The sequence below is a fragment of the Amblyraja radiata genome, chromosome 5 (genome assembly GCF_010909765.2).
Source record: "Amblyraja radiata isolate CabotCenter1 chromosome 5, sAmbRad1.1.pri, whole genome shotgun sequence".
NCBI lineage: Eukaryota > Metazoa > Chordata > Chondrichthyes > Rajiformes > Rajidae > Amblyraja > Amblyraja radiata.
The window spans coordinates 36,954,258-37,098,436 of NC_045960.1; the positions used below are offsets into that span (position 1 = coordinate 36,954,258).

The 144,179-nt window shown below is 42.1% G+C and overlaps 3 protein-coding genes across 8 annotated transcripts; all 3 read left to right on the forward strand.

The window, feature by feature from the left end:
• Window positions 1–2,534: 2,534 nt before the first annotated feature.
• Window positions 2,535–33,234, forward strand: pnisr (PNN interacting serine and arginine rich protein). Of its 6 annotated transcripts, XM_033021035.1 has the most exons (13): window positions 2,560–2,845; window positions 10,369–10,564; window positions 12,976–13,161; window positions 15,814–15,891; window positions 16,790–17,019; window positions 17,912–18,053; window positions 18,733–18,923; window positions 19,874–20,011; window positions 22,447–22,546; window positions 25,041–25,094; window positions 27,463–27,642; window positions 31,296–32,430; window positions 32,668–33,234. In XM_033021035.1, the coding sequence occupies exons 2-13, from the start codon at window positions 10,477–10,479 to the stop codon at window positions 32,696–32,698; spliced, it is 2,553 nt and encodes an 850-aa protein (XP_032876926.1). In that variant the 5' UTR covers window positions 2,560–2,845; window positions 10,369–10,476; the 3' UTR covers window positions 32,699–33,234. The 6 variants fall into 6 exon arrangements, 3 of the variants coding, with proteins under 3 accessions (XP_032876928.1, XP_032876926.1, XP_032876927.1); XM_033021036.1 differs by lacking the exon at window positions 15,814–15,891 and having other exon boundaries at window positions 2,562–2,845; XR_004412015.1 differs by lacking the exons at window positions 31,296–32,430; window positions 32,668–33,234 and having other exon boundaries at window positions 2,553–2,845; window positions 24,952–25,094; window positions 27,463–27,571.
• Window positions 33,235–39,054: 5,820 nt separating this feature from the next.
• coq3 (coenzyme Q3, methyltransferase) lies at window positions 39,055–47,593 on the forward strand. Its single transcript, XM_033021038.1, has 6 exons — window positions 39,055–39,290; window positions 43,145–43,282; window positions 44,154–44,253; window positions 44,653–44,895; window positions 45,789–45,948; window positions 46,897–47,593. Exons 1-6 carry the CDS (start codon window positions 39,073–39,075, stop codon window positions 47,106–47,108), a joined length of 1,071 nt encoding a protein of 356 aa, XP_032876929.1. The 5' UTR covers window positions 39,055–39,072; the 3' UTR covers window positions 47,109–47,593.
• Window positions 47,594–51,690: 4,097 nt separating this feature from the next.
• Window positions 51,691–113,743, forward strand: faxc (failed axon connections homolog, metaxin like GST domain containing). The gene is made up of 6 exons (XM_033021039.1): window positions 51,691–52,294; window positions 56,972–57,107; window positions 81,937–82,133; window positions 96,656–96,873; window positions 106,303–106,419; window positions 112,180–113,743. The coding sequence occupies exons 1-6, from the start codon at window positions 52,035–52,037 to the stop codon at window positions 112,476–112,478; spliced, it is 1,227 nt and encodes a 408-aa protein (XP_032876930.1). The 5' UTR covers window positions 51,691–52,034; the 3' UTR covers window positions 112,479–113,743.
• The last annotated feature ends 30,436 nt before the right edge of the window (window positions 113,744–144,179 follow it).

Genomic DNA, 144,179 nt, shown 5'->3' on the forward strand with positions numbered 1-144,179 from the left:
TAACTATTATATCAAAGATCTATAACATGTTTTTAATTCAAATGTGCCTTCAAATTAGAAACCTGTCACTTCTGGCTGTTCAGAGTGACAGTGAAGTCTGCCATGCAGGTTCTGCGGTGGTACCTAATCCAGATGCAAGCAGGTTCTGATAATATATTGTTCTTTTGATTTTAATATTTGTATAGTAATTCATATCAAACCAATAAAGAGATTATTTTTCGGAAAATAATATTAGTAGACAGAAGTAGTTTGAGCTATTGTGTAGGAAGGAACTGCAGATGCTGGTTTAAGTCGAAGATAGACACAACATGTTGGAGTAACTCAGCAGGACAGGCAGCATCTCTGGAGAAAAGGAATGGGTGACGTTTTGGGTCAAGACCCTTCTTAAGTCTAAAGAAGGGTCACAACCCGAAATACTACTCCAGCATTTTGTGTCTATCTTTAGTTTGAGCTATTGCTGACTTATTTGATTAAGATACCACCAAGATCACATGTATCCACTGAAACAGTACACCGTACAGATAGCAGTGGGAATTGTTATTGCATTTTGCCAAGTTACAAGAAATGGCCCGAATTATTAATGGACTTGGCAAAGTTTGGTGTTATCAGAGTACATTCTCCTTAGAGACTGGAATTAAACCAACAAAATAAATCTAAATGTTGGCAATCACATCTGATATTCCTAAATCCAAATGTAAGGTATGCTAATACTTGTGTCACTTGGATTTAGAAAGAGCATAAGTATTCAGCAAATAATGTAAGACGTGTAGGAAGGAACTGCAGATGCTGATTTAAACCGAAGATACACACAAGCTGGAGTAATTCAGCGGGACAAGCAGAATCTCTGGAGAGAATGAATGGGTGATGTTTCGGGTCGAGACCCTTCTTCAGACAGATAATGTAAGACAGTGGGATCAAAATAGTGTGCACGGTTTTGGATGTTCTAGCAATAAAGAATACAAAAGATATTTACCAAGATGTTGAATGGAATGGAGAGTTACAGTCAGAAGTAGATATTGGATAAGCTGGGCTTATTATCACTGGAACTTAGGAGGATGAGGGTGACCAAACGGGTTTATAAAATGAAGAGGCATAGATAGAATAGATGGTCAGAATATTTTCATAGGGCAGAGGAGTAATAGAGGGCACATATTTAAAGGAGATCTAAGGGGTAGGGTTTTCACACAAGGCTGGTGAATATCTGGTAGTGCTCCCATAAAACAGAACAGTACAACATGTGAACAGACCCTACGGTCCACAATGTCTGCTGAACATGATGCCGAGACCAATTCTTATCTGCCTACACATAATCCATATCTCTCTATATCATGGAGCAGGTTATGAATTTGTAGCTCAATATATTGAACTGGATGTTGAACTGGTGTGAAGCAGCTGAGTTTTGAAGAAGTTATGATGGGGCAGCCAAGAAGAATCTCAAAAACCATGTTAGGTGGTGATGTTAGAACATGGAACATAAAACAGTACAGGAAAATAGGCCCTTCAACCCACAATCTGTGCTGAACATGATGCCAAGACTAACTCTCATTGCCTGCACATAATCCATATCCCTTCATTCCCTGCGAATGTGTGCCGATCCAAAAATCTAAACGCCACATTCGTATATAAGTGTATCTGAAATGTCACTATTGTCTCTAATGGCAGATGTATTGGAGGCCATTGGACAGGTACTTAGAAAGGAAAAAATCTAAATGGATATGCACCTGAAGCGGGGAAAATTGTAAAGCGATATGTACTTAATATGGGAAAATAGGATTTGTTTGGCATATGTGATGTGGATCGAGAAGGACCATTTCTACGCTGTACATTTCTGATTCCATGATTTGTATCATTCCAATGTATCAACACTGGCTTGTTTGAGCAATTGGGATCCATCTGCTGCAACCATCATTTAATCAAATCTCCAGGAATAAATTCAATCAGCAAATCTGAACACTCAGAACAGATATATCACAAAAAATATATATGCACCACAGTGAAGCATCAAATTTATTTAATTATTTAAAAGAAATGTATTTAGCAAAAATATGTCTCTTTGCCCGAGCCTTAAAAATCATGAAAACTTGAGAGACCGAATCTTCCCATCTGTGGGGATGACCATAGCAAGAGGCCACCAATCCTAGAAATCCAACAAGGACTTTTCAAAACAAAATTATCTAACTAGGGCGAGGGATAACCTGTAACTCGCTGGCATGGGGCATTGAGATAGCTCAAAATAGTTATCAACGATGGTAAAACAAGTGCAGTGCTGTGCTGATAAGACCATGAATCATAGAAGCCGAATTGGGCCATTCGACCCATCGTGTTTTTCGCTGCCACTCGATTTATCCCTCAACACCATACTCCCTTAATACACGACGGGATCAGTGCAAAAGCAATGCCTGCGTTGCTGAGTTGAGTTGGGCTGAGGGGATGGTGGTTGCAAGCTGCAGCCAGGTCGGCGTGCAGTGTTTTGCAGAGCTGCGTTTGCAGAAGGCAGGTCCCTCCCTGTTGTCCCTCCCCGGGGGGGGGGGGCATGGCAGACGGTCACGTGAGCAGCAGCGTTTCCTCGCCACCTGCCCGCGGCACCGAGCCATCGCGCTGGAAGCGGCATCGCCCGTCGCCGATTCTCCCTCCTCCCTCCCTCCCTCCGTCCCTCCCTCATCCGACCCGACCCGACGTGGCTCCGGGCTCCGGGCTCCGGGCTCCTGCCGCCTGAAGGATTGAGTGAGGATCGAAGCGCAGGCCCGGCCCGGCCCGGCCTCAGCGGGTTGTGTTTCCGGGTCGGGGGTGAGGGCGCCATATTGATCGGCTCGGAGCTGGAAGCGGGCGGTCGGCCCGACGGCAGGTGAGTGGAAAACAAGCCCGTCCCCCCGCCGCCGACACCCGGCACCAATCCCCCCCCCTACACCCACCCACCCACCCAGCCTGCGATCCCGTCCACACGACCGGCGTTGGGGCCCGGTGATCGGCCTGCGTCCCCCGGGGCCGGGCTGGGGGAGGCGGCGGCGGCGATGAGACGCTTGTTTTTCCCCCCGGAGTTGGGGGGTGGATGATGGTGGATGGAGGGAGGGAGGGAGAGTTTGGTCGCCGGTAGCGGGGAGAGGGTCTCGGGAGTCAGGACGGGGAGAGATGAGACGAGCCGGGAGCAAACTGGAGCAAACCATTCACTTAGACCCCTGTAGCTCGGTGCTGGATCCCAAAGCCTGAACTCGGCCGAGGATCGAATGAAAACTGCCCGCTTTCTGCCCGTACCCGTCGAGGATGGAAGGCCGGGCCTTTTCCTGCTCGACCTTTTGCCGAGGTGGTGGGGGGCGGTGTTTGCTGGTGAAATAAGACATGCGGCTCCCTGTTGAACATCAACCCAATCGACAAAACAATTCGTCATTAGTCCTAAAGTATTCTGTTATTTGAGGCTGAGGAATCTTGATAAGTTGTTTTCAAAATGTAATCGGTGTTATCATGCATACCATGCGAAGATGAATCCGTTACATTTATCTTAAGTTTTGATCGGGGTATGTATAGCGGAGCGACTTGTCCAAGACGCGTTTAGTTAATAAACAGGGTATTGCAGGAAAAAAAACGTTGCATGTTTTCCTATCAAATGATCTCTTTGTGTGTACATGTTTTATAAGAATACATTGCAACATGGCAGATATTTTGGAATCACAGACTGGATTACGGCAGGAGTCCATTTGGCCTGTCAAGTCCACACCTGCTTTGTGTAATAACTATTGAACTGGTTCCGCTTCCCCAACCCTCTCCCCATAATACTACAAATTATTTTATTTTAGATGTGCACAGCTCTGTCTGTAATGCAAAAAATTGAATCAGTCATCTCTTCTTTAACCTATCTCCCCGTGGCCTTTGCACTTTTTTTATCTAGGTTCCCTGGATTTGTAATACTGTAACTCTATTCTGCACTCTTTATTTTTCTCTTTGCACTACCTGTTGTACTTGTGTTTGGCTTGATTGTACTGGCAAGGTATGATTTGACAGGATGGCAAGCAAACTCGGTTTTCCTTTGAATCTTAGTACACCTGACAATAAAACCAACAAATCAAACTATTATTGCAGCAAATGTTCAGATCTTAATCTTATAGCAAATAAAAATCTGTTACACTTGGTCACTGTAATGTGTTACAATGCTAAGAACTATATTGATGCATAACAATGCGGAGAACTATATTCTGCACTATGTATCTTCCCCATTGCTCTGACTTTGTACTGTGTAGTATTATCTGATCATTTTGGATAGTATCCAAAACAAAGCTTCTCGCTATACTTTGGTACACGTGACTATAATAAACCTAAAGCTAATTTTGATGGTCAACTTTATTCTGTGTCCCTTAATTCTCGATCCAGACAACATCTACCATCTATTCTGTCTATACCAGTATCTCTTTCTGATCTTGTAATTCTCATCTTATAACCTACTCTGGTCCAAACACTGTCCACACAATTGAAAACCTACATCCCCGGAATGATTCTGATGAATTTCTTCTATGTCTCCAAATCTTTTACAATGTGCACAGAACTGAAAACACTGATTCCAATATGGCTGTGAAGCTTTTATTAACGTTCATCGTGGTTTTCTAGTTTTTGCCCTGGATGATTTTTGGTTTTGTTTTGAGATACAGCGCGGAAACAGGCCATTCAGCCCAACAAGTCTGCGCCGACCAGCAATTCCTGCACACTGACACTACCCTACACTCACTAGGGACAATTTACAATTACACTAAGACAATGAACCTACAAAGCTGTACGTCTTTGGAGTGGGAGGAGACTGGAGCTCCCGGGAAAACCCATGCAGGTTATGCGGAGAATGTACAAACTCCATGATCAACCATGATCACGTTGAATGGCGGTGCTGGCTCGAAGGGCCAAATGGCCTACTCCTACACCTCTTGTCTATTGTCCATACAGACAGAACCCATAGTCAGGATTGAACCCAGGTCTCTTGACCTGTAAGACAGTAACTCGACCACTGCTTCACCGTGCCGCCCTATTTATAAAGCACTGAATCCCATATGCTCTTTAACCATTTTTTCAACTTTCCTTTCTGCATCAAGCAAACTATTCACATACGCTTCAGAGCCCCAAATTTCTGTGTCTTTGTATCTCCTTTAAAATGCTGTTCTCAAATTGATATTGCTTTTTCTCATTCCCAGAATGTAATGTTTCTTGGCATTAAATGGTGTCTGTCATACCTGTTCATCTCATCTATTTCCTGCAATACCTTCTTCACTTTTCACTGTACTTCCTAGATTTGGGCTATTAGCTTAATGGAAATTGGTCCATTGCACATCCAAATCATTAATGTTTATTGAGAAAAACATTGATAATAATGTTGTATTAATCCCTGGAAAGCACCACTTTGCACCTCTCTTCAGTCCAAACAAAAATCTTTCACTAATACTGTTTCCAGTAATTGGCCAATTTTGATTTATGCTGTTATAATCCTTCTTTCAATACCTTTTAATCTTAATGACATCTATTAAGCGCCACTGTTGAATAACTTTGTACATCCATAAACGCCACATTAATTGCACTTTCCCCATCTAGCCACTGTTATTTCATCAGAAACTTTGTCGAGGTAATTGGATCAATTTGCCTTGAGGTTTAAAAGCACTGGGGTTTTCTAAGATTGTGAGTACAACTATGGTCAAAACACATTCCTAAGAATCCCCATGTTATAGAAAATAGCGTTAGAAAACAATTGTGCCAACGGGGAATTTCAAACTCGCAATAACAGGTTTTTTTTTCCTGCAGGATTTTCAAAAATATTGTCCTTTTTAATAGAATAAACTATTTTATGCCTAAAAAAAATGGAATACTGCCGATTACATTGTTAAATGGGATATCATTGGATATGTGTTAACAGAGGTGATCACTTGTCAATTTCAATGCCCACTTACAATGAAACTGACAGACTTAAGAGACAATAATGTCATCAATACATCAATTGCATTTTATATAATTCACTATAGGGAAATGAATGGGAGCAGAATTACCTGTACTAAATAATTTTACTTCATCCATTTCACCACTAACTTCCATCCGGCACTCAAATACACCTGGATCATTTCTGACATTTCCCTACCATTTCTAGACCTCATTATCTCTACCGCAGGTGATAGACTACTGACCGACATCTACTGTAAACCCACTGACTCCCATGGCTATCTGGACTACACTTCTTACCACCCTGCATCCTGTAAGGACTCCACCCCCTACTCCCAATTCCTCCGTCTACGCCGCATCTGCACCCAGGATGAGGTGTTCCACACCAGGGCATTGGAGATGTCCTCATTCTTCAGGGAAAAGGGATTACCCTCTTCTACTATAGATGAGGCTCTCACCAGGGTCTCTTCTATACCCCATAACTTTACTCTCAATCCCCATCGCTGAACTCATAACAAGGGCAGAGTCCCCCTTGTCCTCACCTTCCACCCTAACAGCCGTCACATACAACAAATAATCCTCCGACATTTTCGCCACCTCCAAAGGGATCCCACCACTGGCCACATATTCCCATCTCCTCCCCTGTCTGCTTTCCGCAGAGACCGCTCCCTCCGTAACTCCCTGGTCAACTCGTCCCTTCCCACCCAAACCACCCCCTCTCCCGACTTTCCCTTGCAACTGCGGGAAATGCTATACTTGTCGCTATACCTCCTCCCTTGGCTCCATTCAAGGACCCAAGCAGTCTTTCCAGGTGTGACAGAGATTCACCTGCACCTCCTCCAACCTCATCTATTGCATCTGCTGCTCTAGGTGTCAGCTGCTCTACATCGGTGAGACCAAGCGTAGGCTTGGCGATCGCTTCACCCAATGCCTCCGCTCGGTTCGCAATAACCAACCTGATCTCCCGGTGACTCAGCACTTCAACTCCCCCTGCCATTCCGAAACCGACCTTTCTGTCCTGGGCCTCCTCCATGGCCAGTGAGGCCCACCGTAAATTGGAGGAGCAGCACCTCATATTTTGCTTGGGCAGTTTACACCCCAGCAGTATGAACATTGACTTCTAATTTCAGGTAGTCCCTGCTTTCTCCTACCCTTCCCAGCTCTCCCTCAGCCCACTGTCTCCGCCTCTTCCTTCCTTCTTCCCGCCCCCCCACCCTCACATCAGTCTGAAGAAGGGTCTCGACCCGAAACGTTGCCTATTTCCTTCACTCCATAGATGCTGCCTCACCCGCTGAGTTTCTCCAGCATTTTTTGTCTACCTTGTACTAAATAAATGTGCTTTTTACTTTTATTGTTTATCTGTTGAGAGTTCCCTTTCTGTTAAGATGTTGAATTGGATGGTTATTTAGAATCACTGGAAAGAATCCAAGTCTTGATTTAAATTTCCAGATCTCAGAAACAAACTTGGCAGGTACTTGCAGGGATGTATGGCTGTGTTGTCAGTTTAACCACGTAATAGTGATTTTGTTCTATTTCCATGTCACTGGAGATACATTAATTTAGAGCACAGTTTTTTTATCATAAGTAACTCCGGAATAAATCCATCTTGGCCCAGAATATTTAGCATTCAACTAAGAAAATATTGATGTCATATGCTACAGCCCTTTGGCACCTTGCTGTTTTAAAATAAAAAGCATCAAAAAACGTTTCCTTTGCTGTGCCCAGTCCCCACAAATAATATAGGCATCTAGTAAGAATTTCCAGTCCTAAAGTGAATCAGCATTTGTAATTGGTGCATCTTGTATATTTCAATTATTGTCTGATAATAATTGGAAACATCTTCATTCACATTGGTTCCTTGGTCTTCCTAACTCCAAGAGTAAGTCTTATCCAAAAACCCATTTGATTGTGGATTGGTCCAATCACTAATGCAAAATGACTGACACTTCTGTTATTGTCCTTCATTTGTATTTTTGGTTCTGCTGTCATAACTGCACTCAAATTAAAAACAAAAAATAAATACTTTTGCAGAGTTGCATCCTTTCGATTAATTTCAAAAATTTTAATTTGCAAAAGCAATTTTAGGAAGGGCAATTTCCATCACAGTGCTCCATGTTAATAAAATCCAGTATTCAGAATGCAAATAATGGAAAATAACATGAGATATAGGAGCACACGTTTATCTGCAGAAAGTGCTGTGAAAATTTGTTAGAACTGATCTTTAATCTTTTGAAGATCAGGTACGATCACCATTGTCTGCACCGTCACAGAATTCTCTGAAGAATATAAAGTAGAAATAAGCCACATAGCCCTACAAACCTCCCTTAAGGGGAAACAAAAAAGCTGAATTTTACATTTGCCCTTTAGGTTAAACCAGGAATATTGGTTGTAGTTGAGATTCAGTAAAAACACTTTTTCTTCAGCCAGATCTGGTGATGAGTGCTTAAGTCAGTTATCCACCAGAAGTTTCAAAGTTGAGGAAGTTGAAAGTCTGTGATCCTAGTCTCTGAGGCTGTCAACGCATCTTTCAAGAGCGTGAGTTCACACAACCATCTGATCCACAAGGTGTACCTGGCTGAGTGCTAAAAACCTGTGTACATCAACTGGTTGGAGTATTCAAGGACATCTTCCATCTCTTGCTTCTGCTGGTCTGAGGTTCCCACCTTCACCACCAAGCTCCAATACCTGGGCCTCTACACCTCCCTTTGCAACTGGATCCTTGACATCTCAATCTCCACCCTACTGACCATCAACACAGGTGCATCTCAAGGCTGCATGCTTAGTCCCCTGCTCTACTCTCTTTACATCCAAGAGTGTGGCTGAGCACTGTTCCAATGTTGGTTGGCCAGCTCAGTGTGATGGTGAATCAGCCTACAGGATAGGGAGAGAGACATAAAACCTGTTCAAATGGTGCCATAATAACAATCTCTCACTCAACCTCAAGACAAAGAACTAGTTATTGACTTCAGAAAGGGGAAGTTGAAGACTATATGTCAGTTTTCATTGGTGAATCGACAATGGCTGATGTTGGCTGATAACATCTCAGGTGGCCTGTTCTGTGCCTAGGTGTAATGTAGAGGTGCTCCAGCACCTCTGCTTTCTAAGAAGTCTATAGAGATTCAACATGTACTTTGTAGAAAGTATCCTGACTCATGGCATTATGGCAAGCAAGATTTCCATCATACCTGTACTTAACTGTGCTTGTGCATATGACAATGAACTCAACTTGCCTTAACTCCTTGTAACCAACATTATTCCAGCCCATTATGAGTTGCTTAAAAATGTATTTTCAAATTCCAAATCTTACATGCTGACTTTCTTTAACCAAAGACAGTGCAAGTCTGTTACTGCATTCCCCTCCACTTCAACAAAAGGCAAAGCTCCAAGTGTTTTCTTCTCCTGGTTCCTGGGTGGGAGATTTTCACTGGGGTAAATGTACAATAGAAATTTACAGCAATCGGCTCCCTGTCTGAAGCAATTGTTGGTGTCCTACTAGGTCTACTGGACTATAATTTATTTTCCTCAGTGCCGGAATGTGTTTGCAGAATCCTGTAATGTTAGACATATTTATTGCTTCCATCTGTTGGAACATAACTACATTGTGCCTTGTTCTTCTAAAAGCAGGACAATGTTTTTTTTAATCCCCTTTAACAGTTACAGCATTTCAATATAGTTCATTAGCTGTGTACTTTTGGGTGTTAGAATGAAACAAAATGCTCAATGCTCTGCAGTCGGGCAGCACCTGTGGAGAAAAGCTGCGTCATGTTTTGGGTATGTATCTTTTAGGCCAGGACCTTCACAGTGAACGTTGGGCCCCTGGGGAATGTTGTAGAGCAGCGGGACCTAAATGTACACTGACAGTTCCCTGAAAGCAGCGTCAAAGGTAGATGGGGTAAGAAATAGGGCTTTTAGTACGTTGGAACAATATGTTACATTGCACCCTATATTAGGAAGGATGTCATAAAGCTGGATAGGGTGCAGAGAATATTTACGAGGATGTTGCCAGGACTCAGGGGCTTGAGCTTTCAGGTGAGATACGGCAGGCTAGGAATGCACCGTGAAAACCTTTTGTTGCGTGCTAACCAGTCAGCGGAAAGACAATACATGATTACAGTCGAGCCCTCAACACTGATGTTAGGGTGCATGCAGATTCTTTTACCCAAGTTAGGGGAATCAAGAACCAGAGGACATAGGTTTAAGGGGAAAGATTTAATAGGAACATGCGGGGCAACTACACTCCGAGGCAGTGTACCCACTTTTACTATTACAAATAACTCATTTTTAAATGGGTGTCATTCAGTATATTTAGGGTGTCTAGGGTGTTTTTACAAAGTATATATTTATATTGAACTAAGATCATGGTAGTAATTGTTAACAAGTAACCTTTGGCTGTATTTTAAGATGTGACCGCTGATTTAGTAGTTTAGACTGCTGATGTACTAAGGAATTGTATATTTTGTATTCCAGGATATTTTTTCAACTTTATGGCGTTTCTAATGTGTTGAGTTAGAGTGCAAACACGACAAACTTTCTGTCTTGTTGTTGGCTTTTAAACAATTGTTGAACTAATTGAAGATGTGGGATCAAGGTAGTCAACCTTGGCAACAGTGGCCTTTAAGCCAGCAACAGTGGATGCAATCATTTCAACAGCAACAGGATCCAAGTAAGTTTCCATAACTGAATATTTCACAATGTTTAATTTGTTCATATAAAGCATGTTTTTGATATTAATTGACGCAGATCACGAATTTCAAAAAGTAAAGACATTTGAAAATATCAGTATGTTTTCTTTGAACTTTGACCAATGTTATAATCTTAGTCAATTTTAAGCGGTATGCAAGGTTCCAACCAATGGGTTCACCATGAAGCCAATCCCATTGTGACCTTCCTCTCCGTCTTTTTCATTTTGATATTGCATCTCAAATCCAGCAGCTTTCTGCTGGAGAGGTGTGAATGTACAGGGCATTTGGGAAAATGTTCAGCATCTGTTGCTTCCACTCCAGAAACAAGTTCACTCCTTTTGTAAATAGCTCATTCTAAGCATTCCCCCCCAGTCTAGCTTCAGTCAAAAATTACCGAGTCAAGCACTTGCGCAACTAATCTTTATTTTGACAAAACACAATTACAGTTCCCACTACTATACCTAACCACCGTGGGTTTGATCCTCGTATCTGCCTGGCCAAGCCCTCTTTAGCCTTGTTCAAGCAGAGACACTCCAGAAGGTCACGCGGTCCCAAGTGTTCTCCCAGAAGATCGACCGACCTCGTGGGAGCGGCCTTTTATAGGTCCCCGAACCTTGAGGGGCCGAACCACATGGGGGTGGTCTCTTTACAGTCCAATAACAGATATCGATTAACACAGTATATGATAGACATTTCCCTAACCCAATAATACAGTAATCAATACATTGTATTCGAAAGAAAGTTCTAGAAGGAAGCAAACAAGAATAAACATTGAAACACGTGCCCTGAGATTCAAACAGTTTCTCCAAGGCTCAACAGTTCGACCAATCATCGTTTAACAGGATGACCATCTTGCAACATTATTTATACTATTTACAACGCTTTTGCAGCGATTCAATCGAAATGATGCATTTAAGGTTTGTTTGCAAAACTGCTATACATTTTATCACTTTAGGAGAAACAAGGAGAACACCTGGACCCCTCACCATCATGCATACTAGTCTGAGCCTAGGCTGGCTGGCGCCATTCAAAGCCAGTAAAGTTCAGCTGACAATGGTTAAGCAATTCTGACAAGTGCAGGGATCCTCCATTTTATGGTGTCTTTAATTTGACAATTTTTAACACTATCTCAGTCATCAAGGTGTACTGTGCAGGCAATGCTTGCTTACATGAACAACAATAGTTCACGATGAGGTCCTGCAAAATGTGATCAACTTTCCAAATCTTGGGAGACCTCGAGGAAAGCATTAAATCCACAACCGTCCCCACTGTGTGAATGCAACCTTTCTTTATCTGAGAAAAAGAAGAGATCAAGATCTCAGATCTGACACAAAACTGTGATCTTTCTCCTGAACGGATATACGACCTTGCCTTTACGTTCTGAAGAGTTACCATTAACATTGTCTCAGCCAAAATCCAAATCCACTTGAAGGAGAGGTGACCCAATATCAACATCCTCTCCCAGGCTACTGCAAGGATATTCCTAAAGCCTCCTTGGAAATAAAAGTTACAACCTTACCAACTCTGAGGTCCATGACCCATGAAAGATGTGGCATCCAGGATCATTTTCACCAGGAGCATGTGAAAGCACACTAAGCTGCGGAAAGGGAATGTTATGAAGACAAAAGAGACTCCAGATGCTGGCATCTGAAGAAAAAACTGAACAGAAGAAAGTGGTTTGAGCACCAAATATGAAGGTAAAAGGTGTGAGTGGACACTTCATGCATGTCAAGTCCTTAATACTCACTTAACTAACCTTTCAGGTATGACAAGTATGGTACTTTATTTGTCACATGTACCGAGGTGCAGTGAAATTCATTTTTGTATACAGTCCAGTACAAGTATCACTATACATAAGCATTTAGATACATATTAACTTCAGAGGAGTCTGAAGAAGGGCCTCGACTCGGAACGTCATCCATTTCTTCTCTCCAGAGATGCTACCTGTCCTGCTGAGTTACTCCAGCATTTTGTATCTCTTCAATGTAAACCAGTATCTGCAGTTCCTTCCGACACATATTTTCAATTACCTTGTGTTTAGTTATTAATTTGTCACCTGAACGGGTGGTCGGCATTGATTTAGTGGCCTGTTTCAATGTTATATCTTTCAATCAATTAAATTAATCAAAATTAGATACTTTTAGAAAATTAGAAATTCAAGCAATAACATATCAATTTCTTAGTCTGAGTTTATAAATACATTTTAAACTCTTTAGTATCTTGTCAGTTTCTTTGTTGAACTAAATTAAGGCTCACTATATGTGATCAATTTAAAATTCATTGTGATTTATAAATAAATAAATGTACTGATGGAAAATTACAAAGGTGCTGCCTGCTAGCGTGATATTATCTACATAATAAATTGTGTCTGTATGAAAACATTTTTTTCCAGGTCAGATTGACTGGGCGGCATTAGCACAAGCATGGATTGCTCAAAGAGAGGCCTCGGAGGAATCTGTTACTGCACAACAGCCAGTAATAATACCCAATGGACAGGCAGTACATGGCATTGAAAATAGTCAAGACAATCATGGCAATTTTTCAGGAGATCCTAATTTCAACAGAATATGGGAACAGGGTTTGTATTTAATTTTCAGAAATGTTAATTACCTTGGTCAGTTGGAAATATACTTGTAAATAGAGAAAAGATTGAGATTTTTATTATGTTGATAATTATACAAGTGAACTATTCCCTTGTTGCATGTGTTAATTTTATGTAATGTGCCACCAGTTAGTAATTCCATAGCTATTTACTAATAATAATAATAATAATAAATTTTATTTTTATAGCGCTTTTCTAAGACTCAAAGTCGCTTTACAATAGTAACAGACAATAGCAAACGGAGAAGCGGCGAACAAACAGCGCCAGCGTCCTCTCCGTGCAGCACATAAAGAAAGAATACAGACATAACAATAATAGACATTTAATCGGAATAACATATAATCGGAATATAACAAATAATAAAGACATCACAGAGACACAAATTAAAAACAGAATTCAATCCAAAAACAGAAAATCAAAAACACAGTGTGAAGAGAGAGCAGCGGCAACCAATTCGTGCCAGCGTCCACTCTCCCTTCACGGCAGCCATCTTGGACACAGACCTACAAGACTACAGTTAGACAAAAAAAATCATCCCCCCACAGTGGATAGCACTATGGGGGAAGGCACAATGTCCAGTCCCCACCCCATGTTCACCCCAAAGTCAGGCCTATTGAGGCCACCGCAATTGCCTCTACGGAGGCCCGATGTCCCTGGCCGTTCTCACCAGGTGGTCTTGCCCCGGCGTCGGGAGAGTCCTTTCGGCGGCTGGGCCACTTGGAACGGCCGCTTCTTGGTTGGAGCCCGCGGCTGCCGAAGCCGACAAGGCCGCGCCGGTTTGGAGCACCCAGGCTCCCGTTGTTGAAGTCGGCGCCTCCTCTCCGCTCCGCAGCCCGCAGCCCGGAGTTGTTGCTCTCGGCGGTCCAGCTCGCCAGAGCTCCAGCGCGTCGCTCCAGCGCGGCGACCCAGGCAAGGGATCGCCCGCTCCGCTCCGCTCCAGCGCTCCAATGCTGTGCCGCCGCCGAGGCCGAGGTGCTGGGCGGTTCCCGCCAGGAAACGGCGCTCCAAGCCCGCAGGTAGGCCACGAGGACGGATCGACGGGCAGCCCGGAGAAGAAGCTGCCTCACCGACCAGGTAGGAACCTAGAAATTAGGTTTACACCTACCCCCCACATTAAAAAGACCATATCCCCTACAAACAAAAAACAGGACTCAGTAAAAACTATTAAAAAAACGGATTTAAAACGGACGGCTGCTGGCTAGCAGCCGTTCACCAAGATGGCTCCTCCTCCTCGACTTTCCCCATCGACGGCACCACTGTCTCCCCATCTCCCAAGGCCCACAACTTTGGCGTGATCTTTGATTCCACCCTCTCCCTTGAGCCTCACATCCGCCATGTCATTAAAACCTCCTTCTTTCATCTCCGCAACATCGCCAAACTCAGACCCTCTCTCATACCTCCCGCTGCTGAAAGACTCATCCATGCCTTCATCTCCTCCCGACTGGACTATTGCAACTCACTTCCCCTTGGCATCAGCTCCACCTACATCAACCGACTCCAACTGGTCCAGAACGCAGCTGCCCGACTCATCACCCACACCAAATCCTGGCATCACATCACTCCAGTCCTCAAACAACTTCACTGGCTTCCCATCTCCCACCGGATCACCTACAAAATCCTGATCCTCACCTACAAAGCCCTCCACCATCTGGCCCCCCCACATCTCACTGACCTCCTCTCCCCCTACCAACCATCACGGTCCCTCAGATCCACATCAGCCGGTCTCCTCTCCATCCACAAGTCCAACCTCCACAGTTTTGGGGACAGAGCCTTCTCCAGGGCAGCTCCCAGGCTCTGGAACTCCCTCCCCCAACTGATCCGCAATTCCGTGTCCCTCACCATCTTCCAGTCCCGCCTCAAAGACCCATCTCTTCACCTCTGCCTATCCTTAGCCCCACGTCCCCCTCCCTTTTCATCTGAGCATTAATTGCCTCATATTGTGTTTTGAATTGTATTCTGTCTTTACTTTGTGTACTAGTCATGTCTCTACTATTTATTTCATTCCCCTTACATGTTTTTCCTCTACCTGCTAAATTTTTGTAAGGTGTCCTTGAGACTCTTGAAAGGCGCCCATAAATAAAATTTATTATTATTATTATTATTACTTGTAATGCTTTATAAATGAGTACAGAGAGGTATGAAATGAGAATGAACAAATCAGGCACCAGCCCTTTTCTTTGACGCGATCTTTCCTGGGTTTTAACGCACTTACTGTTCCCTTGGGAAAGAATGCAGACTTTTTCTGCCTTTCTCTGAGGAATTGAGAAAAACATAAAAATAATTAATTCCATCTAGAAGGATGTTGCAGGAAAGATGCACAAGATTGTATCAAAATATCTATACAATCTTTTATTTTTAGGTTTAAAAAAATCTCCAAGTGAAAAATACAAGGGTTCTTTTACCAAGTTACCTTGCTTTAAGATTATTGTTAAATAGTTGCAGAGCACTTCTCGTTTTTCTATGCTGCACTTTTGTACAATATTTAGAAATATGCAAATAAACAGGAGAAGAGGTTTCCATATTTGAGTTACTTGGTTCTGTTTGATATTCTTGAGCGATTTGGTGGTAGGGGTAGAATGAGTGTAGTTACTATTTGGAAATGTGTTTACATTTTGTGTTATCATTCAGGGTGTGGCATTCCCGAGTACAGCTTGGGAATTAAAAAGAATACAATGGGAGAAAAAAAACCTAATTGGCTGAATAACAGTAAGTGAACATTAATGCAGTCATAAATTAGAGCACACAAGGACAGTTTTAATGATTTCATGAGCCACATCAAAAGTACATAATTGAAGGAAAATTTATAGTGACTATAACACTCAGTGCAATGCTGCATTCAGCAAAACAAACTAAATTGCGTGACTGTTCACTTCTTGTTTCATGAATTTACCACGGCTTGAATGTAACATTGCACATTTTTGTATGTCCTGTTTCTAAAATGAGTAAAGGAATGAACATTGAATAATTAAGGGACAGATGCTATTTTGTAGGTATTTCTTTAATTGCTTCATTCTTTTCAAGCAAACATTTGACTCCTCTGGCTGTAGAGTTTTGTGCTTGGAGTTCTATTTTTTTGCTTGGCCGCTGTGAACAATTGGTTTCTGGAGTTGCTATTGGATTTTTAAAAAATCGATACCTTTCAATTGGCTGGTTACCCTGAAAAGATCCCAGTGTGAGGCGTTTAATTTTTTGAATGTTATCTTGACCCCCATCACCATGTCAGACTCTTGAGTTTCCTGCCAAGAACATGCCCCTCTGATTTTATCTTTGACCATTGTAGTCTCTATAAAAAAATAAGCTTGAAAATTTCATGGTGAGCAGGCCATGGAGCAATAGAATTGTCTAACCACGAACACAGCTTTCTATGGGTTGTTAAAATATGCTGAAGATAATTTAAAAAATAGGAATTCATTTCTGGAATTGCTCTTTTATGATGAATTCTTTCATTGAAAAAAATAAATTCCCTTTATTATAGAGAAGTGTATATGTTCAGCAGTAAATATTACCATTTAAATACAAATTCAAACTTACAGGTATAATGGTTCTTTTGGAATCTCATATAGAATCTGCTATAGATGCTGATTTCAAATTGTGTATTTACCAGACTGGGGAATGCAACATCATCGACCACCTCCCCCACCACCAGACCAGCAGTGGATACCAACCCCAGCTCCCATGGACATAGTCCCTCCATCGGAGGACAATAGCCAAGACAGTGGTGAGTTTGCACCAGACTCTAGACGTATGTTCAATCAAGTCAATAACAACAATTTTGGAGGAGCACCAGAAAACTTTGGAATGGGATCTGTGCCCGTCAGCCAGTTTGATTATCAGGTAAATCTGTTTAATGCAGTTTCATTCTTGGTGTATAAGCATTCATGCCATCTTGAGACAGGCTTCAAACCAATATTGGTTTTGTTTTCGTAAGATAAGTGAACAGGAAACATTTTATCTTTTGAGATTCTTACTTCCTTACATTCCTGAATTATATAAAAACAACAGCAACACAATGTAAGTAACGTAGTTGCTGTGACTTTTGTCGACTGATTCTGCTTCACTGATGCAGAAAACCGTGTAGCTCCCAGTTGTGAGCGGCACGGGTTGCTCTTGTGTTTTTTCTATTGAGAATTCCCATTAATCTATAGCTACAATATAAAATGACGGTCATGTAGTAGTTTTCCCTTCATTATTTCCCATAAGTGAGGGACCCAAAGCACGTTAAGTTTCTCGCCTCAGATATGTGCCCAGTTGGTAGTCCCGTCTTTTGATGTGAGACTTGGGGACATGAAGAATTGCCAACATTTTAGCATGCTAGAAGTTAACTGAAATAGTATTTTAAATAGCAAAGTCCTGTTGTGGGACTTTTCTGGGACAATGTGCCCATCACTATTAATCATGCGGGATGTTGGGTTCAAAATAAGACTTTCCAGATTTTGTAAGCGATTAAACTTCAGATCTTGTTTCAGGTAATTGAATGTCAGCAGCTGATCCTGATGAAGAATATTTTTGTGAACTTGTGTGCTGTCTCTGGAAATGCAAAAATGTATTTAAGAATCCAAAACTAAGAAAATAATACCTTGCTACAGGATATTATTTCATTTATTTAACGATATTTATAAACACTGCCAATTAACATGAACTTTATCGGAATGATTTATGATAAGCTCATGAAAAGAGTCTTGGTTTAGGTATCCTTTTAAATGTATGTAACATTTTACACTTGCAGCATGGTGCAGCTTTTGGTCCCCCAGGAGGATTTCATCCACCTTATTGGCAACCTGGGCCACCACCTAACCGTAGAGACAGACCATCTTACAGAGATCGTCCACGGTCACCCATAGCAGTAAAACAAGACCCTCCTGCACTTGGTAAGTTTGGTAAACACTTTTTTTCATTTTGGTAAGATTTAATTTGTAATGATCATATTTTTGATAAATATTTATATGGCATATTGCAATTTTTGTGGTTTGATAGGGTGACCATGAAGAAATTGTTCCACCAATAGCATATGAATTAGATAGCCACCAAGAGATCAAAAATGATTTAAGAGGAAGTGCATTATATGAAGAATGGAGAGATTACAAAACTCAATGCCACATGAACTGGCTGATAAAAAATTCAGCAGACATCTTGAAAAAAGTATTGGTATTGATAAAAAGCAACAGCAAAAGATAATTGAAGAGTGAGGAAACACATGTGGCAAATCCCAGTAGAGTCAAAACGTTGCCTTTGGCACGATCGATGTTAGGCAAATAAGGTTGGACATACTTCGAGATATTATAATCATAGGATCCCACATTGATGAATTGAACTATCCTTTATTTTAAAGAGATTGAAGAATCGAGGCATATTGCCATATGTCCCCTGCTTTCTTTATCTCTGTCATTCAACCTCCTCTCTCTATCCCTACTTGAAATATTTCTAGTCATTGTGCCTATAGCTTATTTTTAAGGTGAAATCTGCTATGTTTTGATATTTGGGAGGGTTTTAGCTTTGAGCCAGGTTCAGAGTTTTTCGCCAGGAATGTTTAATAACACCTTGTTGTAGATGCTGTGAAACGTAGAACGCTGCCGGCTTGGATTCGTGAGGGTCTGGAGAAGATGGAGAGAGAGAAGCAGAAAAAACTTGAGAAGGAAAGATTAGAAAAAGAAAGGGCTCAGTCTTCAAAACACAAAAAAGATCCTGAAGAGGTGTCTGAAGAAACTGATGGGCCACGATTGCCTCACAAAAGTAAATTTGTAAGTATATGCATTTGGTTTACCACAAGGTGCAATAACTAAATTGCTAAAAGCCTTTTTCAAATAGAGAATGATTTTTGGGATAATCTTTTAAATAAGATTGAATTTCACTTACAATATTGTTAGTGTTTTGTGAGAGGTGAGCTGTGAAGCAACAAGGGTAGTGGCTTGGGTATTTGTGCACCCTTTAGAACTCCAAATTGTTATCACTGTTAGAAGAAAAATGTAATCCAGATGTGAAGATGTTTATGAAAATGATCCCAGGAATGATTGGGCTAACATTTGATGATCATTTGAAGGCACTCGGCCAGTACTTGCTGCAGTTTAGGATGAGGGGGATCTTATTGAAACATACCGAATAGTGAATGGCCTGGATAGAGTGAATGTGGAAAGGATGTTTCCACTGGTAGGAGAGTCTAGGACCAGAGGCCATAGCCTTAGAATAAAAGCACGTACCTTTAGAAAGGAGATGAGGAGGAATTTCTTTAGTCAGAAGGTGGTGAATCTGTGGAACTCATTTTCCTCAGATGGCTGTCGAGGCCAAGGCAATGGATATTTTTAAGGCGGAGATTGACAGATTCTTGATTAGTGAGGTTGTTGGGGGGGGTATGGGGAGAAGGCAGGAAAATGGGGTTGAGAGGGAAAGAGAGATCAGCCAGGATTGAATGGCGAAGTAGACTTGATGGGCCTAATTCTGCTCCTAGAGCTTATGAAGACATAATTAAACATTTTACTGAATAATCAGAAAATTACTTTGCCCAGGTGATTACATTTAAGGGAATTGAATGCATTTATTTGATTTTCTGATAATAATATGCGTCAAATAATCCTTGTTTTACGCTTGTGCGTTTATTAATACCTGACTGATTTGGTGAGTATGTACTAATATTTTGACAGATGTTGAATTCTTTATAGAGTAAATCACTGGCTCTTGATTTACGGTGTTTTAGGACAGCGATGATGAAGAAGAGGAGTATGAAACGACTGAAACCAAAAATAATGACAAACCAAGTCGGAGTCCTTCACCTGTAGCTCAGGAAGAACAGAGCGAACCAGAAATGACGGAAGAAGAAAAAGAATTTCAGATGGCATGTTAATCTATTACCTTTTTATGCATTGGGCTTGTCATTAAATTTTAATTTCCTATCTTAAGTTTAAACATGAATTTGGTAGCCACCAGGGAGCAGTCCAAACGGTATATGAATTGACACAGTTGGAGAATACAGACTGAGAGAAATTAAATGTGTTGACAATTACAGAACTGTCACTGCATAATAAGTGTAAAATCATACGTTAATTTTTTAAATATTATAACCATTGCTTCTACAACAACATTCTTCACAACATCTGTTTTGTAATTAATTTTATTTTAATTTTCCTCAATCAAATTCTCCACACTTATTCCACTATTGTTTACTTCAATCTCTAACGTAGAAGACAATGTGATCAACCATCCCTGTTATTTGAAATGTCTTCATAATAATTATTCATTGGTCTGACATTGTGCCAGTTAATCAACACTATACGTAACCACTGATTTTTATATTTTCTAATAATAATATGATGTCTAAAATGGTCCTGCGTAGGAAATATTTCTCTTGACTATAAGAAATCTGGTCTAGATATCACTATATGATGTTGATGATAGTCAAGTTAATGTAATTTACATTCTAAGAATTAAATGCATAAAATGCTCTTAGAATATTCTGATGTTGCTGCTATTTTAATAAAGATTCAGATTAGTTTAGAATCTGAAAAATAAAATGAAGTGAGAGGGTGACATTTTGCAGGTTGATCCTCTTTTTTAATAAAGATTTACTAAACTTTGCTCTGCTAGTATATGAGCAATCAGATGAGCTGGAGACAACATGGAATGTTTGTCCTATGGTCAAGAGTCTTTGTCCATGCTCACGATTTTTTGTCATCAACAGTATTTACTTTCCATTCTTATTATTGTCACCACAATAATAAGAATTTGTTTTAGATTTCAGTTAGCAATTAATGCAATATTTTTTAACAATCTTAATTTAAGATTGATAAAAAACTTAAACTATGCAGTAAGGAAGGCACTTGTAAATTGAGGGTCAGAAAAATTGTGAGGGCAAGATAACTTATCTTATTCTAGAAGTGGCTTTGTCTTATTTAAAATGGGAATAGCGAAGGCGAAAATGAATACTGGCAGTGTATTGTTCTAAGAATTAACATAATCGCAGTAATGAGAACAAAATGTAGATCTAATGTTCATAGTTCCACAAATTTGCATACTAGCCAAAGGAACATTTTAGTCTTTAAATAATTTACTTGTTTACAAGTAGAACCAAAACCACAGTTTTCTGGTGACTTATGGCAGTTACAGTCCATGCAGGTTAATTATTAGCCCAGTTTTTGTTGTGACAATAGCAAAACTGCTGTGAAGCTGCCAGGCACTATAAACCAATGCTGTTGTCAATAATTCACAGCTCCTTCATAGTGTAAGCGGTGTTAGAGTCATAGCTACACTGCACAGAAGTAGGCCCTTTGGTAAAATGTATCCATGTGGACCCAGCTGTCTACCTGTGCCCATTTCCTTGTGTTTGGCCTAGATCCCTAGACTCTTCTATCCATGTACCTGTTCACATATTTTTTTAAACATTGTAATTGTGCTTGCTGTTACCACTTTCCTCTGGCAACCCATTCCGCATACCCACCAGGCTCTGTGTAAAAGATCTATAAATCGTATCCTTGTTGCATTCACTATATGTTAGCAGTTAGTGGTCTGATATGAGCTTCAGTATTTTGGGGTGGTAGATTGCAACCTTCACGTGGTCCGCTCTGTTTCGACGAATGCAATCAACCCGACGTGCACGATCAAATAGAACAAGTTGTCTCACAACTTTAGGCTGTGCATGCCAAACACAGAAGCTTCAGTACTGCAGATATTTTATTTTTTTATTGTTATATGAAGTGTGAATTTCTAATTCATAATTGCTGCTTGGAAATCTGCCTAGTTCAAAGGTACAAATATTGTTTGTAAACATTATGATTATTTCAAGTAAATATTGTGAAATTATTCTGATTATATTGTTTAGCTTTCTATATGCTTTTATTTTTTTTTAAAGCTGAAAGTTGTGAAATGTGGATGTTATGCATTTGAAAGTTCTTCACTGTGATTTGGATGCTCAACCAGTGTGGGATACTATGTTTGCATCATTAGCAGGAATTTCTTAAAACATAATTTCAACAACGACCTGGGTTGAGAATGGAGCAATTCATGTCATGGAAGTAACCTGAAAATCTCTTCCAGACCTGCAGCAAGCACTGTTGCTTCATCACTTATATAGCAATGGCACTTTATATAGAATTGTATGGGTTCAGGCACTTTATTTAGAACGGTAAAAACAAAACTTGAGGCAATAAAGTGGTAAATGGCATAGCTCTAAAAGTGGTGTTACTTTTGGTTTTACATTCATGATTTTATTGCATTCCACCTTTTCATGTGATATTCATTTAAAGCATATTCAAATACTTGTCTTCTTAATCCCAGATGATAATGATGAAGATGCTGCTTACAGAAGTGCTTTTAGAAGTAACAAATGAAGAGATATATTATGTTGCCAGAGAAGCTCACCGGAAAGCCACTAAAGGTACATGAGATATATTTTTTTTAATTAAATAAATTGTAGAATATAACTAAAATTGAAGCATAATCACCTTGAAGAGGTCATTAATTCCTTAAGATATGATGGGTTTGAAATTTACTTTTTATATTATACTTTTATTGAAGAAAATTGCATTTATTCCTAAGAAGAAATGATAAAGTAATCCACTCTCAATTTAACATTTCTCAAATGTGTTACACACTCTGCAAAGCAACTGTGAGGAGATAGTACAACAAAAACCTCATTAAATCAAACATTTGTGGAATGTGGATCCAAATAAAGAATCTGATTTAGTTTCACTCCTCGGCAGCTGTGATAGTCCATCATGGACTTAATTACAACTGCTTCCTAATAAAAAATATATACAGGAAATACGCAATGTGTTTGGTGAGTATTCAAATAGTGGGGAGAAATAAACCTGCTGATCAGTTGATGAATTGTGAATTCCATCTTGAGCTCAATTTGTTAGTAAAAATGGATTAGGAATTGGGAGCGTTTATTTTTCCTGCTAACCTAAATTTAACAAGATTATGGTAATTTTTACAGTAAGATGAATTGATTAGTTTACGCATCAGTGAGCCTTCTCTCTGGTGAATTTACCTTTTGCCATGGCTTAAAACTATTTTCCTTTCTCCACCTTGTGCTAATCTCTAAGATATTAGAGTAATAGTTTGTCATAGATAGTTCTACATTCTGATAATAGGTGATACGCGAATGACAAAATTGGAATATACAAATGGAATGAACCATTGTTTTTATTTAAGGGTACAGTAGGTTTTAAATTGTAGCCCTTTATAATCTATTCAACTGATAAATGATTGCTGTGAACATTTTTTTTTAAAGCTATAGATGCTGGAAATTTGGGGGGAAAAAAACGAAAATGCTAGTAAAGCTCAATGGGTCAAGTGGCAAATGTAGAAAGAGAAATGTAAATGTTACAAATTAGTGACTTTTTGTTATAAGTAGGAGTGAATGGGGAGGGATGTGTCGAAATGAAAGAACGTAAATTAACGAGCTATGTATGACTGCACCAGGAATGTGAGTATTTGGCTTGTTATCAAGATGGCAACATTGGGAAAAAAAACTGGAGTTGAAATTTACACATGCCCTTTTGTTATCTTTTTAATCGTTTTATAAATTCCTTAGGATTGATCACTGATCTGCCCTCAGTTGTAGCTAATGGCATTCAAGGTCTCTTGGTCAAATAATATTTGATGACTAGCTTGTTTTAGGTGCATGTCTTCCTTTTGATCAATTTGAGTATTGTTTCAAGCATTTGGTTAAATGGGATTTTACTGTTTATAAAATAAAATGTCTTCAGTTAACAAAGCTTAAATCATCCCACAAAATTTTAATGTAAAATATTTCAAAAAATTCCAAGATAATTCTTTAAACACCTATGTCCAAAAAGCATCACTAAGTAGGATTTTAGCATTTATAATCTAGAAACTACGTCATAAATGGTAGACATGGGATCTTTGGCATTTCTGACCATTATTAACCCATTTAAAAAAATCTTGGATTTGTTACTAAATTAATTTAGTAAATAATTAGTAAAGAGTGTGATTGTTTCATTCTGGTATTACACAAAATTATGGCAGTTATCCAGACAGCTCAGGAATTAATGCAATTTCTTGCACCTTTTTCTCGGTTCAATGAGAACAAATGGAAAATTACCATATATCCTTTTAATGAATTTAGCAAATTGAGAGTTTGTTTTTAATATTCATTCATAGTTGATTGGTTTACTTCCATCATGACATTATAATGGACATGCTAGTCATGTTCCACAATCGTGTGTGCATTTATAGAGATCTGTCTCTACTAGTGCACAATCACAGTGCAATGGTACAGTTTGCAGCAAATTCTGAACTCCTGTGTATTTCTTGGATTATAAATGCAGTGCATATTATTCAAATGTACATACTTTTGACCGCAGGGTCAAAAATTGAGCTATTTTCAGTGTAATGTGATTTTAGAAATCGGTGAGATGATGACCTACCCTTTAAGCATTTGCTGTCAAACCTGTATAGTATTTCCTGATAAATACCTATTGAGATGTAAAACTTCTTTTTAACGTCAGCATTTCACTATATTTTCAGGTCTTGCTTCCATAAATGCTGGAAAATTATCAGAGAAGATTTATTTTTGAAAAGCTGACAGTGCATCTCCTTACCATATTTAAAATGCCACATGAGATCAAAATCCTTTACTCTTTCTTAGTTGATAGTGCATTATTAGAGAATCTCACCTTACATTTCATGTTCGTAGATGCTAACTGATTTTGTTCTAGGTGATATAAAACTGTAAACAAATTTCCTGTATGTGAAGCACTGTGCTCTTGAATGGATCTTTTGTTTATAATGTTTCTTCTCTCCCTTGCAAAGCAGCTGTAGTAGTACAGATTTGCAATGCCATAGAAACTCATGACTTTGAAAAAGTGTTAACATGTTGTTCCTGTTGTTGATGTGATACAAAGCTCCTGCAAAGCAGCTGGCACAGTCCAGTGCACTGGCTTCTCTAACTGGACTTGGTAAGTAACATCCTTTGAAAGAAAACAGAGTTAATGGGACAAGGGGGATTTGTTCAAAATTTAAGCCTGAACGTGTGTGTTCCTTTGTACTTTTTTTTAACAAATGTGATTGTGGTCCATATACCAGTCAAAAGGTGCCATTTTATGTATTTTTGATTCGCATCTGTATTATCCAGCTGTAGTTTCCTGCATAAAAAGTTACGAAAACCTTACTTATACATTACTAGCAACCAAACTGTCTTGCTGACATTCCTCAACAGGTTCAATTCCCAACTTTATATATACCACATCACATGCAGCAAATAGTCACCTCTTCTATTCTCAAAGAAATGCAGAGTAGATTCAGCAGAATACTCTCTGGATTTGAGGACTTTAGTTATGGGGTGAGATTGGATAGGCTGACTTTATTTTCCTTGGAGTAAAGATGGCTGAGGAATGACCTGACAGAGATATATAAACATATAAAAATCTTCAATAGTTTATAGTCAACATCTATTTGCCATGTAGAGGCATAAGAAACAAGTGGTTTAAGGAATTTTAAACAAGATTTAAGGGGTAAGTTTCTTTGCATGGAGAGTGGTTGATATCTGTAACGTTGCTGGAGGAGGTTGAGGAGAAATGTTGACAGGCACTTTAATAGGCAAGGCATAAAAATATATATATTTAATGTGGGTAGTATTGTGGTAAATGGATGTAGTGGGCTGAAGGACCAATTTCTGGCCTATACTACCCTATCGCTCCATGACTACTTGTAATGTTATAAAAATGTCTTAACTCAGTGTCATTAATTTTATATCCAACTGGAAGTTGGTTAAAAATAAATGGCATCCAAGGGAACCTTAACAAATAAATTAAACATTACCAAAGCAGAATTAATACATCTATTGCATAGCCAACAGAGAACTAAGAGGTTTTAAATGGAATGGAGACGGACTGATGTTATTTTTTGTAACAATACTACTTTTATTATGAATGGTGCATTACGAATACCACTTCCAGGCTTTTACTTTCAATGAAGAAAGCTACTGAGACAAATTCGTTCTTGATTATGTTATTGTTTACAATATTTATTAAACCCAAAATACCATAAGCAAGGAAGTAATGGCTTAAACTCCTAAATTAAAGTCAAGGATCTATGACTGCAATAATTATTGCATTTTGCAGAGAATGAACTGTAATTATAGATGTCCTTCATAATGTGTGTTTTTCATGATGGTCTATCTAGAGTATTGACAAGTTGACACTTCTTTAAAGTAATGAATCATTATTTTATTTTTTTGTCAATCCTTTAACGCAGAAATTCTTGCCTGCAGTATTTTAGTATACACCAAGAATGTTCACAGGACAATTTCCGTTGTGGTAACTTACCATTACTGCAAATTGAAAAGTAGTGTTTCTTCATTTTTTCTTTCTTTAATTAGCAAATATGCCCCACTTCAAACCAGAACAATGCTTGCAAAATAACTTGTTATTGTGCATAAATAATACTCACTGAACCAGTTTTTATTAAAATTGTTTCTCTCAAAAAATAAAAGTAACCATATAAAAGGATTATTCAAGCTATGAATAAAATGCATTAATATTGTTTTAATTAAGATAAAGTTGGATATGAATGCTTTAATTTTTTTTAAAGTATTATGTTGTGGTTGCTGCTCTGACTTTGTTTTCTTTCCTTAAGCCAGTGAGTTGTGGCTGGTTGCAGTTCACCAGGGACTTCCAGTCCATTTGTACCCAGTTATGAAGTTATAAACCTGATCTAAGACTCATATACACTGTTTCCAGTGAAAGTAGAAGATAGTCGTGATCAAAAATATTTGTACTTTTCTCCTTCTCCGACATCCTAAATAATTTCCAATCAGCAGAAGTTGATGGCAACAAATTGAAATAAGATTAGGGAAACCTGTGATCTGGTGACCAGTGATGAAGCATGTTTGATGAATTTAGATATCAAATCATTAGGAGTGCTCCAGACCGATATATGTTAAAAGTCTTCAAATAAACCATTAAATATACAAGATTATCTCAATCAGATTAGTGCTCAAAAGAAATTGCTGCTATATTTCAGCTTTTCCACCATTTTTATTTAAAACTTTTATTTTATAGCACAGATATAAAATGCTGTCAATAGTTCAATACTTGGATATCTTTGACCATCAATCTTTCTTGGATAATGCTGCAGAAACTATTTTGATTTTATCATTTATATATTTTGTACCAGATTATAAAAAGACTTTCAGTCTTTCAGTAGAAAGAGTATGAATAAATCAAATCAAACCAAGTACATAGTACATAATGAACTAAATGTACAATGTTCTTATAAGCATGGTTTTTTTTCCACTTTGAAAGAAACTGGGGTTTTTATGTGCAGGTGGACTGGGTGATTATGGATCGGATAGTGAAGATGAGAGAAGTGAGAGAGCATCTGAATCCTCAGATACAGATGATGAAGAATTACACCGTAGAATCAGACAAAAGCAGGATGCCTTTAGACGCAAAGAAAGGGAATTACAGCTGTTGCTACAACAGCAGCACGAGAAACAAATGGAAGGTATGTCATCTGAAGATCTTCTAAAATCTTCTATAATTCAATTTTTCCTCTAGCTTTTTTACCTCTCCTCGGGACATTTAGCAATTTTGATGTGAGTGTGATTAATCGGACTTCCTTCCCTTGACTCATTCAGTCATTCTACTGAATGCTCTACTGAAGTACTCTGAATACTGCAGTGGCAATCTGGTTGAGATCAAGTTAGTTCATCCTGTTAGGCAATTACTTATACTGATATTTGCATGGAATTTCTAGAATGATTCAGTTTATTGCTGCATTGAATTTTTGTCAGCAGTAACAGTGTAAAAAAAATGGTTGATAAAAATGGTCCTGGCTATAACACCCCCAAGGGTGTTTTGTCAGATTGAGTGACCTGTGATCTAAAGCCACAGATTGTGTCTGAATATCTTACACCAGCATAATATTGTCGTGTTTATTGCTTTATCTTCCCATAACTATTCATTGTGTTAGTGCAAATTATATATGATGTGAACTTTTGCAGGCCCACATCTACAAATCCAGGCAATTTAAATCATTTTATAATGTTCCTAACATGAGATAAACGCGGGAGATGGGCAAGGTCATCGATGAATATTTATTTATCTGTTTTTACCATGAAGACGAGAGAACTTGGGAAAGTTAATGGCAGTGTCTTGAGAACAGTCCGTATTATAGTAGAGGAGATGCTGAATGTCCTGAAATGTATGAAGGTAGATAAATCCATGAGGGCTGATCATTTATATCCAGGACACTGGAAAGCTGGAGAAGAAATTGCAGGACTCCTAGCTGAGATATGTGGATCGTCATTAGACAGGGCCGAGGTGGTGGAAGTATGGAGGGTGGCTAATGTGCCTCTATTTAGTAGGCTGCAAAGAAAAGACTGGGAACTATAGACCAATAAGCCCAGTGTCTATGGGAGGAAAGTTACTGGAAAGGATTCTGAGGGATAGGATATACAAATATTTGGAGACGGGAGTTGATATGGGATTGTCAACGTGGTTTTGTAAGTGGGAGATCGTGTCTCACAAATGTGACTTTTTGAAGAAGTAACCAAGAAGGTTGATGGAGGGTAGGGCTGTGGACAGAGCCCATATGGACTTCAATAAGGCCTTTGATAAGATTCCACATGGTAGGCTGCTCTGGAAGGTTACATTGCATGGGATCCAGGGAAAGCTAGCTAACTGGTTATAGAATTGGCTTCATGGTAAGAAGCAGAGGAGGGTGGTAGAAGGTTGCTTTTCGTACTTTAGGCTATTGGTGTGCCTTGGGGATCAGTGCTGCGTGCATTGTTGTTTGTCATCTATATCAACAATTTGGCTGAGAATGCCCAAGGCACGACGAGCAAGTTTCCAGATGACACTAAAGTAGGCGGTATCCTACACTGAAGATTATTAGCAATAATTACAGCGGGGTCTTGATTCGGTGTGTAAGTGGGCTGAGGAATGGCAAATTGAGTTTCATTCAGGTGAGGTGTTTCAGTTTCGAAAAACAAATCAGGCATGCCTTCACAATGAACAGTTGGGCCCTGAGGAATGTTGTAGTGCAGAGGGGTTTCGGAGTAAAAGTATATAGTTTCCTGAAAGTGGCGTTACAGTTTTGAGAGTGAAGAAGGCTTTTGGAATTCTGGCATTTATCGGACAGGGTATTGGGTATAGAAGGTAGGGCGTTATATTATAGTTGTACAAGACATTGGAAAGGCTGCACTTAGAGTATAGTTTAAGAGAGAACTGCAGATGCTAGAAAAGTCAAAGGTAGATAAAAATGCTAGAGAAACACAGCGGATGAGGCAGCATCTATGGAGCGAAGGAATAAACGATGTTTTGGGTCGAGACCCTTCAAACTAATGTGGGGGTGGGTGGGAAAAAAAGAAAGGAAGAGGCAGAGACGGTAGACTGTGGGAGAGCTAGGGAGGGGAAGGAGGAAGACAGCAACAACTACCTGAAATTGGAGGTCAATGTTCATACCACTGGGGTGTAAACTACCCAAGCAAAATATGAGGTGGGACTCACTCTGGCCATGGAGAAAGCCCAGGACAGAAAGGTTGGATTCAGAATGGGAGGGGGAGTTGAAGTGCTGAGTCACCGGGAGATCAGGTTGGTTATTGCGAACTGAGCGGAGGTGATGGGGGAAGCGATTGCCAAGCCTGCGCTTGGCCTCACCGATGTAGAACAGTTGGCACCTCGAACAGCGGATGCAATAGATGAGGTTGGAGGAGGTGCAGGTGAACCTCTGCCTCGCCTGGAAAGACTGCTTGGGTCCTTGGATGGAATCGAGGTGGGAGGTAAAGCGACAAGTGTAGCATTTCCTGCGGTTGCAAGAGAAAGTACCTGGAGAGGGGGTGGTTTGGGTGGGAAGGGACGAATTGACCAGGGAGTTATGGAGGGAGTGGTCTCTGCGGAAAGTCAAAAGGGGAGGAGATGGGAAGATGTGGCCAGTGGTGGGATCCCGTTGGAGGTGGCGAAAATGTCTGAGGATTACCTGTTCTATGTGACGGCTGGTAGGGTGGAAGGTGAGGACAAGGGGGACTCTGTCCTTGTTACGAGTGGGGGGATGGGCAGTGAGAGCGGAGCTACGGGATATAGAGGAGACCCTGGTGAGAGCCTCATCTATAGTAGATGGGGAACCCCCGTTCCCTAAAGAATGAGGACATCTCCGATGCCCTGGTTTGGAACACCTCATCCTGGGTGCAGATGCGGCGTAGACGGAGGAATTGGGAGTAGGGGATAGAGCCCTTGGAAGAAGCAGGGTGGGACGAAGTGTAGTCCAGATAGCCATGGGAGTCAGTGGGTTTGTAGTAGATGTTGGTCAGTAGTCTGTTATCTGCGATGGAGATAGTGAGGTCTAGAAACGGTAGGGAGATGTCCGAAATGGTCCAGGTGAATTTGAGTGCCGGATGGAAGTTAGTGGTGAAATGAATGAAGTCAGTGAGTTCTGCATGGGTGCAGGAAGTAGCACCAATTCAGTTGTCAATGTAGCGGAGGTAGAATTCAGGGATAATGCCACCGTATGCCGCGAACAAGGATTGTTCGACATACCCTACAAAGAGGCAGGCATAGCTGGGGTCCATGCGCGTGCCTTGGATTTGGGGGAAATGGGAGGAGTCAAAGGAAAGGTTGTTGGAGTATAGTGTTCAGTTTTGGTCACCCTGCAGCAGGAATGAAGCCATTAAGCCAGAAAGAGTGCAGAAAAGATTTACAAGAATGTTGCCACGACTCGCAGGTTGATCAGACAAAGATTTTATTTATTTGAGCGTAGGAGTGATCTTAAAATCTTGATGGGAATAGATAGGCTCGATGCACAGACTCCAGATGTGAGAATCTTGAGCAAATAACAAAGTATTGGAGAAACTCAGCCAGTCTGGCTGCATCTGTGGAGAAATTTAACAGACAACTATTTGGGTCAAGGTCATTCCTCAGACGGCACAAAGTCTTATTCCCCGGAGTAGAGATTCAAGAACTAGAGGGCAATAGTTTAAGGTGAAAGGGGAATGATTTTATATGAATTATTTGGTAAGCTGCATTAGCCTCAGAAATTTATGTTCATTCTTAAAATATGTTTGCAAATTATTAAGGTACAGACTTATTAAAGTTTATTATGACCCTTTCAAGATAATTTTCATTTGTTTAATTTAAATTTGATTGCTCTTGTTTTTCCAGATACAAAGCATCTACAGGAGGGTAAAGTTTTCAGGGAGATGGATACAAAGGAACAGAGTAAGGAACATGGTGGGGGTGTAGTGAAACAGGAAGGGAAAGAAAAGGATTGTGAAATTATTCCTGAAAAGAAAAGAACTCACAGTGAAACTGAACCCAACTCAGAAGTCAGCAAAATCTCTAGTGAGAAAAGTTCAAAAGAAAAAGCTTTGAGAAACAGAAGTTCGTCCAGCAGTAGCAGCGGGAGTAGCAGCACCAGTGGCAGTACCAGCAGCAGCAGTAGGTCAAGGAGCTCCACGTCCAGCAGTAGTACTGAAAGCAGTAGTAGCTCCACCTATTCTTTTTCACCAAAGAGAAAGAAAAAGTGGAGCCATAGCAGATCGCCCTCCCACAAGACTAGGCGTCGCAGTAGAAGTCAAAGTTACTCCCGCCCACACAGGAGGGAGAGGAGTAGAAGCAGGGATCAGCTCAGGAGAAATAGTCGAAATGGGAGTTGGGAAAAAGAGAGGCATAGACATCGCAGTGGTTCTCGGATTAGGAGAAGTAGGGACAGGCACAGGAGCAGAAGCAAAAGTGATGTTAAGCGTGTCAGTCGCAGTAGGAGCAAAGAAAGACGTAGAAGTCCTGAAATACGTAGGAGTCGTAGTGGAGGTAGAGTGAAACAAAGGGTCAGCAGTAAAGACAGGGACAGGAAAAAGATTAGCAGTGGAAGCACTGAAAGGGTTAGGAAGAGAGAGGAGAAGAAAAAGGATAAAGAAAAGGAGCAGGACAAAAAGAAAGACAAACAAAAAAGTAAGGATAAACAAAAGGACGATAAAGATGGTAGTAAGTCAAGCAGTCAAGATGAAAGTAAGCTAAAACGCAAGAGAGAATCAGAGCGGACTTACTCGCGCAGTGGCTCCAGTAAACTTCCACAACAGTATTCTAGGCAGGATAGCAAGTCCAACAAGAAAAGATCTACAAAGGATGGTAAAAAGCACTCGGACACCGAATCTAGTGCAAGGAGCAGCTCATGTTCTCCGGATAGCAGAGAGAAGAATGCAAAGAAATCAAAACGCAGTCGTTCAAGATCAGTGGAAAAATCTCAAAGGTCTGGTAAGAAGGCAAGCCGCAAACACAAGTCTAAGTCACGATCAAGGTAGTATACATTTTATACAATTTTCCTTTATGTATCTGTAAAGTTGTAAGGCCAGTAATGTTAAAAGACACAAACATATCGGTCTATTTTTATATATAAATATATATATAAATGTATAAACGCATACTTTACATCCTAAAAATATAATTTAAAATACTATATTTTCAATTAGTCTAGCTGGTGGATGAAGTGGGGTCTTGTCTCTTATTAATTAATTTATTTTTCTTTCTTGTGCAGGTCGAGAACACCCAATAATCGTAAGCATTAAGGGGGAAAGTTTTCTGGCATCCTTGCCATGATCAGAAATTCCATGAGTTTTGGAGGATTGTCTCATTATAGAGGCATACTTGACAACTGTGTAGGTGTTTATATGTACATAGGTGTAAATTTTTTCCAAGTGCTGTCTATAGTTCAGTACTTACTTAAGGTTTTATTTGTATTGCATTCTTCAGAGATTATTCACACTGTAAAACAGTTTGCTTTCAGTTGTAATATTTTAACATAAAATTTACACTAACTTTAGTTGGCTGTCAATAAACTTTTCAGGTTGGTTTTGTTACACATTTCCCATTGTTTATTGCTGATATTTATGGCGTTTTAAAAGGTATGTAGATCAAACCTGAAGGATGTTGAAAGAGGATCACTTGAATACAAAGCAGTAATGTCCACCTTTTGCCTACTACACATAAACAAAAACAGTCATCTGGATTCTGAGAGCCTCTAATTAATTCATACCTGTAATCTGTGCATATTTGTTTAAAGCTGTATATTAAATTTCTTCAGATTTCCTCTGTTGCACATCAATATGGTGTTTACTTCTCATTTAAAATAAGTTGAGGGAATAATTAGATGTATCATTTACAGTAGGAATAGTGTAAAATTTCAGGAAAATAATTAACCTCAATTCTGTACCCTTGCAGTATTGCCAGTCACAGTAGCTGCATTTTTTTTGCAAGTCAAGTGTTTATTGAAATTAGATTTGACCCCAATAGTGATACATTATTTTTAGTGAGACAAATGTAGTTTTCACTGCTAGTTTGTCTTTTTTGCAAAAGTGTATACTGTCAATAGCAGTACTGTATCTCCAGGGAAGCAGTATAAATCTGCTTAGAAATTGGTGTTGCACAGAATGGAGTAAATCGGCATAGAGTGTTAAAATTAGTGTTTAATAATGCTTGGAATTTATGCTTCTTGGGAATACTGATTTAGATATTGCACACATTCTTGTTTAAACTGTCCTGTAGGGAGACATTTGATGAAATTAAACTAAGCTTTAGTAATTTTAGGATAAATGCAGGAGTAAAGTCAATGTGTTTTCTAATTCACGGGTGACAAATTTGGGGGGTGGGGAGAGGGGACTGTTTCCAGAATTCATTGACATAATTTCAACCAATTTCTTTGCTCTATTAGTGGAGGGAGGAGTATTAATATCCAACCATCCTTTACGGCAAGATGTCAGAGAGAAATATGAATCATCCATTGTCTTCACTTCAGGCTCATTAGTTACGTTTTTTTGGGGGGGAAATACACTTGTGAAACTGTACCAATTTTTACAGAATGTTTTCAATTAGGCAATTACTCTTTTGCCTTTGGGTACTGTCACCTTTGAAATTATATAACCACATTTCATCCACATTCTTCAAATATAAAACAATATAAGAATGCAGATCTCCCTTGAGTTTTTCCTAATTAATTAATTGATCATTAATATTCTGGTATTATAAAAATAAGAGCAATTGAAGATCCACTGCATCGTTCATTATAATCATATAACAATTACAGCACGGAAACAGGCCATCTCTGCCCTTCTAGTCCGTGCCGAACACTTATTCTCCCCTAGTCCCATCTACCTGCACTCAGACCATAACCCTCCATTTCTTTCCCATCCATATACCTATCCAATTTATTTTTAAATGATAAAATCGAACCTGCCTCCACCACTTCCACTGGAAGCTCATTCCACATAGCTACCACTCTCTGAGTAAAGAAGTTCCCCTTCATGTTACCCCTAAACTTCTGTCCCTTAATTCTCAAATCATGTCTTCTTGTTTAGATAGATAGATAGCCTTTATTGTCATTCAGACCGAAGTCTGAACGAAATTTGAATCTTCCCTACTCTCAATGGAAAAAGCTTATCCACGTCAACTCTGTCTATCCCTCTCATAATTTTAAAGACCTCTATCAAGTCTCCCCTTAACCTTCTGCGCTCCAAAGAATAAAGATCTAACTTGTTTAACCTTTCCCTGTAACTTAGTTGCTGAAACCCAGGCAACATTCTAGTAAATTTCTTCGGTACTCTCTCTATTTTGTTGACATCTTTCCTATAATTTGGCCACCAAAACTGCACACCATACTCCAGAATTGGCCTCACCAATGCCTTGTACAATTTTAACATTACATCCCAATTTCTATACTCAATGCTCTCATTTATAAAGGCCAGCATACCAAAAGCTTTCTTTACCACCCTATCTACATGCGATTCCATCTTCAGGGAACTATGCACAGTTATTCCTAGATCCCTCTGTTCAACTGCATTCCTCAATTCGCTACCATTTACCATGTACGTCCTATTTTGATTTGTCCTGAAAGATGCAGCACCTCACACTTATCAGCATTAAACTCCATCTGCCATCTTTCAGCCCACTTCCAAATGGCCTAAATCTCTCTTGAAAATCTACTTCATTATCCACAACACCACCTATCTTAGTATCATCTGCATACTTACTAATCCAATTTACCGCACCATCATTCAGATCATTGATGTATATGACAAACAACAGTGGACCCAACACAAATCCCTGAGGCACCCCACTAGTCACCGGCATACAACCTGGCAAACAGCCATCCACCATTACTCTCTGGCATCTCCCATTCAGCCACTGTTGAATCCATCTTGCTATTCCACCATTAATACCCAACAATTGAACCTTCTTAACCAACCTTCCATGTGGAACCTTGTCAAAGGCCTTACTGAAGTCCATATTGACAACATCCACCGCTTTACCCTCATCAATTTCCCTAGTAACCTCTTCAAAAAATTCAAGATTAGTCAAACATGACCTTCCAGGCACAAATCCATGTTGACTGTCCCTAATCAGACCCTGTTTATCCAGATGCTTATATATATTATCTCTAAGTATCCTTTCCATTAATTTGCCCACCATTGACGTCAAATTAACACGTCTCTAATTGCTAGGTTTACTCTTAGAACCCTTTTTAAACAATGGAACAACATGCGCAGTACGCAAATCCTCCGGCACCATTCCCGTTTCTACTGACATTTGAAATATTTCTGTCATAGCCCCTGCTATTTCTACACTAACTTCCCTCAATGTCCAAGGGAATATCCTGTCAGGACTTGGAGACTTATCCTCTTTTATATTTTTCAAAAGTGTCAGTACTTCCTCTTCTTTGAATCTCATAGTTTCCATAGCTACACTACTTGTTTCCCTTACCTCACATAATTCAATATCCTTCTTGGTGAATACAGAAGAAAGTAAATTGTTCAATATCTCCCCCATCTCTTTTGGCTCTGCAGATAGCTGTCCACTCTGACTCTCTAATGGACCAATTTTGTGTCTCGTTATCCTTTTGCTATTAATATAGTTGTAGAAACCCTTTGGATTTATTTTCACCTTACTTGCCAAAGCAACCTCATATCTTTTAGCTTTTCTAATTTCTTTCTTAAGATTCTTTTTACATTCTTTATACTCCTCAAGCACCTCATTTACTCCATGCTGCCTATAATTATTGCAGATCTCTCTCTTTTTCCGAACCGTGTCCAATTTCCCTTGAAAACCATGGCTCTTTCCAATTATTACTATTTCCTTTCAACCGAACAGGGACATAAAGATTCGGTACTGTTAAAATCTCACCTTTAAATGTTCTCCATTTCTCTTCTACATCCTTCCCATAAAACAAAATGTTCCAATTCACTCCTTTTAAATCCTTTTGCATCTCATCAAAGTTGGCCTTTCTCCAATCAAAAATCTCAACCCTTGGTCCAGTACTGACCGTCCCTAATCTGAGGAAAGACATTCTTGCCATAGAGGGAGTACAGAGAAGGTTCACCAGACTGATTCCTGGGATGTCAGGACTTTCATATGAAGAAAGACTGGATAGACTCGGCTTGTACTCGCTAGAATACAGAAGATTGAGGGGGGATCTTATAGAAACGTACAAAATTCTTAAGGGGTTAGACAGGCTAGATGCAGGAAGATTATTCCCGATGTTGGGAACGTCCAGAACAAGGGGTCACAGTTTAAGGATAAGGGGGAAATCTTTTAGGACCGAGTTGAGAAAAACATTTTTCACACAGAGAGTGGTGAATCTCTGGAATTCTCTGCCAGTTCAGTTGGCTATATTTAAGAGGGAGTTAGATGTGGCTAAGGGGATCAGGGGGTATGCAGAGAAGGCAGGTACAGGATTCTGAGTTGGATGATCAGCCATGATCATTGAATGGCGATGCGGGCTCGAAGGGCCGAATGGCCTACTCCTGCACCTATTTTCTATGTTTCTCCATAATTATATTGAAACTAATGGTATTGTGATCACTGGACCCGAAGTGCTCCCCAACACATACCTCCGCCACCTGACCTGTCTCATTTCCTAACAGGAGGTTTGGTAGGTTAGTTTTCTAAAATTGGGGGATAAAATTATTATACGGTTAGATTATACCACCCAAGGGGAATATCATAATCATACTTTATTAGCTCAGTATGTTTTGCAAAATACAAGGAATTTGATTTGTCATAGTCATACCAATAAAAAGCAACAAAATACATTTTAACATAAACATCCTCCACAGTGACTCCTCCGCATTCCTCACTGATAGAAGGCGAAAAATAAGTTCAATCTCTTCTCTTCTTTGTTCTCCTGCCGTTGGGGGTCTCGAGCCATCTGTTGATGGGATGATCCTGGCTCCCTTAGCTGGTTGCGGGCCCTCCGTGTCGGGGCGATCAAGCTCCCAAATCGGGGAGATCTCAGCTCCTCTGCACCGGGCGATCAGACTCTGGGTTAGGGCTAGTCGAACCTCCTGCAACTTTGGAGCTTCCCGACATCGGTCTCTACCCGAGACTGCGAGCTCCTCGATGTTAAAATCCGCAGGCCGTGGTTGAAGCGTAGATCCCAGGCAAGGGATCGCAGGCACTGATGATAAGTCCACGTCCCTGCAGTGGGGCTCAAAGTCAGTCTCGAGCAAGGCCGCCCGCTCCATGATGTTAGGCCGCAGAGCGACTGGAAATACGATCCGGAAAACGATAGCATCTCCGGCAATGTAAGAGATTGAAAAAAAAGTTTCCCCCGACCCCCTCCCCCACCCCCCCACATAAAACAACCCAGAGAACATTAACACAAACTTTTTAAAACACTCTAAAAATAACAAAAAAGACAGAGACCGTTGGCAAGGCTGCCATCGAGGTGCTGCTCCTCCAGCTTGACTATGGAACATTATGTATGCAGATAATAGGAATATTTTTCTCATGGTGGAGTTGTTTAAAACAAGCGGGCATTGATTCAAGATGTGAGGAAAAAGGTTTTGAGGGGATCCGTTGGGAATGCTTTGCAAGGAAGAGTGGTAGATATCTGGGACACATTGCCAGGAGGTGGTGGAGGCAGAGATAATCACAGCATTGAAGATGCACCGAGACAGGCACTTGAAAATCAAATGTACAGATTGCTATGGACCTAATATGGATACAACCGCCATGATGAGCTGAAGGTCCCGTTTCTCTGCTGTATGATTCTACGATGCTTTATTTTGGAAATCTTACCTATTTCATAGCTAAATCTCAGGCTGATGTGAAGATCAATGGTGAGAAGAGTACTGATTGAAGGATTTAGGGTGGAATAGAAACTTAGAAAATAGGTGCAGGAGTAGGCCATTCGGCCCTTCGAGCCTGCACCGTCATTCAATATGATCATGGCTGATCATCCACTCAGTATCCTGTACCTGAACGTATGAAGAAGGAACAACTGATGGGATACCAGCATCCAAACACTGCATTTGAGACAAGAGACCTCTGCAATAGTGCATGTAAGGTGAGTTTTCCAACGGACGCATCCAGATTCAGTTTCTCCCCAGCTGTTATCAGGCAACTGAACTATCCTACCAACGACTACAAAGCAGTCCTGAAGTATTAACTACCCCATTGAGTCAGACTCTTTGATCAGACTTTTAATAGATTTATCTTGCACTGAACGTTATTCCCTGTCATGTATCTGTACACTGTGGATGGTGCGTGTAATCATGTATTGTCTTTCTGCTAACTGGTCAGCATGCAACAAATGTTTTTCACTGTACCTCGGTACACGTGACAATAAACTAAACGGGTCTCGACCCGAATCGTCCCATTCCTTCTCTCCCAAGATGCTGCCTGTCCCGCTGAGTTACTCCAGCATTTTGTGTCTAAAATAATGCATGCAAATAATGTACACAACAATTTCCAATTTTCCAAGAATATGTTATTATTAGTCTATTTAAAATCGGTATTTCCCGAATAATTAATTACACGAGGAGTTTTGCCTCGTTTGATTCAATTCAAGTGCTGCGCGTGTAGTTGATGAGCCTTTTACTAAAGCAGCTGGATCGAGCAGCTTGTATTTCCGCCGGACTGTAATCATAGAGGGACTGGTGCCCTAGCAATGGCAACGCATAGGGCGCTGTTGCAACTGCGGATTGCGGGACGTGGCTCGTGCTCCAGGCTCCCGCTCCGGTTTCCAGAGCGTACACTCCGGGCAACGTTCTGGGGCTGGGCGGCGGCGGCGGCCACGGGTCCACGGGCGTCCAGGGAGCGACAGGTCCCGGGAGGCAACGTCTGCAGCTATGCACGGGGTCCGCCTGGCTACGCGGCCGCCAGTCGGTGAGAAATGCTGACCTGACCTGACATGAAATGTGCATGCTTTCCTGCTCGAGAGGCGTTTCTTGAATTATGCCGAGTTTCCAACGCGATTTTGTCAGCGGGACAATTTATTCACGAACTCGCTCACTATAGGTTTCAGCAGCTGCTTTCGTTTTGTAAAAATCCCTTAAAACAATAATCTCTCTCACAGCGCATGAAAAAGGTCATAAGGAGGTGCCAGCAGATAGTATCAAATATACATTTTGAACGTAGAAAAAAATGGCATTGCAGAATATCGAAGGACTCTGCCACATAGGGTGATTTCACGAAAGGTCACTGGAGCGTAGATCCGCACCCACGTGACCGAAAATATTAACTGGGGGACAAGCGTCACTTCCGGTAAATTTTACTCAGATGCAAGCTAAGGAATGGTATAATTGTGAGCTGTTAATTTGACAAAATCAGGACATTTTTTGGCTAATAAATAATGTCCTGATTTTGTCAAAATAACAGCTGACAATTATACCATTCCTTAGCTTGCATCTGAGTAAAATTTATTTCAAGACGCATTTATGATTCACGGATATTTAAATGGTGAATGTAGCTTCAGAAGCGTGTTCATTTTGCATGTTAAAACCCACCAGAGAACCATGGGCGATTTTGCAATTTTACTGAAGGATTTCTAACTTTTAATACTTTTCATCTAACAAATGAATAAAGATAACAAAGTCAATAATGCCTTACTTTTGATGAAATGCAGCGAGCAAACGCGATAATTCCCGATATTTTGGATCTTTAAATCTCCATGAAAAATGTCCGCTAGCACTTCCGCTGTATTTGCCCCTTCAGCTCCCTCTTGTATTTACCTTAGTTTCTATCTTTTTTTTTGGACTGTAAATTTAGGTAGCTGTGCCTCACGGTCACCCCGACTGGCACAGTAAATTGCAGCTCAAAACCTGGCCGTTTTCGATGTTTTTAACGGGTGTGAAAGTGCGTGTTTTCCCATTCACTAACATGTACCGGAAGTGACGCTTGTCCCCCAGTTAAAATTTTCGGTCACGTGGGTGCGGATCTACGCTCCAGTGACCTTTCGTGAAATCACCCTATAGGTGAATGTAAATAGTAATATTTTTTGAAGGGGGTTGTTTACAGAGCCCTTCACATTCTTAGGAGACTTTGTTGCATTTTACTGGACTTTGTCTTGAACTAAACTTCCCTTTATCATATATCTGAACTGTTGATGGCTCGATTGTAATCATGTGTTGTCTTTCCGCTGACTGATTAGTACGCAACAAAAGCTTTTCACTGTACCTGTACACGGGTAACAATAAACTAAACTTTCCTTCTGATGGCTTGCCCATTGTTCAATTATTCTTCCTTTTTGTAAGGAAAGTTTACAGCCAATTTGTTGAAGCTGTTGCAGTCATCAAACTAACAGTGAAATAATCTGTTTTAATATATGAATATTGGCTTCAGTAGGTGAAGTGCTTCTGACAGTAAAATATACATTGAATTATGTCACCCCTTTTAAAATCTGACTATACACTTTAACTACATGTGATATTTTTTATTACAAATCTCAAATTGTGGAGTACAGAGGCAAATAAATAAAACATAGAAACATAGAAATTAGGTGCAGGAGTAGGCCATTTGGCCCATCGAGCCTGCACCGCCATTTAATATGATCATGGCTGATCATCCAACTCAGTATCCCGTACCTGCCTTCTCTCCATACCCTCTGATCCCCTTAGCCACAAGGGCCACATCTAACTCACTCTTAAATATAGCCAATGAACTGACCTCGACTACCCTCTGTGGCAGAGAGTTCCAGAGATTCACCACTCTCTGTGTGAAAAAAGTTCTTCTCATCTCGGTTTTAAAGGATTTCCCCCTTATCCTTAAGCTGTGACCCCTTGATGGGTCTTAAATGATGGGTCTTTGTTCCAAACATTATGGAGGGCACTGTAGGTGTTATCTTTCTTGTTAGAAATAGGCATTATCTGGTATTTACCCTTGCCTGAAAGCTGTCCAGGGTTTTGCTGCATGCAGGTGCATACTGCTTGTATCTTGAAGGATTTCAATTGGAAACAAGCATTTCAGTCATCAGTGAACATTGCCACCTGACCTTTTGATGAATGGCAGGTTAATGATGTAGCAGCTAATATGGTCAATATTAGATATGTACATACTGGTTGTCTCCTTTGGTTACTGAACCAACATCCTTACTCTTGTTCTGATATCTCATGGGACAGGTGAGGAGTAGGAAAGGCGAAAGAGGTTTGTAGCATATTGAAGAGTACTGTCCACGGTTATTCTCTTCGATCACTTTGATTACCTGGAAAGTATTTGCTTATTTGAAAGAAAATATTTAACAAATCATCCCAGACATTTATGTTCTTGCTTTATAAAATGTTACTGTTCTTGAGAAATAATGCTTGGTCTAAATGAATGTTTGGCCAGACTAAGCTTGTATTAGTTCATGTCAATTCTTTAGCACACTAATTTTGAAGTGGTATTGATGATTTTGCTACAACAGAAATGACATTTTTAGCAACTCACTTAAATATCAACTTGATTATAGGTAGAAGAGAGAGGGTTGTAGTGGTAGGACAATATTCAGATTAGAAGCTGTGACCAGTAGAGTTCTGCAGAGATCTGTGCATGGACCTCTGCTGCTTGTGATTGTATATAAATGACTTGGATGTAGATGTGTTGGTTAGTAAGTTTGCAGATGAAACCAAGATTGCTGATGTCATAGACTGTGAGGAATGCTGACTAAGTATGCAGCAGAATGCAAATCGGCTACAGAAATGGGTGCATAAATGGCAGATGGATTTTATCTGAGTAAATGTGATGTTTTGCACTTTTGGAGGTTAAATACAAGAAAAGAAATACAATTAATGGCATTGCCATTAGCATTCTCTTCTTCTTATCGAGTCCACACACAAGATTAGAAGTTGTTCAGCCAGAGCTGAACACACTTCTCGGCATCTGCACAATGGTGTCTGTCTTGCACTTCTTGTGCGTGGTGGTGGAAAGATTGGTTGAAACAGGGCCGCGACGTGAACGCTCTTTCCTTGACCCCGCCATTAGCATTGATGTTATGAGAGATATTGGGGTTCAAGTCCATAACTCTTTGAAAGTAGCAACAAGTAGATAGAGTGGTAAATAAGGCACATTGTATGTTTGCTTTCAGGGTATGGAGTATAAGAGTCAGAGAGTCATGATGCAGCTGTATAGGACTTTGTTTAGGCCACATTTGGAGTATCACATGCAATTCTGGTCACCCCATTATAGGAAGGATGTGGAGACTTTGGAAAGGGTACAGATGAGGTTTACCAGAATGCTGCCAAGTTTAGGGAGCAACAGCTTCAGAGAAAGGTTGGACAGACAGATTAATTTCTTTGTAATACTGCATGTTTTGGGAAGATCTGATAGAATTATATGAAGTTATGAGATGGGTTAGTCAATCAGAACCTTCTTTCCCAGGATGGAACAATCAAATCCTAGGAAAGAGTTTACTCCACTCGAAGCTTTCAGGTTAGTGGAGTAAACTTTAATGTAGGTGTGCAGGGCAAGTTTTTACAGAGAGGTTGGCGAGTGCCTGGAACGTGCTGATAGTGTTGGTGGTTGAGGTAGATATAAAAGTGGAATTTAAAAGACTGTTGGATAGGGATGTGGCTATACAGTGAATGGAGGGATGTGGATTATGTGCAGGGAGATAAGAGATGGTCATGGCATCAGGTTCAGCACTAATATTGTGGGCCAAAGGGTCTATTCTAATGCTGTATTATTCTATATTCTTGATAGAAAAACCATGCTACACTAAAAGAAAATATGAGGACTATTGTGATGTTTTTCTTTGGTTCATTTAGGAGGTATACCACATCAAAGTCAACTGTGGACCCTGATGAAATGAAGACATTTCAGGCCTTGTCACAAAAATGGTGGGATAGTAATGGTGAATTTGCAGCTCTGCATGCTTTGAATGATCTTCGTGTTCCTTTTATCCGGTAAGGTTCCCATTCACAGCTTCCATTATGATGATTGTGGGAAAGTGTTTGTTGTGAGGCAAATGAAACTTTACACTACTCGTAGTTTACTTAACTTTATTTAAGCTTTAAGAAACTTATTTCTTTAATACATAAACTCAGAAAAGTCTGGCAAACATGGCTGATTCCGCAGGCCTTCCCGCCCGAAATACTTCGCACATGCGCACACTCTGGAAAAGCCCTGCACATGCGCACACTCTGGAAAAGCCCTGCACATGCGCACACTCTAGAAGAGCCCCGCACATGCGCCCACTTCAGTGTTCAAATGTGCTTAATTACTTGTGGCAAAATGTTAAATTGTCATAAAGGTGCTCAATGTACAAGGGCATGGTGCTGCTATTCTTCATGGAGATACGTGAGATATATAAACTCTTTTGTTGATTTATTTATTTGTGAAAATGTTTCATCTGTCATTGTTGTTATTGTTTAATCTTTATTACTCACTATGTATTTCCCCAAATTCCCTATCACCCCTGGCTTTCTCCATTGTAAAGTGATATGATAAATATTTGTTTAACACCTCACTCTTCTGTGTCGCCACACATAGACAACCTCATTGTTTATTAAGGGTCCCTATTCCCACCTTAGCTCTCCATTTCTATATTGTTCCAGGAATTTTCATTCTTTTTACTCTGTAAAACATTAACATCTATTATTGACTATTACCGGCAATTTTATAACCTGTAACTTAGGGCACCTTCATCCATGGGATGAACATATGGTCAGAATTTGGAGCAGCAAACTTAAGACTTTGCATTGTTTATTCCATGTTGAACTTTGAAGATGCTTTCCTGAGAAATATGGATGATTTTGTTTTCTGATCATTTTCTAGCGATACATTATTGACGTTCAGTGAAAAAATGCACTTAGGACATCCCCTTCAAGGTTTCCGGATTTTAGATGTTGGTTGTGGAGGAGGACTACTAAGTGAGGTACAATAAATACCCATGAAAGAAATGAACCAATTTACTGTCTATGTAAAGATTAGAACACATCTTCCTTGTATCAATATAGCACCCATTGAGCACTAGATTGCAATATGACTTTTTTTTTTAATTGATGGAAGTGGCTTAATCCATTAGACTATTTAATATACAGTGTGCATAAAAAATAAAAAATAAATCCCAGGTTACCTACTCCCTCACACCACAGTCCAGGTCTTGTGTGTTTCTCACATTTACTGAAACAAAGGTGAAATAATTTAATCCGAACAGGCTTCTCTGATCTTGAACCTCAAATCTTTAACAATTTGATCTTTTGAGAAATCTCCACTAAGTTAGCTAGAGATTTAGTTAGGAGGTAGTTGATGATTTTACTTTTTATTTCCTTAGCCACTAGGTCGACTTGGAGCAGTGGTGGTTGGAATTGATCCTTTAGAAGATAATATCAGAACAGCAAAACTGCACCAATTATTTGATCCAGTGCTGAAAGGGCAAGTAGAGTACACTGCTTGCTCTCTGGAGGAAATGGCAATGGAGGCAACAAATACATTTGATGCAGTTGTAGCTTCTGAAGTTGTAGAGCATGTTAACAACTTGGAAATATTTATTAAATGTGCTGCACAAGTGTTAAAGGTAAGATGTTTTTGAAAAATAAAAGTGGTTTATTCAGTCATTCATAAACAGTGGTTGTAACCTTTAAGACCAGCACTTTCTGATGAGTGGTGGTGAGAGACTGTTTGGGAGTATACATGCAGTGGGGATAAAATGTAGGACTAGGATTTAGTTTAAATGCATATTTGATACTTTTGCTTCCTGTTTAATAGTGGATTATACTGTAACTAAAGGTATACACAAAATGCTGGAGTAACTCAGCGGGTCAGGCAGCATCTCTGGAGAGATCAAATGGGTGACGTTTTGGGTCGAGACCCTTCCTCAGTTTGAATCTTCCTCAGTCTGAGGAAGGGTCTTGACCTGAAACACCACCCATTCCTTCTCTCCAGAGATGCTGCCTGAACCGCTGAGTTACTCCAGCATTTTGTGTCTACCTTTGATTTAAACCAGCATCTGCAGCTCTTTCCTAAACATACTGTAACTAAATGCAGTTCGTGCTCGGGAGTATAACCCATCATGACACAATTTAGGTGACAGTGCTGTTTAGCTACTGTAAGTGCTGGGAAGTGTACTCTGGACATTTATCTTGCCACTTTTGTCATGAAGTGGAATAGTCAAGATTGCCCTCCTTTATCTTAAGACTGTAATTTCAGGGATAAATAAATATATCCTCAATAGTAAACTGAAAATATTTTGGTTCTGGGGGTATTGTTCACAATACCATAAATAATTATTCAAGGGCACTGTTTATGACTAGAAGGCTATAAAGATCTTGAGCTTTCTTTTAAGAGACAAAAGCAACTAAGATCATGCCTTTGACTAGAGATAACATGTTAATAATATGATTTATTATTAGTGTATTGTGCTATCTCCAGGTACTTGATGCCTGAAATCACTTGCTCTCTTTCAAATAGCCTGAAGGATCACTCTTTATCACAACAATTAACAAAACAATCCTGTCCTATGCAATGGCAATTGTAGCAGCTGAATATGTATTGAGAATTGTACCAAGTGGGACACATGAATGGGAAAAGTTCATCAGCCCTGAGGAGTTGGAGAAATATCTAGCATCTAGTAAGTACAATGGAACCTAAATGGTAAAGGTGGTGTTATCAGCCTTTCAAAGTGTAAGGGAAAGCAAGGCCTGCTGCTTCACATAATAAATGTAAATCGTCAGTAGCAGAGCAATCTTTTTTTATTTTCTATAGCATGCAAATCACACCATTCTCACTAGATTGGGTGAATGGAAAAACCTCTGGCCCCTACCTCTGATATCAACATCAGTCATTGCCATTTTTTTTTCTTGACTTTCTCCTTCACTTTGATTTGCCCTTCACTTTTATTTGTCCTTCTCTTTGCTTCAAGACAATAATTAACAATATTATGAAATAGCAGAAAGGCAAAAGTGTGTTTGTCTGAAGCTAACCACAGATGAACAATTTTTTTAAGTGCTTTTTCAACATGTTATTAATATGACTAGTATTTGGGAAGTGTTTTGATTCCACCAATAGATGTGAGCGCTAGGTGAACACCTACAATTTGAAGATTCTTAAGAACAATTGGTAATTCGATATACATAAGCATTCAAATGAGCAGTATTTTTGTTTTGTAACACTGAGATAAATGTCCTTCAATTCATCTGGAATAAAGCCTTTTATTCATCAAAGTATTGCAGCCTTTCTCTATGGTACTCTTTTCTCTTTATTCCATGCATTTTGGGGAATTTAGGTTCATTTGGAGATGCATCATGGAAACAGGCCCTTTGGCCCACTGAGTCCATGCTGACCACCACTCACCCATTCACACCAGTTCTAGGTTATCCCACTTTCACATGAGTTGATCTCCCATTGTTGTCCAGTGACACAAACAAGTCATTGATCATTTATGGTTGTGGTATTTCATCCACTATTGTAAGAAAAGTTACATTGACACTCATATTTTATCAGAGGTTCTATATGCCTTCAATTTGTGTCATTAAAGTCATTTGAAAATGCTTTACTTACTTTTCTTTGTGCATTTCAGGTGGACTCACAGTTGAGGCTGTCAACGGAATGCTGTTTAATCCCATATTTGGTACCTGGAGTTGGATTAATGATTGTAGTGTAAATTATGCTCTGCACGCAGTGAAAAGTAAAGTAGCTGAGCAATCAGATTTTGTCTCAGAAAGTAGTAACGGGAAAGATAACGATTCTGACCAATCAGAATCTAGTAGTTGCTCCAAAGACAAATTGTAGAAGGAATAATTTAATTCATTTGTGTCTCAAAAATACTGCTGTGCTAATGTTTCATGATTATCTCCATCATGTATTCAAAACCTTTTCCAAGCTGCATGAAGATATTTTACATTGACAAAAATAGCACAATTTTCTAAATGTAACATATAGATATGTAACGTACAGACTGATATCACTGACGTAAATATACTATACAAATTATTTCTGAAAACTAGTATTTCGGTATGACTTTTGACATGCTTTGTTTCGAACTATATGCTTGAAATCTAGATGACACTTTCAGACTTGTCTTGCTTTTTTGTAATTTCCTCAGTCAATCTAGCCTCTGTCAAAGTCCTTCTCTGCCTCCCATATTTCCAGAACTGCTCTGATTTAACAATGTTGAAATTATGTTTGTATATCAAATTTATCAAGAGTAATATCAAGGTTACAGGATTTTGTTAATCAGGGATTATTTTTACATTAAACAGTGATTTTTAATCTGCTTTTGGCTGTTGATGTGTTCATAATTATGGGGGTTTATGGAGTATTGAGTTCTGTGCATTTACATTTGATAATTTTCAACACTTACCAGTGTTCTGGTAGCTGCAAAATATGATTTCACTATATCATTATAGTGCAATTGCTTGGATTTCCTTTGGTCTTGTGTAGTGCGGCTTTCATCCCTGTAGTTTTTCACATGCAGCCACGAAGGCAGTGAAGTATCAGTGTGAATGTAGAGCAGCTATGACCCAATTCAGATCTGGGATGAAAGGCTTATCCTTGTTCTGGATTCTGTTGGTGTGGGTGAGGCATTCCTAAAACAGAACCAGAAATAATGATGATAACCTAGAAATGAACCAAAAAACTCAGATCTGCATTTTGTATTGATGGCCTTTCATCAAACAGGAAGAAATGAAGTGTCCGGGATGATGGTTACTTTAATCTTTAGACCATATAGTAAGGAAAATTACGTTGGCATGCTTTTTTTGTATCTTATCCATTTAATGGCAGTACTGTTAACATGCACATCTGTGTGTACTTGAAAATCAGCAGTTAACAAAACATCCTGCATTTTCCTTTAAAATGTGTGTGTGTTGAGTTTACAGAGGGAAGCTAAAATGAAACTTGGCAAAAAGACAAGCTGGACTCAAACAAAATATCCTTTTGCAGTCTTGAGGAAAATAATTTACAGGAGAACAGAGAGCAGAATTGTGACCAATTAGAAGCAATGAGGGCTATTATTGGAGCAACTAAAATGTCAATGAGGATAACGATGGACACCTGTAGACCTGTGCTAATAGGTTTTTTTCAATGTGATGAGTCAATGCTATTAAAGATGTGTAAAGCCACTGGAAGATTTATGAGAACTGACTTGAATGGGCTTTCAGGGTATGATTAAAGATATAAATGATTGCATCAGACTTCACTGATCAGTTATTAATTACCAGCACGAATGCTGCAAATAGTAAAATGACCTTCTTATTTCATGGCCATCATCTATGTTTCAAATGTTAGGCCAGGCTCTTGCACAGTGGACAGTCTTCTTGTTTGCCACCGCTAGATCTTCCAGGCAGCATTGTTTTATAACTTTTATATTTACTTGGAAGAATCGGATCATGATTCCATCAATATCATTAACTGTATCCTGAGCATATGCTTGAACTTGGAAATTGCTCCCTTGGTCTGGAAATAGTTTCAATTTGGAATCTGGGGTGGACTGACTGCTGTGAGGGAGAGGGAAGAACAACAGAGGACCAGCATGAGGGAGGGGGAAGAATAATGGACAATGGGGAGGGAGAACAAAGGACAATGGGGACCTGGCGTGTGACTTGTCACATGTGACAATAAAGTATTCATCATCATTCTACTGCCAAGGTGAGGGTAGATCAAATTAGAGGAAAGCAACTTTTTTTCCACATCAGTAATCTACAACCCAGCGGCAATAACGTTGAAGATAGATACAAAGTGTTGCAGTAACTCTAGTTGAATGAATGAATAAGTTTATTGGCCAAGTATTCACATACAAGGATTTTGGCTTGGTGTTCTGCCCGCAAGTGACATGACATAGTGACAGCTAAGAATGATACATAAAACATTAAACATTAATAATAAAACATTATTGATTACACATGTGAATTAAATAAAATACCAGACCAAAAGGAGGCTACAGATATTTGGTTATTGAGTAGAGCTACTACTCATGGAAAAAAGCTGTTTATATGTCTGGCTGTGGCAGCTTTGACAGTCCGGAGTCGCCTCCCAGAGGGAAGTGATTCAAAGAGTTTGTGGCCAGGGTGAGAGGGGTCAGAGATGATCTTACCTGCTCGCTTCCTGGCCCTTGCAGTGTACAGTTCGTCAATGGAGGGATGGTTGCAGCCAATAATCTTCTCTGCTGATCGGACGATTCGCTCCAGCCTCCGGGTGTCGTGCTTGGTGGCTGATCCAAACCAGACCATGATGGAGAAGGTGAGAACAGACTCTACGATGGCCGTATAGAATTAGAATGATAGATTATAGAATTGCCTGTGGTAGATTGTCCTTCCTCAGCTGCCGCAGAAAGTATATCCTCTGGTTGTGCTTTTTTGACTGTGGAATCGATGGTAGCCACCCACTTAAGGTCCTTGGAGATGATGGTTCCCAGGAACTGAAAAGACTCCACAGATGTGACTCTGGTGTTGCTGATGGTGAGTAAGGTGAGGGGAGGGGGAGCTCTCCTAAAGTCTACAATCAATTCCACTGTCTTAAGAGCATTGAGCTCCAGGTTATTGCGATGGCACCAGGACGCCAGTTGTGACACTTCCTGTCTGCAGGCAGGTTCCTCCCCATCCTGGATCAGTCCAATCAGGGTTGTGTCCACAAACTTGAGAAGCTTGATAGAGGAATCAGTGGAGGTGCAGTCATTGGTGTAGAGGAGAGGGGAGAGTACGTAGCCGTGCGGTGCTCCTATTTGCTGGTCTGAGATTTGCTTTCCCAGCCTCACATGCTGCTTCCTGTCTGTCAGAGGGGTTCAGGCACAGTCAACTTGGAATGATTGGAGTGTAGTAGCTCTGGCACAATGGTGTTGAATGCAGAGCTAAAATCAACAAACAAAATTCTCGCATAGGTCCTCTGGTGGTCTAGGTGCTGGAGGATGAAGAGCAGGCCCAGGTTGTCTGCATCATCCACAGATCTATTGGCCCGATATGCAAACTGCAGAGGGTCCAGCAGGGGGTTTGTGATATTTTTATGCTTGGCCAGCGCAGTCCTCAGCCCAGGGGATAAGACTGCGAGTGTTTGTTTGTTCGTTCGTTCCAGTTTAGGCGCGGTGCACACTGCAGCCAGCCAACAGTCGCTTGTCTTTTTCTTTTTTTTCTCACTTTTAATTTTAATTTCAATTTTCGTGTACCCTGTGCGTTGTGACTGTTGGCAGACCAATTTCCCTCCAGGGTTGAATAAAGTTTTATTGTATCATATGGTTTGTCCAGTGGAGCTGTGAAATAAAAAGGGGACGATCACCATGTTGGGAGTGTTCTATAGGCCCTGAATAGTCAACGGGACTAGAAGAACAAATATGCCGTATTGCAGGCAGCTGGACGGCTAATAGGGTTGGCATGGTAGGGGATTTTAACTTTCCCAATATAAACTGGGACTGTCAGAGTGTTAGGGGTTTAGACAGGGTGGAATTTGTCATATGTGTTTAGGACAGTTTCCTTAGCCTACAAGCGAGAGGACAAAGCTTGATCTACTCTTAGGAAATTGGGAAGGGCAAGTGACAGAAGTGTCCATGTGTGAGGCTTTTGGGACCAGCGACCACTGTCTTATTTTAAAATAGTTATGGATAAAACAGAGTTGGGCTACAAGTTAAGGTTCTGCATTGGGGCAAGTTCAACTTTGTGGTATTGAATGGAAACATACTAAAGTTGATTGGAGTAGCTTGTTGTTGGGCAACGGGAAATTAGGAAAGTAGGATGATTTAAGAGTGAGGGTAGACACAAAATGCTGGAGTAACTCAGCGGGACAGGCACCATCTCTGGAGAGAAGGAATGGGTGACGTTTCGGATCGAGACCTTTCTTCAGACAGTCTGGTGAAGGGTCTCGACCTGAAACATCACCCATTCCTTCTATCCAGAGATGCTGGCTATCCCGCTGATTTAATCCAGCATTTTGTGTCTACCTTTGATTTAAACCAGCATCTGCAGTTATTTCCTACTGATTTAAGAGTGTGTTCAAAGCATGCATGTTCCTATTAGAGTGAAGGGTAAGGCAGGTGGGAATAAGAAAACTGGATGGTTAGAGAAATTGAGCCTCAGGTCAGGAAAAATTATTCACATTAAAAGAGAAAATGCAGGGTTATGGTGCAAATGGCACAACATCCAACTCCTTTAGAGAAATGACAGTGGACCAAGATTTCCTGTCCTGCTAAATTTCTTGTTGATGTGTGTTTTAATGGTAAATAATAATTGCCCCCCCCTCCATAACCCTTGACCCTTTTAATGGTGGGTGATGTGGACAGTGAGAAAGTTCAGGTGTACTCATCGCTCCTGCACTGGACATCTAAAGCGGATGCAACGAGGTGATGTTCTAACATTAATGCAGTACTTTATAAATGTATAGGGTGTATTATTGTGCAAGGTGGATTTTTACATATTACGATTTTCATCGGGTTAAAATCAGTGTATGATGTTTTGAGTGCGAGTGCAATTTATGTCTTTGCAGAATCAATGTGACAAGTAATGACATCACAGAGTAGCTGGAGGGGAAAGAAAACACAGGAAGACAAAGGCGGGCACCGGGAGCAAGGCTAATATGCTGTTTGTTGTCCACGGATCTTCGAGTCGTGTTCACACGTTTGCTTTTTGTACAACTTATATCGGCATAACATCATTACAATTACCCGAACATCTGCAATTGTCTCCTATTTGAAACGGCGCAGTCACTCGGGCCGATCTATCGGAATAACGAAGAATGTACTGGGGTGTTGGTTTTGCATCGTCCAGATCATGCGTAGTTGATCTGAGCAGGAATCAGAGCTTTTCTCTGGGACTGTGCGGTTCTGATGATCACTATTCTTTTTATGGATACATAATCACTTTCCCTCTGCAAGATTACTGTAGCATCATGTCAGGGCTGGGAGCGGAGTCATGGTGGAAGAAAACGCTGTGCTTGACCGGAGGTGCCTTGCTGGCAGCGGCTGCATATCTCTTGCACGAATTGCTGGCGATCAGGTAACAACTCATCATCTATGCTCCATATACCGGGCGTACAGACTGGGCACAAGGGCAGCGGCGTTTGAAGCTGGCAAGCGGCGTTAGTCCAAGAGTCAGGAGAAAGGAGCTGATGTGGATCGTATGGCAAACCCTTGACACACATATACACACACACATGCACAAGAAGAAACAATCAGATTGTTTTGTTAATTAGAACGGCCCAGATTACAGGTTAGGTCCTGTACTCTCCTGAGAATTAGGTTAAGAACTGGCAATGTTTTTTTTTAATTATGCAGGTATATCTTAAATACGAAGTGTAACACTTAAATATGATTTAGTATGATTAGCACGAAATGCAACGTAGTTATTTCACAATATATTTCATTTTTGTATTAGAAAACACCAATGGTTTATTCTAGTTTTATTTTATTAGGAACGATTTACTTAAGCAGAATGAATAATTGTCGAGCTTTTTATAAACGAAGATGTAAACTCCCGGAGAATGTAACTCCAGGAGGATGTAACCACACGCTAAATCCGTGTGTGTGTCAGTCAACACACTCGGGTACCAGTCATTGCGGCTGCTTCATTGGCCACACCAATCACGGAAATGAAACACACACTTCTCATAAACTTACACTACAATAAATTATATGATGCTATAGTCAGATAAATCTTGGAATGTTATCCAATTGCAAAAAATACTTTAAAAAAAAAGGATTGTCAATATTATTATCGATTGAAATATTTCAGAACGTTTTTCTTACTTAATCATTGACTGTTTTGATCAAAACAGGCCAGATAATAATTGAAAATCTATGTGCTAACCTTAAGATACTGGAAATGTAGAATAAAAAAACAGAAAATGTTGGAAAAGGTCATGTGCGGAGAGAGAAACATAGTTTAAAAAAAGACAGGGTAGTTAAATAATTTGAAGAGAGGATGGGGAGGAAAGAATGGGGAAAAGTTAATATTTTTGGTAGGATGAGGATATGTTCCAAAGTAATATGTTGTACAAAGTCAAGCTGGTTGATAATTTAACCAGGGCTGCAACCAGCTATAGATGTATCTATGGTTTTCAGCAATGCATTGGACAAGGTTCCTCATTGTAGGCTGCTCTGGAAGGCTAGATCGGATGGGATCCAATGAGAGATAGGTGAATGGATAGAAAATTGGCTTCATGGAAGGAAGGATGATGGTGAAAGGTTGCTTCTCGGACTGGAGGCCTGTGACTAGTGGTGTGCCTCAGGGTTCGGTACTGGGCCCGTTACTGTTTGTCATCGATATCAATGATTAGGATGAGAACATACAGGGCAAGATTAGGAAGTTTACAGATGATACATAAGTGGGTGGTATTGCAGATAGTGAAGATGGTTGTGAAAAATTGCAGCAGGATCTTGATCGATTGGCCAGGTGGGCTGAGGAATGGTTGATGGAATTTAATATAGAGACATGTGAGGTGTTGCATTTTGGAAAGTCTAACATAACAGGACCTACACAATATATGGTAGGCCTCTGGGGAGTGTTGTAGAGCAGAGGGATCTAGGAGAGCAGTTACAGTTTCTGGAAGTTGGCATCACAGGTAGACAGGGTGGTCAAAATGGCTTTCATCAGTCAGAATATAGAAGTTGGGCGGTCATGTTGCAGTTATATAAGACTTTGGTGAGGCCACATTTAGAGTATAGTGTTCAGTTCTGGGCACCATGTTACAGGAAAGATGTTGTCAAGCTGGAATGGGTACAGAGAAGATTTACGAGGATGTTGCCAGGGTGTGAGCTATAGGGAGAGGTAAGGCAGCTGGGTCTCTATTCCTTAAAGCGCAGGAGGATGAGAGGGCATCTTTTAGAGGCGTATAAAACCATGAAAAGAATAGATTGGGTAGACACAGAGTAGGGTAATCGAGATCCAGAGGAACATGGTTTTAAGGTGAAGGGGGAAAGGTTTAATAGGAATCTGTGGGGTGACTTTTTCACGCAGACGGTGGTGGGTGCTGGCAGCATGGAATCGGGGACCATTTCACCCAACCTATCAATGTTAACCAAGCTGACTATCTATCCAAACTAATCCCATTTGACTACAATTGGTCCATTTCTAGTTATACTTGCCCAAATGTCTCTTCAGTGCTGTAATTGTTCCCACCTCTGCCACGTCCTCTGGAAGTTTGTTTCATATACCTCCTATTCTATGTGGAATAACCTGCCCTTGGATTCCCTTTAAATCTTACCCCTCTCACCTTAAGCTAATGCCTTTTAATTTGGCTCTCCTGCCCTGGGTAAAAAGACTGTGATTTTATACTCTTTCTGTGCCCCCCTCAACTAATTTTTATAAACTTCTGTAAATCACCCCTCATTCTCTTAAACTCCAGAGAACCCAGTGCATTCTCTTAATCGATCGAAACACGCAACTTGGTAACAGACCATTTGGCCCACCTAGTCCATGCTGACCATTGATCATCTGTTCACACTAGTTCTGTTATCTCACTTTTTGCATCTACCCCCTACACACTTGGGGCAATTTACAGAGGCAAATTAACCTCCATGTCTACACATCTTTGGGATATGGGAGGAAATTGGAGTACCTGGGGGAAACCCATGGGAGAATGTGCAAACTCCACACAGCCAACAACCTGTGGGGCAATAGATCTACCAGCTGTTCCACTGTGTATCCAGTCTCTCCTTGTGCCTCAAGCCCTCCAGTCCAGGACAACATCCATGTGATTTTTTTTCTGCCCTCTCTAGCTAAATCACATGCTTCCTATATCTTGGAAACCAGAATTGTACACGATGCTGCAAGTTTCCAACATTAGTCCAATACTGCAACGTTTTGTACAACTCAATGACCCAACTCCCCAAATTAATGCCTTGATCAGTCCCCATTATTGATGTGTACAGTCTTCTCTGGAATACTGATCTTGTGACATCTTTCTAAAACTGTTACTTGCTCCCCCTCCCCCTAGTCGCAACAGAGACTGTGTCCCCCTACCCCTTACCTTTTACCCCATCAGCTATCGCATACAACACATAATCCTCCAACATTTTCGCCACCTCCAATGGGATCCCACCACTAGTTACATCTTCCCATCTCAACCCCTTTCCACCTTCCACAGAGACTGTTCCCTCTGCATCTCCTTGGTTAACTTGTCCCTTCCCACCCAAACCATTACCTCCCCAGGTACCTTCCCCTGCAACCGCAGGAGATGCAAAACCTGCCCCTATACCTCTTCCCTCGACTCTGTCCAGGAACTCCGACAGTCCTTTCAGGTTAGGCAGAGGTTCACTTACACCTCCTCCAACCTCATCTACTGTATCCGTTGTTCAAGATGTGAACTCTTATACATCGGCGACCAAACGTAGACTGGGCGATTGTTTTCCTGAATACCTTTGCTCAGTCCGCCTGGACCTACCCGATCTCCTGGTTGCTAAACACTTAAGTTCTCCTTCCCATTCCTACACAGACCTTTCTGTCTGAGGTCTCCTCCATTGTCAGAGTGAGGCTAAATGCAAATTGGAAGAACAGCATTTCATATTTCGCTTTGGCAGTTTACAGCCCAGTGGTATGAATATTGATTTCTCTCACCCCGTCATTCCCTCTCCATCCCTCCCCCACCCAAGCTGCTCCAGCTTCTCGTTTTCACCAAACAAACAGCTAACAATGGCCTGTTTCCTTTATCATCATTACTTTTTTGCATATGTTTTATTCAGAGTTGCATCTCAAGTCAGATTATTGGGAGCTAAATATTAAATTTCAGTTTATATTGTGGTCAAAAGATACAGTTTTAAATGATGTAGAAGCAGCTCTCCACATTGCTTCACATGGAATTGTGGAATTCATTGCCACAGAAGGCTGTGGAGGCGGAGATTGATAGATTCTTAATTAGTACCGGTGTCCGGGGTCATGGGGAGAAGGCAGGAGAATGAGGTTGAGAGGGAAAGATAGATCAGCAATGATTGAATGGTGGAGTAGACTTGATGGGCCGAATGGCCCAATTCTGCTCTGATACCTTATGAACATGAACTCTCAGGAGGTTAGATTTTAGTATCTGCCAGATGAATGTTCCGTTAGCAGACAGGAAAAGTGATTATTGCTGACTTGCTTCTTTCATTCATGAACTGTGGGTATCACTGGTCAGGTGGTGTTGTGCCTACTTGTGCTGCAATGTATCGGACCTCTTTGGATGGCATTTATAGGTTTGGTTGAAGGCCAGATGAGCTAAGGTATTTCCTCTCCCCTCAAGGACACTGGTGAATGGCTTCAAATTTGGAATATACAGCTTTAAGGGTATTAGTTCTGCTAGCAGATTTTTTTAAGAATCACATATTTTAAAGAGAATTAAATTATTAAGTTTGGTTTGAACAATCGTGTGTGTTATTAGCCTAGGCCTCCAGACTAAATTTAGTAACATAACAGCTGCACCAGCAGACCCCAGAGGGCACTGTGTCTACTTCAGCTGTTCATTTCTTGCTTTACCATTGCTTCTCACCAGAAGCAGGATTATCCTCCCTTTGCCCCATACAGGTAATACTGCTGGCTTCCTTTACACTGCCCACCATATGTGGTTTATATTGTGGAAGCTAGACTCAGCAAATAAGCTTTCTTTGCTCTGAAACTTAGCTTTTATTATGCATGCACAGCTCAGTATATCTAGTAACACCAATATTCTTTCAGCATGTAATTAGTGATTCTCTTATTTTTCAGGAAGGAGCAGAAACTGGATTCAAAAGATGCAATTATATTACATCAGTTCTCTCGACCTGAGTGCAAGGTTCCTAGTTTGTCTCCTTTTTGCTTGAAGATGGAAACGTATCTTCGAATGGCAGACTTGCCGTACCAGGTGCTTCCTATTGTGTTTATTGTCTACCGTCTATTGACTTTCCGTAATGCTGCCTGTCTGAGTTTGTTCAAAACAACAGTCAAAATGGATAGGAAAGGTTTTGTGGATGTGGGCCAAATGCAAGCAAATGGGACCAGTTTATTTGGGGCATTTTATGCAGCATGGACAAGTTGGACTGAGGGGCCTGTTTCCATGCTGTATGACTCCATGACTCTAAAAATATGTCATTGCACATTCTAATAGTTGATCTTTCTGTTGATGACCTCCTGAGCCATTTCATTAAGGTAGTGGATTACTCAATTCCAAAATTACTCAATTCCTGTTTGAGTTCTCAATATTGGATTACCAACACAACCCTTGATCCAAAAACCACAGAGCCCCTTCTGTTGCCTTGTACCCAACATTACTCTGTTGGCAGCAACAGTTATAGCTTTTATAGCAACACAACATTTGGTCAGATAAAGAGCAGCAGGATGGAGAAATATTCCAGAAACAGTTATAAAATTATCACATTTTGGCGGTCTGAAGAACGACAACTGAAGTTTCCAACTGATCTTTATTCAAAAGTTCGGTTTCCAGTATCCAGGTTCTCTAGACACGTCTGGCCACAATGGTGGTCAGTGCTGAACTAACGCGCATAAGCAAAAAACGCGCGAAACAAGCAGCCCGAGTCACGTGACCGCGGCTTCCGAACGCCAGGTTCGATCTCTGCGTGTGCTAGCAGGCGCCGCTACATGGCCCCCCCCATAATCCGCGGTACGGAAACGCACGGGCAAATGGACGGTTCGACCAGAACGCGTAACCCGAAATCGTGGGGCGAGCGCAACAGTAGGGTCCGGCAGAACAGGACCGGAGGGGCGCGAAAAACGCGAAGGAGTCATGGCGATCCGGGGCGTGAGCAACTCTGGGAAGTCGGCGAGCAGGGCTGCGAAAGGCTGCTGGATCTCAGCTACCTCGTCGAGTTGCTGTAGGGGCGTAGACGGGCTGAGCGGCTTGGCAGGGAACAGGTCCGACACAGGGACCATGTGTCCACCTCGCACATCGGCTAACGGGGAGAACGCGCGCAAGAAATCGGCCCCCAGGATCGGTTGGGCGACGTCAACAACGATAAACTTCCACCTGTACGGGCGGGAGTCGAAATTTAAGTCCATGGTCTGCGTACCGTAAGTGTGAATGTCGCTCCCGTTGACAGCTGTGAGGACGGGTCCTACCTTACCGGCGCGAATACCTCGGGCGCTTGGAGGCAGGATGCTGGCATGGGCACCGGAGTCCACCAGGAAACGGTGGCCGGAATGGCGGATGTAGAGGCGTTCGTTTGGGCCGATCGCGTTCGCCTCTATGGACGATTGGCCGAGGCATTTCCCAGGTGCGAGCGGAGCTCCGACATCTTCGGGCTTCGGGCTCGTATCGTTGATGGTAGCAACATCAGCGACATTGGCTGTAGACCACTGGCCACGGCGATTTAGCTTCGGCGCTGGGCTGGGCTTCTTCTTCCTCTCGATGTCGTCTCGGTTGCACCCGCGCCGTGACCAGAAAGCGGGTGAAAATCACACACGTCCCGCTGTCTGTGCCCACAATTCGTCGGCTCTCTCCACGAGTTGCTGGGGGTCGCTGAAAGCAGCTCCGACGAGCATCAGTCGGACTTCGTCAGGCATCTGCTCTAGGAACACCTATTCGAAAAGCAAACTTGGGTGGTGCTAACATCTCCGCCATGATGGTGGATGGCCGCCGATCGCCGACACTGTCCATGTGCAGCAGCTTCGCTGCCCTGTCTCTGCGGCTGAGACCATAAGTGTGGAGCAGCAGGGCCTTCAGCCCTTCGTATGTGGCGATCGTCGGTGGGTCCCTGATGTAAGGCAACAGCCTCGAGGCACAGTCCTGCGGCAATGCTCCCACCACATGGAAGTGCATAGTATCGTCCGCTACGATGCGATGGAGGTGGAACTGTGCCTCAACGTGGGCGAACCACACCTGAGGTTGATCAGGCCAAAAGGCTGGCAATTTGAAGGCCTGTGAGCCCTGCCTCGTGCTGGCCGATTCTGCGGGAACACTCTCTTCCTGCATAATTCTTCTGTCTAACGACGGCTAGACAGGTCGGGGTCACCAATTTGACAGTCTGAAGAACGACAACTGAAGTTTCCAACTGTTTCCAGTATACAGGTTCTCTAGACATGTCTGGCCACAATGGTGGTCAGCGCTGAACTAACGCGCGCAAGCAAAAACCGCGCGAAACAAGCAGCCCCTCCCGAGTCACGTGACCGCGGCTTCCGAACAGCGGGTTCGATCTGTGTGCGCTGGCAGGCGCCGCCACAACAACGCTGCAAAGAATAGGAGTAAACGGGTCCTTTTCACAATGGCAGGCAGTGACTAGTGGGGTACCGCAAGGCTCAATGCTGGGACCCTAGCTATTTACAATATATATTAATGATTTGGACGAGGGAATTGAATGCAACATTTCCAAGTTTGCGGATGACACGAAGCTGGGGGGCAGTGTTAGCTGTGAGGAGGATGCTAGGAGACTGCAAGGTGACTTGGATAGGCTGGGTGAGTGGGCAAATGCATGGCAGATGCAGTATAATGTGGATAAATGTGAGGTTATCCACTTTGGTGGCAAAAACAGGAAAGTAGACTATTATCTGAATGGTGGCCGATTAGGAAAAGGGGAGATGCAACGAGACCTGGGTGTCATGGTACACCAGTCATTGAAAGTAGGCATGCAGGTGCAGCAGGCAGTGAAGAAAGCGAATGGTATGTTAGCATTCACAGCAAAAGGATTTGAGTATAGGAGCAGGGAGGTTCTACTGCAGTTGTACAGGGTCTTGGTGAGACCACACCTGGAGTATTGCGTACAGTTTTGGTCTCCTAATCTGAGGACATTCTTGCCCTAGAGGGAGTACAGAGAAGGTTCACCAGACTGATTCCTGGGATGTCAGGACTTTCATATGAAGAAAGACTGGATAGACTCGGCTTGTACTCGCTAGAATTTAGAAGATTGAGGGGGGATCTTATAGAAACTTACAAAATTCTTAAGGGGTTGGACAGGCTAGATGCAGGAGGATTGTTCCCGATGTCCAGAACAAGGGGTCACAGTTTAAGGATAAGGGGGAAATCTTTTAGGACCGAGTTGAGAAAAACATTTTTCACACAGAGAGTGGTGAATCTCTGGAATTCTCTGCCACAGAAGGTAGTTGAGGCTAGTTCATTAGCTATATTTAAGAGGGAGTTAGATGTGGCCCTTGTGGCTAAAGGTATCAGGGGGTATGGAGAGAAGGCAGGTACAGGATACTGAGTTGGATGATCAGCTATGATCATATTGAATGGCGGTGCAGGCTTGAAGGGCCGAATGGCCTACTCCTGCACCTATTTTCTATGTTTAATGTTTCTATATCCTTGATTTTAAAATGAATTTTGCAATCCAGTTTATTCTACATACTTTTAACTCAAATGATGAATAGCTATATATGTATATATGCGTGTGTGCATATATATATATATATATATACACACACACATACATGCATACATACATAATATATATATATAATGAATGTGAAAATAATATATAGCAGATAGTTGATGCATTTCAGGTAGCTCGTAATTCATAGTTTATTCCGCCAGTTATTCTGTAGTATATTGAATTATCTTAGCAGCAGGTTCCAGGGCAAATATCTACTGGGTTAAGATCTGCTCAATATGCCATTGCCTAAAAAGGGCAATCTAGTGCATGAGACACAAATGTAGTGATATAGATACAGTAAGTAATTAGGAGGGCTAATGATATGTTGGCCTTTATTTCGCAAGCAAAGTATAAAATTGAGGAGGTACTGAAGTAACTACACTGGGCAGCTGTGAGACCACACATTGAGTACTGTGCACAGTTTTGGAGAAGGATGTGCTTGAGTTGAAGTAAGTGCAGGCAGGGTTCATAAGATTGATTCCTGCGATAAAGAGTTAACGTATGAAGAAAGATTGAGCTGGTTAGAGTTCAGAAGGATGACAGATGCTCTGACTGAAACATGTAAGACTCTGAGGGGGATTGATGGGGTGAATGCTGAGAGCATGTTCCCCTCTGGTGGGGCTAACTAGAATGAAGATATATGGTTTTAGAATAAGTGGTCACCCATTTCTGACAGGGGTCATCATTCAGAGAGCCTTGACTCTTTGGAGTCACAGGGATAAGGCCGAAGAATGGGATTGAGAAGGAAAAATAGATCAGCCATAATCAAATAGCAGAGCAGTCTTGATGGGCCGAATGGCCTAATTCTGCTTCTATGCCTTATGGTCTTAAGGTCTTTGGAAATCTCTACCTCAGACGTGGAGTCATCGCTCTTTTTGTGGTGGAGTTTGCAGATATTTCAATACAAGGGGACCAAGGGGTAGGGAAAGAAAATGATTATGTGGTGTTGTGGTCAGCATTAGATCACCCTTTGCAGAGCAGACCCAAGGGTCCAATTGGCCTCCCACTGCTCTTTTTTACATTTTCTTGTCCAGAGTTTATCTTCAGAGATCTTAATGCTTCAGGACCTAGGATTATTTCAAAAATAATTTCAGCACCAGTGAGCAGGTCAAAAGTAATTTTGTATTCAGAAATGGTCATTAGAAAAACCATTCAATAAAATTGCCTGAAACTTCAGATGCACAAGTATATTTCTGGAAAATAAAAACTTGATATTTTTTGTGTTGTAAAATATAACACAGTTAATAAGTTAATAAGCACATTAATTAAAATAAAATCAGAGTTGATGTTAATTCTGAAAGAAAGAGTGGATGATGTACAGATTTCAATAATTCACCACATGAAATGATAGTGAAAAGCCTTTAACATTCAAACCAGATTGTGCCTGATCTGTCCCATAATAACAGCCACATCTTTCTTTCCTGATTGTCTGATGTTCTGCATGGGTCTTCCTCTACTTTACATTACAGATGCAGAGCATTGTTCTTGCACAATGCAATTTTGTTACATTGGTCCTTTGATTTGGAACACAGTGAAAGCAAGGCCAAGTGAAAGGAATTGTACAGCTAAACACCATGAATAGTTCTGTGGTCAAGGTTGCTCCATTTATTTGCTGCATTATAATCTCAGACACAGTGATATGGTGGTTAAGTTACTGGACCAACAGCAAAGTCCTCTGAAATTGAACCAAATAGACTTTTTATGACCACATAATGAGAGTAATAGAGTCATACAGCATGGAATCAGACTCTACAGCCCAACTTTCCCACACCGACCAGAATTTCCCATCTACACTAGTCCCACCTGCCTTCGTTTGGCCCATATCCCTCTAAACATATCCTATCCATCTACCTCCGCAGTTTTGGGGACAGAGCCTTCTCCAGGGCAGCTCCCAGGCTCTGGAACTCCCTCCCCCAACTGATCCGCAATTCCGTGTCCCTCACCATCTTCCAGTCCCACCTCAAGACCCATCTCTTCACCTCTGCCTATCCTTAGCCCCACGTCCCCCTCCCTTTTCATCTGTGCATTAATTGCCTCGTATTGTGTTTTGAATTGAATTCTGTCTTTACTTTGTGTACTAGTCATGTCTCTACTATTTATTTCATTCCCCTTACAAGTTTTTCCTCTACCTGCTAAATTTTTGTAAGGTGTCCTTGAGACTCTTGAAAGGCGCCCATAAATAAAATGTATTATTATTATTATTACCTGTCTATATGTTTCTTAAAAGTTGCGATAGTACCTGCGATAGTTGGGAAATTTAAGATCATAAGACCATAAGACATAGGAACAGAATTAGGTCAATCAGCTCAGAATTAGGTCATAGGGCCATCGAGTCTGCTCCACCATTCGATCATGGCTGATCTATTTTTCCCTCTCAACCCAATTCACCATAATTGTTGACATCCTTTTAATTTATATTTAATTTACTTTCAATTGAAATTCAAGTAATTAAATAATGTAGAATTAAACTGCAGGATTATTGTAAAAGTCTTCTGATTAAGTAATGTGCATAAGAGAAAGGAATATGTTATTGTTGCCTAGCCTGCCCTACATATGACTACAGACCAACCAATGTGATTTATGTTTAATTGCCTCCACTGGTTAGGACAATTTGGGATAAATAATTAATGTTAGCATTGCCAGAGATGTCTACATCCTGTGAAAGGATAAATATAAATAAAATGGAAATTAAGTTTACTGTCTCCTAAAATTCGAAGGATAAAGGTAAAGCTGTCATCAGATGCCTTTTGAAAATACTGAAATCCATGATTGTTTTAAGTTCAAGAGCTGTGATTCATGCAGCAACCTTTGCTACTTAAGGCAATTTTCAAAATATTCTTGTTCTACTAAAGAGATTTAGTCATATAGTCATATAGCATGGAAACAGGCCCTTTGGCCCAGCCTGTCCATGTCGACCAAGATGTCCAATCTAAACTACTCACATTTACTCATGTTTGGCCCATAATCCCTCTAAACCTTTCTGATTCATGTAGCTATTTAAATGTTATTGTACTTGCCTCAACTACTTCCTCTGCCAGCTTGTTCCATATATCCACCCCCCTCCGTGTGAAAAGGTTGTCCCTCAAGTTCCTATTAATTCTTTCCTCTCTCGCTTTAAACCAATGTCCTCTGGTCTATGATTCCCCTACCCTGAAATCAATGCTCAATTGGTGGTGGCTATGCCATAAACTGACTGATATGCTCTATTACAGTGCACATAATGTTTGTGTGTGTGAGAGAGAGAGAGAGAGAGAGAGAAACATAAAATTGCAAATAAAATTGTAGGTTTAGGAAAGGCTGATGAGTATGAAAATAGATACTGTCTCATGTTAAATTGGACAAATCTTCTTAATGGATAAAGACCAGTGGAAGATGTTTAAAAAAAATATATTAGTATTACACAATCAGTTAATCCCAAAAGGGCAAGAGTAGAAGTTTGCCAGAGAAAAAAAAACAGCTGGTTGCTCCAGTTTCCATCCACATCTCAAAAGCGTACTGATAGTTTAACTGGCAACTGGAAATTATTCCCTAGTATAGATTAATGGCAACATAAACAAAGAGGAGTTGATGGGTCTGTATGAGAGACACGAAGACACAGTGATACCAGGAAATAAAGAGAGTGAGTATGGGCCAAATGAGCCTGCGCCGACTTGATGGGCCAAATGGCATTAATGTACACTATTACAAGTATAAGATAAGCAAACCATTAGGAAAGAAGAAATCAATGTCGCCATTGGGTGACAGTTCCTCCAAAGAGTGAGATTCACCAACATGCCTGAATTAGAGAGTATTAGCTACAAGGAGAGGTTGGACAAACTTGAATTGCTTTCTGCGGAGCACCAGAGCCTGTAGTTTGGTGGGGGGAGAGGGGTGACCTGATAGAAATATACAAACTTATGAAAGGCATAGATAGGTTAGATAGTCAGTTGTTTGTTCCAGGTAGGAAATGTCAAATAAGAGGGGGGAAAGATTAAAGGAAATGTCTGAGGCAGATTTTTGTGGAGCGTGTTTGCTGCCTAAAATGTGCCTGGGGAGATGGTGGAAGCAGATACGATGACAACGGATAGAAGGCATATAGACAGCACTTGAGCAAGCAGAGGATGGAGGAATGCAGACCATGTGAAGGCGGATGGAATTGGTTAAAGTTGGCATCATGGTGGGCACAAGCATCGTGGGTTGAAGGACCTGTTCCTGTCCTGTAATTAGTGACCTAGAATCATACAGTATGGAAACAGGCCATTCGGCTCAACCCGCCCATGCCGACCAACATGCTCCATCTACACTAGTTCCATGTGCCTGCGTTTTATCCCCATATCCCTCTAAACCTCTCCTATCCATGTACTTGTTCAATGTACAAATTGGAAAAATGGGCATTTTGGTCCACTATTTAAATAAGACGAGGAGAATATTATAGACAAGATGTTGTTGAAAGGTGTTTCAGGTCTACAATTAAAAATAGTGACGAATACCTAAAGGCTTCTAGCTGATCAGAGTATAAATCATACTTGACAAAATGGGTTAATAAAAAAAATAAATAAGATCGCATACAGTGGGATTTATCTAGCCACGGAAAGCTTTTGATAAATTCCCCCAGAGTTTAGAGTTTTGTCTAAATTTGGTGTTCATGGAACACAGCGAAATTATTAACATGGTTAGGGAACTGAGCAGCAAGAGACAGAAGAGGGATAACTGGAAGCATTTGACAAGGTCTCACAAGGATTTATATTGGCCCCTTGACTACTCACAGTAGAATGTAAAGCCACATATATGAGTCGGGCAATGATGCATACACAGGCAACATTGTGGGCCATGTACATGGAAGCAGTAAATGAAAATATGTTATTAATGGATTGAAGTATTGGCAAAATCGTGGCAAATGGATCTTGGTACAGGCAAAATTGGACCATCCCCATTTACAAATAGGTCGTTAGCCTGAATGCTCACTTGTAATACCAATTCCACATTCCGTGACAATTTTATAGAAACAACCTTAATTTGTTTAACGTCTTGTATGACCCATCATTGAAGGCATTTTGAAATGCCAAATGCACCAATTTCAGGCACTCCTCTATTTCTGATATTAAGGTAACCTTGTATCTTAAATAGTATGGTTATATTTTTTAACTTCCAGTCTGTGGGAATGGTTCTAGAATCTATGGACTTTTGGAAGATGAATACTATTGCATCTACTGACTTTAGCCACCACCTTCAAACCCTTTCAACGAAGGTCATTCCATCCTGAGGATTCATCAATTTTTTATCTCAAAAGGCCCTGTCCCACTTACGTGTCCTTGGCACGTAAATCACGCGACCTCGTTGTCGCGTTGAGGTGCACGGGCATCGTGTGGCTGCGCGGGGCTGGTCCCACTGAGAAGCGCGGAGGGGATGGAGTTGTGCGCGATATCGCGCGGCGCTCTGAAATTTTGTAGCGAACGAAATCTTCGCGTGCCAACGGCCTGTCGCATAACTGACGGCCAACGTGGGACAGGCCCAAGACCATGGCGCGACTCAACATCTCACCTCCAACAGTTGCAGTAGCAGGCAAACGATGGTCGAACTCGGCCTGGAGCTCACGGCCGTTGTGGTCCGGATCCGCCCCCACTTCTACTCCCAGAGCGGGGCCAAGAAAATTGAACATAGACACAAAATGCTGGAGTAACTCAGCAGGACCGGCAGCATCTCTGGAGAGAAGGAACGGATGACGTTTCGGGTCAAGACCCTTGTTACAGACTGAAGAAGAGTCTCGACACGAAACGTCACCCATTCCTCCTCTCCAGAGATGCTGCCGGTCCTGCTGAGTTACTCCTGCATTTTGTGTCCATCTTAGAATGACGTCACGCGCTCCAGATGGCTGTGTGGACGCATGAAGTCACGCGGGACCGTTGCGCCTCAACGTGCCAAGGACACGTAAGTGGGACAGGGGCTAAGGGCTGATAATACTAACTCTTACTGACGCTAATTTCTCTCAGTTCTCATTCACATTAACCTGTTATTCTTGACTATTTCTGGAATAGTTTCTGTGTCTTCATCAGTGAAGGATGACTCAAAATAGTTGTTTCATTTCTTTATTCCCCAATATAATGTATCCAACTGAAAGAGTTCATAATAATCCCTTTTAGTCGATGTTTGCTAAAAATGAATGCTGACAATGTTATACAAAGAGAACACACAGTGCTGGTGCAACTCAACAGGTCTGTGGAAGATGTTCCACGCATTACTTTATGTTTTCCTTAAAATTCCAATATCTGCATTTCCTTGTGACTCCATAACCTGAGCGTATTCTGTTATGTCCTGCTCTTAGTTTAATTTAGAGATGCAGCATCGAAACAAGCCTCTTGGTCCACTGGTCCACACGTGTTATCCCACTGTTTGCGTCTGCTTCCTGCACACCAGAGGCAATTTAGAGAGACCGACAAATTCTCACATCTTTGGGATATGGCAGGAGAAGGAGCACCCAAAGGAAACCCATGAGGTTAGAGGGAGAACGTGCCAACTCCACTCAGACAGTACCCGAGGTCAGGATCAAACCCGGGTCTCCGGCATTGTGAGACACCGGCTCTACCTGTGTGCCACTGTGCCGCTCTGTGCTCAAGAGGAACATTGCAGCTGCTGATGAATGTTGATAAGCAAGAGAAATTGCCTTGCAGAAAACATGCAGCTGCCCCTCAAGCCTGCCCCTTACTGACTATGCCTGGCATGTTGCGATAGATTTTCCAGCAACTCCACTACAGCTGCATCACACAGTCTCCTGAGTGCGGCAAAGAAACGGAAACAATCCAGGTCAATGAAAGCATATAAACTCCTTGTGTTTCTGTCTGCTCTTCCCCTCAGCTCAGCTGACTGAAACCAGCCCACATCACGCTGCTTCAAATGTGTTCACTGTTGTGTGTCCATTGCTTGTGTTTCTGTCTTGCTCTGATCCTTGACCCAGCCTAGATCCTCCTACTGAAAAAGTAATATTAAATAATGTTTAAATCAGACCATGTTTGAGACTGCCACCTGGCATTTCAGTCCTTTGGGATCTCAGGGTCTTTAACATCTGTTCCTTACCTGAATCTTAATTTCCACCCCCTCCCCTCCAAACCTCAAACCTCCACTCCCAGTCTCTTGATGGCCCTGCCAGATATCTGCCCCTGAAAGCCCTCCCAACTCAGAGGTTCTCCTATCAGGCTTCCCCAGCTCATATCTCCCCTCAAAAATCTGTGAGTGCTCCTATCATTTTAATCTTCATTCTCCATATTATTTTTTTTTGTTTAAAACTGGGAGGAGCATAAATTGATTTAATAAGTTGCATAATGTACAAGGGCACTCTGCATGTTCTGGAAAGTCACTGTTTTTGTTTTAAATAGCAATGACATTTAGATATAGTTCCCAGTGCCATGCCTCCCACTCATTGGGAAAGTATAAATCAGCATGTTTGTACCAAGCTTCAGTGAAGCCTATTAAATTGCAGAGATAGCAAAAGACAGCAGTAAATTACAAATATTCTATCCGACTAATTCCCTGAATGACCATCAACAAATGTAAGACTTTATTCATACCAGTTGTAAAGGAAGCCTGATGTGCTGTCAATGATCTTGTGCTGTGCTGTGTTTTAAATAAATTATTATTGAGCAAATTTAGTGACTTGATGAACCAAAGTTCGGTAATCTAATACTGTCATTGGGGCTAGCCCATCTCCTACTGTACAGGGTGCTTTCACATGGAGTCTGCAGCCATCCATTCAAGAGTAGTCATGAGATCTATTTCAGCGAAGATAGACACAAAACGCTCGATTAACTCAGCGGGACAGGCAGCATCTCTGGAGAGAAGGAATGGGTGACATTTCGGGTCGAGACCCTTCTTCACTCTGCCTATGTCGCTGAGTTACTCCAGCATTTGTGTCTATCTTCGATTTAAACCAGCATCTGCAGTTCTTTCCTACACAGATCTATTTCAGCACTGTGTAACTAGCAAGTGAGCTACTGGGTCTGGATGTCGATGTGGTCCGCTGAAAAACTCCAGGTAGAGCATCACTCAGCACTATGATGGTAGTGGGCGCGCTAGTCGAGATGGAGATGCATCTTTGTATGTGTTGATGTTTTGGAGATCTCTAACGCTGGCTGGTAGGGTATTCCAATCCCTTGCTGTCTTGAAGAAAAACGAGTGAGAAAGTGCTGATGAAATAATTTCCAGGTTGGTAGCCACTGGTTGACATGCCTATGGGTGCTTGGGTTAACTGGACGTGGGGCTGATAGTGGTATTCTTGATCTTGTGGAATGTCGTCAGTACTGACCTGCAACGTAACACAGGAGATGATTAACTGCGTCCATATTCTGGCAGCAGAGCACGTATGAACAGTGGCATGTAGATGCTGCCTGGTTTATGATTGAGTTGGTCATTTAGTTTGAAAGAACTGTGGTTATTCATTTGAGTGAGGAGGTAATATTTTCCATATTGTACCAAGAGGGCCAATAGGGTCAGGTACCAAGAGGGTCAGGTGGTTGACCCTGAAATCTTGTGCTGGACCTTTAGCCGTCTCTTTCCTGACTTAAATAGACCCCTTGATGCCCATTCTCCTTTGCACCCAACATGACAAGGAACAGAGAAAGCCCACAGGTCAGGACCTTTGGTCTATCCTTGATCGGACTTTGCTGGCTTGCACTAAACGTTATTCCCATATCATATATCTATACACTGTAAATGGCTCAATTGTAATCATGTATCGTCTTGCTGCTGGCTGGGTAGCATGTAACAAAAACTTGTCATTGTACCTCGGTACACGTGACAACAAACTAAGCTGAATGAGGACTAGGAGGGATGAGGGCTGGTTAAAAGCTCTAGCCTGGAGGACAGATGTTCCAGGCCTTTCACGCTAAACATCAATACCTGGCAGGCAGGTTTGCTGGTGCTACATGGGTGGGTTTAAACTAAATAGTGGTGGCGGTGGGGTCAACAATGAGGAAGCGTATGCGTGCAGTTAACGGGAAAGAGAGTGTAGGAAAGGTCACATTTAAACTAACAGGGCAGGGGGATGGGAACCAATGTAAGGAGACAGAGGGCCGTAAAAGGAGGACAGAAGCAAAGGGTAGAAGGGAGAAAAGAAAAACAAACCTGAAAGCTTTGTGCCTTAATCCGTGGATATATCGTAGCGGCTCGTTATGCCAGCCGTAGGTACTCGGGGCTATTTTTTTACTCTTGGACATTTTTCATCATGTTGAAAAAACGTCCCAACTTTCCTGATGCCCCGAGTACCTACGGCTGGCATAACGAGCCGCTACGATATATCCACGGACTCCTACCGCCTCCTACGGACTCGTTACGAACATTCTGCGAGTTTGAAAACAAGTCGTGAATAACTCAGGAGATTTTGTGAATAACTCGGGAAAGTGGGACAGGCCCTTTAGATTTAGCTCTTAGGGCTAATGGAATCAAGGGATATGGGGATAAAGCAGGAACGGGGTACTGATTTTGGATGATCATATTGAATGGTGGTGCTGGCCTACTCCTGCACCTATTGTCTATGTTTCTATGTTACCTTAGATGTCTTGGCTTCCTGATGAGGTGGTGACAAAGATCTGCCACATATGGCAGACACAACTGTACATAACCACAGCACCGCATCTCGACTGCTCTGCCTGCAGTTATAAAGGTGACCGTGATGCAAAATAGTTTGGCGATTAGTCATTCCAGGATGGTGCTGGACATCATTTCACATGTTCCAGCATGGTGTTCACTCCCAGGCAGGTGGCATAAGGTGTTTACTGAAGAGGACAACAAGCAGCACTAGTCTGGGGATGATCAAAACTGCCAGATTCCCAATGGATGACAGACTGCGCCCACACTGCATTGGAAGTCCACTGTGGAATACGTATCTGTCCCACAGCTGGAAAGGCATTTGTAACTTAATCCCTGAACAAACCCGCAAGTCTTTGAGATCCCTGCAATTAGTGCAGGTGGGGTGATTCTTGCTGCTGCTGAATGCTCTGCTTCTGCTGTGGTTAACTCATGGAGTTAGCTCAGTCACTGTAGATCAAGGATATACGTCAGAAAATAGGAACAGGTGTGGGCCACCCGGTCTCTGCAATTCTACATGATCAAGGCTGATTTTCCCCAGACCTCAACTCCTCTTCTCTGCCACATGGCCCTTAATTACCTCATTCAAGCATTGAGTCTTACAGTGTGGAAACAGGCCCTTCTGCCTAATTAGAGGCAACATGTCCCATCTACACTAGTCCCACTTGCCTGCGTTTGGCCCATGCCCTCTCCTATCTATATACCCGTCTAAATGTTTCTTAAACATTGCAACAGTACCTGCCTCAACTACCTCCTCCGGCAGCTCATTCCATACGCCCACCATCCTTTGTGTGAAAGGTTTCAAAGGTTTCAAAAAGTTATCAAAAGTTTATCTACCTCCTTTTTAAATACCTCCAATGATCTAGATTGGACTTGGACAGGTTGGGCGAGTGGGCAGAGAAATGGCAGATGGAATATAGTGTAGCAAAAGAGTGGAGTCATGCATTTTGGTAGTAGGAATCAAGGCGTAGACTTTTTTCTAAATGGGGAGAGAATCCAGAAATCGGAGGTGCAAAGGGATTTGGGCGTGCTGGTGCAGGATTCTCAAAAAGTTAATCTGCAAGTCTTAGGGCTAAGGGAATCAAGGGATATGGGGGGAAAAGCCAGAACGGGGTACTGATTTTGGATGATCAGCCAATGGCGGTGCTGGCTCGAAGGACTGAATGGCCTACTCCTGCACCTATTTTCTATGTTTCTAAGTTGAATCGGTAGTAAAGAAAGCAAACAATGCTAGCATTTATTCTAAAGGGCTTTTATACAAATACAGGGATGTAATGTTGAGCCTCTATAAGGTGCTGGTAAGGCCACATTTGGAATATTGTGAACAATTTTAGGCACTGTATCTGAGGAAGAGTGTGCTGGCTCCGGAGAGGGTCCAGAGGACGTTTACAAGAATGATCCCTGGAATGAGTAGGTTAACCTATGATGAGTGTTTGTCGCCACTGGGCCTGTACTCGCTGGAGTTTAGAAGAATGATGGGGGACCTCCTTGAAACATACAGAATAGTGAAAGGCTTGGATAGAATGGATGTGGAGAGGATGTTTCCACTAGTGGGAGAGTCTAGGACTAGAGGTCATAGCCTCAGAATTAAAGGACGTTCTTTTAGGAAGGAGATGAGGAGAAATTTCTTTAGTCAGAGGGTGGTGAATCTGTGGAATTCTTTGCCACAGAAGGCTTTGGAGGCCAAGTCAGTGGATATTTTTAAGGCAGAGATAAATAGATTTTTGATGAGTACAGGTGTCAGATGTTATGGGGAATAGGCAGGAGAATGGAGTTAGGAGGGAGAGATAGATCAGCCATGATTGAATGGGCCGAATGGCCTAATTCTACTCCTACAATTAATGACCTTAGGACCTTATAATACTTAACTAATTTTAAAATTCAACTCCTCAGCAATAAAGACCAATTGACATTTACTTTCTTAATTTATTACATGCTAACATATCATCTCAGATTCCTCTGTACTCCATATTCTTTTTATTTCCATTTAGATAATAGTCTTCCTTTTGATTTCTCTCACCAAATTTCTCAACCTCACATTATTGTATGTTAAACTCCATTTGTGAAGTTTCTGCTCACTCACTCACACTTTTTGATTGAATATCCTAAATATCCTCATCATGTCATACACGCTTTTATGTCAGCAGCACACATGGACACCTTAAACTGTCTCCTCATCCAAGTAATTCATATAAATAGTAATTATTTGAGAGCAACACATGTTCCACAGGGCACTCCGCTGGTTACTTCTTGAAAAAGCCTCATTTATTCATTTGCGATGACCTGTCCTCAAATAATGTTAACATAGCCGTGACAATATTTTCCTGTGCACATGCCCTTCCTGTGGCACTTCATTGAATTCCTTCTGGATATCGGTCGGAATGCATCGGGTAGATGCACAGAGTCTCTTGCCCAGAGCAGGTGAACCGAGGACCAGAAGACATGGGTTTAAGGTGAAGGGAAAAAGATTTAATAGGCATCTGAAGGGTAGCGTTTTCACACAAAGGGTGGTAGATGTATGGAACAAACTGCCAGAGGAGTTAGTTGAGGCAGGGACTATCCCAATATTTAAGAAACAGTTAGACAAGTACATGCAGGGCTCGAAATTAGAGGTTGCCCGGTTGCCATTGACCACTCAAAGTGCCGCCGGGCAACCTAAACGCCGAGTCATTTTGCCCGGCTTGGCAACTTGGTTTATATCGAAGATATACCGTGGGAAAGATGCTAAGTGTGGCGTGACGGAGGGTTGGAGCGAATGACGGGCCCCGCACAGCAGCAGCGGCTGCTCCATCTCCTCCTCCCGCACCCTGCCCGGCCCGATAACGCTATAGGATCTTTGCTGTTAGCGGCCGCTGCTGCCACTCCGCCACCGGCGCTTTCAACACAAACCCTTGGATGAGGGAGGTGTCGGTCAGAGGCGGAGATTGGAGGACGGAGACGTGCCAAAACGCTCTTGGCAGCCCTGCACCGCAGCCAGGATCAAAGACACTTGGCCAGGATCGATCCCGGTCTCCGGCGCTGCAATCGCTGCCGAACCGCCACTGGACCATCCCCGTCCCCACCCGAGAGCCCCCCCCCCCCCCCCCCACGCCCGGGGATGGTCAGAGACGTCGGGAGTCAAACGGGAGCGGTGCCCTCAGGCCCACAGCCAGCGCAGAGAAGCAGCGCTGCTCAACTCTGCCTGTCCCTGTGTGGATTGAGACAGGGCTGTAGGTGAGACAGGCACAGTTGAGATGCATTTAGCGCTGGATTGAGCTGAAATTACCGTTCACAGGGTTTCCGAAGCCTCGCGTGTGAGTGTGCACAGTGTTGTCCATGGAGCGCTGACTTTCCTCCCCACATCCTCTGCCCCTTCCTCTCTCTCTCTCCCTCTCTCTTGTACGCCCCCCCCCCTCCACTCCCCTTATCCCGAGACCTCTCCTCTCCATCCCGCACTGATCCCCATTCCTGCCTCTATTCAGTCCTCACTGACATTCCCTGTGCTCCCCACTCCCCCCCCCCCCCCCCCCCCCCTCCCCATCTATTCATCTTGCACTGATCTCCCTAGCCACCTCGCATTGATTCTCCTGCCACTCCCCATCAATCCTACACTGGTCCCCCAATTCATCCTGTACTGATCCCTCTTCCCATCCATCCTGCACTGCTCCACCCCTTCATCCTGCACTGCTCCCCTATCCATCCTGCACAGATCCCCCCATTCAACCCACTGTCATCCCCCGCGCTCTTCCCTCACAATTTTACCTACTTCAACCAACACGTACTAATTCCCCTGCCTCAATCCATCCATTCCGCACCGATTGCCTTCTCACCCCCCCCCCCCCCACCGCCACCTACACATCCTGCACTGATTCACACTCCCCCCGACCCTATTGTGCTGGAAATGTCTTCAGAGCGAACATTGACTATGTTTGATAACGGAATGCAATCAAATATGTTTTAATTCCCAAAGTTATTTGTTTTAATCCATAAAGATGGATTAATTAAATTGTGAATACGTGAAAAATTAAAACCACAGTGTTCGATTGTCACTGCTACCGTTGACACGTTATTACATAATTCATTTTAACAGCAAATCAATGCTCTTAATATGGAGCATCAGGACTGTATTTATTTAATAAGCAACATTCACCACTATATGTGGGATATATCCAGGTTTTACTTCTACAGTCAGTCATATACATCACAAATTTGGTCAGGAGATATTTCAGTTGAAATTTTAATATTCATTCTGAAGTGGGAATGATGGAAAAAGCATTTATCAACAATTATTTTTTAATTTGTTGCTTACAAACTGGGTATCTTCATTGCTGTTCACAACACATACATCCAATCTTAATGTACACAAAAAAGCTGGAGAAACTCAGCGGGTGCAGCAGCATCTATGGAGTGAAGGAAATAGGCAACGTTTCGGGCCGAAACCCTTCTTCAGACTGATCGGGGGTGGGGGTGACGGGGGGAAGAAAGGAAAAAGTAGGAGGAGCCCGAAGGCTGGGGGATGGGAGGAGACAGCAGGAGGGCTGAGGAAGGGGAGGAGATAGCAAGGACTAACTAAATTGGGAGAATTCAATGTTCATGCCCCCAGGATGCAGACTCCCCAAGCGGAATATGAGGTGCTGTTCCTCCAATTTCCGGTATTGCTCGCTCTGGCCATGGAGGAGACCCAGGACAGAGAGGTCGGATACGGAGTGGGAGGGGGAGTTGAAGTGCTGAGCCACCGTGAGGTCAGGTTGGTTATTGCGGACCGAGCGGAGGTGTTCAGCGAAACGATCGCCCAACCTCCGCTTGGTCTCACCGATATAGATCTGCTGACATCTAGAGCAGCGGATGCAATAGATGAGGTTGGAGGAGATGCAGGTAAACCTCTGTCGCACCTGGAACGACTGCTTGGGTCCTTGAATGGAGTCGAGGGGGGAGGTAAAGGTTGCAAGGGAAAGTGCCCGGGGAGGGGGTGGTACGGGAGGGAAGGGAAGAATTGACAAGGGAGTTATGGAGGGAACGGTCTTTGCGGAAGGCAGATATGGGGGGAGATGGGAAGATGTGGCGAGTGGTGGGGTCACGTTGGAGGTGGCGAAACTGACGGAGGATTACTTGTTGTATGTGACGGCTGGTGGGGTGAAAAGTGAGGACTAGGGGGACTCTGCCCTTGTTGCGAGTGGGGGGATGGGGAGAGAGAGCAGTGTTGCGGGGTATGGAAGAGACCCTGGTGCGAGCCTCATCTATGATGGAGGAGGGGAACCCCTGTTCCCTGAAGAATGAGGACATTTCAGATGCCCTGGTGTGGAACGCCTCATCCTGGGAGCAGATGCGGCGTAGATGGAGGAATTGGGAGTAGGGGATGGAGCCATTACAGGAAGCAGGGTGGGAAGAAGTGTAGTCCAGATAGCCATGGGAGTCAGTAGGTTTATAGTGGATGTCGGTCAGAAGTCTATCACCTGCGATGGAGATAGTGAGGTCAAGGGATGGTAGGGAAGTGTCGGAAATGGTCCAGGTGTATTTGAGTGCCGGATGGAAGTTAGTGGTGAAGTGGATGAAGTCAGTCAGTTGTGTGCGGGTGCAGGAGGTGGCACCAAAGCAGTCGTCGATATAGCGGAGGTAGAGGTCAGGGATGGGGCCCTGGTACGTATTGAACAAGGATTGCTAGACGTAACCGACAAAGAGGCAGGCATAGCTGGGGCCCATGCGTGTGCCCATAGCTACGCCTTGTACTTGGAGGAAATGGGATGAGTCAAACATGAAGTTATTGAGGGCAAGGACCAGCTCCGCTAGGCGGAGGAGAGTGTCAGTGGCCGGGTATAGGTTGCTTCTCTGGTCGAGGAAGAACCGGAGGGCTTTGAGACCATCCTGGTGGGGGATGGAGGTGTAGAGTGATTGGACGTCCATGGTGAAGATGAAGGGGTGAGGGCCGAGAGAATGGAATGCGTGGAGACGACGGAGAGTGTCTGAGGTGTCTTGAACATAGGTAGGGAGGGATTTAACCAAGGGGGATAGGATGGAGTCAAGGTATTTGGAGATGAGTTCGGTGGGGCACGAACAGGCAGAGACAATGGGTCTACCGGGACAGTCAGGTTTGTGGATTTTGGGGAGAAGGTAAAATCGGGCCGTGCGGGGCTGGGGAACGATGAGGTTGGAGGCTCGGTCGGGTAGGGCGTGGGAGTTGATGAAGTCGGCGATGGTGCTGGAGATGGTGGCCTGGTGCTCGTCAGTGGGGTCATGGTCCAGGGGTAGGTAGGAGGTGGTGTCCGAGAGTTGGCGTGTGGCCTCAGCTTTGTAGAGATCGGCGCGCCAGACTACCACGGCACCTCCCTTGTCGGTGGGTTTGATAACCCAATCTGGGTTGTTGCGGAGTGAGTCGATGGCAGTACGTTCATGGGGGGAGAGATTGGAGTGAGACAGGGGAGTGGAGAAGTTGAGGCGGTTGATGTCGTGACGGCAGTTTTGGATGAAGAGTTCTAAAGCCGGAAGATGGCCACGAGGGGGGTTCTACGAAAAGGGGGTGCGTTGGAGATGGGAAAAGGGGTCATCAATGGGGGGCGAGGACTCCTTCCCATGGAAGAAAGCTGTGAGGCGAAGGCAACGGTAGAAGAGCTCCAAGTCGTGGTGGGCGCGGAATTCATTGAGGTGGGGACGGAGGGGGACAAAGGTAAGACCTCTAATCTAATCTGAATGCCCAGTAATGTGGCGTCTTGACACCTTTAAATATATTACCAAAAGAACATTTGCTGCATTTATGTCCTTTGGCCATCTCTTGTTCGTTAGTGTAATGTTTAACCTGTCAGATGGGTATAATCAGTTTTGTCAGCTATTATCATAAAATGCCTTTAGAAAATTCCTTGCACCCTGATTATTTTTGATGTGGATAAATTATGTGGGAAGCGAGAGTGTTTTTGTACCAATAGCAATAACGACCCATGCTATAGCCATGTCATGATAATTTTCGGTCCTTCACAGAAAACATGCTTGCATCAATCTGTAGTGTGCATGGTTAAGCATATATGCTATCATGGTCCAGGATTTATTGACACAAGTTGATCATACGCTGAATAATCCTACCACATTTTTGTTTGGAAGTGGATAGAAATAATAAAAATTACATTAATTGCAATGTGTAAAAAGAGTTGAGATACTGTATTATAATTTTGCTGCATGTCATTGTGGTATATCTCATGTCTTGATTGGTGAATATGTTTAGTTTGTGACTTTATTTGAAGCAGAAATAATATGTGAATGCTTCATTGAGCATAATTCCGATTGGTAACTACGCACTTCGTCCGAGCACATTATCGCACACGTCATGCAAGCCATCTTAAATGACCACCCAAACTGTCATTTGGCAACCTAAAAAGTTGCCAAGGTTGCCCGGCTGGCAACAGGGAAAAAAAGTTAAGCGAGAGCCCTAACATGGATGGGACAGATTGGAGGGATATGGGCCAAATATGGGCAGGTAGGACTAGTGTAGCTGGACATCTTGACCAGTGTGGGCAAGTTGGACTGTATGGCCTATTTCCACACTGTATCACTTTATGACTAAGACTCTATCCAAATGCACGTCATCTATATGTTCTCAATAGACAATAGATGCAGGAGTAGGCCATTCGGCCCTTCGAGCCAGCACCGCCATTCAATGTGATCATGGTTGATCATCCCCAATCAGTACCCCGCTCCTGCCTTCTCCCCATATCCCCTGACTCCGCTATCTTTAAGAGCCCTATCTAGCTCTCTCTTGAATGTATCCAGAGAACCGGCCTCCACCTGAGGCAAAGAATTCCACAGACACAACTCTCTGTGAGAAAAAGTGTTTCCTCGTCTTCGTTCTAAATGGCTTACCCCTTATTCTTAAACTGTGGCCCCTGGTTCTGGACTCCCCCAACATTGGGAACATGTTTCCTGCCTCTAGCATGTCCAAACCCTTAACAATCTTATATGTTTCGATAAGATAACCTCTCATCCTTCTAAACTCCAGAGTGTACAAGCCCAGCCTCTCCATTCTCTCAGCATATAATAGTCCGGCCATCCCGGGAATTAACCTTGTAAACCTACCCTGCACTCCCTCAATAGCAAGAATGTCCTTCCTCAAATTAGAGGCCCAAAACTGCACACAATACTCCAGGTGTGGTCTCACTGGGGCCTTGTACAATTGCAGGAGGCCCTCTTTGCTCCTATACTCAACTCCTCTTGTTATAAAGGCCGACATGCCATTCGCTTTCTTCACTGCCTGCTGTACCTGCATGCTTACTTTCATAGACTGATGAACAAGGACCCCCAGATCCCGTTGCACTTCCCCTTTTCCCAACTTGACACCATTTAGATAGTAATCTGCCTTCCTGTTTTTGCTACCAAAGTGGATAACCTCACATTTATCCGCATTAAACCTCATCTGCCATGCATCTGCCCAAAAACTAACGTAGACCTCATTGACAGATGTCCTGTTCTCCTAACTCCCACTACCCATTCGTGACTTTGCTTGTCACGTCCTTGAAGAACTAAAGCTAAATAGTTAAATATTTTTCCCTTTCATAAATCGATGTTGACTTGGTGTGATTGCATTACATTAAGCATTTTGAAATGACTTGAGTATAGATTCCAGCATCTTCCCATTAATACAAGTTAAGCTAACTGGCCTTTAGTTCATTTCTTGAATAAGGGCATCACTTTCACTGCTATCCAATATGTTGGCACCTTTCCCGAACTAAGTGCCAATTCTGGCATAAGATTTGTGTTTGATATCTACCCTGCATTCCACTGATGTGCGTGTAGGATGAATGTGTGACTTCATTGTTCAATATGCGAGTAATGCAAAATGTACTTGTTTGCTATTCATGAACATAGACAAAAAATTCTAAGTACTGTAAAAACTGATGCTGTGCAGCCATATTTTACTGCCATTATATCTTCAGCACTCTCAAATTAAGGGTGATTCAACTTTGAATAACTAAATTATAGCATGGTCCCTGCTATTAATGTTGACATTACATAGATAGGCTGACGTGGAAGCCACCAACAGCTGACCCGCAGTTAGGGCTGTTTGGGACTGAAGTAAGTTCGATCAAGTGAACGAGCTTTTCGGTGAATTAATATGGTAACATAGATAAAAATGTTGGAGTTGAAATTGTAAAATAGTCTCCTGTAGCGGCACCTGGTGGTGGTGTAGAGAGGCAGAACCCTCTTCATTGGTCGGTGTGGTCATGTGACCACGGGGTGTTGGTTTTCGCGGGCTTTTGGGGTGTGTCAGTTAGTTAGTCAGCGCTCCTCCCAGCACCACGCGTACTTCACGGGGTTTTGTTCGTTTTTATTAAAAAATAAATCATTTTGCTTGACCCGTCTGGCCTCACTACATTTGATGACCTAGACGATCCGAACGATTTTCGGATTTCTTCTTGCCATGTACGCCGATGAGAACCTTGACGACTCGCCCGCCCAGCAGAATGCAGTTGCACTTAAACTGACCGTGTTCTGGGCGGCGCAGCCTCATGTGTGGTTCGCACACATTGAGGACCAGTTTGAGCTCCGCCAGATTGTCGCGGATGTGACCTGCTACATCTACGTGGTGGGCGCTCTCACCCAGGAGACAACATCGCAGTTGCTGCCTTTCCTGCAGAATCCGCCTGCCATTGGCAGGTACGAGGCCCTGAAGGCGTTGCTGCAGTGCACCTTCGGGCTCAGCCGCCGCGATCGCGCGGCTCGGCTCGGCTGCTACATATGGACGGTTTGGGTGATTGTCAGCCGTCGATTCTCATGAGTGAGATGTTAGCGCTCATGGATGGACATCAGCCTTGAATGTTGTTCGAACAGGCGTTTCTGGAGCAGATGCCCGATGACATACGCCTGCTTCTTGCTGGGTCCGATTTCACCGACCACCTGCAGCTCGCTGAACGGGCGGATGAATTATGTCTTTATAAACAGCAGGATGGTGGTTCCATTAGCCGGGTGTCCGCGCCGTCACAGCGGCATCGCTGGGCTGTTCCTCCTCAGGATGACTTTGCTGGCTCGCAGTCCACCGCTGTAGTTCACAGTAAGCGCCAGTGGTGTTATTACGACCAATGCCGCGCACCCTGCTCGTTTTTTGGAAATGCCTCGGCAGATCGCCAGTAGAGGCTATCACGGTCGGCCAGAAACATCGCCTCTACGTCAGGGATCGCCATTCCGGGCTTTGTTTCCTCGTGGACTCTGGGGCTGAGATCAGCATCACACCTTCGTATCGGCCTCGATACCCGTGGTGGTAAGCGTGTCCCCGCCCTGACCGCCGTTAATGGCAGCCCCATTTGCTCCTACGGGACTCGGACTGTTTCCTTCTTCCTCGATTCTCACCGTTACTCGTGGCCCTTCACCATTGCAGACGTCTCCCAGCCACTGCTCTGGGCCGATTTTTTTTGTGGGCTTTTTCCCTCATGGTGGATGCACGGGGCCAGCTCCTCGTTCCTCCGGGCTCAGTTCCATCTCCTTCCTTGGGCATCACGTTACCCCACAGGGCGCGACACCCTTTCCCGGTAAGGTGGAGGCAATTCTGCGGTTTCCTCGGCGGCTTACCGTCAAGGGTCGTGAGGAGATCGTGTTGGTGGCCCGCCTCAAGCCTGCTCATTTGGATGTCGACAGCCCGGTGGTGGTGGTGGCCCAACCCCAGCGTAGGGATCGGCTGCCGGCCGCGCCCTGTTCCCCGGTTGAACCTGTTGTACCTTTTTCCCCTTTTCCGCCTGTTTGCCCTGTTCCACCTGTGGCACCGGTTGTGCCAGCCCTCCCTGTCTCCACTCAGTCTGGTCGGGTCCTTCGGTCGTTTCCTTTCCTCGGGTTCTGGGGGAGGTGGGTGCTGTAGCGGCACCTAGTGGTGGGGTGGAGAGGGCAGAACTCACTTCATTGGTCGGTGCGGTCATGTGACCGCGGAGTGTTGGTTTTCGCGGGCTTTTGGGGTGTGTCAGTTAGTCAGCGCTCCCACAGCAACAGGAGCTGTTATTGTTAGTTCAGTCAGACACGCGTACTTCGCGGGTTTTTGTTCGTTTTTATTAAAAATAAAAATCATTTTGCTCGACCTGTCTGACCTCACTACAATCCACTGTTTTAGTTTGTTCTAGCATCAAGTTTTGAAGATTGAGGACAGAATATGGGGTGGGAGATTGCAACTTTCACGTGGTCCGCCTTTTTTCGACAAATGCAATCAACCCGGCGTGTACAATCAAATAATATCAAATAGAACAAGTTGTCCGACAACTTTAGGCTGTGCACGCCATACGCAAGAAGAAGAAGAAGAAGAAGAAGGACAGAATTTCAAAGTTTTTATTTTGATGGCAAGAAGCCTCGTGTATCAGTTCAGCAAAGAGTACTTAGACTTCTGGCAAGCAATCCTGAGAAGTAAAGATCTTTGTTGGCAATTCAAAGTTAAAACTTGATATCAGTGATGCACACTTCCTTTCCCTTCTGCCATGCAAAGGCTTCCACTGTTCACTAAAGCTATTCTTCTGCCCACCCAGAATGTCAGTTTAATACAGATTTTTCAAATAATTTTATGTTTTATTAAAAGCAAAAAGGATCCCTGGTTTTCTAATCGGGGTCATGACAAAGTTAGAAGATGGAAGGAATATTAAAACAGAATCATTTTACTCCGTGTTTACAATTAGAGTGATAACTGATAGTGGGGTAGGGGGAACAGAAAAATAAATCTCAGGTGGGAGAGAGAGTGCACACATATTTGGGAAGCTGTTGATGTAGTTACTGGCCAAATCATCTCACCAGAAAATGTGGATGTGGGCTCCAGGCAGTAACAGTGCTAATAAATAAAAATGTATGTTGCTATGCATGTTGCTAAAACACTCCTCTTTTTCCTTTTAGAATTATTTTGATGGCAAACTCTCTCCTCAAGGAAAGATGCCTTGGATTGAATATAATCATCAAAAGGTATCTGGCACAGAATTCATTATTGATTTTCTTCAAGATAAGCTGGGAGTTAACTTAAATAAACATATGGATTCCAGTGAAAGAGCTGTTTCAAGAGCCATTACAAAGATGGCGGAAGAACACTTCTATTGGTAAGTTGGTAAAAAACTCTTCTAATGCAGATAAAACCTGTACTGGTATATTGCGAGAAAACATTATTTGATTAAAAATGTAAAGATCAAATGGAAGTCAAGTCTGGGGTGATGAGGCATGTTCTATGTTTCTATGAGCAGAATTAGGACATTTGACCCATCAAGTCTACTCCGCCATTCAATCATGGCCGATTTATCTTTCCCTCTTAACCTCATTCTCCTGCCTTCTCCCTATAACCCCTGACATTCATACTAATCAAGAATCTATCTGTCTCTGCCTTAAAAATATCCATGACTTGGCCACCACAGCCTTCTGTAGCAATTAATTTCACAGATTCACCACCCTCTGACTAAGGAAAGTTTTCCTCATCTTCCTAAAGGAATGCACTTTAATTCTGAGTCTGTGACCTCTGGTCCTAGACTCTCCCGCCAGTGGAAACATCCCCCATCCACTCTATCCAGGTCTATTCGGGTACTTGTAGGCCTGGTCTGCTTGGAGGTACATGGACTCCTCTCCTGAGGCCACTGTTCCTGTTGGAATAACTCAGCAGGCCGGGCAGTATCTTTGGAAAATAACATGTTTCTCATCTGAAACCCTTCATCAGAAATGAATAAGAGAGAAAACAAGTCAGTTTTCAATAATGGGGAAAGTGGGGGAGGGATGGTCAGAACAAAAGGAATATTTGTGATAGGCTGACACCAAATGAGTAAGTAAAGTGGGACTTTGCTGATCTTGTCCTACCATCATAAGCCTGAGGCAACAGAAGTGAAAACTGTTAAACCTCTTCCCATGTCTTGCATATATTGTCCTGGCTTGACCTACTGAGGAGGTGTGTGCTCTTGATCAGCACTGTCATCCACCGTTTGCATTTAACAGCTGCAGCTTTGATAATCCAGGTGTTGGTTTCAGTGTCAAGTGACCAATGCCTGGTGATTGGGGACCTGGGGATGTAAAGCTATCTTCAGCCTGAGTAACATATTATCAATGCTAATTGACTATGTTCTGACAACTTCTAGGGAAGAAGCAGTTCTTGAACCTAGTGGTACGTGGTTTCAAACTTTAGAATCTTCTGTCCGACGGAAGTGGGGATGAGAGAGAAGGACCAAGGTGTTAGTGGAATATGGATGGAGTCGATGGTGGGGAAGCTGGTTTGAGTGATGGACCGGGCTGTGTTCACAACTCTGCTATTCCTCGCGGTCTCGGGGAGAGCAGTTGCCATCCATAATTTCAGTATTGTTAGTATTAGTAATTAGTAATAATCTTTGAGTTAAATGGCATTTGGGGATCTGGGGATGAGAATTTGATCGTTTTTGATTTAGATTGAAAGTGATTTAGTTCAATTTGACAACAGGGTCTTAAAGCTAAGCAACATAAACAGTGAATGCGTATGAAATGTGAAATGTTTATGGGAGGTTAGCAATCGATGAAAATAAAAAAAATCTTGCAGATTCTGAAATTCAGAAATTAAACAGAAAATGCTGGAAATGCTCAACATGTCAAGCAGCATTTCCGGATCAAAGAACAGGTTCATAATATTGTCAAAAAGTGTAAGTATAGGGATTGGGAAATACCAGAGTTCAGCAATGGAGAAACAAGAAATTAATAATGAAGGGAAAAGTGGAATATTCTTGTGAGAAACATGAAATCATACTTTAAAACCTATCGACAAAAGGGAATGATAAACAATAGTTAATGTTGAGTTTTTAAAGACCGAGAACCAGAGAATGACAAGAGAAATGATGTTGGGGAATAAGGAAGTAGCTTGGGAAAATTAATGGAGCTGAAAGGCAATAACTAACCAGGACCTTGATGCATGACATATGAATATGCAGGGAATACAGCGATATGGACCATGTGCAAGCAATTGATGCACTGCTTGTTAGCTCTCAAAGTTCCATTGACCCTAGAATCATTTCCACAGCTTGGAAGGTAGAAAATGTTGCATCACTATTTAAGAGAAAAGGGGGATGCACAAACCAGTTAGCCTGATACCAGTAGTTGGAGAAATGCTGGAACCTATAATTAATGACATTGTAAATAGTATTTGGAAAATAATTTACACAATTAGGCAAAGTCAACATGGATACATTAGGAGATAAGGTTTGATTATTTTCGAGGTTGAAACTAGCAGAGTAGATAAAGGGGAAGCAATGGACATGGTGTGTCTAGACTGTTAGCAGGCATTTGAAGAGGTGTTGTGTAAGATAAGAGGTTGTTCAAATAATAGGGAGTATTAATTTATTAGGGATACTGTACTGGCATGGATTGTGGATTGGGTTGATGGAAAGAAAATATGAGGTGGGACCAACTGGACATCTTTGGGATGGAAAGCTGTGACCAGTGTGGTGCTGCAGAGATTAGTGAAGGGAGCTTCAGCTGTTAACAAAGTGCATATATGATTTAGATGATGAAAACATGTGTGATATGTATACATGTGCTAACGATACGAAGCTGAGAGTCATGTGGTTCATGAAGAGGATTTGGGGGAAATTCCAGGAGATAAGAAAAAACATAGAAAATAGGTGCAGGAGGAGGCCATTTGGACATTTGGCCCTTCTAGCCAGCACATCGATGTAGATGAATTAAGTGAATGGGCGAGAACAGCAGAATGAATAGAATGTTAAATTATCCACCCTAAATGGAAAACAGTACTTTTTAAAATGGCATTTGCATGCAAAAGGACCTGGGTGCCTTGTGCACAATAAACTGAAAGTTAAAAAAGCAAATGCAACAAGAGATGAGGAAGGTAAATGGTATATTGGCCTTAATTACAAGAGGGTTTGAGCACAAATGGATTTGTATTATTGAAATTATATAGGACCCTGGTGAATGCACATATATATTGCGTGCGGATCTGGGCTTCTCCATCTAAGGAAGAATATCCTTGCGATGGAAGGAGTTCAACAAGCGTTCACCAGATTGATTACTGGGAGGATTGTTTTAGGATGAAAGATTAAATAGGATTCTATCTCTGGAGTTTAGAAGAATGAGAGGTGATTTCACTGATCAATAGAAAATTCTTATGCAGGCTTGACAAGGTAGATATAAGGACAAAGATTCCCTGAGCAATAATTATGAAACCAAGATTCAGAATGATCCAGATTTAAAAGTCAGTTATTTTGGACAAAAATGAAAAGAATTCTTTGCTCAGAGGAGAGCTAAATGAGTGATTGGTGGTTAGCGCAGACTTGGTGAACCAAAGGGCCAGTTTTCCCTGCTGCATGACTATAACGTGAAATGATATTTGTCCCTTTAGGTTCAGGGAGCAGTGTCAGTCAATACACAACGTTGCCTCATCACAATGTCCACAAAGCTACCCATCCCAGTCCTAAATACATTCATCCACATGGAGAATGCCTGAGATTTTCACCCTTTCAGTACATGTTTTTCCTCATGTCAGTCCTGAATGACTAATCCTTAGATTATGATCCATGGTTCTGGACTGTCCATCCAGGTGACTAATCAACTCGTGAAGGAACAAAATTACTTTCAGTTTCCTACTTTATCTCACAAATTATTCAATTATTTTAATCTGCATTCTGTGCAGCACAACCATAAATGAGTGCTGAATTAACTGTGCTAGAATGTGGCTAATATAGGTCACAAGCAGATAAAGTGCTTCAAAACTTTGTGGAAATTAGGTCACTGCAGGATAAATCACATTAAAGCTCGGCAAATGTGGATCATTGCAGCAGGAATACATCAAGGTTGATCAGTATGTTTCCAACTTTGGGGCAGCACAGTGGCGCAGTGGTAGAGTTGCTGCCTTACAGCGTCAGAGACCTGGGTTTGATCCTGACTACGGGTGCTGTCTGTATGGAGTTTGTGCATTCTCCCCGCGACTGCGTGGGTTTTCCCCGGGTGCTCTGGTTTCCTCCCACAATCCAAAGACATACAGGTTTGTAGGTTAATTTGGCCAGTAAAAATTGTAAATTGTCCATAGTGTGTGTAGTAGAGTGCTCACGTATGGGGATCGCTGATCGGCGTGGACTTGTTGGGCCGAAGGGCCTGTTTCCATGCTATTTCTCTAAACTAAACTAAGTTAAATTTTGTTTGCTCTTTAAACAATTCTGAATTTCTTTTATTCTTAGAGGTTTTTATTAATGTGCTGAAAGATTATTGACAGAAATTAAACAATGTTCTACTTTTCACACCATGGCACCACAGTAACTTTTCACACTTTGCTATCTGGGCCGCATTAGTGAATAAGTCAATACAGAGACGGGGGACCATAGGGTGGAAGTACTGAGTTGTTCTGTAGCTAACTTGGCATGTTGGCAGTGAAGTTTAAAGGGCCTTTGCTCATGAGATGTCAAGCAGACAGAATCGGTTACTTCACTTTTTCATGAAGGTAATAGAGAACAGGGTGAAGGCACAGTACCTTACATTTAAGGTTTTCATTATACAGAAACAATCTAACAGTTAAGAAACAACGACAGGAACACAGATAGGAGAGGTTTAGAGGGATATGGGCCAAATGCAGAGAGGTGGGCATAGTGTAGATGGGACATGTTGGTTGGTGTGGACAAGTTGGGCTGAAGAGCCTGTTTACACACTGTATCACTCTCTGACTCTGTGACAGCCTTTGGCCATAAGAAATAGGAACAGGAGTAGCTATTTCACCCCTCCAGCCTGTCCACCGTTCAATAGTTACAGCGAGCTTTTGCTCAACATAGTTGTCTGCTCTTTCTGTACATTCATTGATTCCTGTAATATCCAAAAATATATGGATAATAGTTTTAAATGAAATCATTGACTGAAGCTTTGCAGCTCTCCGGAGTAAAGAATTCCTAAGATTCACCACCTTTTGAGTAAAGAAATGTCTCATTATTTCAATCCTAGGTGGCCTATCCCTTACCTTGAGATGCCTTGAGTATAGCTGGGGGATACATTCTTGCTGTCTCTCGCCTATTGAGTCATAGAATCCTAGTCATACAGCACAGAAACAGGCTCTTCAGCCCAATTTGCCCATGCCAACCAAAATGTCCCATCTACACTGGTCCTACCTGCTCGTGTTTGGCCCATATCCCTCTAAACGTTTCCTATCCATGCACCTGTCCAAATGCCTTTTAAATGTTGTTATAGTACTTGCCTCAACTACCTCCTCTGGTAGCTTGTTCCATATACCCACCACCCTCTGTGTGAAAAAGATTGCTCTTGGGTTCCTATTAAATCTTTCTCCTGGTACCTTAAACCCATGTCCTCTGGTTCCTGATTCCCCTATTCTGGGTAAAAGACTGTGCATTCACCCTCTCTATTTCCCTCATGATATTGCACACCTCTATAAGATCACCCCTATTCCTCCCAGCATGCCTAACCTCTCCCAATAACTCAGACCCTCAAGTCCCTTTAACACCCTCATAAATCTTCAAGAATTTTGCACATTTCAGTGAGGATTTCTTTCATTCTTCTAAATTCCAGAGGAGAAGGGGCTAGTCTGCTCAGTCTCTCCACATGACAGGCCAGTCATCCAATTAAACAAAAGCAAAATCCCAGGAGTCAGTCTGTCAATCTTGACTTCACTCTCTCACAAGCACGTTTAGTTTAGTTTGGAGATGCAGCGCGGAAACAGGCCCTTCGGCCCACCAGGTCTGCACCAACCAGCGATCGCCGCACACTACACTACACACACTAAAGACAATTTACATTTATACCAGGTACACAAAAATGCTGGAGAAACTCAGTGGGTGCAGCAGCATCTATGGAGCGAAGGAAAAAGGCAAAGTTTCGGGCCGAAACCCTTCTTCAGACGTTACATTTATACCAAGCCAATTAATGTACAAACCTGTACGGAGTGTGGGAGGAACCCAAAGATCTCGGAGAAAACCCACACAGGTCCTAGAGAGAACGTACAAACTCCGTACAGGCAGCAACCGCAGTCAGGATCAAACACTGGACTCTGGAGTTGTAAGGCAGTAGCTCTACTGCTATGCTACCGTGCCGCCCTTTTTTATTAGGTAAGGTAACCAAATACTATTATACAATACTCTACTTGTGTTCATACCAAGGTTGTATAATTGACTCCTGTATCGGCCAATTTTTCTCTTTATAATTGCCTGCTGCACTAGTGCACAACAATATACCTCGGTGTGTGACACTGATAATATTATTTTGAGAGTGAGGTTCATATCCATTGAACTAGATGCAACAGGCATCTGCTCTGTTATCCTTATGCAGATGTGAGACTGGACATTGGAATGTCGTTCCCCAAATTTGGCCCATAAAGACTACGTCATTCAATCATGCCCGATCTATCTCTCCCTCTTAACCTCATTCTCCTGCCTTCTCCCCATAACCTCTGACACTAGTACCAATCAAGAATCTATCTATCTTATGTTGCTGTCAGGTATGTATTCTCAAGAGAACTTGTTCATAAACAGATTTCTAATCGAGTATTCACATTTTATTATTGGTATTAAGCCTGTAATTGAGGCTTTGGAGCTGTTTCATTACGAATCAATGCGAAATAAATGCATTACTCCGGCATTTTGTGTCTGTCAATGAGATTATGAAACTGGTTATCTGCATTTTAAATTCTCGGTATTGGAGCAGATACAATTGCATTTTTGTGTGGGCGTTGATTTGGTTATAATTGTAGTTTGCATGGTCAATGATAGAATTGAAGTTCGAATTGTAACAAATGTCTCCAGATGATACCAGGCATGAGGAGATAATGAGTAGAGACTGGAGACGCTGTGAGTATTAGCATTGGAATGGTTGATAAAAGATAACTGGTAGATAATTTTTAAATGGTGCATGGATTTGATCGTGTCGGGAAAAATATACATTAGAGATGATTTTCTGGTTGAAATTATTGTGTATATTAGAACCGTAGGGTGGAGGTTTCTAAATCTAAGGGATATAGGCTTAAGGTGAGGGGGGGGGATATTTACGGGGGACCTCAGAGGCAACGTTTTCACTTCACGGGTAGTCCATATGTGGAATGAACTGCCATAGGAAGCTATAGAAGGGGATCCAATTGCATCATTTTAAAAGACATTTGAACAGGTATATGGATGGGAAGACAAAGGCAGGATGGGCCGCATGGCTAGACAACAAAGACCTGGAGGGCCGCGGCCTCTAGGGGAAGCAACCAAGCTAGCCCCTTGCTCATCTCCCGAAGATCAGAGACCGAAGCGGAGGCAGTTTGAGCTGACGGACATGAGAACCAAGGCTGGTCGGAGAGTGAACCGCGGGCTGGCCTTCCACGCTCTCCAGGTTGGTTGCGGGAAGCACCCCCAGGGTACGAAGGTGGATGGGTGAGGAGAGGGACGTCGGTTCACTGGGCAATCCAGATGTCCAAGAAAGGCGATGGCTGGAGGCCCTGCATCAGCCTGGGACTTGCCTGAATCGGGCACCACTCATAAGATCTAGAGCGCGGGCTAGACTTTGAAAATGGCTCAACAACTTGGTGCCTCTTGCGTGTGGTCGCAGTGGACTAATTCTGTACAGTTTTCTAATTGGGAATTGTGCTTGGGTATGGCAATACTTTACAGAACTGAATGCAAAAAAAGAATTGCACTGTGCATTTGCACAGGTGACAACAAAGCAGCATTGACCATTGAGTTTAGAGGGCTACGGGCCAAATGCAGGCAAATGGAATTAACCCAGTATGGCAACTTGGTCTGCATGGATAAGGTAGGCTGAAGAGCCAGTTTCCATGTTGCATACAGTAGATCTATGATGTTATGGCTCTAACTAAATGAATCTGAAGGCATGATTATATATTTATCAAACATCTGTGTGCCAAGCAGCCACCATTTGAAGAAATGTTCACTCCCCCACATTTGCTGATGAAAATCAGCTTTCCTCCTGACTCTGCTCATTAATTGCTGTGTCTATGATGTGACGTTGCTGTTGTTGGTTCTCGAGTTGGAACTCGAGTCCTGGAGGGAATTTTTGCAACAGCTTACGGGGACTGGAGTTTCCATCAATTATACATCAGGATCTATAAACAACATCAAGCAGGAGCTAAGAGCACCAGTCCTGACATACATTTCCTGACTTGAGGCAGATGCAAAGTCAAACATTTGCAAGATATTTCCATGGAAGAATGGGAGTTAATGAATCTCAGGATTGATTTAAAAAAAACCCGAGCCATTTTGTGTGAGGAGGAGGAGAGGGACAGCAAAAAAAACTGGGACAGTTTGAGGGGATGTCAGCAAAAACAATGGTGGACAGGGGATGAAGATAATTAGTGTATGATTAGCTTACAAACAATTTTGTACATTTATTCATGCTCCAGTGAAAATGCATCTGTGCAGTAAGGATGTGTCATGCTGCTGTTTGTACTCAGTAGGAAAGAAAGTGGAATTGCTGGTAATGATCTTGCTGAAAGAAGATAGTAACAGGGATAGACACAAAGTGCTGGTGAAACTCAGAGGGTTAGGCAGCATCTCTGGAGAAAAAGATTGGATGACATTTTGGGTTGACTAAAATGTCACGGTTGGGTTTATCCGTAGCACAATCTATGAGGTTTATGACTGGGTAAAGATTTATAACACATGGAGCTGGTACAGAGTGTTACTTAGTGGTCTCTTGTGGCTACTGCTAAATTTATCAAACTGACGATAAATCTGTAAGTCGGGTATGAAGCAGGGAATGTCAAGCAGCATTAGTATGGATTTCAGGAAACAAGGAATATTTTCTGCTCACTGAATTCGAAGTAAATTGTGTCTGAACTGTTATATTTTTAAACAAAATTTTGTTTGAATTAGTAAAAAAAACCTGCCAGATCAATGGGTTCATCGTTAGACTGTTGAATTTTCAGACAAATAACTTGCATTGGGTAAAAATCAGGAGCATAAATTGATCCATTAGTCTTCATGCAAAATGTATGAATTGGCACGTCAATTAGTTTGCACTTCTAAGTCTTTTGTGGGTGACGTCCTCACTTTGAAATTGGTCATTTACTGATATTCATTAGAACCGTTTGGAGCACTGGAGCCTTATTGTTGCCTTTGCATGTCTGGTAGACTAAAATGTCACGGTTGATAGTAGTCATTTTAAAATACAACGCCAACTGAGCCTTTTTAATTTAAGCTAGAGAACAGGAAATTAAAATAGAAAATGCTGGAAAAGTTCTGTATTTCAGGCAATGTGAGAGTGAAGCAGTGACCCTTTGTCAGCATCTGCAGTTTGCTTTTTTGATTTTCATTTCAAGAGCTTGAAATACTTTCAGAAATACTATTGACGCTCAAGGAAAACTGTCATAGCAGTACCAAGATCGGCCTGAGTTTGGATAGCAGTAACAGGATCGGTCCTAGTCAGCATGGATTTACGAAGGGGAAATCATGCTTGACTAATCTTCTGCAATTTTTTGAGGATGTATCTAGGAAAATGGATAAGGGAGAGCCAGTGGATGTAGTGTACCTGGATTTGTAGTGTACCTGTAGTGACTAGTGGGGTACCGCATGGCTCGGTGCTGGGACTGCAGCTATTTACAATATACAACAATGATTTAGATGAAGGGATTCAAAGTAACATTAGCAAATTTGCAGATGACACAACGCTGGGTGGCAGTGTGAACTGTGAGGAGGATGCAATGAGAATGCAGGGTGACTTGGATAGGTTGGGTGGGTGGGCAGATGCATGGCAGATGCAGTTTAATGTAGATAAAAACAATACAATACCGTTTATTGTCATTTGAACCTCAAATGAAGTTCAAATGAAATTTGGTTTCTGCAGTCATACAACAAGAAATAAACCCCAAGACACACAATTAACCCAATTTACACAAACATCCATCTCAGTGAATCTCCTCCTCACTGTGATGGAAGGCAAAGTCATTGTGTCTCCCCTGTTTTCCATTCTTCTCCCGATGTTAAATGTGAGGTTATCCACTTTGTTAGCAAAAACAGGAAGGCAGATTATTATCTAAATGGTGTCAAATTGGAAAAAGGGGACGTACAACGGGATCTGGGGGTCCTTGTTCATCAGTTAATTAAAGTAAGCATGCAGGTACAGCAGGCAGTGAAGAAAGCTGATGGCATGTTGGTCTTCATAACTAGAGGAATTGAGTATAGGAGCAAAGAGGTAATTCTGCAGTTGTATAGGGTCCTAGTGAGACCACACTAGGTTCCTATCTGATGTATGCATCAGAAACCTGGACAACATATCAATGCCATCTGAAAACACTTGAAAAGTTCCAGCAACGATGTCTTCGAAGCAGCTTAAATATCAGCTGGGAAGACAGAAGAACCAACGTCAACGTGCTGAATGAAGCAAAAAATCTAGCATCGAAGCCTTCGTCATCAAGAACCAACTAAGATGGGTCGGTCATGTTGTTCGGATGGAAGATGAGCGTCTACCAAAGCAAACCTTCTACTCCCAGCTTAAAGAAGGTACACGTAAAAGAGGCGGACAAAAGAAGAGATTCAAAGACGCCTTAAAAGCCAGCATGACGAAATGTGAAATCGACATCGACAATTCGGAAACCAATGCCAAGGACAGGAAACTCTGGCGAACCATCATCTAAGAAGGAACAGTGACCTTCGAAGCCAAGAGATGCACAGAATTAGAAGAAAAGAAAAGACAACGGAAAGAAAGGCAGCAACAACCAAAGCCCGATCTGCCACCTGGAATTGCTTGTCCTGAATGCAGAAGAACTTTCAAAGCCGGGATTGGACTCATAAGCCACCTGAGAGTCCATAAAAGCAACAGAACGTAGAGCATCATCCTCGACCTCGAGGGATAGCCACGATGAGTAAGACCACATCTGGAGTATTGTAGGTATGTTGCAAAGCCTACCTGAAGCGTCGCTGAATATCTGCCGCTGAGGTTGTGCGCGATTTTGGCGCCGTTTAGAGGGGGCGGGTTTAAAACGCGATTTTCTCTAAGCTGTTCCAATCGAAAATGTTCAGCCTAGTTAATTATTAACGAAAAATCGCTGATAGACCCCGTCGCAAAAGCTATTATTAGGTTTAAAGGCCTTGAATAATAGTTATAGTAGTTTAAAAATCAATCTTTAAACCCGCGACCGTCAGCAACCGCAGGGTCTCATAAAGAAAATAGCAGAAGGTAGGTTGTATATTTTTACATTCAAAAGGGCTTCTAAAGATCCTTTTATACAAAATTTAATATTGCGAGTAGCTCAATTTGGGCCCATTATATCCCGCAGTATTTTTCTCGGCATTTGAGGCACAAATCTACCGCAATGTGAACGTTCTAAACCAGCGCGTTCCACAGGGACCCACTGGAAAGCTGATTTAAATGGGCATTTATTTACAGCAATTGAACACTGAATTCCTTCCATTTGGCCTATAAATTAATGTAAATGAGATTTAAAAATCATGTTTTATTGTGAATTATTTGTGAATATTATTTGGACATTTAGGCTATTTAAAAATGTTAATCATTTATTAAGAAATGGATAGATGTTTAGATCTAGTAATTGAAGTCTGAAATTAGCTACAATTAGGTAACTAACTAATTATATGCTTTAATTTCAGGTCATCCAAGTAAGATTATTTTATATTTGTTTCAGAATGCTTCAATCTATGATAACTGAAAATTTCATTCAGTTCTCTTAATTTTTAAGAAAGTTATGGGCTTTTGACTGTTCACGATCACAACTTTTTTGTTATGTCCATAGAAAATCAATAGGGAACAAGATGCTCATTTCCGAGTATGAAAATGGCCATAACTTTTTAAATACTTGAGATATGAAAGTGAATTAGATGTCAAATTAAACTTATTGTTATGCTTTATCTGATGGGATAAATTACAGACTTGATTTTTAAAATCTCAAAATTTTGTAACATTGCTAAGTATTGTGTGCAGTTTTGGTCCCCTAATTTGAGGAAGGACATTCTTGCTATTGAGGAATTGCAGCGCAGGTTTACAAGATTAATTCCTGAGATGGCGGGACTGTCGTATGCTGAGAGACTGGAGCGGCTGGGCTTGTACACTCTGAAGTTTAGAAGGATGAGAGGGAATCTTATTAAAACACATAAGATTATTAAGGGTTTGGACACGCTAGAGGCAGGAAACATGTTCCCGATGTTGGAGGAGTCCAAAACCAGGGGCCGTAGTTTAAGAATAAGGGGCTAGCCATTTAGAACTGAGACAAGGAAACACTTTATCTCACAGAGAGTTGTGAGTCTGTGGAATTCTCTGCCTCAGAGGGCGGTTCTCTGGATACTTTCAAGAGAGAGCTAGATAGGGCTCTTAAAGATAGCGGAGTCAGGAGATATGGGGAGAAGGCAGGAAAGGGGTAATGATTGGGGATGATCAGCCATGATCACATTGAATGGCGGTGCTGGCTCGAAGGGCCGAATGGCCTACTCCTGCACCTATTGTCATTGACTATTGTCATAGTGGCTGTGAGGGAAAAAGTTGAAGGAAATTTGTTATTGTATATTACCAGTTCATAAAGGAAAGAATCTGCTAAATATTGCACATCAATATTGCACACAATCTGCTAAATATCAGATTGGGAAGGTTAAAGCTCCATGCTGTAAAACTTAAGATCAAGTAAATGCGAATTATATTAAAAAGTATTAACATGAATAATGGAAACAAAACAATTGGTTAAAAATGATTGCTTTCTTGCAGGAAGGGATCCATTAAAATCAATTATATTATTCTAAAATGCTGTGACTGCTTTTGTTTTTATGATCTTATGCCTGTTACCAATTGTTGCAGTTGTTTTTCCACCACAGTGAGCAACAATAGAAGCACAGTGCAATATTTGCCTGGAAACAAATACTTTGCAGGTACTATTGCAACATTTAAGAATAATTTAGACATGTGAATGGATAGGACAGGTTTAGAGGGATATGGGCCAAATGCAAGCAGGTGAGGTTAGTGTAAATGGGACATGTTGGTAGGCATGGACAAGTTGGGCTGAAGGGCCTGTTTCCATGCTGTATGACTCTAAGACAACAAGACAATGCATTGTTGTGGCAGCTTCACTAGCTTGCACTTACATTTCACATTGCCTTCTTTATTTTCTACCAAACTGAAGATGGAGTTGAAAGGTCTAGACACCTTGATTTTCTATCACCTTTATGAAGCTTTTTGTTTACAGATGTCAACTTACACAGAAATGCTGTACGTATATTGGGATAACATCTCAGGCATCGTAATCGCTAAGTATCAAAGGAGTCCTTCATCAAAGTAGGCATACTGAAGAAGGGGCACAAAGTGCTGGAGTAACTCAACGGGTCAGGCAGCATTTCAGCAGAAAATGAATATGTGACGTTCCAGGTCAGGATCCTTCTTCAGGCTGAAGATCAGTCTGAAGAAGGATCCCGTCCCAAAACATTACCTATCCATGTATTCCAGAGATGCTGCCTGACCTGTTGAGTTACTCCAGCACTTTGTCTCTTTAAAAAAATAAATCAAAACAGTCCACAATGTTGGGTGTTCAATATGGAAAATATTGTGGCGGAATTGTCTGGACAATTTTATCCCTAATTTCACAAACTTCCATTGCTATAACATTTAGTGTGCTATAAACATCATCAGAATTTATTTTGCTTTTGAAAATGTGAAAATCCTCTGCTGGAAGGATTTGTGTGTTCAACCTACACCCTAAATCTGACTTTCATGTGGATTCCTGTCGCCCTCTTCATTACACCTCTGATCCGGATAGCACACAAAGAAAATCTTATACAGCAGTAGTGAGTTTCTTAAACATCAGTTTATCCAAGCCTCGACTTCTGGGAAGCATTTCGAGAGAGGGCTAAAAGATACTTGATTGACTAAAAAAATGTATTGCATTCGCTTTACAATGATTCCATATAGGTCTGATATTGTTACAATAATTTACTTTTGTTTGTTGCTTTTGATTCTTGTTTAACTCTGTGGAAGTTGCCTCTTTCCATCTAACAGCTGGGAGGTGTCTTCCTTGCCGAACAGCTATTTTCCCCACTTGCTGTATAAATGGATGTCATAAATGTTGGCAAAGTCTTCTGACTCCTCTCAATTTATAGTTAATCTTATTGCACTCAGTCTAGTTTACCAACACCCTGTCGTTATCTTTGCTCTGCCCTGATCTCATTATTGCCTCTTCCAATATGATCTTCAAATTACTTTCAATATGTTGATCTAAATTCCCAACATCCTTTTCCAGTATGTAAGTCACTTGGGTTGACCATATTACAAACTTGCCAAGTTTTCTTATAATTTCCAGGAATTCCTTCATCATTCTCTTTGAAAGAAACTGCACAAATCACCCCAATATTGGGTCAATGGGTTTGTTTATATATAGCTTGTAAACATTGGATCGATTGTAAACATGTATTGTCTTTCCACCGACTGGATAACAAAAGCTTTTCACTGTACCTCGGCTCACGTGACAATAAACTAAACTGTAACTCAGTTTCTAATGCTATGCATTCATTACCTGAGGTGCCAAAACCCACCTTGTTTGGCCATCCCACCACCACACAATGATACCTCTCCTCATTTTCACTACAGATATTTGTAGGAAATGGATGTGCATATAATTGTTTCACTCAGGCACTGAATGATTGTGACTCGTGAATGTGACATTGTTGCTTGTTTAATATTACAGGGCCATTGTATACTGTCAATGGGTGGACAATCTCCATGAAACTGGAAAAATACTCTCTGTCTCAGGCCCATTCAGTGGTTTTCTGAAATGGATACTATGCCATCTGACAAAAGGAATTGTTAAACGGGAAATGTATGGTCAAGGCATCGGCCGTTTCTCAAAGGAGGAAATATATATCTTAATGGAAAAGGATATGCGAGCACTTTCAGTCATCTTGGGTGAGATAAAACATTATTTTAGTGTCACTTATTACTACATATTAGAGTGCCACATTTAAGAGCTCACAGAAGCAGTCCTTAGTCAACTGCAGTCCCTGTTTTCATTGTGTATTAGTTTGTTTTCAGGTAGATGTAAACGATGTTAAGGATCATCTTCAAATAAGAGCCGTAAAGTTGTTCTTGGTATTCTGATTAATATTTATCCTTCACTCAACATTACTAAGTTTGAGCATTATCATGAAAAAACACAAAGTGCTGGAAGAACTCCATGGGTCAGGCAGCATCTGTGGAGGAAATGGACAGATGACGTTTTGGGTCGAGACCCATCTTCAGACTGAAGAAACATTGTCCCGCCATAGATGTTGCCTGACTCGCCTCCATCCATTTGTGCTTTGCTCCAGATTCCAGCATCTGCAGTTCCTTATGTCACTAGATCATTATTACATTTCTCGACCCGAAACGTCACCCATTTATCCTCTCCAGAGAGGCTGCCTGTCACTCTGAGTTACTCCAGCATTTTGTGTCTATCTGCGATTTAAACCTGTGAACACGTGATTTGATGCCTGCCATCCGGGGCAGGATGGGGGCAGGATCCATGTGTACGCGTGATAGATGTGGCCCAGCATCCGCTCACAGACAAGCGTCCCGGCCCATATGCAGAACAAGGTTGCCCGCCCCTGGAGTAAACGTTCAGGACTCCTGGATGAAAATGAAAGCACCAAACCTAACTGATTTCCCTGTGACCTTGTGGCAAGTCAAGTCACTGTCAATGGCACAGTGGCGTAGCAGTACAGTCGCTGCCTTACAGCGCCAGAGACCCGGGTTCAATCCTGACTATGGGTGCAGTCTGTACGGAATTTGTACCTTCTCTTTGTGACCATGTGGGTATTCTCCGGGTGCTCCGGTTTCTTCCCACATTCCAAAGACGGCAGGTTTGTAGGTTAACTGGCTTCTGTAAATTGTTTAGGATGCAAAAGTTGGACAACAAGGAACTAGTGTATGGTGATTGTTGGTTGGCGTGGATTCACTGGGCTGAAGAGCCTGTATCCATGCTGCATCTCTAAGTTCTAAACTAATCTGATACATTTCAATTGGAATCAATTGCCACAATAGTAGTTTCCATTCTTAATTTAATTGAGTTAGTGCAATTGTTTTTAATCATTTTGTTTGACCTTCACCACATGCAGCAGGTACAGGAGCCTCAAGTCCCTCACCAGCAGGTTCAGGAATAGCTACTTTCTTACAACTATCTGGTTCTTGAAGAAGGATCTCGACTCGAGACGTTGCCCATCCACGTTCTCAGGGATGCTGCCTGACTCGCTGAGTTACTCAGGCACTTTGTGTCCTCTTGTGTGTTAATCTGCATCTGCAGGTCTTTGTTACTGCTGGTTCTTGATACCTTGCACAACCTAATCCTACAATAACAGAACACTGTGACCCACCTCTTGCGTTACCATTAACTTTCTTTTCTCCCCAATTTATGCTTTTGCACTGATGCCTATTTGTATAGTTTTCTTTCTTTTAGAAATTTAATTTGTAATTTATGCATGATTTCTGTATAATTTGTTTTTGTGTGTTGTCTGAGCTTTTGTGCCGGTGATGCTGCTGCAAGCAACTTTTTTTTATTGCACCTGTACCTCAACTTACATGTGCATATGACCAGCTTGACTTGAGTTGAATGCAATCGTATTGACCAATTGTTCTATTCCCCTTCTTACATGGGAACTCAATGGAATCAACAATCAAACATAGAACCTAGGACAGAGCACAAGAGCAGTCCCTTCAGCCCACACTATCCATCCTGAACACAATGACAAGTTCAACTAATCTTCCCTACCTTCACGTGATAAGCCTTTGATAAGGTCCCAGATAGGAGATTCGTGGGCAAAATTAGAGCACATGGTATTGGGGGTAGGGTACTGACATAGATAGAAAATTGGGTGGCAGACAGGAAATAAAGAGTAGGGATTAACGGGTCCCTTTCAGAATGGCAGGCAGTGACTAGTGGGATACCGCAAGGCTTGGTGTTGGGACCGCAGCTATTTATGATTTAGATGAAGGAATTAAAAGTAACTTTAGCAAATTTGCAGATGACACAAAGCTGGGTGAACCGTGAGGAGGACAATATGAGGATCCAGGGTGACTTGGACACGTTGGGTGAGTGGGGAGATGTATGACAGATGCAGTTTAATGTGGATAAATGTGAGGTTATCCACTTTGGTGGCAAGAACAGGGAGGCAGATTATTATCTGAATGGTGTCAAGTTAGGAAAAGGGGAAGTACAACGAGATCTGAGGGTCCTTGTTCATCAGTCACTGAAAGTAAGCATGCAGGTACAGCAGGCAGTAAAGAAAGCTAATGGCATGTTGGCCTTCATAACAAGAAGAGTATGTGAGCAAAGAGGTCCTTCTGCAGTTGTACGGAGCCCTAGTGAGACCACACCTGGAGTATTGTGTGCAGTTTTGGTCTCCAAATTTGAGGAAGGGCATTCTTGCTATTGAGGCAGTGGAGCGTAGGTTCACAAGGTTAATTCCCGGGATGGCGGGACTGTCATATGTTGAATGAATGGAGTGACTGGGCCTGTATACACTGGAATTTAGAAGGATGAGAGGGTATCTTATTGAAACATATGGTTATTAAGGGATTGGACAAGCTAGAGGCAGGAAACATTTTCCCATTGTTGGGGGAGCCCAGAACCAGGGGCAACAGTTTAAGAACAAGGGGTAGGCCATTTAGAACAGAGATGAGGAAAAACTTTTTCTCCCAGAGAGTTGTGAAACTGTGGAATTCTTTGCCTCAGAAGGCAGTGGAGGCCGATTCTCTGGATGCTTTAAAGAGAGAGTTAGATAGAGCTCTTAAAGTCAAGGCATATGGGGAGAAGACAGGAACAGGGTAATGATTGTGGATGGTACACAAAATTGCTGGAGGAACTCAGCGGGTGCAGCAGCATCTATGGAGCGAAGGAAATAGGCGACGTTTCGGGCCGAAACCCTTCTTCAGACTTGTGGATGATCAGCCATGATCACATTAAATGGTAATGCTGGCTCGAAGGGCCGAATGGCCTACTCCTGCACCTATTGTCTATGTGATCCATATCCCTCCATTCCGTGCATTTCTAGGTTCCTATCCAAATGCCTCTCAAATGGCACTATAGTATCTGTCTCCATTATTTCCCCTGGCAGCAGGTTCCAGGCAACCTGTGTAAAAACATGTCGCACACATTTCCTTTAAACTTTGTCCGTCTCAACTTAAAGCGCTGTCCACTAGTCCTAGTCACTTCCACCCTTGGAAAATGGTCTGACTCTCTAACCTATCCATGCCATTCATAATTGTATATACTTCTATAGGTCTCCCCTTAGCCTCTGGTGTTTCAGAGAAAAGTAGAGGGAACATGATCAACGGGCAGCTAATTATATAATATCTCTTTAGAGCTCATGACCTGACAGCAAATCAAATCCGACAGAGTCTAAGGCAAGGTGTGAAAATTCAATGGGAAATTATGTTCAGAATGCATTAAAATGGAAGGAAAACACAGAAAACATGAGAGAGAGAAAGTAAAGAAAAAGGTAACTTCTTTGAAAAATCCAACGCATTAAAATATGAGGGAATGATACTTGTTTCCAGTGCTAGATAGTTATTTACTAGTAACTAACACTTAACATACTGTTGAAAATACACATAGACCTGAATGAAGAAAGCCTCACACACTGTGGTGGGTGTCATGTCATAGTGTCATTTCACATACCTGTTTAGAGTTTAGTTTAGTTTGGTTCAGAGATACAGCGTGGTAACAGGCCCTTTGACCAGTGGAGTCCATGCTGACCAGTGATCCCTGCACACAAACACTATCCTACACACACAAGGGACAATTCACAATTTTACCAAAGCCAATAAACATGTACATCTTTGGAGTGTGGAAAGAAACTGGAGAAACTGGAGGAAACCTCTGCAGGTCACTGGGAGAACATACAAACTCCGTACAGACAACACCCATGGTCAGAATTGTACCCGGGTCTCTGGAACTATAAGGCAGCAACCCTACCGCTGTGCCATTGTGCCACCCCATTTTTTGAAGTCTTTAAGAGGGCAATTGGAGGACATTTTCTATATGGACTTTAGCAAGACCTTTGACAGAGTCCCGCATAGTTAGCTATCCTGGAAGGTTAGATCACATGGGATCCATTGAGAGTTTGCTAAGTGGACACATAATTGGCTTGATGGTAGAAAGCAGAGGGTGACAGTGGAAGGTTGTGTCTCAGACTGGACATCTATGACTCATGATGTGCCACAGGAATTAGTGCTTGGTCTATTGTCGTTCGCCAATTATATAAACAATCTGTATGAGAATGAAGGAATAGTTAATAATTTGCAAAAAAAATAGCATAAAAATAGGCGTTATTGTACAGTGAAGATGGTTATCAACGATTGCAGCAGGATCTTGGTCAGCTAGGAAAGTAGGCTGAGGAATGGCAAAGGTGCTCAAAGCAGGTATTGGAGTTTGGAAGTGAAACCAGTGGAGGATTTTCACAGTGAATGGTAGGACATCTATCATTTAGGCTAGTGGTAGGACACTGGGGAGTGTTGTAGAGCAGAGAGATCTTGGTGTAGAAGTGCTTAACTCCCTGAAAGCAGCATCACATGTAGACAGTGTGGTGAAGAAGATATTGGCTCGTTGACCCTCGTCAGTTATGGCATTAAGTACAGGGATTGGTATGTCATGTTGCTTAACAATATGACCCAAAATAAATTAATTTCATTCAGAGGGACTTTGGGACCCTCAAATAAATATTTCAAAACATGGTGTTGAATAATAGTAGACAAATCTTTTAAGGCAGGAACGGGGTACTACTTGTGGATGATCAGCCATAGTCACATTGAATGGCCTACTCCACCTATTGTCTATTGTTTAAATATTTATGACATTTCAACTTCTGTCCAAATATTATCCTACAATTGGTATTTTTGCACACTCCAGAATGTTTAACAACTGGATAAAATTTGAATATTTTACTTCCCGATTATCTGCCACTGAGTCACTGACATGTAAACTTAGCCCATGGCCCATGCATAAAGTTGCATCATTCTGCATAATATCCAGAGAATCATCTAGTGATCCATACAAATACTAAATCTGAATCAACACATTTACTAGACCGTAACAGTAGTTATAGTATCAGTAGAAAATAAAGCAGTGCAAGTAAACTTTGAGATTTCTGAAATTGTTTCCTTGGCCTTTACTTTGGCAACATTAACTGTGCGGCATGGTATAGCAGCGGTGGAGTTGCTGCCTTACAGCGCCAGAGACCCAGGTTCGATCCTGACAACGGGTGCTGTCCTTATGGAGTTTGTATGTTCTCCTTGTGACCTGTGTGAGTTTTCTCCAGGATCTCTAGTTTCCTCCCACATTCCAAAGATATACCAGTTTGGAAGCTAATTGGCTTGGTAGAATTGTAAATTGTCCCGAATGTGTGTAGGATAGTAATAGTGTGCGGGGATTGCTGGTCGGCACGGACTGAGTGGGCCGGTGTCTGTTTCTGTGCTGCATCATTAAACTAAAATTAACTATTTAAATTGTATGAGTTTTAATAACTCCACAAAAATAGAGGGGAAAGGATAGGTGACGTTTCAGGTTGAGACCCTTCTTCCAGCTTCCAGTTGTTTGTCATTTTAATGGCTTGGGGTTGAATATATAATGCTTTTGTAAACACTGTCCAGAGTTTGATCAAACTAACTAACCAACTAATGTTGCTGACTAACAAGAACTTGGTGGTGCAGGCTAGTAGCATTAACACAAAAAAAAGTGGCACAAATCAATGTTTCTTGGTGTAGGGTGGAACTGCAGATGCTGGTTTACACCAAAGATAGACACAAAATGCTGGAGTAGCACAGTGGGACATGCAGCATCTCTGGATAGAAGGAATGGGTGACGTTTCAGGTTGAGACCCTTCTTCTTTCCTGGTAGTTATTATGTGTTCTTGATTGTATTTCCGTGCCTATCCTTTAAGTTCTCAGCTCATTAGTCCTGATTCTTCATTAATTTCTCCTGGTATTTGGTGCCTATAGTTCTCAATGATCCATTTCTAAGTTATTTAGCAGCATGTGTCATAGATTGTTTTCAGTGAGTGATAGAAATTGGGAGGAGGGGGTACCCTTTAGAGCTAAAAAGATGTTTGATATTGTGATATCCAATCAAATTAAAAAAGTGATTTATTTGAAGAAAGGGATGGTAAAAAAATTCTGGCCACAATAAATGTTATACTTAATATTACACTGTAGTTAAACTAATTGTTGTTGTTGCACATAGCATATTGACATTCATATAATGCAGAGCCATTACTGTAGAGACATTACTGTAAATCTACCACAATATATTAATATTATGTTGCTGCAATATATGCCAGCATTAAAACCTCGTACTATACTACTTGTGACTGGTGGAGTACTATGCTCTACCATGATTAGAACATGGATATTTTTTAGCTATGAGGGTGTTTCATGAAAATAAAATGTGTGAGCGATACATATAGATATGGATATTAATGCGATTAGTAAATGACTGGTTAGTTATAAAACATTTGCTGTACCAGTCTACATTTTCACAGTGATTCTGTAACAACCTCCATTCATAATATTCGGTACTTCCCTATAGAATCATTGGAGATGTAATACCAGTCCTCTTACTTTTACCCTTTCACACATCAGAAACCCAAACAGTCCTTTCAGATGAAACAATGATTCACTTGCACTTCTCTTATTTTGGTGTTGTGCATTTTTAACAGCCTCTGCTTTGCAGACAGCAAACATAGATTCGGTGATTGGAGTGAGCTTCCATGTAGAAACAAAGAACTGCAGATGCTGGTTAATACACAAAAGGGTACAAAATGCCGGAGTAACTCACAAGGTCAGGCAGTATCTCTGGAGAACAAGAATAGGTGACTTTTCGGGTCGAGACCCTTCTTCCAGCTTCCAGTTGCCTGTCACTTTGATTCTCCATCCAACACCATTTGACTGTCTCTCCGTGGCCTGCCGTGCAATTATAACAAGGCACAAAACAAACTCGAGGGGCAGCACCTCATCCTCCACATGGACACATTTGCAGCCTTCTGAACTCCATGCTGAATTGAACCATTTTAGGTAACTTGCTTTTCCCTGACTTGTCAGGATTGGCTATTTCTGCTGCAGATTATCCATCTAAAATATTGACACAGTTTGTCTCCCTCCATAGGCACTATCTGCTGGGCAATTCCTATAGCTCTGCGTTTCACGCTTTTTATACTGTATATTCTGTTGTTTTTCCATTTCTTCAACTGTACTTTTTTTACATCTACTACAAACCTACTGACTCTCATCGCTATCTTGACTACACTTCTGTAAAGTCTCTATCCCCTACTCTCTGTTCCTCCGTCTACGCCACATCTGCACCCAGGATGAGGTTTTCCATACCAGGGCATCAGAGATGTCCCCATTCTTTAGGAAACGAGGGTTCCCCTCTTCCATTATAGATGGGGGTCTCACTTGGGATCTCCTCGATATCCCGCAGCTCCGCTCTTACTCCCCCCCCCCCCCCCCCCCCCCCCCCCCCCCATTGAAAACAAGGACAGAGTCCCCCTTGTCCTCGCCTTCCACCCCATCAGCTGTCGCATACAGCATATAATCCTCCAACATTTTCGCCACCTCCAACAGGATCCCACTACTGGCCATATCTTCCCATCTCCACCCCTTTCTGCAGAGACCGTTCCCTCCGAAACTCCCTGGTCAACTCGTCCCTTCCCACCCAAACCACCCTCTCCCAAGATACTTTCCCCTGCAACCGCAGGAGATGCAACACCTGTGACTTGACCTCCCCCCTCGACTCCATCCAAGGACCCAAAACAGTCTTTCCAGGTGAGGCAGAGATTCACTTGCACCTACTCCAACCTCATCTACTGTATCCGCTGTTCTAGGTGTCAACTTCTCTGCATTGGCGAGACCAAGCACAGACTCGGCGATCGTTTCACTGAACACCTCCGCTCAGTCTGTCTTAACTTACCTGATCTCCCGGTGGCTCAGCACTTCAACTTCCCACTCCCATTCCCAATCTGACCTTTCTGTCCTGGGCCTAACTCTGTCCTCCATTGTCAGAATGAGGCCCAGCACAAATTGGGAGGAACAACACCTCATATTTTGCTTGAGTAGTTTATACCCAGCGGTATGAACATTGACTTCTCAAACCAGATAGCCCTTGCTTTCTCTCTCCATCCCCTTCCCCTTCCCAGTTCTCCCACTAGTCTTACTGTCTCCGATTACATTCTATGTTTGTCCCACCCCCTCCCCTGACATCGGTCTTAAGAAGGGTCTCGACCTGAAACGTCACCCATTCCTTCTCTCCAGATATGCTGCCGCACCCGCTGAGTTACTCCAGCATTTTGTGTCTTTCTTAAACTGCAGTTCTTTCTTAAACTTTTTTTTTTAAACCTGTCCACTAGATAGTTTCATTACCAACTAATCACTGCGGCAATTCAAGGCTCATCGTTCATTTCCTTTGCTCTACCCATCCATCCTCTTTTCTCTCTGCAATTTAAAACTCACTTGCTCTCTCTCTTTCCTAGTTCTGATGGAAAAGTTTTCCCTGAAACGTAAACTGTTTTACTTTCCATCATTTCATGTTTTATTACAATGTATTTGAACTAAGCTTACACTAAACATTATTCCCTTTATCATATATCTGTTCATTGTGGATGGCTCGATTGTAATCATGTCTTGTCTTTCCACCGACTGGTTGGTCCACAACAAAACCTTTTCATGTGTCAATACATTAAACTAAACTATTGTGTAGGAAGGAACTGTAGATGCTGGTTTCCACCGATGAAAGACAGAAAATGCTGGAGTAACTCAGCCGGTCAGGCAGCATCTCTGGAGAATCAACACATATTCCTTTTCTCCAGAGATGTTGCCTGAACTGCTGAGTTACTCCAGCGTTTTGTGCCTATCCTAAACTAAACTATTTCCAGCATCTGTGTTTCGTTTTTGATTTTCAGTTTTAAAATTTTTTCTGTTTACATTCATGTAAATAATAAATTAACCTGGTGCAATAGATTCACAGTAAGAAAAATGGAGAGAACTGTTCCTGGGAAGAGAGTCAATCTGCATTGTTCCTGTACACAGTGCATACACTGATTCAAGAGTGCTTTGGCACAGAGCTATCTATGAGCATGTCCTTTTCATTCCTAACAGGGGATTAACGGTGGATTGGGCTGAAGAGGGGACGTGATGCCCGTGGTTAGGTTAGCAATGGGCAAGTAATAGGACAGACAAATCTAAGTTGATAATGAAATCAGAAAATGCTGGAAATACTCAGCAGATGATGTCTGTTGAGAGATGAATGATGTTACCATTACAGGTTAATGCTCATCCATCAGAAAGTTAAATGATTTTGTTTGACGTTTGTAGGTGATAAGAAGTACATCATGGGCCCCAGGCCTTCGACAGTTGATGCAGCTGTATTTGGGCAACTTGCGCAGGCAATGTGGACACTGCCTGGAACCAGACCGGAACGGCTGATTAGAGGTGAGAAATTGACAACATGGGGAAGGAAGGATGGGTTGGGCAAAGGAAATGAAGGATGAGGCTTGGGTTGCCTCAGTGATAATTGTAGAGGAAGCCATCTAGTGGACTGGTTAAAAAAGCACAGTTGGAGAAAGAGAATAATAACACTGATTCCAGAGAGAAAAGCAAAGGAACATAAAAAAAACAGAAATGCAGAACTCTTGGAAATGCTCAGCAGGCAGTGTGAATGGAGAGAGATAAATGGTCATTATTACAGATGGATAATCTTTGTAATAAAAATCTACACAATTGAAGCTAATGTCATTGCTGACAAAGCATGTAATTTGTTAATAGTTGACGAGTTGGTCCCAAGCGCCTATTCCCGCCATACCTCACTAATCAACCTGCCAAGCTGAAAATGGCCTAAAATATTTGTTCTCCTACTTTCCCCTCTATTAACCAACTTTCAATCATGTTATCTTTATCCCCAATTCCATGTTCTCTGCTTTGTTCATCAATCTCCCACCTGGGATCTTTTTGAAAACCTCACGAACATCTAAATACACCATATCCACTTGTTCATCTTCATCAATTAAAAAAAAAAAAAGATAATCAGTAGAGCATGGAAAGAAGCCCTTCTGCTCAACTCATTCATGCTGGCATAGATGCCCCTCTAAGCAAATTCCATTTGCCCGCATATGCCCCATATCCCTCTCAGTCTTTTCTATCCAGTACCTTTCCAACTGTCTTTTAAATGTTGTTATTGTACCTGCCTCATCTATCTTCTCAGCCAGATCATTCCATATATCCGCCACCATCTGAATGAAAAAGTTGCCCCTCAGGTTCCGATTAAATATTCCCCCTCACCTTAAAACTATGCCGCAGGTTCTTGATTCTCTTGCCCTGATTAAAAGACTCTGTGCGTTCACCCTGTCAATCCCCCTGATGATTTTATACACCTCTATAAAATCACCCCTCATCCTCCGGCATCTCAAGGAATAAAATCCCTACAGTTCAGGTCTTCCGGTCCTAGCAGAACCCTCATAAATCTTCTCTGTATTTATTTTCATTTAAATGACGTTTTCCTGTAGCAGGGCGAGGAAAACTGGACACAATACTCTAATACTCTAATAATCTAATACTCTAAATACTTTAAATACTCTTTATATATACTTAAATATACTTTAAAATGCCTCACCCGCTGTGTTTCTCCAGCATTTTTGTCTACCTCCGATTTTCCCAGCATCTGCAGTTCTTTCTTAAACAATACGCTAAATGTGTTTTTACAATAGTAGTGTAATGTCCCAACTTCTATACTCAATACTCTGACTGATGAAGGCCAATGTACCAAAATCCTTCTTAACCACCCCATCTACCTGTGACGGGAAACCATGTGCCTGTACTCCTAGATCCCACTGCTCGACAACGCTCCCCAGGCACCTGTGAGGGTCCTGCTCTAGTTTGACTTCCCAAAATGCACTTTCCCTCACACTTAGCTCCATTAAACTCCATTAGCTATTCTTGGGCCTACTTTTCCAACTGATTAAGATCCTGCTGTAATTTTTGATAACCATCTTCACTGTTTACATTTCCACCTACTTTAGTATAACCTACAAACTTACTAATCATGCCTTGACATTCTTATCTAAATCATAGGTATAAACCACAAACAGCAATGAGCCCAGCACGAACCAATGCACACCACTAGTCACAGGCCTAGAGTCTGAAAAACAACCTCCTACCATCACCCTCTGCTTCCTTCTGTGAAGCTAATTCTGTCCATGCAGCTAGCTCTTCTTAGATCCCATGCAATCTACCCTTTCAGAGCAGCCTACAATTCAAAACCTTATCAAAGGCCTTACAGAGGTCCATAGAGACATTATTTATGGCCTTGCCCTCATCACCCTTCTTGGTTACTTCACGAAAACCTCAATCAAATCCGTGAAATACAATTCCCACATACAAAACCACGTTGCCTATCCGTAATTAGCCTTTGTCTATTAAAATGCACATGTATCTTATCTCAGAATAATTTCCAGTAATTTACCTACCACATATGTTAGCCTCACTAACATGGTTCCCAGGCTTTTCAATAGACAATAGACAATAGGTACAGGAGTAGGCCATTTGGCCCTTCGAGCCAGCACCGCCATTCAATGTGATCATGGCTGATCATCCCCAATCAGTACCCCGTTCCTGCCTTCTCCCCATATCCCCTGACTCCGCTATTTTTAAGAGCCCTATCTAGCTCTCTCTTGAAAGCATCCAGAGAACCTGCCTCCACGGTCCTCTGAGGCAGAGAATTCCATGGACTCGCCATTCTCTGTGAGAAAAAGTGTTTCCTCGTCTCCGTTCTAAATGGTTTACTCCTTATTCTTAAACTGTGGCCCCTGGTTCTGGACTCCCCCAACATCGGGAACATGTTTCCTGCCTCTAGCGTGTCCAAACCCTTGACAATCTTATATGTTTCAATGAGAAGCCCTCTCATCCTTCTAAACTCCAGAGTGTACAAGCCCAGCTGCTCCATTCTCTCAGCATATGACAGTCCCGCCATCCCGGGAATTAACCTTGTAAACCTACGCTGCACTCCCTCAATAGCAAGAATGTCCTTCCTCAAATTAGGGGACCAAAACTGCACACAATGCTCCAGGTGTGGTCTCACTAGGGCTCTGTACAACTGCAGCCCTTCTTAAAAAGAGGCACTACATTGGGGTGGCACAATGGCGCAGCGGTAGAGTTGCTGCCTTACCGTGCTTACAGCACCAGAAACCCGGGTTCGATCCCGACTACGTGTTCTTGTCTGTATGGAGTTTGTATGTTCTCCATGACTGAGTGGATTTTCTCCAAGATCTTTGGTTCCCCCCCACATTCCAAAGACGTACAGGTTTGAAGGTTAATTAGCTTGGTACAAATGTAAATTGTCCCTAGTGTGTGTAGGATAGTGTTAATGTGCGGGGATCGCAGGTCGTTGCGGACCCGGTGGGCTGAAGGGCTGGTTTTCGCGCTGTATCTCTAAACTAAACTAAAATTACCCACCCTCCAGTCATCCAGAACCTCAACGTATCTAATAGTGATTCATACATCTCCAAGAAGGTTACTGCAACTTTTTCTCTAGCTTCCCACAGTGTCCTTGGATATATCTTATCAGTCCTGGGAGAAGTCCAGCACCTCCTTGACCGTAATACGGACTGTCATCTAGACATCTCCATTTCCTGTTCTGAGATCCCTGGTCTTCATGTCTTTCTTCACAGTAAAAACTGAGGAAAAATATTTATCCTTGCTCATCTCCTGCATCTCCTCGCATAGATGGCTTTCGTAGGGCCATGTTTTCTCATTAGTTAACTGCTTTCCTTTAATGTACTTGTAAAATCTCCTTGGACTTTCCTTAATCCTATGTGCCAGAGATGCTTCGATTGCCTCGATTTTGCCCTCTTCATTTCCTTCTGGAGTATGCTCCTCAGTCCTCTAAACTCCTCCAGGGGTACAGATATCCCAGCTGCCTGTACCTGACCCATGCCTCTTTCTTTTTCCAGACAAGGCCCTCCAATTCTCTCATTACCCAGGCTTCCATTGAACTCTCAACATCACATTTTTAGAAACATCCAACTTTCTGATTTAAAAATTAGTGTTATTCTATGGTTCAATGGTACATCATTGGCACATGTAATTAGGTGGAGGGAATTCCTTTATAATAGTGAAAAATCTTATTGAAGATTAAATCATACTTAAGTGCAAGAGCGTAGGGATAGTATATTACATTGAGACAGTACACAAGAGTCATCACGCTGCTTTGCACCATTTATAAGGATTGAAGTCCAAGTTGATAAAAAAAGTATTGTCTTAACTTGCCCATAAACCCGTTGTCCTGATAGTGGAACTGTTTCAGAGTTGTGGGGTCGTCTTGGTCAGGCAGTGTAATTAGAAACATAGAAAATAGGTGCAAGAGTAGGCCATTCGGTCCTTCAAGCCAGCACCGCCATTGAATATGATCATGGCTGATCCAAAAGCCATGTTGTTGATGTCCTCCACCACTTAAACAAACAAACATCATAAATACCTCAAATATCACGGATCTTAAATGTAGGAATTTTGGCCTTCCTGCACTTTTATATCAGAAACATAGCTGCAGCAGTATTGTGCTAACAATTTCACTGGAGGTTTTGTGAATTTGAAGTTACAGTGCAAGGAGATCCTGGCAGAGTATAAAAATGAACATAACTCGCACCTGAATTTCCTAATTTCTTTGCATCAGAAGTGGGTATTCTGCTGAACTTCCACCACAATGCAGCATCATTTAAAGATAAATTTGAGACGTTTAATATTTTCAAAGCCTACTCTCAGGTTTTCAGAGAAAGACCTGAAAAATAGTGACCTCCTGTGGTAATGCAGAGGCACAGCCATTAGTATTTAGTCCCTGATATTCTCCTTGTTTCTACAAGGTGGTGCTGCAGGCAAATTAAATTTGCTATTGTTTAAGAGCTCATTGGAACCTTTAGAATTATGGGATCTTCCAATTTGATCAAAAATGTTGACATTATATATCAACATACAAGTTGATAAATTTAAGAACGTTTGAAATACATTCCCAACTTGAAATATATCGAAATAACCACATTATAAGGAGGCAGAAGCAACAATATATTGAGGATGAGACAATATGCTGGAGTACCTCAGCAGGTCAGGCAGCATGTTGTGGGAACATGGGTCGGTGACTTTTCAGATTGGGACCCTTCTGGTCTGAAGAAGGATCACAACCTGAATTGTCATCTACCTATGTTCTCCAGAGATGCTGCTTGACCTGCTGAGTTACTCCAGCACTTTGTCCTTTTTTGTAAATCAGCATCTGCAATTACTTGTTTATACATTTTCCTGAGTATGGTCAGCTGAAAGCTCCCTCTGTGCATGACTCTATGGAACTAAGACTGAAAAGCAGGGGAAAAACAATCAACATTGTAAAATATTTTCTTCTTTCCATTGCACCAATATAACTGATGAGCGGTAATTAGACTGTAACATTAACTGTTTCTTTCTTTACAGGTGCTGACTGACATGCTGAATATTTACAATCCTTTAATTTCACATTTCAATAATTTATAATGTTTTGCTTTTGTGCATTTGTTTTAACTCAAGTGTCTATATCCCTTCTATATCTGAAGAATATCTTCTACCTCTGAAGAAGGGTCTCGACCCAAAACGTCACCCATTCCTTCTCTACAGAGATGCTGCCTGTCCCGCTGAGTTACTCCAGCTTTTTGTGTCCACCTTCTATATGCTTGTTCTTCTATTATAAACTTACAGAAACCCATCTAAAGGAGGATAGTTTATAAGTCTTATGAGCAGAATTAGCCGTTCAGCCCATCGAGTCTACTCCGCCATTCAATCTTGGGTGATCTATCTTTCCCTCTCAACCCCATTCTCCTGCTTTCTGCCCATAAACCTTGACACTAGGAAGAATGTTTTTGAGGCAGAGAGTAGTTGTGATTGCAAACTCATTACTTGCAAGGATAGTGGAAATTGTGACAATCAGGGTTTCTGACAGGGAACTAAAGGAAAATATGGACAAGAAAGACAGAAAGGAACATAATTGGGAGGGTGGTGAGGAATAACCACCTTCTTTGTGGTAGTAACCCTATGATTTTGTGATGCTCTTCAAACATAATAAACTACATCAAATGTTCTACATACAATAGTGAATAATCACATTATTTTTGCAAACCAGTTACTGGAAATATATTCAGAGTCTACTTCCAATGGTTCATCTTTTTAATCCTTTTCTTTCAGATGAGCTGGTTAATCTTGCGATGTATTGTGAGAGAATTAAGAGGAAGTTCTGGCCTGAATGGACGGAAGAGAGCGACGATGCTTCATACAATAATGAAGACGAAACAAGTGAAGATAGTTTGACTCCCACGCCACTCCAAGATTTCAGTTTGTACTCTCGCACAGAAACATTTGACGAGGAGTTAACGGAGAACAGTGTTTCCTATTCACAAACTCCAGACACTGATTATACAGGCCATTCACTCTTTGATTCAGACGTGGAAATGGACGAGTACACAGATAACGAGCTGGTCAAATGAAACGTGCTAAAGAAACGTCATTGTGTATTCTGCACTTTAAGTGGTAAAACTGATGTACTCTGGAGGTCACTAGGAATCACTCAGTACAAGTATTGTCATTCAGACCAATGTGAAATCATTGCCAGTTACAATAATCGAGAAACTCCTTTACACCAGTAGTCTTCTCCTCTATATGTATAGTACTTAACTGATGTATATGCTACTAGAACGGTACATTCAATCATAATTGTTACTGGGTAGTGGAATGTCCCATGTACCTAATACATCAGATTTTGATACTGCAGTTCTTTACAAATCTGCACAAAAATGCTTCTCTTACATTAATTTTAGGCATTTCCAAAACTACATACATCTAGGTATATGATAAAACTTTCCAGTGCATCATAGTCCACTGTGATAAAACTTGTCATAGTCCATCACAGTATAAATAAGGCCTTCAGTATATGGTTGTGAAAGACTAAGCTATGGAAGGTCACATAGACAAGTTTATGTGTTACGTTAAAGGTGAAAGTAAAGTATTTAATCACAGATATACAAATGCCAATTCAGAGGCAGTTTTCATTAGGGTGCATGGATAGCAGAAGTGTACTTAAATGATATATGTACTTATCAACTAGGATTACTTGTGAATTGATGAAACAATATTATGTGGGATTACTTTCTTGGAACTTTATATATTTAGATCGTGTTGCTTTTACACAATGTGCCAGTGTGTGAAACTGATGGTAAACAGTGTGGTTGTAAGCTTATATTAATAGTTGGTTTGAATCTCCTTGTTATATTTTGTTTCTACGAAGTGTGACTTGGCAAGGGGAGGTTTTGAAGATAATTAGTCAAATAGTTGGCTGATTCATGCACTAGCAATTGCCCCCATTATTTTTTTTTTAGTTGAGGAATTACTCAAATTGAGTTGAACAAAAAGGGAAAACGGAAGCTCCAGTTGGAAAGTTCTCAAAAATTAGAATGAGGATCATAAATGACATTTATTAAAACTGCTGCAGATGCTGGAAATCTGAAATAAAATCAAAAATGCCGTGAACACTCAGCAAGTCAAGTAGAATCTGTGGAAAGGGAAATATTTAACATTTCAGTTCCAATACGAAAGGTCTTGGATGCAGAGTGTTAACTTTACAGTGAGAACATTGTTTCAATACTGCTTTTTGACATCAGAGTTTGAGTTTAGATTATTGTCACATGCACCAACGCACAGTGACACACTTTTGTTACGTGCTAATCAGTCAGTGGAAAGACAATATGGATTACAATCGAGCCATTCACAGTGAACAGATACATGATAAAGGGAATAACGTCAATAATGTTTAGTGCAAGATAAAGTCCAGTAAAGTCTCATTAAAGAGATAGTCTGAGGGTCTCCAATGAGATAGATAGTAGCTCAGGACTGTTCTCTAGTTGTTGGTAGGGAGCAGTCCTGAGCTACTATCTACCACATTGGTGTGGCAGCACGGTTTTGATTGTACACACACTGTGAATGTGTGTGCGTGTGTTATGAGCGTGGTAGCAGATACTTGTCTTCATTCAGATTGGCATCTGTTGGTTGCATACCTTTAACTGGCTTGGAGTGCTGTCACAAAATAAAGACATCATGACTGGCATTAGTGAATAGTGAAAGGCTTGGATAGAGTGGATGTGGAGAGGATGTTTCCACTAATGGGAGAGTCTAGGACTATAGGTCATAACCTCAGAATTAAAGTACGTTCTTTTAGGAAAGAGATGAGGAGGAATTTCTTTAGTCTGTGGGTGGTGAATTGCCACAGAAGGCTGTGGAGGCCAAGTCAATGAATATATTTAAGGCAGAGATAGATGGTTTCTTCATTAGTACAGGTGTCAGAGGGTTTGGGAAGAAGGCAGGAGAATGGGTTTCGGAGGGAGTGATAGATCAGCCGATTAAATGGCAGAGTAGACTTGATGGGCTGAATGGCCCAATTCTGCTCCTATCACTTATGATCTTATGGTCTTATGAAGGAACTGCAAATGCTCATTTACAAAAAAAAAAGAAGACAGTGCTAGAACAAATCAGCAGATCAGGGAGCATTTCTGGAGCACATGGATAGGTGACGATTTAGTCTGAAGAAGGGTCCTGACCCAAAACGTCATTTACCATGTTTTCCTGGAATACTGCCTGACTTGCTGAATTACTCCAGCACTTTGTGTTTTTCTAAATGAAATATAGTCAGCTTCCTTCCATTGGAGGATTTCAGTCATTTTTGTGCTTGACAAAGAATGGTAAAATGTAAAATAAAGCAATTATTTCCAATTCCAGTATGGAAAGATTAAGGTGTAACTGCCTTGGTATCTGCTGACAGAGCTATATAGGTATGTACTCCTACTGAATGCTCTTGTCACTGTACTCTTCCTCTTTCAGCGCTTGTTTTCCTTTTTGTGTCCTCTGCTGTTTCTTTAAGTCAGGTTGTGCTTCATGGGGACTGGTTACTCGTGCATCCACAAATCCAAACAATTATTTGCACAGAAGCGTCAGGAAACATTATTGTACTACTAGCACACCACTCCCTCGATGTGCACCACATCTTTGCAGAATCCTTGGCTAAAATAAATCAATTCCTTGATCTGTAAATGGAACATGATCCATTTAAAGAAGCTGGCAAAGGGCTTGGTGGGGAAGGGTACCTCCTGTTGAAAAACTCTGAGATAATGATGGTTGGAGGAAAATAAATCAGCAACTTTTTATAAATGTCTGCTCTGTGCACTTCTGGAAGGCTGCATTAATGTAATTACCCTCATCAATATGTGGTCTAATGCATCATTCACCTCAGCTTGTGCGTACTTGAACTATGGGTGTTGCTATGATGCTCTGACAACACTTGTAGCACCCAAGAAATTTGCCTCTTAAATCTTCAATCCAAATTTCTTCCCAATAGGTATCCAGTTTAGTTTAGTTTAGAGATACAGCGCAGAAACAGGCTCCTCGGCCCACCGAATGCACACCGACCAGCGACCCCTGCACATTAACACTATCCTACACACATTAGGGACAATCTACATCTTTACCAAGCCAATTAACCTACAAACCTGTACGTCTTTGGAATGTGGGAGGAAACTGAAGATCTCAGAGAAAACCCGCACGGTCATGGGGAGAACATACAAACTCCGTACAGACAGCAACCGTAGTCAGGATTGAACCTGGGTCTACTGGCACAGTCAGGCAGCAACTCTACTGCTGCGCCACCGTGCCACTCACAAACATAGTGGCTTGAGAACCTCAGGCTATTGGAATTAGTTCACAATCTCTGTTAGAATGCAGACAAGTGCATTGCAGAATGAGTGTATGTCGTTTCCACAAGCAGCCACGTGATACATGAATGGATAACCTACTTTGGGGTGATGCCTGGCTCGGCACAGGATGCTGGGGGCAGGAGCCTGGGATGAGGCCCTTCAAACCTATCCCCGCCATTTAATATGATCATGGTGATCAGCCGTGCCACATGCTTTCTGCTCTTGTAATAATTCTTAATATTTACCTTAAGATCATATCAATGTTGCAACCCGGCCCTAGATACGGACACTATAATTTATAAACTGTTTTCAATCTTAGAATGGGACAAAATACAAGTGATCATATAAGTGATCCACAGTTGCATCACTTTCCTTCGCAAATGTTTCCAGCTTGAATTCCATCCTGCACAATTTGGACCAATTGGCATGCCTGTTTTCATGCCAGTGTTTATAGACAATAGGTGTAGGAGTAGGCCATTCGGCCCTTCGAGCCAGCACCGCCATTCAATGTGATCATGGCTGATCATCCCCAATCAGTACCCCATTCCTGCCTTCTCCCCATATCCCCTGACTCCGCTATCTTTAAGAGCCCTATCTAGCTCTCTCTTGAAAGCATCCAGAGAACCTGCCTCCACCGCCCTCTGAGGCAGAGAATTCCACAGACTCACCACTCTCTGTGAGAAAAAGTGTTTCCTCATCTCTGTTCTAAATGGCTTACTCCTTATTCTTAAACTGTGGCCCCTGGTTCTGGACTCCCCCAAAATCAGAAACATGTTTCCTGCCTCTAGCATGTCCAAGCCCTTAACAAGGAACTGCAGATGCTGGAGAATCGAAGGTAGACAAATTTGCTGGAGAAACTCAGCGGGCATGGCAGCATCTATGGAGCGAAGGAAATAGGCAACGTTTCGGGCTGAAATGTTTCTTGAAACCGTGTTCACATTGCATTCTTAGATCCATGCTGTGAATCAGTACATGATGGCCCATGACCTTTCTCTGCAACTGCACCTATCTATCTCAAAGCCATGATAGAGCCCAATTCCAAGTTATTCTCCATCACATTCAATGCTGCATCAAATGACTTTTTTTCCCTTCCTTTTTGATGTCAAAGATCGCAGACTTCAACATTTTATGAATTCTAATACCCATAAAGATATTTCACTGCTTTCACTTCCCTCTGAGCCTATCCCTGTCTCGAGTTCTATCACCTGCTGTGTTTTCGCTTTTCCCTATATATATGATCTGCCATTGTCTGATCGTAGTCTTCAGCAGACTCGGCTTCATCCCCCTACATCCCCATGTAAATTAATTGTGAATCTGACTTAATTTGAAATTATCCATGCACTGGCTCAGCCTTTGTGCCCATTTCATTGGCCACAAATCCTCACCCGAGTGAGCCCTTTCACCTGTCTCCAGAATTACCAATCCATCTGGCTTATTACCTAAGATAGACACAAAATGCTGGAGTAACTCAGCGGGACAGGCAGCATCTCCGGAAAGAAGAAATGGGTAACGTTTTGGGTCAAGACCCTTCTTCAACTGGAGTCAGGGGAGAGGGAAACTACAGATATGGAAGGGTAAGGTGTGAAAACGATAGATCGAAGCAATGATCTAGGAAATGTAGAATGGTTCATTGTTGGCAGACGGGAAGGTGACAACGAGGAAAAAAAACTAAAATCAATCAGGAGGACAGTGAAACTGGTCAGAGAACTAGGGTGACGGAGAGAGAGGGAAAGCAAGGGTTACTTGAAGTTTGCTAAATCAAAAGTCATACCGCTAAGTTGCAAGCTGCTCAAGCGAAATATGAGATGTTGTTCCTCCAATTTGCAGCTGGCCTCACTCTGATAGCTTATTACCTATTCGGATCCATTCATTGCAAACTGTTAATATGACTCACCATTTTGATTTTTCCACATCTCACTTACTTCTGTTGAATTGATCGCTATTCCTTCAACCTTGTATGTCAGCTTTGTTCCTCTTTCCAAAAGTGCTGACCGTTTCCAGCATTTCATATTCTTATTGTTGGATGAATGTTTGCCATTTCTCTCGATCTCTATTTTTATTGCAACCGTTAACTATTTATTATAAAGACAAAAAAATGTTCACTACATTAAATGTTTGTGTGTTAATATTGCAACAGTAATCTCTAAATATGTGTTGATGCTGGAAAGGGTGAGAAATTGGATACTGTTTGTCCATTGCTTGATTCCATACCCATTATTATTGACTTGGAGTTTTCTCCAGGAGACTAGTTTAGTACCAGGAGATTGTTTTCAGTTTAGTTCAGATATATGCCATGGAAACAGGCCCTTCAGCACATTGAGTCCCTGCCAATGATTGATCACCCATTTACACTATCTATGTTACTCTACTTTTTCATCCACTCTCTTCACCTTAGTGGGGGGGAATTTTTTTCCCTCACAATTAACCTATAAAATTGCACGTCTTTGGGTGTTGGAGGAAACCAAATCACCTGGAGGAAACCCATACGTTCATAGAAAGAACGCGCAAACTTCATACTGATAGCATCCAAGGTCAGGATCGAACCCAGGTCTCTGGTGCTGAGGCAGCTTATAATGGCAATTTTTACAAAGTTCTCAAAATCCAATTTCGATAGCCATTAATTATGGGAGATGATTTGAAGGTATAGCCTAACGCACTCACGCACACATAAATGAATCTTCCAGATGTCGTTTCTTGATTAATTAGTCGTTTATTGAAATAATACAAAACAAAGAAATCTCATAACTTTCCGTTCTTTTCGCTACTCCATTCACGTCATATAAATCACATAAAAGCTTCTTCTTATAAAGGTATGTCATCTCGTAACATGTGTGTGTCGTGATCATGGTAGAAAACTATTTCCCCTCACACTCCGACTCAAAACTAAAACTTTTAATTTGCGAGTCTGCACGAGACTCCTCTAACAAAAGAACACACCCCTACAACGTATCAAATCCCACCTACAAAAGTACAGGCAGATAGCTAAAAACTAAAAATATCAGGCATGATAATAATACTGACCTAAGCTTCATGGCTCCTACACAGCTGCTCTGCCAACTGTGCCGCTGTAACGCCCAATTAAACATGACGTTGTTATTCATGGATCAAGTACTAATAACTGGTGTGTGTATAATTCCCCAAAACACAGGGAAGTGTTTTTACAGTGGTTCACTATATATGAGCTCTTTGAATTCTACAATAATAGAAACATAGAAAATAGGTGCAGGAGTAGGCCATTCGGCCCTTCGAGCCTGCACCGCCATTCAATATGATCATGGCTGATCATCCAACTCAGTATCCTGTACCTGCCTTCTCTCCATACCCCCTGTTCCCTTTAGCCACAAGGGCCACATCTAACTCCCTCTTAAATATAGCCAATGAACTGGCCTCAACTACCTTCTGTGGCAGAGAATTCCAGAGATTCAGAGATTCATCTGTGTGAAAAATGTTTTTCTCATCTCGGTCCTAAAAGATTTCCCCCTTATCCTTAAACTGTGACCCCTTGTTCTGGAATACTCTTTAACATCCCGATGCAAGGTTATTTAAAAAAAATGGTGGCATTTACTGTACAAATCATGTGAAGCTTCAAATTATTTGGTAAATTAAACACCATAACATATCACAAAAGTGTCCCAGATTTTGCTGTAGTTGGGCATTTGATGGACTCTGCTGTTGCCCAGAATTACATTTACAAACATGTTTCGACTTTTGCATAGTAAGTTGATAATGGTGCTGAGAAACAAAACAGGCATCAGAGAGCTGAGAGCGAAGAAGGGTTTCGGCCCGAAACATCACCTATTTCCTTCGCTCCATAGATGCTGCTGCACCCGCTGAGTTTCTCCAGCATTTTTGTGTACCATCAGAGAGCTGATACCTGTTTAGCATGATCTAGCAGGACTAGATCTGCCGAATGGCCTAATTCTGCTCCCATGGCTTATTACAAGCTACCATTTGTTTCTTTAACCAAGGTAATGGGAAGTATGTGAATTCAAGCTGATTAGACTCGATGGATCAAATGGCCAGTTCTGCTCCAATGACATGACGTTGCCATTTCTTAACTAAGGAAATGTGGAGTATTTGAATTCAACACAAAATCAGGTATAAAAAGGGAAATAAGGAAAGTGAGTGAGATCGCATTGAAAGACTACAATTGTAATAGTTATTTTGAAGTTTCAGGCGGTTGTTTAGCTGTAAACTAACAATCTCAAAATGATGAGATATCATTTCACATTATTTCGAAATTATTTGCTATTATTTTGACTGCAAAAGCACGTAAGCTTTAAAGGATGCTGCAAGAACTCGTCAAATTGCAAATTTTGCAGAAGCAGTGGGGAAAATGACAAAATCTGTGCCATTGATTCCTGCTGCATTTTGAAGTAAACAAACATTAGTACCTTCAGCAATTATAATTGCATGTTGATCTTTTGAATGCTAATCATTATAGATTTTGTTTGGCAGGCACCAACCACTATTGTTTGAAAAAGGAGAACTGCTGAAGGAACTCATCGGGTGAGGCAGCACCTGAGGAGTGAAATGTTCAATCAACTTGTCGGTGTCCATCTCCCTGCACAGATGCTGCCTGACCTGCTGAGTTCCTTCAGTAACTGTCCATTCTTTTGCACCAGATTCCAGCTGCTGCAGTCACTTATGCCTCCATTATTGTTACTTGAAGATTTGCTTCGTAAAAAATATTTTTTGTAGCAAATTACTACCTCACATATGAGTTAACCTGTTCATTTGTAATTCATTGCAGCCAAGAAGTCAGGTGGCTTCCTTCTAAATCATCTGTAAAGACTATATGTCCACAGTTCCTCACCCACAACCTCTTTTTAATATCTTCATGCTTGACACAACTTAGAAACATAATCCATTGGTGTCCCTCATCTCAGTTGTCTGTAGCCTTTATCTCAGTTGTCTTTATCAAGTTGATCACACCAGTCTCCTCCAGTGTCTCCTCCAGTGTCTCTCCAGTGTCTCTCTTCAATCTTGAAGAGACCAAGCCCACTTACATTTCAGTAAATCCTGAAATCCAGCTGCAGTGGAAAAGTTTGCAGAGTTTTCACCATTACTTCTAGAAGCACTTACACTACCTTTCAATCACCAATGCCCTGTGTCCCGTACTCCTGTCCACTCAATGGAAGCTCAGTTAACCATGCTCCCTTTGAAACACTGCGGGCCCTGGTATTCCCACCCAACCCCATCCCCCACATCCTTGCACTCGCTGGGACCTTGGTTCCAACACTCCTTTTCACTCAATAGGTTCCGTTTCACAAGCTCCCTTGAAACTTACTAGATCCTTGTTTCCAGCACTGCCTACCGAGATCACTGAAAATGTATGATTCTACTGTAACTCTGTTAACCAGGCACACTCACTGCCAGGCCGAAAGATTTTCCAGACAATCATATGATAATTCTAGTAGTACATCAACACAGTTTTAATCCACTTATTTTTAAAAGGAGAATTAAAGCTGTGTTGAAGTACTACTAGAATTATCAAGTGATTGTCTGGAAAATCTTCTAGTCTGGCATCACTGAAGATCTGAGTGTGTCCCCAAATTAACAGTTTTAATGTAGTGGGCTGGCAGATACCAAAGTCTTAGTGTACCTAATGATTGAACCGGATGCCAAGCCATTGAGGTTTCAGAACAATCGGATACCAGATTACCCGCGTTTTATGTGTAAGAAGGAACTGCAGATGGTGGTTTACACAGAATATGGATACAAAATGCTGGAGTAACTCAGCGGGTTAGGCAGCATCTCTGGAGAAAAAGACCAGGCGACGTTTTGGGTCGAGACACTTCTAACAAATACAGAATGTGCTGGAAAAATTCAGCAGCTCAGGAAGCATCAATGGAAAGAGAAACAAAGTTAATGTTTCATAAAAATATAGAGTTACAGTTACATCTTTCCCAGAATGGTTCTACGAGATCCACAAATTCTTAATTAATATCAACCAGATAGACCCACAAAGCTGTTCTAAAGTTTACATGCTCTGCTATTACCTTATTTAGGCAAAGGTGACTTCGTAGAGGAAACCAATTCTAGAAGAACACTGTAAAATTACATGTTGGTGCCTTATTGTACTTATTATGTTGTGGATCACTGACAACAATTCAAGCACCGGCAAAATATTAAACGGTACGATGAGAGAATGGACAATTATTTAGTGCAGGAATGCATGGATTAGTATTCAGTCCAATACAATGCATGCTACCAGATGCTGAGGGTGCAAACCACGAAAGGAAAGGCTGGCTGGTGATATATTATGAATGAATTGAGCATTCTGTGGTTTACATTTTGCTGTAAGGAGGAACTGCAGATCAGGCCCGTACGAAGCTTTTCAAAAAGGGGGGTGGCATGACAGGATTACAAAAAACTTAATATGAAATAATGTGCTTGCTGCGCACATCACGTGCGCGAAGCGTGAAGTCCCTCGATGCCAGGGTTTTTAGATGCTCTCTGATGCATTCTGAGCCTTATTTTGGAGCATTTTTGCACCAAATTTATGACCAATATTTCAGAAATTAACAGGAACCTGAGAGGTAGCTTTTTCACACAAATGGTGCTGGGTGTATGTAACGAGCTGCCAGAGGAGGTAGTTAAGGCTGGGACTATCCTACTGTTTAAGAGACATTTGGACACGTACTTGGATAGGACAGATTTAAATCGATATGGGCCAGACGCGTGTGAGTGGGACTAGTGTAGATGGGACATGTCGGTCGGTGTGGGCAAGTTGGGCTGAAGGGCCTGTTTCCACACTGCATCATTCTATGACTAAAATGTGAAGAAGAAAAATGCATGTAGATAAGTAGAGCAGATTTGAAAGAGGAGTGAAATGTAAAGGCAGAGAGAGGTTTATGGGTGTAAAGGAACATAGGAAAGGAGGGGGGAGAGGGCAGATGGGTGAAGGGAAAATAGTCACAAAGTGCTGGAGTAACTCAGTGGGTCAGGCAGCATCTGCAGAGAATATGAATAGGTGACGTTTCACAGAGTGCTGGAGTAAATCAGCGAGTCAGGCAGCATCTGTGGAGAACATGGATAGGTGACGTTTCACAGAGTGCTGGAGTAGCTCAGTGGGTCAGGCAGCATCTCTGGAGAAATGGTATAGATTATATTTCAGGTCAAGACCGTTCTTCAGTAATATTCATGATGTGACATGCATAGATATTCCTGAATGTTACCCAAACCATTGTGAGCAACTTTGTTACGGTGCTTGCCCTCTCCTATAACATCTCTGCTGCCTTGGGTGATGCAGGACAGGACACAAGCTTTGGGACACGGTGTGAAGCTGTTGCCGTCTGTCCCAGCCTGGTAAAAACCTGGATGGAGTGGATTTGGAGAGGATGTTTCCACTAGTGGGAGAGTCTAGGACCAGTGGCCACAGCCTCAGAATTAAAAGACATTCCTTTAGGAAGGAGATGAGCAGGAATTTCTTAAGTCAGAGGGTGGTGAACTGTGGAATTCATTGCCACAGACAGCTGTGGAGGTCAAGTCAATGGCCATTTTTCAGGATGAGATTGATAGATTCTTGATTGATACGGGTGTCAGAGGTAATGGGGAGAAGGCAGGAGAATGGGTTTGAGAGGGAAAGATAGAGTCATAGAGTGATACAGTGTGGAAACAGGCCCTTCGGCCCAGCATGTCCCATCTGCACTAGTCCCACCTGCCCACGTTTGATCCATATCCCTCCGAACCTGTCCTATCCATGTACCTGTCTAACTGTTTCTTAAATGTTGCGATAGTCCCTGCCTCAACTACATCCTCTGGCAGCTTGTTCCATACACCTACCACCCTTTGTGTGAAAAACAAACCCCACAGATTCCTATTAAATCTTTTGCCCTTCACCTTAAACTTATGTCCTCTGCTCCTCGATTCACTTACTCTGGGCAAAAGACTCAACCATATCTATTCAAATCATGATTTTATACACCTCTATTAGATCATCCCTCATCCTCCTGTGCTCCATGAAATAGTCCCAGCCTACTCAATCTCTCCCTATAGCTCTGGCTCTCTAGTCCTGGCAACATCCTCATAAATCTTCACTGTACCCTTTCCAGTTTGATGACATCTTTCCTATAACATGGTGCTCAGAACTGAATACAATACTCTGAATGCGGCCTCACCAACTTCTTATGCAACTGCAACATGACCTCCCAACTTCTATACTCAGCCTGGCCCGCTGAGTTACTCCAGCACTCTGTGAAACGTCACAGAACAGGGCAAGATTAGCAAGTTTGCTGATGATACAGAAGTGAGTGGTTTTGCAGATAGTGAAGATGGTTGTGAAAGATTGCAGCAGGATCTGGATCAATTAGCCAGGTGGGCAGAGGAATGGTTGCATGGTTCCTTGAAGGTCGTGTCGCAGGTATATCAGGTGGTCAAAAAGTATTTTGGCACTTTGGCCTTCATCAGTCAGAGTATTGAGTATAGAAGTTGGGAGGTCATGTTGCAGTTGTATAAGACTTTGATGAGACCGCATTTAGAATATTGTGTTCAGTTCTGGGCACCATGTTATAGGAAAGATGTCAAACTGAAAAGAGTACAGAGATCCTATCCTGAATCAGTCCAATCAGGGTTGTGTCATCCGCAAACTTGAGAAGCTTGACAGAGGTGTCTGTGGAGGCGCAGTAATTGGTGTGGCAAGAGTAGAGGAGAGGGGAGAGTACGCATCTTGCGGTGCTCCTATGCTGAACGTTTGCGGGTCCGAGATATGCTTTCCGGCCTCACATGCTGCTTCCTGTCTGTCAGAAAGCTGGTGATCCACCGACAGAGGGGTTCAGGCACAGTCAACTCAGAAAGTTTGGAGCGTAGTAGCTCTGGCACAATGGTGTTGAATGCAGAGCTAAAATCAATAAAACAAAATCCTCGCATAGGTTCACTGGCGGTCTAGGTGCTGGAGGATGAAGTGCAGGCCCAGATTGACTGCATCATCCACAGATCCATTGGCCCAATATGCAAAATGCAAAGGGTCCAGCAGAGGGATTGTGATATTTTTCAGCTTGGCCAGCACAAGCCTCTCAACGGTCTTCATGACTACAGAGGTCAGTGCGACAAGCCTGTAGTCATTAAGACCAGTAATCCTTACATTTTTGGGTACAGGGACAATAGTGAAGACTTTGAAGCAGGCAGGGACTGGTTAAATATGAGTAATTGGGTGTGAAGTGGTGATTGGAGTGGGATGGGTGTAGAAGGGCCCAGTCTTTGCAGACTGAGGTCAGGCTGTGAGTAGGTGTGAAGTGTTGGGTGGGGTGGGAAAGGGTCCACTCTCCGGAGACACTTTCACAACCTTGCTGTCTCCTCCCCTTCCTCAGCCCTCGGGCTGTCTCCTCCCATCCCTCAGCCCTCGGGCTCCTCTTCCTCCTTTTTCCTTCCTTCTCCCTGCCACCCCTATCAGTCTGAGGAAGGATTTCGGCCCGAAACTTTGCCTATTTCCTTCGCTCCATAGATGCTGCTGCACCCGCTGAGTTTCTCCAGCATTTTTGTGTACCTTCCACTCTTTTCATACTGGAGTCTTGCCTTAAGTAGGTGTGAAGTGGTGAATGGGTGAGGGTGCAGGGTCCATTCTTTGCAGACTGGGGTCTGGCTGTGTTTGTTGGGGAGGGGATTTCAGGGTTACGTTTCTGATTTTCAAACCTGCAGTAAAACTCATTCAGGTCGTTCGTCAGCTGACGATTGTCCAAAGAGCGGGGGGCTTTCCTCTTATAGCTGGTGATTTCTTGCATGCCCTTCTTAACTGAAGAAGAGTCATTAGCTGAGAACTTGCTCCTTAACTTCTCAGAGTATCTTTCCTTGGCAGCTCTGATTCCTCTTCTCAGCTCTTTATAGATTAGGCTCTCTTTTAACTCTTTAACGATTAGGCTTTCGGCTTGAAGCATATTTGCCCCCAACACCTCCCCCCCTCCCCCCGATATCGAAATTGAAATGTTACATCTGTATATAATGATCCCATTAAAATGTGTATTTATGTCACAAACTATGGAATTCATATTTTTCAGTTATGTTTTCAAGAAAAAGAAAGCAGTTCCAATTGTTTGATATTATTTGATATTGTTTAATATTATTCATATGGAGGAGAAAATATAATAGCTCTAAAACCTACCTTAATTTTGCAATCTCACTAAAGATAATCCCCATTTCCCTCTCCCCTCTCTATCTCTCTCTCCCCTCCCTTCCCCTCTCTCTCTCCCCCTCCCCCCCTCACATCCCCCCCCTCTTTCTTGCGGGGGGGGGCGAAGATGAAGGTGGCGCGGGCCCAGCGGGCGGGGGGGATGAAGGTGGCGTGGACCCAGGGGGGGGGGCGGGGGCCCAGTGGGGGTCAGTGGGGGTGGCATGGGCTCAGCTGGGGTGGCATGGGCCCAGCGGGGGTCAGCGAGTGTGGCGTGGACCCAGCGAGTGTCAGCGGAGGTGGCGTGGGCCCAGCGGGGGTCAGCGAGGGTGGCGTGGGCCCAGCGGGGGTGTCGTGGGCCCAGCGGGGGTCAGCGAGGGTGGCGTGGACCCAACGGAGGTCAGCGGGGGTGGCGTGGGCCCAGCGGGGGTCAGCAGGGGTAGCGTGGGCCCAGCGGAGGTCAGCGGGGGTGGCGTGGGCCCAGCGGGGGTGGCGTGGGCCCAGCGGGGGTGGCGTGGGCACAGCGGGGGTCAGCGGGGGTGGCGGGGGCCCAGCGGGGGTCAGCGGGTGTGGCGTGGGCCCAGCGGGGGTGGCGTGGGCCCAGCAGGGGTAGCGTGGGTGGCGTGGACCCAACGGAAGTCAGCGGGGGTGGCGTGGGCCCAGCAGGGGTCAACAGGGGTAGCGTGGGCCCAGCGGGGGTCAGCGAGGGTGGCGTGGGCCCAGCGGGGGTGGCGTGGGCCCAGCGGGGGTGGCGTGGGCACAGCGGGGGTCAGCAGGGGTGGCGTGGGCCCAGCGGAGGTCAGCGGGTGTGGCGTGGGCCCAGCAGGGGTGGTGTGGGCCCAGCAGGGGTAGCGTGGGCCCAGCGGAGGTCAGCGGGTGTGGCGTGGGCCCAGCGGGGGTGGCGTGGGCCCAGCGGGGGTCAGCAGGGGTGGCGTGGGCCCAGCGGGGGGTCAGCAGGGGTGGCGTGGGCCCAGCGGGGGTGGCATGAGCCCAGCGGGGGTGGCGTGGGACCAGCGGGGGTCAGCAGGGGTGGTGTGGGGGGAAGATGGCTTGGGCCCCGGCGGCGGGGGGATGCGAAGGTAGCGGGCTCCGCCGCAGCGGCGTCTGGTGTTGGGGTTACAGACATTGGCTTCAGATTCAGCCACTCTTGCCCGGCGACGGGAGAACAGAAAACTGGCTGGTTCCAAAGTGGAAACATTGATTTTTTTTTTTTTTTGGTGATTTTTTTTCTTAGAAGGGAAAAAGGGGGGGGTGCGGCCGCACCCAACGCACCCCCCCTTCGGAAGGCCATGCAGATGCTTGTTTAAACCTTGCACATCAGACAGGCCCCCTCACTGTCCATCTTCAAATCCTCCCTAAAAACTCATTTTTATTCTCTGGCTTTTGACACTGGCTGAGAGATTGCTCCTGTTCTTAGTGCTTTTAATGTATTTTAATTTTTACTGTTTTTAGTCCTTCGTTTTACGGTTTTTAATGGTTTGTAATAACTTTTTGTCCATGAGTTCTCATGTACAGCACTTTGTGGCAACTGCGGTTGTTTAAAGCGCTTTATAAATAAAGTTTATTATTATATTATTATTATAAACTGAAGATAGACACAAAAAGCTGGAGTAACTCAGTGGGACAGGCAGCATCTCTGGAGAGAAGGAGACCCTTCTTCAGACTGGTTAGGGACAAGGGAAACAAGAGATATAGATGGAGATGTGGAGAGATAAAGAACAATGAATGAAAGATATGCAAAAAAGTAATGATGATAATGGAAACAGGCTGTTTGTAGCTGTTTATAGGCTGAACATGAGACACTAGTGCGAATTGGGTGGGGGAGGGATAGAGAGAGAGGGAATGCCAGGGCTACCTGAAGTGAGAGAAATCAAAATTCATACCACTGAAGCTGTAAGCTACCCAAGCGGAATATGAGATGCTGTTCCTCCAATTTGCATTTAGCTCACTCTGACAATGGAGGAGACCGCGGACAGAATGGTCTGACAGGAATGGGAAGGAGAATTAAAGTGTCCGGGAGATCAGGTTGGTTCACACGGGCTGAGCGAAGGTGTTCCGCAAAACAATCGCCCAGTCTGCATTAAGTCTCGCCGATATATAAGAGTCCACATCTTGAATAACGGATCCAGTAGATGAGGTTGGAGGAGGTGCAAGTGAACCTCTATCTATCCTGAAAGGACTGTCAGAGTTCCTGGACAGAGTAGAGGGAGGAGGTATAACGACAGGTGATGCATCTTCTGCGGATGCAGGGGAAGGTACCGGGGAGGGAATGGTTTAGGTGGGAAGGGATGAGTTAACCAGGGAGTTGCGGAGGGAACGGTCTCAGCGGAAACGGTGGAGATGGGAAAATGTGGCTAATGGTGGGATCCCGTTGGATGTGGCGGAAATTTTGGAGGATTATGTGTTGTATGCGACGGCTGATGGGGTGGAAGGTAAGGACTAGGGCGACTCTGTCTGTTGCGACTAGGGGGAGTGGGAGCAAGGGCGGACCTGCGGGGTACCAAGGAGACATGTGTGAGAGCCTCATTTATGATGGGAGAGGGGAACCTCCGTTCCCTAAAGAATGAGGACATCTTGGATGTCCTGGTATAGATCACCTTATCTTGGGTGCAGATGAGGCATAGACGGAGGAATTGGGAGTAGGGGATAGAGTCTTTGCAGGAAGCAGGGTGGGAAGAAGTGTAGTCGAGATAGTTGTGGTAGTCTGTGGGTTTGCAATAGACTTCCATCAATGATCTATTTCCTGTGATGGAGACTGTCAGATCAAGAAAGGGGAGGGAGGTGTCGGAGATGGTCCAAGTAAATTTGAGCACAGGATGAAAATTGTTGGTGAAGTTGATGAAATCCATGTTTGGTGGCTGGTATGGCTGAAGGTTTGTGATTTTCTAGGGTTGGCCTGCAAATACACTAAGTGAAAAATGTTTAGTTTTCTGTGCTGATGAGCTGCTTCCAGTTGCAATCCTAAATTTTGGCTTTGATTACTCCAGTCACTCTGGGGTGTGGGTAATAATCGGTTTGACTTCTTTACTTTTCTTTAATCGCAGACAATCAGAGTAGCAGGTAACTCAACGTGCAGTCTCCATGTGGCCACCAGGGGACTTCCTGCGCTACACAAAATAAGTTCCAAATTCAACAATTTTCATTAGGAACCAAAAGTAATGAAGGAACCAAAAGTTGAGACTGACTAACCCAAATCCCACACAATTATAATAACAAGGCAATTAGTAGTTACATGATAATAATAATAATAATAATAATAATAATAATAGCAATAATATAGTTTTGCAGAAGTTAGATCAGCCTTTGGGAACAGCTACATCCAAGACCGCAAGAAATTGCAGAGAATTGTAGATGCATCCCGGACCATCACACAAAGCAACCTCCCTTCCATCGACTCCACTTACATTTCATGCTGCATCAGCAAAGTCACCACATAATCAAGGATGGGCCTCACCCCTCTTCTCCCGCCTCTCAACAAGCAAGAGGTACAGAAATGTGAAAACGCACACATCCAAATTCAGGGACAGTTTCTTTTCAGCTGTTATCAGGCAACTGAACTATCCTGTCAACAACTAGCGAGTGGTCCTGAGCTCATTGGAGACCCTCAGAATACCATTAATTGGGCTTTACTGGACTTTAGCTTGCACAAACGTTATTCCCTTTATCCTGTATTTTACACCATGGATAGCTCGATTGTAATCACTTAGTGAAAAATGTTTCGTTTTCTGTGCTGACGAGCTGCTTCCAGTTGTAACCCTAAAGGGCCTGCCCCACTTGGGCATCATTTGCACATCACGCAGGCCCTGCCTACGTCACCATGCATGCGTAATGCACACCATGTGCGCGTCGTGCGTCGTGACGCGTAAATGATGTCGCGTAAATGACACGCAAATGGCGCCCAAGCGGGGCAGGTCCTTAAGTTTTGTCTTTGATTACTCCACTCACTCTGGGCCATGGGTAATAATTAGGCTGCAGTCTTTCCACTGACTGGTACACATCAGATGTTTTTCACTGTACCTCGGTAAATGTGACAATAAACTAAACTAAATATTGTATATTATTATTCTGAATCTTATAAAAATAAATGCAATACAATAAGATTACAGCTTTCCCCTGCTACAAAATGAAATGACCTATTTCCAAAGGCTCAACACTGTCAATAATGAACATACTATGAAGTAACGATTATGAACCGTAAAACATTATGCACAAGATAACAAACAGTATCAAATGCATAATCCACAAAACATAAATTCTATCTTTAATTATGAGTTTTCACATGTTTGCCAATTTGGTTTCTGCCGTTGTTTTCATGCTGCATAAACATAGGGAGCCTTAACAATTCAACAAATCATAAATAAAACATGAAAGGTGCCAAAATCCTGTTATTACTTATCAAATGACAAAGTCTCTGTATTTCGAGGGTCGCCTGATTATACTCCCACTGCGGCATGTCAAGGGGATGGGAGCATAAGCAGATGAGGGGAGTCCATATGAGTGAGTGGGAACAATAAAATTGGGAGGGGGTGGAAAGAGGGTGAGGGCACAGAAGGAGTTGGGAACTGCGCTGTGCAATAGTTGACGTGGACTCAGTAGACCAAAGGGCTGGTTTCCATGATCTATCTCTAAACTAAACTAACGGGAAAATCGAGATCAATGTTTTATGGTCTTGGAGGACCTTTCAGAGGGAAACCATGCACCTACTGCAATAGTGATAGCTGTGGGTCGGAGTGCAGAACAATTTTCACATCAACCACTCCAGCACTCTCCCATGAACAATACAGAAATCATACTGAAATAAAGATGGAAATAGGACGCAAAGTGCTGGAGTAACTCAGCGGGTCAGGCAGCACCCTTGGCCAACATGGATAGGTGACAATTTGGGTCAGGACCCTTTTTTGACCCGTTGAGTTACTCCAGCACTTTGTGTCCTTCTTTGTAAACCAGGAGCTGCAGCTGCTAGCTTCTAAAGATGGAAGTAATTTGAAGGTAGACACAAAATGCTGGAGTAACTCAGCGGGTGAGGCAGCATCTATGGAGAGAAGGAATGGGCATTGTTTCTGGTCGAGATTTGAAATGAATTAAAGAATCAATTTAAATCTGGAAAGCATTGGAAGATAAGTTAAAATGCGGCAGTGACTTGTCTGTTCAAGTGTGTTGTGATTTTAATGTGATAATCTTGTAAATATTGCCATTGTAGGTAAAGAATGATGAGTGCAAGCAGGCGACTGGTTGGAGTTTGAATGTGCAGTGTAACATGGTAGTGTACTTTACAAATGAATGATGGGGATCAGCCAAAAAACAAAGCCAGCTTTTCCCCAATGGACTGGAGGAAGTAAAGAGTGATAAGTCCAAGCCAAGGTTTCCAGTTATGCCAAATCCAAAACTTGATTAAGTTAGACCAGAGGAGGTTTGGGGACTTTGGCTTGCCTCTGATGTTAGTTGTCCTAATGCTGGAATTATATTTAAAACCCTAGTCACTGAAACCATCGTCTCATTGAAACAAATGGGAGTGGAATGTCCAACTTGACTGTAACCATCAAACTGGGCGCAAACTGCACCAAGATTGTATTCATTTTAGGAAGTTCCATTTCTTCAGGGTTTTGCTCAAATTGAATTGTTTGTTGACAAATGCAAAATCTGAATAAAACAATATAGAGTAGCAATTTTAAAACGAAATCATTTTTGAAAAAAAGATTAAAAATTCTTGATATTTTTAAAGCTGTAACTTGTAATTTCATTGATATACCATACAATGTACCTTTCACAAAAAATAATCACAACATCATCCCACCACGTGATACATCATTCCTAAATTACTTTAAAAAATAGTTTCGGGAATCCTTTGTTGCATTAAGATGGTGGAATCAGGTCATAGGAGTATATAGCTCTAAAATGGGCAAATGGGATCAGTGTTGATGGGCAAAGAGGTTGGCATGGATATGGTGGGCTGAAGAGCCACTTTCTGTGCTGTTTGACCGTTCCAAGCTGGTTCATCCCTTCCAAGCTGGTTACCAAGCTCACGGAACCCGGCATCCGTCTGCAATTGGATCTTCGACTTCCTCATCCACAGACCACAGTCTGTTTGAATTGGACGAACCACTTTATCCTCAGTAACAGTTAGTACAGGAGCACCTCAAGCCTGCATGCTCAGCCCCCTGCTTTACTCACTCTATACCCATGACTGCATGGCCAGACATAATGAAAACTCCATCATCAAGTTCACCGACGACACCACTGTGGTTGGACGAATCACAGATGGGGATGAGTTAGAGTATAGAAGTGAGATCGACCGACTGACCAAATGGTGCCAGCACAACAACCTGGCTCTCAACATCAGTAAGACCAAGGAACTGATTGTGGACTTTGGTAGGGGAAGGACGAGGTCCCACAATCCTGTTCATATCAATGGGACGATGGTGGAAAGTGTCAATAAGTTCTAATTCCTGGGCGTGCATATTTCTGAAGGTCTTTCCTGGACCCAGCACACCAATGCAATTATAAAGAAGGCACATCAGCGACTATACTTCCTGAGAAGATTACAGAGATTCGGCATGTCAAAGAGGATTCTCCTAAACTTCTACAGGTGCACGGCAGGGAGCATTCTGACTGGTTGCATCGTGGCCTGGTTCAGCAACTTGAACATGCAGGAGCGAAAAAGACTACAAAAAGTTGTGACCATTGCCCAGCCCATCACGGCTTTGACCTCCCCACCGTTGAAGGGATCTATCGTAGTCGCTGCCTCAAAAAGGCAGCCAGAATCATCAAGGACCCACACCATCCTGGTCACACACTCATCTCACCATTGCCATCAGGAAGAAGGTATAGGAGCCTGAAAACTGTAATGCCCAGGTTCAGGAACAGCTTCTTTCCTACAGCCATCAGGCTATTAAACACAACAACGAATAAGCTCTAAGGTCTGAACTGCAAAATAATATATTATTATTGCACTATATTTGTTATTTATTGAACTTTTTCTTTTTTTTCCCTCTTTGTCCGGTTATGTACTATGTTTACATATTCACATATTCTGTTGTGCTGCAGCAAGCAAGAATTTCATTGTCCCATCCGGGACATATGACAATAAAACACTCTTGACTCTTAACTCCAAGAACTATACCATTTGTCAACTATATTGGGTACAGCCAACATTTTCTTAACTTATTGAGCAGGCCAGAATGTACTGAGTTTTAGTTGGTGGTGGTGACTGAGTCCAGGAGTAGATGTCCTGAGCTGAGCGGTCCAAATGTAATTTTCCATGGATGGTGTACACAGTGTGCACCTCTTTCTTTCTTTTGAATGGGGTGACCAACCTCGAGTGAAAATGTAAATAGAACTAAGTATTCGGATTATTTACATATTACTGAGCTGTAATTTTATTAATTAACGTACAGCACTTGAAGTCTCTTAAAATAAATGTATTTTATTTTAATTGTTAATGTAAGGCAACTCCTTTTGATCTCTTTCCAAATGCTTCTAATATCTCCAAGCCATCGAGATAAAGAGGAGGAAGGTGCAATTTCTCTAGTCTGACCCCTAGACCTCACTCGTGACCTTCTCTTCATGAGAGGGCTGAAGCCTCCAATTGGATTCACAGGGCTGCAAAGAGGAAGTGTGGTGAAGGGATAGCATAGGCAGAGGGCCTGACTACGAGCTAGATCAAGCATGATCCTGCCCAACTATAATATACTTTGAAAGGGTTTAAAATCCTGCCTGTTAAAGCGCGTGTGCACAGAAGAATCAATTTCAATTATCACAACGATGCAATATACACAAACACATAATGTCAATTTACGTTAGACTTTAGAGATACAGAATAGAAATAGGCCCTTCGGCCCACGCCATCTAGCAATCACCCTGTACACTAGCACTATCCTACACGTAAGGGACAATTAATAATTTAACCAAAGCCAATTAACCTACAAACCTGTAGTCTTTGGAATGTGGGAGGAAACCGGAGCACCCGGGGAAACCCATGCAGTTCCAGGGAGAATGTACAAACTTCGTACAGACAGCACCCGTAGTCGGGTTCGAACCCGGATCTCTGGCGCTGTCAGGCAGCAGCTCTACCGCCGTGCCATTGTGCCACCCTTAATCTGGTGGGGTGGTTCAGATAGGAGTAAAGAGATGTCTTCTGGAGATCCAGAACAAGGGGTCACAGTTTAAGGATAAGGGGGAAATCTTTTAGGACCGAGATGAGAAAAACATTTTTCACACAGAGAGTGACAAATCTCTGGAATTCTCTGCCACAGAAGGTAGTTGAGGCCAGTTCATTGGCTATATTTAAAAGGGAGTTAGATGTGGCCCTTGTGGCTAAAGGTATCAGGGGGTATGGAGAGAAGGCAGGTACAGGATACTGAGTTGGATGATCAGCCATGATCATATTGAATGGCGGTGCAGGCTCGAAGGGCCGAATGGCCTACTCCTGCACCTATTTTCTATGTTTCTATGTTTCTATGAAATGGTTATGGCTCGAAGGGCCGAATGGCCTACTCCTGCACCTAATTTCTATGTTATTTATTGCTATCAGTGATGATCATGTGCCCTGGTTTGTCTTCACTGTTTTGAGTTAAACTTCCAGTGTTGAGTTAATAAAAACTGCAGCATTGATCACAGGAACTCATCTTAAAAATTAACGTGGATATAATTTGTGATTAAAATGCGACAATTTTTGCCTCAGCTTTACTGAGCTTAGAAAAACCCAAACTAACCAGCCAGAAGGAAGGTCACACTTGGAGTATTGTGTACAGTTTTGATCATCCTGCTGGAGGAAAGATGCCATTAATGGAAAGAATATAGAGAAGATTAATGAGGATGCTACCGGGATTCTTGGGCTTGCGTGGTGAATCTTTGGTACTGACTCAATATGGTCTACTATCTCACACTTTTACACTTAATGTATGCTTGTGCCTTATGTATGGTAGGATTGTCTTTGAACTGCATACTGTGAAAATAATTTCACTGTACTTAGGTGCATGTGACATTGTAGTACCATTGATCTATAGGGAGAAGTTAGGCAGGCTAGGAATTTATTACCTGGAGGTCTGGAGGCTGATGGGTGATCTTATAGGGGGGGGGGGATAGATTACAATGGGGGGGGGGGGATAGACAGGGAGAATGCAGAGTCTTGTTTTTCCTGGGAAGGAGAATCAAATACTAGAAGACAATACATATGTTGAGTGGGGAAAGATTCAATAGGAACATAGAGGGTGCTGAGAATATGGAACAAGCTGGTAGTTGAGGAATTAATTGAGGCAAGTACAATAATACCATTTAAATGAAATGTGGACAGGTACATGGATATGAAAGGTTTAGAGGCATATGTGCCAATTACGGGCATGTGGAACTAGCTTAGTTGGGGCATCTTGGTTAGCATAGGTGCATTGGGCCGAAGGGCCTGTGTCTCGTGCTGTATGACTAATACTATTTATTAGCTGAGCGCTCATTCACTGTGCAGGTTTGTAAGCAACAAGTAACATCTGAAACTAGTCAATAGTCATCGAAAGTTTGTCAATTGGAGTTTGTAAAATGTGTGCAGGATAGTTTTTTGCAACAATACATAGAAGTACCTACTAGAGAAGGGGCGGTACTGGACCTCCTGTTAGGAAATGAGATGGGTCAGGTGGCAGAGGTATGCGTTGGGGAACAGTTCGGGACCAGTGATCACAATACCATTAGTTTCAATATAATTATGGAGAGGGACAAAACTGGACCTAGGGTTGAGATTTTTGATTGGAGAAAGGCTAACTTTGAGGCGATGCGAAAGGATTTAAAAGGAGTAAATTGGGACAGTTTGTTTTATGGGAAAGATGTGGAAGAGAAATGGAGTACATTTAAAGGTGAAATTTTAAGAGTACAGAATCTTTATGTCCCTGTTCGGTTGAAAGGAAATCGTAAAAATTGTAAAGAGCCATGGTTTTCAAGGGAAATTGGACACTTGGTTCGGAAAAAGAGGGAGATCTACAATAGTTATAGGCAGCATGGAGTAAATGAGGTGCTTGAGGAGTATAAAGAATGTAAAAAGAATCTTAAGAAAGAAATTAGAAAAGCTAAAAGAAGATATGAGGTTGCTTTGGCAAGTAAGGTAAAAGTAAATCCGAAGGGTTTCTACCGCTATATTAATAGCAAAAGGATAACGAGGGATAAAATTGGTCCATTAGAGAGTCAGAGTGGCCAACTATCTGCAGAGCCAAAAGAGATGGGGGAGATATTGAACAGTTTCTTTTCTTCGGTATTCACCAAGGAGAAGGATATTGAATTATGTGAGGTAAGGGAAACAAGTAGAGTAGCTATGGAAACTATGAGGATCAAAGAAGAGGAAGTATTGACACTTTTGAGAAATATAAAAGTGGATAAGTCTCCAGGTCCGGACAGGATATTCCCTAGGACATTGAGGGAAGTTAGTGTAGAAATAGCAGGGGCTATGGCAGAAATATTTCAAATGTCATTAGAAACGGGAATAGTGCCGGAGGATTGGCGTACTGCGCATGTTGTTCCATTGTTTAAAAAGGGGTCTAAGAGTAAACCTAGCAATTATAGACCTGTTAGTTTGACGTCAGTGGTGGGCAAATTAATGGAAAGAATACTTAGAGATAATATATATAAGCATCTGGATAAACAGAGTCTGATTAGGAACAGTCAACATGGATTTGTGCCTGGAAGGTCATGTTTAACTAATCTTCTTGAATTTTTTGAAGATGTTACTCGGGAAATTGATGAGGGTAAAGCAGTGGATGTTGTGTATATGGACTTCAGTAAGGCCTTTGACAAGGTTCCTCATGGAAGGTTGGTTAAGAAGGTTCAATGGTTGGGTATTAATGGTGGAGTAGCAAGATGGATTCAACAGTGGCTGAATGGGAGATGCCAGAGAGTAATGGTGGATGGTTGTTTGTCAGGTTGGAGGCCAGTGACGAGTGGGGTGCCACAGGGATCTGTGTTGGGTCCACTGTTGTTTGTCATGTACATCAATGATCTGGACGATGGTGTGGTAAATTGGATTAGTAAGTATGCAGATGATACTAAGATAGGTGGGGTTGCGGGTAAAAAGTAGAGTTTCAAAGTCTACAGAGAGATTTATGCCAGTTGGAAGAGTGGGCTGAAAGATGGCAGATGGAGTTTAATGCTGATAAGTGTGAGGTGCTACATCTTGGCAGGACAAATCAAAATAGGACGTACATGGTAAATGGTAGGGAATTGAAGAATGTAGGTGAACAGAGGGATCTGGGAATAACTGTGCACAGTTCCATGAAAGTGGAATCTCATGTAGATAGGGTGGTAAAGTAAGCTTTTGGTGTGCTGGCCTTTATAAATCAGAGCATTGAGTATAGAAGTTGGGATGTAATGTTAAAATTGTACAAGGCATTGGTGAGGCCAATTCTGGAGTATGGTGTACAATTTTGGTCGCCTAATTATAGGAAGGATGTCAACAAAATAGAGAGAGTACAGAGGAGATTTACTAGAATGTTGCCTGGGTTTCAGCAACTAAGTTACAGAGAAAGGTTGAACAAGTTAGGGCTTTATTCTTTGGAGCGCAGAAGGTTAAGGGGGGACTTGATAGAGGTTTTTAAAATGATGAGAGGGATAGACAGAGTTGACGTGGAAAAGCTTTTCCCACTGAGAGTAGGGAAGATTCAAACAAGGGGACATGACTTGAGAATTAAGGGACTGAAGTTTAGGGGTAACATGAGGGGGAACTTCTTTACTCAGAGAGTGGTAGCTGTGTGGAATGAGCTTCCAGTGAAGGTGGTGGAGGCAGGTTCGTTTTTATCATTTAAAAATAAATTGGATAGTTATATGGATGGGAAAGGAATGGAGGGTTATGGTCTGAGCGCAGGTATATGGGACTAGGGGAGATTATGTGTTCGGCACGGACTAGAGGGGTCGAGATGGCCTGTTTCCGTGCTGTAATTGTTATATGGTTATATGGAAAGGATTCCTACTTATCTTTAATCAAATTCCACTGGACTAGCTGCAGCATTATCTCACACACAAAACGGTGCAAATATATATTTTTGCTGCTAACAATCCTCATTGAATCTGATACCTGATACCTTCTCAATGGAGAGGCACTTTGCAGCTGCTACTAGCACTCAAAGGTATCCCAAAGGTCTTTAGAGTTAGTTGAAAACAATGATTACATTGTGGGTGACCGTGAGCTCCCTAATTCTACTATGAAACGTAAAATTGGATGGAATGAGAGGACCTTTCATGCAGAGGGCCAAGAAATCTTCTAAAAGCAGAATTTAGGTCAAAGTCGAGTTTATTGTCATATGCTGAGTTCAAGTTGGGTTATTGTGATAGGCATATTGTGAAGAACAGTGATGTACAGATACAATTAAACTTCTTGCCTCCTTGGGGAGACATGATGGGTTAACACCAAGACAGGGTGTAGTCAACTTAACGTCCTTTCACAAATGATCAGTGGATGATACATCTAAAGCTTTTCACTGCATCTCGGTACATGTGACAACAAACTAAACTGAACTCAAACCCAGCAACTGTACCCCTAGTTTCACACTCTCTTCCTTGCAATACATTCTATCGCTCATCTTTTATTTATATTTCCCTCCGAAAATTCACACACCTGTACTTACTTCAAGTCTGATATGCATATCTCAAAGTTTATGTATACTGTGCAACAACAGAAGGCACATTGCAAAGCACCTGCAAGCGTCTGTGTAACCCCACCTTCTGCAGTTGAGCAGTGGGCCACAAATATACATCCAATTGCTCGCTCCACTTAAACACAAAATCAACTGCTTTTCACAGGATGGCTGCATTCACGATGCATTTGTTAGGTTGTTCACGGTCCTATTTGCTCATGCTGTGATGTTGGAAATATGATTGTGACTTAAGATATCTATATGAATATTCACCATCTTCGGCTTGGCACTATTGCTGCTCAAGTGATATTAAAATAACCACTGGGCAGGAATCTTGCAGGGAATTAACTAATTTGTAGCTACCTCCATTTCTGCAAGATTTCTGTTTGGTGGAGTAAGTTAAAACCATCTTTAATATTAGATTTATTGGAGAAACCTTTGAACAACCTACTGCCCTATTATAATTTCAGGCTTTGTGGAGTTGTTATGAATTTAAGAATCAGGTTGCTCTGTGGGTTGACTTAGAAAGGAGAATAATATTCTGGATGATATTTTAAAACAGAGTAACTATAGAAGAATTACAAAAATATGTCTTTGAGACACATGGAAATGAGTGCTAACTTTGACATTGATTGGTTGATGTAGTTTTAAACTGTCCAGATACAATGCTATTTAAGAGTTAAAAGTATTATTGTGCTAAACTCAAATGTCACTCATCCTTGTCATACTGTGTGCCTGGATGCAGTGAGTGTTACTGATGCCAGGATTTTTAATCTACCACTGCTGTGTGAAAGAAGCCACACTTCCACTGAAATGTATCAGCGAGACTTATTAATTTCATGCCAAGTGCTGGAGGCGTGAATGTAGAAAACGGTGTTTGATTTAGGATAATGGGAATCGGGCAGCTGAAGGGCATGGCGTAAAGATCAGGAGCCCTGGGTCTCAGGAGGAGGAGCAGGTGCAGGCTTCAAGCAAGGCCTTTGAGCCCATGGGGCAACAGAGGCTTAAAACAATCTGCATCACCTTTTTTTTCCCCTTCTTCCTTGGCTTGTGGTTCTCACAGCTTAACAGCCCGCTGCTCCACAATGAGTAGTAAACAGTGAAGGCAAAATTAAAAAGGGAACTCCCTCGATACACAGAGACAAATTAGGGCAAACAAATTACACGGAGTCAACAATAAACAGAGGAGCATCTGGGAACATATTCCTTGGCTATCAAGCATGGATACTGAATACAGGCTGATGGAGGCTTTGTGAATTTCAAAGAGCTGCTCTTTCATGGAGCATATTAGAAATGCTGGTGGATTTTTTTGTTAACCCTATTTTTCTGAATTTCTTTCGATTGTGGAGCAAAAAACCTGATTATCTCTTTTAGCCGTATAATAATTGTTTCATTGCTGATCTATTTCTGTTATTTATTTTAAAGCATTTCATGTGGCCCTTCAGCATTCGATTTGTCTCCCATGTTTTATCTCAACCCGGTTGAAAACAAAAATGGTTTGCAATTTGATCGTGTACTTAACATGAGGGACAAAAGCAAACTAATTTTAATGGCCAAATGGCATTAACACCAATGCACCTATTATAAATGATGGAGATCCTTTTAGACATTTTTAAAAACAAAATTCAGCTTCTCGGACAATGATAATAGTACATTAATTTTGTCTTGTCTGGTTTATTAGAGTGATTATAATTAGTATAGCCACTCATTAGAAAAGAAGATAAGTAGATGGTGAAGAATGACATTTTGGGACAGTTCTGAAGATTTTTGTTCCACTACATATTTTCACTTACAGCATTAATGGAAATACATGACATTTGATTGTTCGCCTGTTGTACTAAAGGAGTATTATTTTGAAGAAGTCTGAAGAAAGGTTTCGGCCCGAAACATTGCCTATTTTCTTCGCTCCATAGATGCTGCTGCACCCGCTGAGTTTCTCCAGCATTTTTGTGTACCATTAGTTTGAAACATACCTTTCCACAATGGTGGAAGTGTCTGAGCATCACAGACAATGACAAAGCTAGAAAACTATATGCCTTTTCAGAATATTTTGTGAATTATACAGTGCTACTCCTTTATATGCACCAGGTCAAAAGATCATCATGACAGAGGCATGTATGTATTACCAGCAGTAAATACATTTGTGTGGGGTCCATTAATTCTTGTTATGATAGGCATGCTGCCAGTGTACAGTGTGGACCGAAGAAACTGCAAATGCTGGTTTACCAAAAAACCCACAAAGAACTGTAGTAACTCAGCGGGTCAGATAGCAACTTTGAAATAAATGGATAGGTGACATTTTGGGTCTGGTTCCTTCTTCAGAACTTGCTGGGTCTGAAGAAGTGTCCCGACCCAAAACATCACCTATCCACATCTTCCAGAGATGATGCCTGACCTGCTAAGTTACTCCAGCACTTTGTGCCTTCTTTTGTTGGTGAACAATGGGTGATTTGGGCTTGCTGGATATTGACACGGGATGCTATCTAGATAATCACACTGAGAGAAACGTTGTCTTCTTAACACTTTTCAGCTATGCTTTGAATATCAGCAAGGTAATAGTTTTGCTCTGAATCTACTTGAATTTGTGTGTATGTACACCCAATACAATAACTCGCATATTAATTCTCTCTCAAGTTGAATGTGTTTACCCTCTCCTATGTAGACCACTCACGTGTGCCTCAGTTATTGAAGATCAGAGCATTGTTCCCTAAAATGCATTTGCTAACAACTGCTAAACTGTTCACATGATCATGATTTTATAAGTTCATCTGTTATCATTTTAGGCAAAGGAATTCCAAGCAAACACATTAAACAGGGAAAAATAGGACGGCGAAGGTTTCCTTTCCCTTGTACAGAGCAACATTTTTAGACAGAATATTGGCGCTGTAAGTCTCAGTCAGTACATGTGATGGGGGACGAGCAGTAAACATAAATTGAATTTAGTAATTAAAAGATATTTCTGAGGGATCACCTATTAAGCCACTCAACTTGTTTACAATAGCTTTCACTACAGGAAAAACATGTCATTAATCAACTAATAAGAGATGCCAGTCTCAAGAGACTGATGCTGGGAGTGAGGTACTCGCGGTAAAATAATAACATTCAAGGGTTCTCTTAATGCCACTGTATTGTTCACTTTGAAGTTTACATCAGCAATTGCATGTGAAAAACATATGCAATGTCAAAATACGTTTTTTTCCAGAAATAAAGACAGTAGCTACAATTATCTAGTGTTTTTCATAAACTCCAGAGGTCCCAAAATGCTTCCCAGTTAATGAACTGGTTTTGAATGATCTTGTCTACTGTGATTTATTCAGTCAAGTGGACAATTGGTGCAAAGAAGCAACAAGATAATGACCAGATACAGTTGGGGTGTAACTAGAAAGAACCCTTTTCACTTCCCCAAATAGTGTCATGCTCTCTATTACATCCACATGAGAGGGCAGATTGAGTCTCAGTTTGATGTCTCATTGAACTGATTACAATGCAGCACATCTTTAGTATTGCACTTGAGTGTCAGCCTAGATTATGTGCTCAAATCTCAGGGTGTGGGATAATGGAATCTGTTATGTTGCCATTCAGATGCAAAGAGGTTATGAATGGAGCCAGGCTGTTATCAGGTAATACAGAGAAAATAACTCGTAACTTTTTTGTTGCTAATTTACTTAAATACATTTAAAGGAGTATTTCTGTGAGATATAGCACAAAAATGATATGATTATACTTCTGAAGATGAAAAGTCTTTGTATGGTTTTAAAATATATACTTTCACTGACCAACTAAATTATGCATGGAGTAATCAACTGTGTTCCCCTTGTTATCAATGCAGCTTCAGTTGCTAAACAGTCATCAATTGGTGACTTATATTTGAGTCTTTTTCTAATTGCTCTGGTTAATAGATAATGTTTCAGGTCCCAACCCAAAATGTCACCTATCTATGTTCTCCAGAGATGTTGCCTGACCCACTGAGTTACTCCAGCACTTTGTGTCCTTTTTTGATAATTCGGTACTTTTGATTCTTGACCCTTGCTCCTGCTTCTTAGAATGTAGTAATCAACCTTTATAGATTTCTTCTAGTTGATCTATTCAAGACTACATTTTATATAATTGTTCATTATTTTTCAGCTTTGAAATGTATTGTGAACTTAAAGGTTAATGGGCCACAATCTCTTGCTATCTTATCTGCCGGTATAAATGTGAATGGTCAGGTTACTAGTGGTGTATAATACCGTTTTCTACTTATGTTTTTCAATTTTTGAGGCAATTATGAGGTAACTACATATTCAGTTTTCCATGACAAAGGTATTCGACAGTTTCAAGCCAACAGTGCCATGTTTCTTTATAATATGGACAATACAACAAACAGCCACCTAGCTGCTACCATCAGCTCCCCTCTCTCCACCATCTTTACTCTGTCTTAACATTTATTAATTATTACACATCTTGGAAATATTAGCCATTAGATCCAACAAAGTGAATTTTGATCAGCAGGGGTGCCTGAGGAATGGGACATTTTTTTAATATATGCCTTATTCAGAAAAAAAGTATTGATAAGAATCATTTATTCTCAATGGAGGGAAGGTCTGGAAATAACCATCATAGAAAAAAAGTTAACCGTCACTTGGCCAAGTACGGATTAATTAGATAACGTCAGCATGAATTTATTAACGGTAAATTTTGTTTACCTAAATATAGTTTTTTGGTGAAGTTAAAGAGAGGGTTGATGAGGAGAATGAAGTTGATGTGGTGTGTGTGTGTGCTTCCAACAAGGTGGAATTAAATAAGATATCAAACTAATAGGGTTGTGACTGATTAGAGTACAAGGCTTTGGTGTAGCAGGGGTATAGCAGCATTGAAAGACAATTGGATAATAACTGATCGTTGTTTATACTGGAGGGATGCATACATTGGACATCCTCATTGATTGGCACCAGGGCTACTGCAAGAAAGGTGAATTAATAATTTAGTCTTGGATGTGAAAGTCACAATTTTCAAATTTGCACAGATGATCCAAACTTGAAGTTGCAATGAATTATGAGAATCAGTAACTTCAATAAATTTGAAGAAAGCTTTTTGAAAGAGGCAGAGCAGGTTGAGACAGTTTGAACTGATTTGTTTATGTGCGGTAAATCGGATATGTTTGGACAGCATGCAAAACAAAGCTTTTCTCGGTACCTCCGTACATGTGACTGTAGCACACCATACCTCGCCACACCTGGCCAATTGGCAAAACCTGAGGTTCTTGACTATAAATTGAGACATAGAGACAAAAGCAAACACATTGCAAAGCTCCTTTATGGGGGGAAAAATGGTTAAACTAAATATGAATATTGTGCCTATTTCTGGGCAATACGTTTAGGGAAAAAAACAAATGTTGTGGAGAAGGTGTAGAAGAGATTTATGAGAAGAGTTTCAGGGATGAGAAACTCTAATTATATAGATACACTTGAAGAATGTGGGCTGAGGAATGGTTGATGGAATTTAATACATGCGAGGTGCTGGATTTTGGGAAGTTTAACATGGGCAGGACCTACACAGTGAATGGTTGGCTTCTGGGGTTATAGAGTGTTATAGAGCAGAGGGATCTAGGAGTGCCGGTACATAGACAATAGACAATAGGTGCAGGAGTAGGCCATTCGGCCCTTCGAGCCAGCACCGCCATTCAATGTGATCATGGCTGATCATCCACAATCAGTACCCCGTTCCTGCCTTCTCCCCATAAGTTCCTGGAAGGTGTAATCA

Coding starts and splice junctions, on each gene's coding strand:
- faxc (XM_033021039.1), top strand. CDS start 52,035: ATGTACTGGGGTGTTGGTTTTGCATCGTCCAGATCATGCGTAGTTGAT. Junction 96,874..106,302: donor AGCACTTTCAGTCATCTTGG/GTGAGATAAAAC, acceptor TGACGTTTGTAG/GTGATAAGAAGTACATCATG. Junction 106,420..112,179: donor ACCGGAACGGCTGATTAGAG/GTGAGAAATTGA, acceptor CTTTTCTTTCAG/ATGAGCTGGTTAATCTTGCG.
- pnisr (XM_033021035.1), top strand. CDS start 10,477: ATGTGGGATCAAGGTAGTCAACCTTGGCAACAGTGGCCTTTAAGCCAG. Junction 10,565..12,975: donor TCAACAGCAACAGGATCCAA/GTAAGTTTCCAT, acceptor ATTTTTTTCCAG/GTCAGATTGACTGGGCGGCA. Junction 17,020..17,911: donor TCAGCCAGTTTGATTATCAG/GTAAATCTGTTT, acceptor TTACACTTGCAG/CATGGTGCAGCTTTTGGTCC.
- coq3 (XM_033021038.1), top strand. CDS start 39,073: ATGGCAACGCATAGGGCGCTGTTGCAACTGCGGATTGCGGGACGTGGC. Junction 44,896..45,788: donor GTGCTGCACAAGTGTTAAAG/GTAAGATGTTTT, acceptor TCTTTCAAATAG/CCTGAAGGATCACTCTTTAT. Junction 45,949..46,896: donor GGAGAAATATCTAGCATCTA/GTAAGTACAATG, acceptor TGTGCATTTCAG/GTGGACTCACAGTTGAGGCT.